Source organism: Trematomus bernacchii, unplaced genomic scaffold (assembly GCF_902827165.1).
Source record: "Trematomus bernacchii unplaced genomic scaffold, fTreBer1.1, whole genome shotgun sequence".
NCBI lineage: Eukaryota > Metazoa > Chordata > Actinopteri > Perciformes > Nototheniidae > Trematomus > Trematomus bernacchii.
Genome location: NW_022987593.1, coordinates 11,029,272 through 11,151,386, shown reverse-complemented (window position 1 = coordinate 11,151,386; position 122,115 = coordinate 11,029,272). Strand labels below are relative to the sequence as shown.

At 40.3% G+C, this 122,115-nt stretch overlaps 5 protein-coding genes across 5 annotated transcripts in view; 3 read left to right on the top strand and 2 right to left on the bottom strand.

Annotated features, from left to right (window-relative positions):
* The first annotated feature begins 22,485 nt into the window (after nt 1–22,485).
* On the top strand, nt 22,486–28,326 carry plk1 (polo-like kinase 1 (Drosophila)). The gene is made up of 11 exons (XM_034130406.1): nt 22,486–23,187; nt 23,614–23,782; nt 24,101–24,245; nt 24,336–24,429; nt 24,533–24,758; nt 24,877–24,919; nt 25,224–25,321; nt 25,444–25,521; nt 26,341–26,495; nt 26,689–26,871; nt 27,503–28,326. Exons 1-11 carry the CDS (start codon nt 22,825–22,827, stop codon nt 27,695–27,697), a joined length of 1,749 nt encoding a protein of 582 aa, XP_033986297.1. The 5' UTR covers nt 22,486–22,824; the 3' UTR covers nt 27,698–28,326.
* Nucleotides 28,327–29,642: 1,316 nt separating this feature from the next.
* palb2 (partner and localizer of BRCA2) lies at nt 29,643–44,278 on the bottom strand. Its single transcript, XM_034129899.1, has 13 exons — nt 44,256–44,278; nt 43,788–43,878; nt 43,174–43,233; nt 42,922–43,093; nt 39,754–41,178; nt 37,785–39,256; nt 36,945–37,097; nt 36,417–36,499; nt 35,557–35,706; nt 35,005–35,121; nt 34,389–34,476; nt 30,882–31,057; nt 29,643–30,517 (listed from the first exon to the last, which is right to left on the bottom strand). Exons 1-13 carry the CDS (start codon nt 44,276–44,278, stop codon nt 30,289–30,291), a joined length of 4,239 nt encoding a protein of 1,412 aa, XP_033985790.1. The 3' UTR covers nt 29,643–30,288.
* Nucleotides 44,279–45,728: 1,450 nt separating this feature from the next.
* Nucleotides 45,729–52,499, bottom strand: LOC117482331 (retinol dehydrogenase 8-like). The gene is made up of 6 exons (XM_034130431.1): nt 52,356–52,499; nt 48,670–48,831; nt 48,398–48,577; nt 48,071–48,164; nt 46,674–46,857; nt 45,729–46,577 (listed from the first exon to the last, which is right to left on the bottom strand). Exons 1-6 carry the CDS (start codon nt 52,459–52,461, stop codon nt 46,350–46,352), a joined length of 954 nt encoding a protein of 317 aa, XP_033986322.1. The 5' UTR covers nt 52,462–52,499; the 3' UTR covers nt 45,729–46,349.
* Nucleotides 52,500–55,519: 3,020 nt separating this feature from the next.
* LOC117482330 (collagen alpha-1(XI) chain-like) lies at nt 55,520–111,465 on the top strand. Its single transcript, XM_034130429.1, is given in 67 exon segments — nt 55,520–55,878; nt 73,735–73,899; nt 73,985–74,076; nt 75,247–75,368; nt 76,390–76,552; nt 79,277–79,399; nt 81,056–81,175; nt 81,274–81,402; nt 81,539–81,586; nt 82,278–82,319; nt 82,842–82,904; nt 83,036–83,110; nt 83,822–83,905; nt 84,028–84,084; nt 84,745–84,798; nt 84,911–84,964; nt 85,894–85,947; nt 86,027–86,080; nt 86,164–86,217; nt 86,302–86,346; nt 87,069–87,122; nt 88,032–88,076; nt 88,155–88,208; nt 88,873–88,917; nt 88,995–89,048; nt 89,179–89,223; nt 89,463–89,516; nt 89,919–89,963; nt 90,079–90,240; nt 90,349–90,402; nt 90,947–91,000; nt 91,091–91,135; nt 93,304–93,357; nt 93,473–93,517; nt 93,604–93,657; nt 94,849–94,902; nt 95,443–95,496; nt 95,588–95,695; nt 96,308–96,397; nt 96,482–96,535; nt 97,095–97,202; nt 98,226–98,333; nt 98,432–98,485; nt 98,792–98,810; nt 98,813–98,844; nt 99,266–99,373; nt 99,477–99,530; nt 99,626–99,679; nt 99,773–99,826; nt 99,910–99,963; nt 100,085–100,192; nt 101,004–101,057; nt 101,641–101,694; nt 101,813–101,866; nt 102,480–102,533; nt 102,618–102,725; nt 102,816–102,869; nt 103,589–103,642; nt 103,730–103,837; nt 104,698–104,751; nt 104,858–104,893; nt 104,991–105,044; nt 105,510–105,828; nt 107,267–107,379; nt 107,602–107,670; nt 108,311–108,544; nt 110,293–111,465. Coding segments are annotated over 67 exon segments (5,220 nt in total). The 5' UTR covers nt 55,520–55,799; the 3' UTR covers nt 110,440–111,465.
* Nucleotides 111,466–120,054: 8,589 nt separating this feature from the next.
* The window catches only part of LOC117481583 (noelin-2-like), a 33,634-nt gene continuing 31,573 nt past the window's right edge, over nt 120,055–122,115 (top strand). Inside the window, 1 exon segment of the mRNA XM_034129317.1 lies at nt 120,055–120,537. Within this exon segment, the coding sequence (XP_033985208.1) occupies nt 120,394–120,537 (144 nt within the window). The 5' untranslated portion in view covers nt 120,055–120,393.

Below are 122,115 nucleotides of genomic sequence, written 5' to 3'. Positions count from 1 at the left end.
CTCTGGACCCCTTCGTGGCAAAAATGTACACGCCCATAATAACTGCTATTAAATCATCATACATCAATATTTCTTTCTACTTTTTTTTTCCTGAATCACATATACAACTTCTAACGTACTCAAAACTACTAAACATTCAATCATTGGCAGGATTTTAACCCTTTAAATGCCTGTTTAATTATTTGAATTATTTCATTTTTTCTTACGAAAAAACACAAAACATAATTATTTTTCAATATAATAATTAGTAGAGGGATGGAACTTTGGTGGTTATTAGAGTCTTGGATGTGTCAAAGATTAGCAACAAAATTGATTTGACTGCATTATTATTTTTTACGTAGTATCAGATACTACCTCTGGACCCCTTCGTGGCAAAAATGTACACGCCCATAATAACTGCTATTAAATCATACATCAATATTTCTTTCTACTTTTTGTTTCATGAATCACATAAACAACTTCTAACGTACTCAGAACTACCAAACATTCAATCATTGTCAGGATTTTAACCCTTTAAACGCCTGTTTCATTATTTTAATTATTTAATTTCTCTCAAAAATGCCTCATTGACTTCCATTCAGACCACATTTGTTGATCTCACTGCCATTGCAGTATAAAACCATGCATTTTGTAATGTCAGCATTTCATTTAGAAGAAAAGTAGTGATATTTGATATTTCTACTCTATTCCAACAGATTAAACCATTTTCCCACTGTAGGCCGATGCATGAAATTCTTACATTTTTGCCAGTTATATTATGGAGCCGTGTGACTACCAGGGGGGCCCGAGAGTGGTGTATGTATGTATGTATGTATGTATGTATGTGCGTGTGCGTGTGCGTGTGTGTGTGTGTCATTTCCAGCAGCAGACCAGCAGGTCCTGCAGCAGACCAGCAGGTCCTGTATACATGTGGTGCTCTCTCAGGTGATAGAACAACAATTTTGTAGGCCTGTGCACAACCAGCACACACCTCTCCTCCCTCTCCGTGTGTGTGTGTGTGTGTGTGTGTGTGTGTGTGTGTGTGTGTGAGAATCTGTAAGCATGCACAGATCATTTCATGGGAACAAAAGGCCATCTTTTGAGGGATGTGTTTGATGTGTCTTTGAAGAGCTGCTTGATTACTCAAAAACAACTGTTAGTGTGTTTATGCACCTGGCTGCCAAAGATAAACATGCAGTTTGACCAAGGGCTTATTTCATTAGTGAGCAGAGAAGGAGAAAGACCTGGAGCAAAGAGAAGGAACTCAAATGAAGAAGCATGTCAGTGCAGAGGAGACTTCAGAAATAATCTTGCAGCCTTCTTCTGCCAGCGAGCTGCAGGACTCATCTGAAGAAGACACAAGGTTCGAGGGGGGGTCTGACACTGAATGCTCTCTGGAGTCCAGCATTTATTGGAGTTCCTCTGACCCTTCATCTGAAAGTGGAGAGGACACTGAGGGTCCGGCCCACAGTGAGGGGACAGAGAAGAACGGAGGTCGTTCTCCTTGGAGCTGGGGAAAACCAGGGTGTCCTCACAGATTGTGAGAAGAAAGCCCTCCGTGGTGGTAGATGGTGGGCCGGACCCTCAGTGTCCTCTCCACTTTCAGATGAAGGGTCACCATCACCACCACCATCACCAAGAAAGCTCGACAGCGGCTCTTCTTCCTCCGCAGGTTGAGGAGGTTCAAAATGGATTCCAGGATACTCTGCAACTTCTACAGGTGCACGATAGAGAGTATCCTCACTGGCAGCATGACGGCCTGGTACGGCAGCTGCACCGACCTCGATCGTAAGGCTTTACAGAGGGTGGTGAAAACTGCACAGCACATCACCAGGACGGAGCTGCCATCCATGGAGGACCTTTACTCCCAGCGGCTCAGGAAGAAATCACTACGGATTATCAAAGACCCCCATCACCCCAGCCACAAACTGTTCTTTCTGTTGCCGTCTGGCAGACGTTACCGCAGCATCCTGGCAAGGACAAGAAGATTCGGAGACAGTTTCTTCCCGCGGGCAGTGAGACTGTTAAAAAATTGAACTGTTGAAACAACTTCAAACATTCAACTGCTACTCAGTAGTATGTATCTAATACCTAATATATATATATCATTCCAATAACTTGTATATAGACTCATACTGCACTATTCCACATCATAACTTTATTTCATTTTTATAACTATTATTATTTTTGTATTGCTCATGCTCTTATTGTTATTATGTTATGTTATTATGTTGCATTGTTGGAGAAGCCTGTGACATAAGATTTTCAACTGCATAATTACTCTGTAGCTATGTCAGATTGACAATAAAGAACCTTGAACCTTGAACAGTTGTTTTTTGTTTTTGAGTAATCAAGCAGCTCTTCAAAGACACATCAAACACATCCCTCAAAAGATGGCCTTTTTTTACCCACACTGTAAAACCTGACAAGTTAATAGAACTCAAACATTTCTTTGAAACTGATTACATAGAAGTTTTTGAGTAATACTTATACCTTAACTGAAATGTTTTAAGTTAAAGTATAATCTTATCAATTGAGTTCTATTTAGTAGTAATTTTCAAGGGACACAAACATATTGTTTGTAAGTTAAAGAAACATTATATATTAAGTTTATTTTAACTAATAATTTGTGTTAACACTGTACGTATAAAGATCAAGTATTGTTGACTTAAAAATGTTCATATCTTTTCAACTAGCTATTTTGTTAGCACAGTACAAATGAAAATCAAATATATTTAACTTGAATATTTGTATTATCTCTAAATAAAAAACTTTTCGCTGTATAAAACGCGATATGAATTAAAAACGTCAATTGATTAGTACTCAAAACTGACTGAATGTAGAGTACTTAAAACATTTTTTGAAACCGATTACATAAATATTTTCAGATAACTGTAACTCAAAATCCCTAAGTTAACATTGAGTAAACATTCAAAAGCACTTTAACACTGACAATTTAAATGCAAATCACTGTTTTATTAAGTGACAATATAGAAAACTCAAAATATATATAGTATAGCAAAGAACTCTTTTAAATAAAAAAAATACCTTAAAAACAGTGCTAGGGCCTTGAGAAATATCTGTGTGTATTTTAACCATCACTTATGAGTGAACACAATTTTCAGGAACAGTTCTGCGTATTAATTTAACACATGGACCATAAAGACCCAATACATATAAAAGTATAAAACAACATCTACAAACAGTCCTTCAACTTGAAGCTGAACAGTAACAAATCTGTAACAAATCTGTCAATGCAATACAGAACACAGATGTAAAGCAGCAGGATGTAAACAGAGGAGAACAGTGTGTGTGTGTGATTTTTAAAGTGCAACTTTGTTGGTAGGATTACACTGCCAAAAGCTCATTTTTCAGGCTCAACACCCTGGGCTTCAAATTCCCCTCATCCAGGCCCATCAACACTTTCTGGGTGAAGTCGAAAGTGTTGGCCAAGTCTTTTGGGTAGCTCAGATGCAGGGCAAAAGTCAGTGCAAAAAGCAGGATGAATGCGTCAGCCAGTGTGGGGAGTTCGATAACTCTGATCCTCTCTGGGCAGAAGAGCGTGGTATCTGTTGACCTGGCACTGATCATGAGAAGTCCGACCGCAATGTCCTCTATGTCTGGATCATCAGACTGCTCCACCTGATGACAAGAACAGATAAACGTTACCCATTACCCCAAATTGCCTTGGCTATCTCAGAAATCTGTTTTCTAAAAAATACATCAGTGACATATCACATCAAATAACCTAATGTTTTGTGCATAATGTGGCTTTAACCCTTTAACTGCCAGACCAAGAAAAAAGCTATGGAAAAATTATTTGTTTGCATTTTTTTATCAAATGGGCCACAAATAATTTTATTTTTCACAGTTTTGTTTTTATGAGCCTCTACCAACTGGTCGAGCTGGCCTTTTATGGTAAAAGTGCATTTTCAAGAATCATCATATACAGTACAGTATTTGTACGCATCAAACTCAAATAAAACACAAACTGAAATACATTTGTTTCTTTTATGGAAAATGAGCAATATATACAACCAGATATATTCATAAAAGATAATAAATTATAATTGTAAAAAAAAGAAAATGGAAAAAAGTAATGTAAAGTGTTTTTAATAATAAAAAAAAATACTTGCTCATCTTAAGGCCCCTACACACCAGGCCGATATCGGCCGTCTTGCGTTGTTGGGCGAAAACGTCAATTTGGTGTGTCCCGAACCCTCGGCCGTGACACGCCTTATTTGGCCTTTCACGGTCGACACCCGGCCGATTCAACATGTTGAATCGGCCGGGTGTCGGACACAAGCTATCGGGCCAAGAAACCACTCTGATCAGCTGTTCAGCTAGCAAATGAGAAGCGAAACGGAAGTGAGGGACGTAAACAAACGATTTAAGGCACAAGACAGCAGCTAAACCCCAGCAGGTGATACTTAAAGACATCAAACATAGCCCTTAAATGTCCTCTCTTACCTCCCACACATAGCAGGGACATCTCTGATATCGGCGGGAGCGTCCCCGGCTGTCCTCTGCTCAGAGCTCCGTGATTTGTTTGGTCAAGTCCGGTTTTTCATCTCATCGTAAATTTAGCAAGAAGTGGCCATTATTACATTGCTGACTCAATAAACTACACACCCGCCAGAACACTGCGATCATCAGATGCAGGTCTATTAACTGTGATTTTATAGTATGTCTGCACTTTACGTGCTCATTTCATCATGCATGTATTTTTATATTCTAAAACATGTTTTCGATGGACGAGAGTGAAAATGGAACGCACATGCTATTTGTTTGTTTATATCAGTCTGTTCTTCTTCTCTGTCTTCCGGTTGTTGCCTATTTTGAATGACGAATACACACTACCGCCGCCTGCTGGTAAGGAGAGTTATTGCCACTCACGCATGCGCAGTTCGTACGTGCTCGGCTGAAGTCTTTGCGGTGATTTCCAGTGCGACACACGGCCAATACGCAGGAGAACTCGTCGATGGAACTGTCGGTGTCGGGTGTCGGCGAGTTCTCTGGTGACTGCCTGGTGTGTCAGGGCCTTTACTGTATATGCTGAATTGGCCTAACAAGAAACCACTGGCCTAACAGCAAATGTCTACATCCTGTGTTGGCCTAACTTGTTCATCTGTGTGCAACTTTGGGCTGAATGCCATGCATGAAAGGTGCTATATAAATTATCACTCTTTCACTCTGAGACTCATAAGGCAGTACTAGATTTAGTAATATTACCATGAATCTAGCCATTTATTTACCATATTTTATTGGAAAACATCTCTGAAACGCTGAAAAAGTCATATTGCTAGTTTACCATAAAAAGCCAATTCCACCGATTGGTTGAGCATATTTTCCAAAATATAATTACACCCTTGTTAAAACTTTTTTTGTGCATCAAGTTATCTAAATATGTCCAGTAAGTGCTCTGACACTAGAATATGTCAAAATTGATATGGTTACCTTACAAAAGTTGACCAAAAAGAGTGATTTCTTCAGCAGTGACTTTTAGCATTGCCAACTTTCTCAGTGGAAGCTAGCTGAAGGGCTTTCTGTTCAAACCACAGTGACATCTAGAGGTTGTTTTGGGCATAACACGTCAACCAAAGGGTAGAGCTGGCTGAATCAGATGGAGTTCAACTTCTTCTTTTTTTTTTTACAAGATATCAAGACACAAAATGTGCTTTACCAAATGGTGGCGCTGGCAGTTAAAGGGTTAAGGAAACACCTATTAGCATTGCACAACATAATGTTACAGCACCAGAAACTTCAGCCTCCAAAATAACCAATCAGTTGACATAAATGCTTTCTCCAAAAAAAACATTTATAACCTTCATAAGGGTAGGATTTATGTTATCACTGTATTAAACTGTGTTACTATTAGCTAGTTGTACCTAATAAACTGGCAACTGAATATATATTTACAGTATAATCTCTCCCTACTACACATACAAAAATATGGGGAACACTAGAGATTATTTTGTATTGAACACTGATGCTGCAGGAAAGAAAGCCCTCTCTTAATTGTATATTTTATTAAATCACGTGAGCCCATTTTTTACACTGAAACCTAAAGAGCTTAATTTCAAATAAATCCTAAAGTAGTGAAGTAAAGGGAGATTATATTCAACATATCCATTGTGTACCTTACAATAATTACAATTCTTATGGCAATATTCAAATCTTGGAACTAGAACCTGAATGGGATGTGAGCAACACAAGAGATAATGTTTGAGTAATATAACCTCAGTGACAGAATCAAGCTTTGATGACACCAGGACAGTTCATACTTTTTCAAACTAAATCTATCATTTATTATAATTTTTTCACTATAAAAATTCAAATAATTGTCTTCCTGCGATAGAGCTCCTGAAACAATGTAACAAGATCAACTATATTTTTTGATGATCTGTCACATACATTAAAAACAGTTATTATGCTGACTTACATGCCACAGCCTCAGAAACGTGGAGTCATCTTCATGCAGATATGCAGGCAGAGCACGGAGGACAGCAGCACGTAGGACATGGACGACACCTTGCTCCTTGAGTGTGAGAACATATCTTTGTTTTATTTTGGATGCTAAACAGTATAGCCACACAACAATTGATATCACAAGAAAGGGCTCTTCTATGACTGAAGAGATTACCATTTTGACAAAGATAATCCACTCTAGTATGAGAATAAAACACCAAGAGGCATAACCGACTCACCTGGAGGTCATAGGAGACGAATAGCTGATTCAGAACTTCAGCTACCTTCTCTTTGCTTGCCGCCTTCTTCCTGAACAGGCTCTGAAGATGGGGGGGCATGTCTATCCAACTCCGCATAGAAGTGGTTCTTCAGGTTGAGGTTTGTTATCCTGTGAAACTCTGCACAAATCTGCCAAAATATAAAATGACTATTTCATTCACAGTACAATGTATATGTGGACTGAAGGCAGCAGAGATAAACAGAAACATAACATGCTAAATCTGAGTAAACATGTCAAAGTTATCAGTGACAAAGGCACACAAAATAATTATATAGTGGTAATAAATACAATATTTTCACCTGTGACTCCATTTTCAAGGCAGGCCAGCGTTCCAGGATCTCTCCAACAGGTAGCTCATCATTGATGATCTCATTGCGCCGCAGGGCAAAGGTAGTCTGCATTAACTTTTCAATCAAGGGAAGGTTTTTATCACTCCTCGTAACTTCATCTACGATTTGGAGTCTCAATCACTGTAAAGCCCTAGCTAGCATGTTGATGTTTTGTTATTGTTCCTGTTTTCATTTTGGTTTCTCTCATTTCAGTTTCAGCTTTCCTGCCCCTGATTGAACTCCACCTGCTTCCCATCCCTAATTAGCCTCACCTGTGCCTCATTATCATCTCTCCCTCTGTCTACTTAGTCTGCATCCACATTCCCTTCAGTGCCAGTTCGTCTTAGTTATTTCCTAGCGTTCCAGCAGTGTTTTTCCTTGTGACTGATCTCCCGTGTATCGTACCTTGGCTATAAAGACCCTTTTTTGCATCCTAAGCCTCTGTCTCTGAGTCGTGCTATTGAGTCCTCTACTTGTGTTCATTCAGTCGTTACAGTACGAACTGGCCAGAACCATGGACTCAGCCGACTCTGAGACTTTGCGGACCGCTATTCGATCCCAGGGGGCTCGTCTTAACCAGCAAGATGAACAACTTACCGCTGTCTGCCAGGGAGTAAGAGAATTGTCTGAGCGTCATGAGGGTTTCCAGTCCTCCATCTGCAATCAGGTTTGCCAGCTGGCTAATCAGATCCAGCAGCTGGTGGCACATCTCGACCCACTACGCTCTGCTACTCCGCTTCCTGCGTCGGATCCGGCTACAGCTCCCGGTCCTGTTCCTGCCACCGTGCCGACACCGCTGCCTTCGTTTCCTCACCTCTCCAGACCAGAGCGTTTTTCCAGAGACTCGGATAACTGTCGTGCGTGCCTGGTCCAGTGTGGGTTGCACTTCGAGCTGCAAGCATCTTCCTTCCAGTCTGAACGGGCTAAGGTAGTCTACATCATTTCCCACCTCACCATCCATGCACCTCACCGGCAGAGCGGAGGCGTGGGCTAAGGCAGAGTGGGCTCGAGATTCGCCAGTCTGTAATTCCCTGAGAGGTTTTACAGAGTGTTTTACAGAGTCGCTCTCTCGCTCTCGCTCTCGCTCTCGCTCTCTCATAGACTTGGTGATGTCACGAGAAACATTGAGAGTGTACTGAAGACAAAGCTGCTTGATGTCGGCTTTCCCACAATCCCACCACTGCTTCAATGAGTTAAAATCCCCCTTCCTTTCTCTAAAACCTTTCCAAAAATAAATAAAAACCTCTCTAAAATGTGTATCTAAAAGCAGAGCAGTGTTAAAATGCCAATACGCAGATTTGCTTTTTATGTTGGCAATAAAAACATCACACAATACAAGGGAGTGGTCAGAAAAACCAACAGGCAATATAGCACACTTTTTAAAAACATTCAAATGGTGCTTAAAACAGTAAACCCGTCTAGCCTAGCAATTGATAAAAGGTTCTCCCTAGAGTGGACCCATGTGTACTGTCTGTGATGTGTGTGATGCTCTCTCCATATGTCTGATAGGCTATGTGTTGCTATTAACTGTGTCATGGCTCTTTTGGATGCAGCATGAGGTTCCCTATGGTTCCTATCTAACTCGTCGTTCTGTGTGCAGTTAAAATCTCCCCCTAAAAATAAAAACTCTTCTGGTTCACACTCACTTAAAACAGCGCTGAGCTCGTTTAAAAACTGAACTCTGGCAGGACCTGAATTAGGAGCGTATACATTGATAAAAACCAGATTAAAAAGCTCAAAGTTAGCTCTCACCACCAACAGTCTGCCCTTTATTCTTTCCTCCACTGTGTGGGACTTGGGGATAAAATCTTTAGCAAACAGGACTGCCACTCCTGCACTGGTGCTGCTAAGACCACTTAAAACCACCTCCCCATCCCACTCCCTCCTCCAGTCTGTCCCGTTTAAAGTGTCGCTGTGCGTTTCTTGTAGCATTGCTACATTGACCTTTTTTATTTTTAAAAGCTCATAAACACAAGCCCTCTTCCCCACATCCCTAGCTCCATTGACATTTAAAGTGCAGACTTTAAAATCACTCATTAAAAAGGATGTGAGGAGAGACACACCGCTTAAAAACAACACGTATGTAAAACCCAGCATACTAAGTGCCGTACATGTTATTTTCCTCTTCATTTAAAATCTCTTTATGTATCTTCATTTTCAGGACCTTCAAACGAAAACATTCCTTGTCAGTGAAGAGATGCATCTGAGCTTTTACAGACTGTACAAACAAGCTCTTGTCTGTAAAAAACTCTTCTATTTTTACTCCTCTCTTGTTTTTTGTTTTTCTAAGAAAGTCTTTAATTTGCTGCACTTTAAAAAATGGACTTTTTAATTGTGAGTCGGTGAGAGGCTGGCTGGCCTCAGCACAGTCCTCCTCCTCCTCCTCTTCTTCATCCTCCTCGTCCTCCTCCATCAAATCTTCCTCACTTTCCTCCTCCTCTGCCTCCTTCACCTCCTCTTCCTCCACCACCATTTCCTCCTCTCTCTCCCCCTCCTCTCTCTCCCCCTCCTCACAGTGCCACTTTCTTGGCCTGAGAGCTATTCTCTTTCTCTTTTTTTTTGTTTTCTTTTTTTTGTAGAAACTTGAGCTTCTATGTTTTCTTTGAATGCAGCAGATGCAGCGAGTTCTGCCGTCTCCACTCTTTTTTTTAGGGACGACCTTTTGTCCCACATCAACACAAAGGTCGCTTTTTTCATTATTTCCCCCATTAATCTTTTTTTCCCCAGAATTTTCCTTTGCTCCGGGGGCTTTGAGGGACTCTCAGCCCGCTTTGGGGGCTTTGAGGAACCCTCACCCTGCTTTGGGGGCTTTGAGGGACTCTCAGCCCGCTTTGGGGGCTTTGAGGAACCCTCACCCTGCTCCGGGGGCCGCTCAGTGGGGTTTCCCGCTGCTGTCATTACATCAGGAGTCTCTTCTGGAGTTTTCTCCTGTTCTTTATTTTTTCTTTAGCACCAGATTGAGTTCCTCGTCTCTCTTATTGAGGATCATGAGGACACTTCTCCTGTGAGACACAACATGTTTTAGCAGTGGAGATCTGCAGCCCGAGGACAGCTTCCTGATGGAGGACACTATCTTCCCGTGCTTAGACAGCTCTCTCACCAAGAAGTCATCCCGTATGAACGGCGGGATATTTGAGATTGTTACCCTTGTAGCAGGAGTGGTTAGTGGAGACACGGAAATGAACGTGTCGTTAACAACGATCCCGGTCTCCACCACCTTGTTCGCTTTCTCTTCGGTGTCCACAAATATCACCACCCCGCCGTTCATCCGAGCCGCAGATCTGATGCTGCTGTGCCCCACTAGGCCCCCACAGCCAGGCTGCACTCCTCCACCGAGCACGGTGTCATCGGAGACATTTTAAAACCATGTTTGCGGCTCAGCCGGGTCCATGCCGCAGCTGCGTCACAAACACACACACACAAACAAACACACACCACACACGCCCAAACCACTAGAAAACACCAACAATAAAACGTTTAAACCATGTACACAATACACACAACTTACAACATAAAACAATAAATATGTTAGTAGAAAAAACGTGTGAAAAAGTTAGTAACTCACTCACACCACGCTCCTCCGACCGTTCCTCACACACTCACTCAGAGAGAGAGAGAGAGTGAGAGATAGATAGAGAGATAGATACAGAGATAGATAGATAGATAGATAGATAGAGAGATAGATGGATAGAGTGATAGATAGATGGATGGATAGATATTGTATTTATATAGTATAATATACTCTCGGACCACTAGGGGTCGCTCACGGACCACACTTTGAGAAACACTGTGTTAGGGAAAGCAGGTCCTTCTTCATCGCTGGGACGAGCTCCACATCATTAATGTTTGATGAAGATCAGAGAGGATGCAGTTTAAACAGAGAAAAGCACGAAGAGGCCCGAGACAGCACATTTTTGTATTCATTAATATGTCTATTTATGTTTTAAATATAAAATAAAGATGTTCCAGATATGAGATAAATAATTAGTTCATGAAAAGTGAATAAACTAAAGATTTCTGTTTTTTTTTAAAAAGGTATCTATGTATTGTAGTTTTTACTATAAAAAGGTTTCTCTCATTCAAGTGGCCAACAGATTATTTCTGGCGGATTTCAAACAACTTTAAGGTGCATACTGCCACCTCCGGAGTCGGCTTGACTCGGTTTGCATTTATAAATGCACACGGCATCTATTGCACGTCTGTCCGTCCTGGGAGAGGGATCCCTCCTCTGTTGCTCTCCCTGAGGTTTCTCCCATTTCCCCTTTAAACTGTGGGTTTCTCTGGAAGTGTTTCCTTGTATGATGTGAAACGTAAGGACAGAGGGTGTCGTATTGTCATACTGATATTCTGTACAAACTGTGAAGTCCACTGAGACAAATGTAACATTTGTGATATTGGGCTATATAAATAAACATTGATTGATTGATTGATAAAGAATGGACAAATGTGTTTAATCGTTAATGTCAGATATGTACTAAGTAAATACATTTGTTCCTGCTCAAGATTAGATTCAACTTTATTGTTATTGCACAGATTACAGGTACTGAGACAACGAAAAGCAGTTTAGCTTCTAACCAGGAGTGCATAAAGCAGTAAAGTGAAAAGTAATGTACACAATCTACAGAATAAAATATAGAATGAATTGAATGATGAAAAAACAGTGAGGGGTATGAATACACTATATACACAGTAGCCTAGCCTAGTATGAACAGTGTGTTGTATGAATATGCTAAGATATATAAAGTATGACAACGGTAAGCAGTGCAAGTATAGTATAAAATATATAGATATTAATGTCATGATGATAAACATTGTGGAACAATGATGAAAAATGTGAATGGAAGTGGCGACGTAAAACTGACACAAAACAACAACACACTTTTGCCGAGCCAATGGAGAGTTTCATCTCCAGCACGGGGTAAAACCCACCAATGAGCGCTCAGCTCGAGATACCAGCGAGTCGTTTCCCATCAAGCATTTCGCTTCCGCAGCCCGGGGAGAGAAACTGCGCCGCCTCGCCGCGCCTCGCCGCGCCTCGCTCTCAAGTCTGCGGGCGTCTTTGTCCCGCGAGATTTCAACGTCTCATGTAGGCGAGCCTCCTGAGCAAGTCGGACAAAATGACTAACCATCATGCAACGCACGAGCAAGACGTTGATCGCAATTGCGCAGGTCTGCGCAGGTCTCGCTTGTCTCAAACAAGCCTAATGGGGAGAGAAAACGTATCTTTCGATCCCGTTTGAATTGTGCCATGAATTACACATATGATGTTTGTCAATCTTAAAAAATAATTTCCATGTCAAAAAAGTCACAGTTTGTCGTAAAACTGTTGAAATATAAGACTATGAAAAATACGTAACTAGAAAGACTACAAATCCCAGAGTCGCGTAAGTGATGTCACAATTGTTTTCCTCCACCATTCAGATACCTAAGATCAGCGCAATATAGATATAATCTATCAATATGGCGCTGGCTAAGATAAGATAACTTTAACAAGATGCCTGTGTGCTTAGTACCAGGTTGTTATTATACCAGCAATGGGTCTTGCTCGTTCTTTTGCTTCCCGTCTGATGAAAGGACCAGGAGTGGCTTGATCAAGTTAGCTACCTAGCTAGTAGCTAGCACGTTAGTTAGCATTACAGCCTTGTCATTTTTATTAGCCTTAACATGAAGTAACCCAAAATGTTAAACAGTAAGAGTAGTAGTCATATTTCGTGAACCCTTTGAATAGTACTGTCACCGGTGTGATCATTCTATAATACACCATTTAAGCCCGGGGAGAAATGCTAATGCTAACGTTAGCATCGGCGATCTTCTCTACTTCATGCTATCTGCACAAATGGTTGACATTAAACATTAAAACGACCAGGCAGTTCAGAGAGAATCAAAGGAAGGCAGGCAGGCAGCTTTGCATGACATTCTTCAGGACGTGTTTCATTGTGCTGATAGTGAGGATAGTCAATCGTTTTGTTGACAAGACAGTAGTGACGGCCATCTTGGTGACGTGTGTTGTTGACCAGAGATGTAGTTCATTGAGCGTTTCACACAAACAAATGTGTTTACTTCACAGTTTTACGACACATTTTTTTTTTTTTTGACTTGCAAAATTATCTTTTAAATTGACAAACATCATATGTGTAATTCGTGGCACAATTCAAACGGGATCAAAAGATAATCTTTCTCTCTCCATTGACTTCAATACATAATTTTTCCGAAATAAGGTCCCATGGAGGTCCACCGGAAGGGGAGGGACTTCGCCACTCTATAGACGTAGCCGGCCTAGGGCGGGCCTACCTGAATGCGCGCGCATCACACTGTATAAAAGGAGGTCTCGGGTCCTTCTCAGGTCGATTAAATGGAATCCTTGCGTCCCTCACTTGCGTCGTTTCCCTGCGTTTAGTCCCTCCCACCAGGGAAGCATGGAGAGACGCAAGGAAACCACGAGAAGCAGGGAAATTAGTTTTAAGAGCAATGGGACGTCCTTTCCTCCGGAGCGTCACGTGAAGCGACGTCCGTTTGTGATGACGCCGCACAGCTGATCGTCTGACAGCAGCCAGCTCTGTCCCCGTTATTTTCACAAACACCCCCGCCTCTGTTAGTACACATTTACTGACACAAACATTTGTATCATCTGTTGTAGACCCAAATACATTAAATAAAATAAGAACTCATTCTCAAAAAAGATAAACGCCATTCTTAAAATGTATAAAAGAACAATAGTTGGATTAATATTGATTAGAATGCACAATAGAAATAAAATAATTCAGAGAAGAAAAAGAGATATGTTATCTATCAAAACCCAGTTAGATTAACATTCATTAATCATTGGATTGCACACTTTGTTTGTGTGGATATGTAGCACATTAACATGTTAAATAGCACTTAATGACTGACTGAATGGAAATGACAATAAATGAAAATGTAAAACGAAAAAGCGATCATGAAAATGTTTCCAATAAATGAATAAAATAATTTTTGACCACTTTGTTGTTCAGATATATCACATATTTGTAACTGAATGATGCATTCATTGAAACAAAACACAGTATAAACTGAGGAGTGAGTCCCGTGAGTTTCATGTGTTTTCTTCACTCCGCTGGGAAACTGCTCTCATGTCAAGAAGCATCAGATCAGTGCATGCACTGCATCGTCCAATCAGTGAGCGATACACAGTAAGGGGGCGGGGAGAGTATCTGAGGATTTCACCGGAGGATGGTCTGGTGGTTCCTCGGTTATCGCTCCTCCATTATCGCTCCTCGCTCCTCGATCCTCGGTCCTCCGGCAGAAATAAGAGCCATGGGACGCTACTCAAGATGGCGCAGACAAATCAACTTCCGGTGATACCGAGGACCGAGGACCGAGGAAATGAAAATAGTCGACCTGAGAAGGACCCCTCGCCTCCTGACTATCATCCTCCTTTTTCTCTTCAGCAGCGGAAGTGATTCCACGAGCTTCGAGACGTTGAGAAAAGAAAGTGAAAGTGAGAGTATGGGTTGCGGTCGAATAGTCCATTTAGCTTAGGAACCTTCCTAACGGAGTGAAATGACCCGAAAGTCCCTCAGTGGCAGCCATGAAGTGCCGTTCGAATTCTCTAAATGAAAGGAAAGGAGGTTTCAAACTTCCTTTATAACCTCCTTTAGCTTAGGAACCACTGGACCTCCCTAACCTAAAGGAGAGGAGAAAATGCTGCCCCACAATGCCTTGCGGCCGCGGCATTTGCCGTCACACAACAGTCGGCCGTTCACGGAAACAACCGATTATGAACGAGAAATTATATCATGAAAGTTACGGTGCTTATTAAGCATTTTTAAAACGTATGTGGTAACTTGCCAAAGTGCTTTGTTTTGAACGTTCAACAGTATTATAATCAAAAAGAGAAATATGAACGTTAGTTTTTACTGAAATGATCAAATAAAGTCAACATTTCACAGTCTTTACTAAGCTGTGTGGGGTTTGTTCAACTTTTAAAAGATGTTTGAATGGTGATATACACAGTGATAGATGTTAAGGACTAACGTTTTTATAATAAATACATTTGTATTGATTTTAAGATCTTTTCATACAATCATACGTATTGGGATCATTTGTATTAATGTGGACCGGAGGGAGAGGGTGACGAGCATAAGTTTCACTTTCCTTTTTTATTTCAATTCCAACTTTGGTCATGAAGAATATGTTTCTCTGTTGTCCACGTTCATAAAGCATAAAACAACAGCATCAGAGCACGGTGCAGAGTCTCTAGATGAGTTTACAGTAGTTCCTCGTTCTTATTAAACATCCATGTTGTAGTCCGCTGTATAGAAAACTGTAGTTTCCATAGTTTCCCCACAGCAGCAGACGCACATTTATGACCTCCGCTGGCGCATCATAAACACGTTGGATAGTGAAAGTGCAGTCGGATTCTCTAAAGTACCGCAGTCTCTTCTCCTAAATCCTTTTGAATTCTCCTATCCACTATCCCTTAACCGCGTGACGTTTCACTCAGAGGTCAAGGAATAGACGATAGGGTTAGAACTTAGGAGCTGATTTTAGGACTATTCGACCGCAACCATGGAGTCAGTGCTTGACCTCAGGACCTGCCCGAAATGCCCGAATCTAATTGCAGGGGCTGATCCGCACCCCTTCTGCTTCACGTGTTTGGGGCCTGACCACGCGGTGGGTAATATGGGCCCGACGCCGGCATGCCTAGCCTGCCAGATGATCCCGCGGCTCACACGGGAGCATCGTGGGCAGCACTTCCTGGCGAGGGCTACCCCGCAGGAGGAGTCGGAGGATCTGGAGCTCGACGTCGTAGATGTGGGCAAACCACCGCAGTCCGGACTTGTATCGGAGCAGCGGAGGACTGATGTGGTATCTAGAGATCTGAGTCCAGCGGGCTGCTTGTGTTTCTGTTCCTCACAGGACATCATATGAACAGCAGATCCTTTGTGAACGCACTACGTTAGTCAGTGGACGTCCAACAACATGCACACTAACTTATATTGCAGCTATAGGCTATACTTTGGTTTAAATTGCGTGAATAAACTAGCTAGAGAGCTAAAGTTAATTACATTCATCCAATGTCAGAAGGATTACCTTTTAACAAACGTTGTAATGCTTTTCTTTCATTTCAATTTGAGTAAAACATTGAAGATATAACATTGTATTGTTTTCTTTTTACACTGACTCAGATATAATGAAAAGACTACGTCAGTCGAAGCTCAGCTTTGGTAAGGAAGAGACAGGACAGGCAGAGAGAAAGAGAGAGAGAGAAAGTGATGGAAGTCAGGGAGGAACTGCATGTACAGTCGGACAGAAGAATGTAGGCTTAATAACCCCATCCATCTATCTATCCATCTATCTATCTATAACTTAGTCTTCATTTACACTATAGACAATAGGCATACTTTTTAAACAACATACATCTATTGCAGTTATGATGTCATAATAGCATACAATTGTATAAAACACAATTTGCTTACATCTTTGTTCTCTTTTGAGAATCAAACAAAACAGATTTAAAAAAAAAAAAATGCAAACAAACAAGTGAAATGAACTAAATTGCTGAATTGCTTTTAATTCACTGGCAGGAGCGACAAGTGAGGAGGAGCAAAAAGTGAACAACGAGGGAGAGATTGAACAAAGAGAAAGATTAGAGGACAGAGAGACTAAAGATGGAAGAGAGGGGGCAGGTTATGGAAAGGAGAGAGAAATGGAAAATGAATGTTGACAATGTTTTGTGATCATTTTAGCCTCTTCTGCATGTCCAGATCATTAATAGTAACAATTAACTGATTCAAAATAAGTTATGCTGCAGCCCACTGACATGGTTTGAAATCGATATATTATCCAATTTGTGACCCCCCACAGGACTTAAAAAGCACCTAACTAGATCATGAAAATCCCGGAAATCTCGGGGGAGTATACCCCCGAAACCCCAATAGCATGTTTGGACCTCGGTATTTAGCAAATCCTGGATACGGCCCTGTGTCCAGGTGTGCCCCCCCTCGATGAGAGCCTGGCGGCCCATCTGCTTCCGCGGGCGGCTGGTTGGGCGGAGGGCAAACGTCCTCTGCCCCCGCTGCCCCGGGACCGAGACACCCTGGAATATCTGGATAAAATGTTCAAGCTCGGTATGCAGATGGCGGCTGCGGCCAATAATCTTGGCGTGTTGGGCGTCTCCCTGATCACCCCTCAGGCAGACGCCCCCGCCCTCCCGTCTCAGGACGAGAGCGATTATTCGGACCGCGCTGTTGGTCAGATGAATAATCAAGCAATAGCTCGGTAGCTTGTACTCGGCTGTTGCTGGGTGTAGAGAGAATATTGCTCCATTTTCTCCGGTCTGCGAGATTCGGCTTCCAGTAGCTCCAGAGTTTTTGGATCAAGTACTTGCTTGATAGCTTTGAAGTCATCTTCTGTTATGGAAGAGTGATGGACTGACGTGTTGAGTCCCTTCTTTCTCAACATTTTCACAACGCCGACACACACACATTGTTGCAAGTTGTGAACTCGGTGTCTTTGAGGATGGACCAGGACAGACTGAGTGGTGGGTCATTTATGTGCCGGTTGAGTCCAGCACGTATACTATTAAATCCACGTATATTACACATCACAGCAATGAGGCCAGATAAATTAAACCAGGATACATCCTTTACCGTCAAACTGGATCTAAACGCAGCTGCCTGTATGCGCTTGATAAATACTTTCTGATTTTATATTTATTATTGGCTATGCTACTTATTAGCTAGGCCTACATGGCCCTAACATGTAAAGTTGTAAGCATTTGTACCAGTGCTTTTCACAAGTAGACTCTTCCAGGACAGAGTAGCTGGAGTGATTCAACAAAAATAAAAAGACATATCTGAGAAGTGATCAGGATGAGTAGAAAGAGGAAAAGGAAAAGACAGTACACTGAAGAGACCAGGAGGGTCAGAGCAGGAGGAAGCCAGGAGGAGATGAAGACATTAGTGAAGAAGAAGAAATGTATGTGAGGAATAAAGCTGAAGTGTCAGAAGGAGGGACAGAGGCAGGGATCAGGAGGCAGATGAGACTCCAGCTGGACCACATGGTATGTTCTTATTCTCCTTGCATACATATTCCATCACAGCAGCACAATCTAGCAGCTCTTAGTATTGACAAATATTTATTGAAATGTGTTGCTGCACAGGTCACCTTTAGCTCTCTTAAGAGATGGGTGATGTCATTTGTGTACTTAATTATAACTCAGTACTTTTACTGTACTTACAGTAAACAGAGTTCTAGGGCAGTGGTTCTCAACTGGTGGGTCGCGACCCAAAAGTGGGTTGTCATGACAACGCCCAATGTCATGACAACGTGCTGCCTTACGTTATCAGTATTTACCGCTCATTCATTCAAATTGTAAACATGGCGACACGCAGGTATGATTCTGAATATATTAAGTATGGATTTTCATACATTGAAGATAAAAGAGAGGGACCAAAACCTCAGTGTGTTGTTTGCAGTGAAATACTGGCACGAGAGAGCATGAAGCCGTCAAAAATGAAGCGGCATTTGGAAACTAAACACTCCGCTTATAAAGATTAACCTGTTGAGTTCTTTCAAAGACGACTCACAGAGCTGAGGACATCGCAACAGTATGGGCTCAGAACAGTCTCATAATACACACATGCACACAGAAGGATTCACACTTGTATTTCATGATCCACAAAAGGATTCACACTTGTATTTCCGGATCCACACTTGTGTTTTTCAATGCACACACAAATGTGTTCCGTTTTATATACATGTAAATAAAATCCAAATACAGAAAAAAGTTTTACATATGTATTTTTGATCCTCACATATTTGTTTTCCGTTTAAAACCGCTGCACCTGCAAACACAAACCGCTTTCTGTGCATGGATCGCTCTGCATTCGTGTGTGGGTTTTTTGAGACTCCCCTGACGGTGACCCGATTCGTACTTGTAATTTTTTCTATCTATAGCCAATCAGATGTCTCCTCAATTCTAAGCCAATCACATGAGCGCGCCCCCACAAGGGTAGATTTCTTGCGTTCATGACGTAGCGCTTCATGTACGCATTTTGCGCTGTCCGGAGCTGACAGGTCCATGGAGCCTGCCTGCAGGCGCTAATCTCAGGACACCTCCACTCTCAGTACATTACCACTTTCCGATCAGGAAATGCACGCAAATACAAGCCTTTATATTATTAAGGTACAGTGCCACTTTCCGAACCATTAATGAATGCTTGTGTACACAAAAACGGCAGGCAAAACTGTTTTAAATGTGTGTTTCCTGTATGGCGATCAGCTGCTTTATTTATGTCTGTATGAAGTTGTTGTGAGTGTGGAGGGAGCAGCTACAGGTTAGCTTAGCCTAATCGATCAGTGCACTACGAAGCCAGTGCTAGACAGTGAACTGTCAACGGGGGGAGCCCCGCCGGTCATTATCGGCCGATATTCACTCTTAATAGTTTGATCGGTGCTCTCTATAAAGGCCGATCAGGAGAGCTGGATCTGATCGATATGGACATAAACGCGAGTGAAGTTTTAGCGAGCTGCATGAGAAACTGACGGGCTGTCAGGAGAGAGGGAGGGAGAGAGGAAAAGAGATGATCCTTACTCCCGTGTTATTATCCGGTCATAGTCCGGTAATTACCTAACGGAAACGCTGCTACACAATTCTTATTATTATTATTATTGAAACATGACCGGTAAGTTTCAAATTTGTCCGGTAAAATTAAATTCTGTCCGCGGAAACCCTGCTCCGGACTACGCAAAATGCGTATATGAAGTGACATGAACGCAAGAAATCTACCCTCGTGGGGGCGCGCTCATGTGATTGGCTTAGAATTGAGGAGACATCTGATTGGCTATAGATAGAAAAAATTACAAGTACGAATCGGGTGACCGTCAGGGGAGTCTCAAAAAACCCACACACGAATGCAGAGCAATCCATGCACAGAAAGCGGTTTGTGTTTGCAGGTTCAGGGGATTTAAACGGAAAACAAATATGTGAGGATCAAAAATACATATGTAAAACTTTTTTCTGTATTTGGATTTTATTTACATGTATATGAAACGGAACACATTTGTGTGTGCATTGAAAAACACAAGTGTGGATCCGGAAATACAAGTGTGAATCCTTTTGTTGATCATGAAATACAAGTGTGAATCCTTCTGTGTGCATGTGTGTATTATGAGACTGTTCTGAGCCCATACAACAGTGCCTGACCTCTTCATGTTCGAAACAAGAGCAGGCCATCTTACCTCGTAGCTCAGCGTATTGCAAAGAGCAAAAAGCCCCACACCATTGCAGAGGACCTTATTTTACCTGCCGCCATCGACATGGTCAGAGAGCTGCTGGATCAATCTGCGGCGGATAAACTGAAGACCATACCACTATCAAACGATACAATCAGTAGGCGGATTGAAGAAATGTCCAATGACATTCAACAACAGACCACAGCTCGCATCAAGGCAAGTGCTCACTATGCATTACAGATGGACGAGTCCACAGACATCGCGAGCCATGCTATTTTACTTGTTTATGTGAGGCATGTGTGGGAAGGGGACTTACAGGAGCAATTGAATGAAACTATCAGGGCGCATCTAAGCAAACTGCAGGATCGGTTCAACGATGACTTCCCTGAGAAACACGGGGATGATGACTGGGTACGGGTTCCTTTCGGAGTCGAGCGCCACATTGCCGAGCAACGAAGAAAGTCAGCTGGTGGAGCTGTCATGTGATCGGTCGCTGAAAAAGAAATTCACTGAGGTAACCCTCCCCAGTTCTGGTGCAGTGCTGTGATTACTGAGTATGCATCCCTCACCACACATGCAATCAAAAATCATCCTGCCATTCAGCACTACCTATCTCTGTGAAAGTGGCTTCTCAGCTCTGGTCCAGCTGAAGACAAAGCAGAGGAACAAATTGAACATTGAGCATGACCTCAGAGTTGCTTTGTCTACCATCACCCCAGACTTTGAGACCCTTGTCAGGAACAAAAAGCATCCCCAGCTATCCCACTAGTTCCCCCCAAACTAAGATGTGTTACAGTAAGTTCAGTAAATGCTGACACTGAATATTTGTCACAATACAATGTTGTTCAGAATGTATCCCAGATAAGCTCTTCCACAGTTCAATTTTGGTTCTTGAAACTTTAATAACATTATCCTTTTACACTTGTTTAAAAAGCATGCCTGTATATGTACTTTTTACTATTATTCGTTATAATCACTCTGTCTGTGCAGTTATTTATTTATTATTTATCATCATAACTATTTGTTTATGGGATATTTGCACTCTTTTACTCTGTTACTGTTTTAATTGTATTTATTTTTTATTCTAAATCTGGTTTGAACGTATATTTTTTGTTTGTTGGGGGGGACAATGATACAACATACACACAGTTCTGTATTCTTCTCATGCCTTCTCAAAAGCATGCCTGTTATTGAAAATAAGTCTGCCTTTTTATGTAATACAACACAAGTGTGCCTTTTTATTTATTACATACATTACAATTTTGACTCTAAAAACTTGATGACCATCACCAATTTGAACTTGTTTAAAAAGCATACTGTAGTTCTGTGAAGGGATATAATCTGCCTTGCTAACAATGTTGAAGATGTGGTTGTGTTCCCATGGACTACATTTATTGAAAATGTATTCACTGTTCTTCACTTTTATATTAATATTTTATATTACTGCACTACATTTTGTGAATTAAATTAGTGTGGTTCAAAATGGTGGGTCGCGACTCATTGACGAAGGACAAAGTGGGTCCCGAGGCCAAACCAGTTGAGAACCACTGCACTAAACAACTCACAGTCTGAAAATTACCATTAATAAAAACCCTGAACGTTTACTTTTCGTTTTAAACATCGTTTTAAGGTGTAAACGTGTCATTTAGAAATGCGCGTTCCCGTGACAAGGGGGGCATTTCATGATGGGGGTGCATAATTTGACACAACACCGGGTCTGAGTGGGGTAGAAAACACCTGAGTTATCAATTATGAATGTACTACCTCTTATCTGGTAACCATTAGCTGAATACAAATACCTCGAAATACTTTCACTTTTGATCGTTGATTACATTTAATAGCCACATTATCTTTGATATATCACAGTAAATATACCACATACACCGTGCTATTGCGATTGTAACCTAAGTAAATATGTTTAAAACATTTTCTCGTAAAGCAAGAACCACAAAACAACCTGTTCTCTCCTCAACAACTGTTTTAAATGCCAATCCAACTGCATTTCCCGTCAAGCACTGTGTTTAGGAAATGACGCACGACTAGCAAACGGAATTCAGCCAATCATAACGCAGCGTATGCTTTTCTCGTCGGTGATTGGCTATGTTTGTACTCATCTTCCCAGGATGCTTTGCTGCACCACATTGGAATTCAAATCGAGTGGACCAATCAGAGAGCGCCGTTACGACGAGGCAGCTTTTTAAATTTGTACCAGAGACTGTTGTCAAAAGGCAGGACGGAGTAACGCTGCAGGCACCGAGAGACGCGTCTGGCGATTAGTTACATGGTTAGTTTCAGGTTTTTAAATCTTTAGATTCTCATTCACTTCATTTTGTTTAATGCTGAATCAAAGGTTTGTCTAACGTTCGCGTTAAAGCGTGGTTAACATTAGTTTTGATTTGAATTCACCAGTGCATGGGCGCAAGCTAGCTTCCAGTGCTAAACTAACGTCGGTTAACCATACTTTGAACCTTTTCACAAAATATCGATACCTCTACTTGTTAGTTTTAAGCGTTTCCTTTGTAAAAGACGCAGAGAGCTCTTTAATTCAAAATGAGTGCAGCTATTGCAAAGCCGGCGAATCCGTCGGCAAATGTCGACCCAAAATCAGCTCCTCTCAAAGAAATCCCAGAGGTCCTGGTTGATCCACGCACCATGAAAAAATATACGAGGGGGAGATTCCTCGGTAAGGGTGGTTTCGCAAAATGCTACGAAATCACAGACATGGAGACGAAGCAAGTTTTCGCCGGGAAAATCGTGCCCAAGTCCCTGATCCTGAAGCAGCACCAGAGGGAGAAAATGACCTCTGAAATCGCCATTCACAAGAGTCTGAGCCACGCAAACGTCGTGGGTTTCCATGGGTTTTTCGAAGATAACGACTTTGTCTTTGTTGTTCTGGAAATCTGCAGGAGAAGGGTGAGTTAAATACTCAAAAAGTAATGCTCTTTAGTGTATACACTTCACAGGGCCAACGGTTTCCACGGCGGTCTCTGTAGTTGTCCGAGGGGTGGTGGCTTACATTGAAGGAACCGTCAATGGCATTCTGAACACGGTGGCCTAATGTATCTAATTATATAAAGTAAAATAAGTCATTACACGGAAAATAATTCATGTTTATCGACTTTATTTCCTTGTTTGTGCTGCCATGGTCACCTCCCAAATATTTGCTTTGGAATCATTGTCAAATCCATCCACTAATCATCAAACCATTTCTCATTTGTCCCTTTTAACTCCTGCTTTTTTGTCATTGACTTTCAAGTCTCACAGAAAGAAAATTCATTACACACTTTGTTTCATTGTGGGGTTTTTTCACATTGAATTGAATGATCTTCTCCATTTCAGTCCTTGTTGGAGCTGCATAAGCGTCGTAAGGCTGTGACAGAACCTGAGGTTCGCTACTACATGACCCAGCTGCTGAAGGGTGTCCACTACCTGCACAACAACAGAGTCATCCACAGAGACCTGAAGCTGGGCAACATCTTCCTTAATGATGACATGGAGCTCAAGATCGGTAATTTACTCCTTTAGATTGCATATGATTTCACTTCAATCCTCTTGTCTCACCTGAGAAGGGTAATGGATACCAGTAACATTTAACAAGACTCTCAAATAAACCCTTTAGTCCTGTGATAAAGCAAAGCCCTCATCACAGCCCCCACTGAAATGTGTCACCCTAGATGAATAGTGGTGAAAAGACTCAGGAGTAACAAACCAACAAAAACGTTTTCATTAGGGAACATGGCACACAGATGTCCCAAAAACGAATACTACAAAAATGTTTTAGTTAGTCATTGCCTTTTTCAAAAGCTTTTCTGTATTTCTACTCCAGGGGACTTTGGTTTGGCCACTAAGATCGAGTTTGAAGGCGAGAGGAAGAAGACCCTGTGTGGAACGCCCAACTACATTGCCCCTGAAGTGCTTTGTAAGAAAGGCCACAGCTATGAAGTGGACATCTGGTCGCTTGGGTGCATTTTGTAAGTCACAGTTTGACTGAATATAAAAAGAAAGTCACTTGAGCAAAAGATTCAGTCAGATTAACCTCCTCACTGTCTGTATCCTCTCAGGTACACTCTGTTGGTGGGTAAACCCCCATTTGAGACCTCCTGTCTGAAAGAGACCTACAACCGCATCAAGAAGAACAACTACACCATCCCCTGGGTAAGTTCTGCTAAAGTAACACTCAATATTCCTTCAACATATCGTTTTTACACATGTTTTGTTTGACTTATCTAATAACCTGCATTCCCATCTCTTTCCACAGCACATCAACCCGTTGGCTTCCAACCTCATAAAGCGCATGCTGCATGCCGAACCCTCCCAGAGGCCGACCATCGCTGAGCTGGAAGTGGACGAGTACTTCACCACCGGCTACATCCCCGTACGTCTGCCCACCACGTGCCTCACGGTTCCCCCCCGCTTCTCCATCGCCCCCACCACCGCTACAGAGCTCAGCCAGAGACGCCCACTGACTGCTATCAACAACCAAGGTAACAGGCCCAGCAGAAAATGACATCTAACTCTGTGCAGAAGTTATATTATTCCATTTATTCTGAAATGTTTCGGTTGGATATAGAGTTCATGATGTTGTTTTCTCTCCTTTTCTAGCAGGGACAGAGAACGTGGGTATGAAGGATGAGCATGTGCAAAGGTGAGAGATGTTTGAAATGTTAACTTTGTGGATTCCTCCTGTTTGTACTAGTGGTTTTTAGATGTGGCGGAGCAGGGGTACTTTTTGTTGTTGAGATTTCTCTGTTGCGTTGTTTAAGAATGTGCGTCATATGGATCCCTTTTATCTGCAAACCATATCTCCCTACGGGTACAAATAAATAACCTGAATGGAAGTGTCTACAGTGTAGAGAAAGCCAGCGTGTGACAATTTAGAATGAATTTGTGTCACATTATTTTACAAAAGTCATCTTTGTGTATGTGTAACCGTTGTGTTTTCTATGTAGGGAGCCTGAGCCGGCAGAGTGCCACATTAAAGAGATGCTGCAGCAGCTCAACACCATCATCGCTGCTAAGCCCTCTGAGAAGGCAGTCATCTGCCAAGGTGAGTGCAGACTCAAATCATTTTTCTAATAAGATTCAATTTTGCACATTTCAAAAGTTTGGATATTTTTTGTGCCACTGAACTTTACTTACAAAGGTTTTGTTCTGTTTTTGTGTTTCCAGAGGAGGCAGAGGATCCCGCATGTATTCCCATCTTCTGGATCAGCAAATGGGTCGACTACTCTGACAAATATGGATTAGGTAAGAATTAGACTCCGATTCTACATCCATCTAGCAGCCAAATGAAACATTTTCTAAATCCTCTGGTTGGTTGCTGTTGAGAAAATCAAATGTCAGAATATTTTTAGACCAAATACTGCTTAAAAACTTGCTTTTACAAAAAAATGACACGCAACAATTGTTGTCTGGTTAGTTCAGAACATTTGTGGGTTTACAGTGATGCACCCTTAAAAACTAGGAAAACGCAACTCTTTTGCCATTGACGATATTCAAAATCTATCATATCTTTAAAGCAACATACAAAACATTTGCTTTGTCCTTCACAGCTCATATGGGGCTGTTGTTTGATCTGGGTGCTTCAGGTGTCACAATTGGGACTCAGCCAGTTATTTTGAGCAAATAGACATTTTTCCCAGCAAGAAAAGCTGAAGTCTAACTGATAACACTAACTCTTTGATTCATTGACATATCATGGAAAGCAAGGTTATTAAACTCTGCAGTCATTTTTTGCAAAACAAAATAAAGTTGAAATCCCTGTATGATTCACAAGAAAACACAAGTTGGTGAAAGACGGTGTGCCAGTGGACAACACCAGGGCCCTGAAACTGCTTTAGAAACATGAGTCCATCATTTATTTTGTTAAATGTCTCCCAAGTAACAAGACATGGCTGCAGAGAAATGCCCAATTAGATTTGTTTTAAGTAGGTTTGAAAGAGTGTTGAGGAAGTGTAGATTTCCCCTAGATAGGGCTGACATGTTTTATTTTTAGGTTAACCTTTTTTCAATTGGCAAATTTAATAACAGGTTTCATTATAACGTGTTTTTTAATGTGTATTCCAGGCTACCAGCTCTGCGACAACAGTGTGGGGGTGCTGTTCAATGACTACACGCGGCTCATGATGTACACCGACGGAGACAGCCTGCAGTACATCGACAAGACGGCCACAGAGTCTTACCTCAGCGCGCGCTCATTCCCCGTGGCTCTCAACAAGAAGGTGAGGGGTCCACAATTTTTTTTTTCGACTATTTCCATTTTCTGCTGGTACTTTGAACTGTTTCTCCATTATATTTTAGGATGAAGTGTTTTTTGTATTTATTTGAAAGCTATTAATGGGCTATACTTTTCAGGTTGGACTTTTATGTTACATATCATTTTTCTTACAAACTTGTCATCCTTCCCCCTGCTAGATAACGTTGCTGAAATATTTCCGTAACTACATGAGCGAACACCTGCTGAAGGCCGGCGCCAACATGGCCCGGCGGGACGGAGACGAGCTGGCACGCCTGCCCTACCTCTCCCTGTGGTTCAGGACCAAGAGCGCCATCGTGCTGCACCTCACCAACGGCACCGTTCAGATCAACTTCTTCCTGGTGAGACGCACAACATCTCCTCCCACCGGTGTCTCTTAAACATTAGCTTATTTTGTTTAGCCCACAGATTCTAATATAGAGTTTCAACTATTCATGGTTCACTGGTGTTCGATGTTTAGTTCTCTTATATGGCATTATTTTTTTCACCACATAGCTTGACGTTTTTTTGCCGCTATTGTAGGGTAGACTATCTTCCCCAAAATATTAACTCAATGATAATTTTGATTAATAGTCATCAGTAATGTGAATTTAATTATTAATCAGGTAAAGGCAAACGATGGATCAGCTAGAAAATTCAGGAAATGTTTACCGGATTCCTGCATTTAAAACCAGAAAATCACACAAACATTATTAGTATATTTAAAATCTAAGATCATATTTCAAGTAAATGCAGCTGTTTGCCTCAGATATAGACGCTTCGTCGTCTTCGGTTTCATATTGGACATGAAAATTGTTATCTTTAGTTTTTTACAAAACAAGACCTTTTTTAAAGACATCTCATTGAGAATCTGAGAAATGTTTGTATCGACGGCCGATTTTAATTTAAAAGATAATGGGCAGATATCGATGTATAATCATAAGTTGCGGCTCGATTGTGAACTTATGTTCCTCTCCCCCCCCCCTCTTCCAGGACCACACCAAGCTGATCCTGTGTCCGCTCATGAACGCGGTCACCTACATCGACGAGAAGCGCGAGTTCCGCACGTACAAGCTGTCGCTGCTCGAAGAGTTCGGCTGCACCAAGGAGCTGGCCAGCCGCCTGCGCTACGCTAAGCTAATGGTGGAGAAGCTGCTGCACAGCAAGCCTTCCCCCGCCACACAATAGACACGCCTTTAATCACCGTCTGTCTATAATCAGCAACAGACACTTAAATTCTCATGTATTTTATTCACCTTTCAGGCTGTACATTGAAAATTAATCTTCTATATGTTGTACATTGTTGGATTTTGGGCATGAACTCAACCACTTTTATTTCCTGCTGTTTAAAGGAAACTCTTGATGAAGCTTAATCTTGACAACACATCCTGCTGACGGTAAATCAAAGATGGCTGCAGATAAGATAAGCCTTAAAGGGACAGATGGATGTTGAACGGGAGACATTGCTCCCAGATTTCTCTGCTTGTTTGATTGTTTGTTCAGTCGTGTTTTTTAAATCACATGGTGCGGGTTGAGGCTCAGATGGCTGTGTGGATGGAAAAAGCTTCTCAGGTCTGCTTCTCTAGTTTTGTCTTTTTATCTGTGTTGTATGTAGAGAAATGGACCATGTTAATATTTCTTCATCATGCATATTCTTCCTGTAGCTATATTTTACTATTTTTTTACAAGTCTATTTTAGATGTCTTGTCCTTTTTCAACACGAAAACTTGTACATATACTTCTGAATATGCATACCTGTTGTAAAGATGGATTGATTTTACCCAAGTTTAAATAAAGATTCTCTTGAACTTGACAAATTACTGGAGTCTGTTTCATGTGCTGCTTATAAGATATTAGAATTTGGCTGTGCAAAAACTACTGTATTTCATTCTTGACAACGCTTGACCAGAAAAGTCATTTTTCATTTTAAATGCAAATTTGAACTATCTGCAGTTCTGTTAAATCCGGAAAATCGACTTAAAGGTGGGGTAGGTAATTCACTTCAGAAACACTTTTTGTTATATTCCATGGAATGCTCTTAACATCCCGATGGCAATGAATATTAAATGCTTTGACAATAAATACATAAAATGTCATCAGTGGAAGCCTAATACTGTAAAAAGCACAACCAATCATCTGAGCCGGCCTGACTAAAATAACTGGATGGCCTATCTGCCTGTCAGCCTCCCATCTGTGCACAAACTTATCTCGTGCGTTCGTGTGTGTTGGAGGAGGGGTTCTGTAACGAAGTCTGAAGGAAGGGGCAGATTGTTTTCGGTTGTGTACTTTTAAATTCCAGCGCACTCGAGCTGGTTTCCATATTCTTACCTACCCTACCTTTAATGAGTGTTTTCTCAGAATGTACATTTCTTTTTTGGGTTTATTTTAACATTCTTATGCACACTTGAAGCAAAGTCGTGCTTATTAAAGAGTCCAATTACACAGAATGTTTTCACACTTTACTTTCACTGATATAAGAATACAGGAAATGTTGAAATATAATGATCTGCAGTGCTACACACCATCATTTGGAGTACAATTTAAACACGTTTTTTCACAGGAAACAGCCTTTGCACTATATGAATCATCATTCTTGCAAGTGGCCCCCGATACACCCCAGTATTTATTAAAAACCCAAGATGAACAACCTCAGTAGTTTGACTTTGGAGCCGGGGAAGATTTAAACTGTCTTAATGTCAATAGGTAGACATTTTAAAAAGCAGTCTGAAAACAGTCATATGCCAATGAACCATGTAGAGTAAATCAGTCTGGCGCCCCCTGGCTGACACAGATCTCCAAACAGCTTAGGTTCTTTTTAGGATTTGACAAACTGCTATTAAGGTTACAGACATTTCTCAAATATTTTATTTCCCAGTTAGTTCTTAACATCCACAATTAAATAAAGCAACAAAAACACACCATGCATGTCTCAGGGTGAGATCATAACTATATGACCCCAATTACAAATACAATATTTTACTAATATTTTAGTACAGTCTAGTTCGTACCGACTGTGAAGTTATCTTAGTATTGAGAATTGTAACAAATAGCGCTGTTATTCAAACATTATTGTGTTTTATGCGTTTGTTAGGGCAATAGAATAAACTATAGAAATAAAAGAAGGAGACAAAAATACAACATATTTAAGGTTTAATGTAAATGATAAGAACAAACTTTGGCAACAGTTTTCTTTCTTTTAAATATAAGACATGCAACAATATATTCAAGTAACAACAGTAAGGAACATTCATAACAGCAGCAGTAATAAAACACAAAGTTGGTTTTACATTGGTCTAAAAAGTGAAAATCAATCATTAAGTAAACAATCTCTCACAGAGAGGTTCAGTGTGTGATACTGGGGCTCTATAAACACTAACAGTGTAGAAAGGCTGAAGGAAAACCAATAGGAAGTGCTAAACCTTTAATAATTCAGTCTTGTTTTCTGAGTACCAGCAGTTCAATGAGTTGTTGAATATGTTCAGTTTACAAAATCTTAGCAGAGACTACTTTATTATGCTTTTTGGGGTTTTCCCTTCCCCGTAGTGTGTAGTTTAGGTTTCAGAGCATTGAACATTTAAGCATGTAAACAGTGTGTCACAGTAGAGGCACAACATACAAACATGAACCTGTAAATCAACAAAATAACAGGGATTACGAGAAGCCACAGAACCAAATGTGATTTTGAAGTATTTTAAAAGGTTAAAATCTTCATGTAAACATTCACACAGCGATGGGCGGACATTGTTTTGGGATAAAAGTGATCAGATCTTCAGAAAGTCTTATTGGTGGCAGAGAGAAGTCTGACTGTAGCAGTGCAGGGTGACGTCTCCGTTGTGATGTCCAGTCAGCAGCGTTCCCTCTCCCCCACATCGAGCCAGCTGCCAGCCCTCGCTCTCGGGGGCCGGCACCATCCTGGAGGCCCCCCGGGGCCAGAGCTGCCACACACACACACAGCCGCTCTGACTCAGGCCCACCACGCTGGAGCCGATAACGTCTGCTTCACACAGCCTGAGGAACACACACAGATACAGATTGTTACATCAAATAATCATAATAACCTTTATTTGTTTGGCACTTTTTGAGAACATTGTTGTAGAAATGCAAAGGCAGAACCAATCAAAAGGTCATACAGGAGGAAAACAGATCCAACTAAACACATAAAAAAGATGCAATTCAGAACACATCAAGACTTTACTGGATAGGGTGCATAGACTTAAAAGCTAGTCTATAAAAGTGTGTTTTTAAAAAGTAAAGACCAAACACATTTTGTATTTCTACAGGCAGTTTGTTCTACTAATGTGCCCTATTAGATTGTATAAACAAAAGTGTGTGTATATAAAGAGACACACAAACACATCAGTCTTCCTCTCACCTGCCGGACCAGGCGTTGGGCGGATACAGTCGAGTAGCGAGGGCAGATTTTCCACTCAGAGGATTAATGGCGACCAAGGAGAACAGAGCCATGTTCTTACTCTCCTCTTCCTTCTCTTTTACTTCTTCCTCCAGAGAGCTGAGCAACTGATGCTGCAGCAGGACAAACAACACTCCCTGTGCAGCCACACAAACACACAAAGCATGTTAAACCCCTCTGAAGAGTGAGAAAGGTAATTTAAAGGTCACCTATCATGCTATTTTTAGGCAATAGCATAGGTCTCAGATATATAAAAATATATAAAAAACATGTCTATGAAGTGTTTTGCTCAAAATACCAAACAGATCACCCATTCTAGCCATGCCTCATATCCCTCTATTTCACTTCCTGTTTCAAAAGTGCTGATTTGGGGTATAAAGCTTTAAAAAAAAAAAAAAAAGGAGGGGGCTGAGCTCATGCGGGACCCGGCAGCTATTGTCTAAACTAAATTCTGCTGTGATGAAACGCCATATCATGGATTATCAAGGATTAATTCAGAAACAGTATGGAGCTCAAAGGCTTTCTCTCTTGCCGGTTATACCACAAGGTGAGTTCCTTTTTATTTCCTGCTTCTTCACACACATGCCCTCCAGTACAGGTTAGCTCTGAGTGTTAGCGATGCTAATGTAAACACCGACCATATTACGTCCAAAACAGTCGGGCATTGTTTCTGATAGCAACTTTCTGATAGTGCTGTGGGTGTAAAGCCAGCCCACATTTCCGATATTACGTCATATCGGACGCAAATCTGGATCAGCTCCGTTGCAGCCCCATTTTTAGAGATTTGGGTACGGAGGAAAAGAGAGAGGGTTTTATTTTCTGACGCTGCGTGAGTTCCCTGACACACCGGGGACACATATATATTAGGGCTGTCAGTCGATTAAAATATTTAATCGCGATTAATCGCATGATTGTCCATAGTTAATCGCGATTAATCGCAAATTAATCGCACATTTTTTATCTGTTCTAAATGTACCTTAGAGGGATATTTTTCAAGTTTTTAATACTCTTATCAACATATGAGTGGACAAATATGCTTTATATGTTTGTTTATTATCATTTGAACAATGACAAATATTCTCATGAATATTAAACACAACAACCTGAACATTACAAATATTCGCCTCAATTCAACCTGGAACCTCTCTCATACAATAATTGTGTGTGTGTGTGTGTGTGTGTGTGTGTGTGTGTGTGTGTGTGTGTGTGTGTGTGTGTGTGTGTGTGTGTGGAGACACTGTGATGGATCGTTGGAGCTATGTCACTGCAGTCATTAAACCGCTCCTAAAAAAGAATAATCTAGATGCTTCAGTAATGAACAATTACAGGCCAATATCAAACCTGCCATTTCTAGGTAAAATCATTGAAAAAGTAGTATTTCAACAGTTGAGTAACTTCTTGCATTTAAATAACTGTTTGGATGTGTTCCAGTCAGGATTTCGTCCAAACCACAGCACTGAGACTGCTCTTGTAAAGGTCTTCAATGACATCCACTTAAACACAGACAGTGGCAGAACTTCAGTGTTAGTATTATTAGATCTCAGTGCTGCATTTGACACTGTTGACCACAACATATTACTAGACCGACTAGAAAACTGGGTGGGACTTTCGGCAACAGTTCTAAATTGGTTTGAGTCCTACTTAAAGGACAGAAAAAACTTTATTTCTATAGGTAAATACACATCTGAGTTGACAAATATGACATGTGGGGTACCTCAAGGCTCCATCTTGGGGCCTCTTCTCTTTAACATCTACATGCTACCACTGGCTCAGATAATGAAAAACAACAAAATAAGTTACCATAGCTATGCGGATGACACACAAATTTACGTAACAATTTCACCAGGAGATTATGCTCCAATTCAAACACTGAGTAAGTGCATTGAACAAATCAATGACTGGATGTGTCAGAACTTTCTCCAATTAAACAAAGATAAAACTGAGGTAATGGTTTTTGGAGCCAAGGCAGAACGTATAAAAGTTAGCGCTGAGCTTCAGTCTGCAATGTTCAAAACAACAGATAAAGCCAGAAATCTAGGTGTAGTCATGGACTCTGACCTGAGTTTCAACAGTCACATTAAAACAGTTACTAAATCAGCCTACTATCACCTAAAGAACATATCTAGGATTAAAAGACTAATGTCACAGCAGGATTTGGAAAAACTTGTCCATGCTTTTATCTTCAGTAGACTCGACTACTGCAATGGTGTCTTTACAGGCCTCACTAAAAAATCTATTAGAAAGCTGCAGCTAATTCAGAACGCCGCTGCTCGAGTCCTCACTAACACTAAGAAAGTGGATCACATCACTCCTGTTCTGAAGTCTTTACACTGGCTTCCTGTGTGTCAAAGAATAGATTTCAAAATATTGTTGCTGGTTTATAAAGCTTTGAATGGTTTAGGCCCAAAATACATGTCTGACCTACTGCTAAATTATGAACCATCCAGAACCCTCAGGTCTTCAGGGACTGGTCAGCTTTCTGTCCCCAGAGTCAGAACTAAACATGGTAAAGCAGCATTCAGTTATTATGCTCCGAATATCTGGAACAAACTCCCAGAAACCTGCAGGTCCGCTGCAACTCTTACTACTTTTAAATCCAGGCTGAAGACTTTTCTTTTTGCCGCTGCTTTTAATTGAACTATTCACATCTTAAACTGCACTGTAACTTTTAACTTTTATCCATGTATTTTTTCTTTTAATGTTTATTTATTATCTTTCCTTTTAATGACTGATTTTAAATGCCATTTTTAAAATGTCTTCCATTTTTGTAAAGCACTTTGAATTACCTTGTGTTGAAAGGTGCTATATAAATAAACTTGCCTTGCCTTGCCTTGCCTTGCCTTGCCTATGTGCAGCTCAAGGCATATATGCTCGAACGTGTGCTGCCTGGACGCTGCAATCATGTAGCGCGTACTATCCGTGCTGAGTGCGCTGACTTTTCGTACAATGTCCCACTGTCTGGCTACCTGCATAAAGTCAAGTGCTCGGCGCAGTTGTCGGCGAAATGTCATTGAAACAGCTCCTTATATCCGTTAGCGCAGCTAGCTAGCACCAGATGCTAACAACAACAACACGTAAGGTGTGCCTCGCTCGCGCGAGTCGCGCCACACATACACACTCCCTCCCGGTCCTCCCGATGGCCAGTCCGGGCCTGCCGGTGAGCGTGGAAGTGTGGTCTGCCACAAGCGGGCGGCAGGAGCTGGGCTGTCAGCATCATCATGTAGATGGTATTTTAAACTCGATGCGCTCTGAAACTACGGGGCGGCCGAGGACAAAAAATACACATGCGTTAATCGCGTTAAAATAATTAGTGGCGTTAATTTTTTTTTGTGTTAACGCGTTATTAACGCGTTAACTTGACAGCCCTAATATTTATGTATAAAAGACATCAAAAAGTGCATTTTGCATGATAGGTCCCCTTTAAAGAAAACAGGCAGCACCCCTTATATGAAAAGCAGATAGACGTACACAGTAGGAGTATCCTCTGAGACAGGCCATGTGTGATAAATCTTCTCCGAGGATGATTCTCTGCAGCAGCTGACCCGTCTTTAAGTTCCTGTAACACGGAAACACAAATAAATTAAACTGCAAACAGCAGCAACATTACACATTAGAGCCAAATATAGATATTATTCTAACCATTTATAGCATTTGACTTGTCAATAAATACATTTAAAAAATGTTTGAGTCAATATTCCTTTTTATATTTATTCATATACTTTATGTAAAAAATTGCATTTTTACCAAATACTTGGATACTAATAGTGTTTTTCTTTTCCTGTAGAAGTACATTAAGAGAAATGTAAGAAGAGTATTTGCAAAACACACCTCTACAGTGCTCCGCCCTTTTTAAAATACAAACAAAATGATGTAATACCATGATCAACATTTGTATTGCATACCTTACTCAAATATTTCAAAAAGGAGCTTTGCTTAAACAGTTTTGAGCAAGCGAGTGTCAATGCAGTGCAGTTAATGTTGAGTGTATTTATGAGAAATTCCTATTTTAATGTCAAATAAGATGCCAAATGTTCTTGCTCCATTGTTCAACAGGAAGAATAATTTTGGTGAGTTTATTGCTTACCAGACAAAGAGGCGGCCGCTCTCATCAGAGCCAATCAGAGCGTCAGGAAGTCCAGCCACAGCAGCGAGGGCCCCGACACAAACACCAGGAGACACCAGAGGCTGAGGGCCCGGTGTGCTGAGAGAGAGAGAGAGAGAGAGAGAGAGAGAGAGAGAGAGGAGAGAGAGAGAGAGAGAGAGAGAGAGAGAGAGAGAGAGAGAGAGAGAGAGAGAGAGAGAGAGAGAGAGAGAGAGAGAGAGAAAGAAGAATTATGTATCTGAGCAATGAGGAAATAACACAAAAGCAGACAGTGTCCAAACATTTAAGAGTGTCCTGAAGACTTTCCTTTAAACATAATGGTGTAGTTAAAGCTATCCGATGTTTGTCCTCCTGAGTCCTACATTTTGAGTCCCATCATGTATTTTTATTTTACATTCTATCTTGTCATTTTATTTATCTTTTAGCACTGTCATTCATGTTTGTTATCTGTAAAGCCCACTGAGACAAATGTGTTTTGTGATATTGGGCTATAAAAATAAACTTTGATTTAATTCGACAAACTCTCAGTGTTACCTGCCGCTGTCTGAGAGCGTGAACACCTGCAGGCTGGAGCCAGACGCTGAGTGTGAGGAAGTTACCACTCTGGACCTGGACACACACACAACCGCCTGAACAACGCCGTCACAGAGCAGCAGCTGGGAGAGGCTGCAGCACGACAGCATCCTGTGCACATGGAGACACACAGGTACCTTTAACAAGCGTCAACAGCTGGGTTCCTTAAAGGTCCCCTATTATACTGTTTTTCATCAATATATTATAGGTCTCAGATATATACAAAACATGTCTCTGAAGTGTTTGGCTCCAAACACCAAACAGGTCATTGCAGCATCCCATAATCCCCTCTGTTTCAGCCCTGTTTCAAAAGTGCTGATTCTCTGTCTGTTGCTTTAGATGAAAATAAGGAGCCCCTCCCCACGCCCCTCTGAGAGATATTTGGTTACAAAGAACACAATGGTGCTCTAGGAGGAGATGCAGGTGATAAGGTGGGGGGGGGGGTTACCTTGGTTGGTGATTGGCTAATAGTTACCCAAGCCAAAACATCTTTATGACATCATAAAGTGACCAAAATCTGATCAGCTCATTTTCAGACAAGTTTTTATATAAATGGATCAGGACAAAAAGTGAGAGAATCTTTGTTCCTGAAACTTTCAGAGTCTCTTTACACAGAGGGGACACATGTTGATGTAGAAGAGACATGAAGAAGTGGATTTTGTATAATAGGTGACCTTTAAGCAAAATACATGGACACAGTTGGAGATTAACATGGAAGAAATATCCTCACTTTAGCTATAGGGATAGTTAGTGTACAGAAAACGAGTTAAAACAATGTTAGAATACGTATTTAAATGACGGATTGAGCGTGTTGTATTCACCTCACTTCTCTGATTTCTAACTGACCCAGAGTCACACACATCAGCCCTGCAGCGTCCGGCACAGGAAACACATCGATCACTGGCTGTAAAAAAAACAACATAGAAATCCATTATGCCTACGGACAATTACGGAAGATAATGTTTGGAAAATGTTTGGCAGAATAAATTGTGTCGTTTAAGAAAGGGTCACATTAGACCTTGAAACAGTACATTTCATCAATTACTTTTGTCTTTTCTTAATGTCTTTAAACATTATTATGTCCCACTTATTTTAGGTTGACTGCTCAATTTATAAACACTCAAACAATTGTGAAGTGTTTGTTAGCCCCCAGAGCCAAAGGTGAAGTCACTACATTGTTACTTTTGTCTGACCATCAGTGTAAAACCCAATGATATTGAAATTACATTGATATAAAACAGAAAAGAAAAAAAATCCTCTTAGAAGACAAAACCACAGAATGTATGGCGTTTTTTAATTTTTTTTAATAACTTTGATATTCAGGCATGTATTTGCACCGACACACTGACCTCATTGAAGGCCCAGGTGTGTGTCAGGCTCCAGTCAGAAGCTGCAGTCTGACTCCAGAGACACACGGCCCACTTTCCTGCTGCGGCGACACACAAACCACCGGAGGCTCCACGCAGGAGGCAAGCATCCACCAGACAGCCTCCTGCCGGGGCCTGGAAACACACACAGCATGTTTTAGATGTTACACAGATACATATATTGCATCTGCAAATACTTTCTGTCTTTGATTCAAACGTGGATGCTGCAGCCATTGCAAAAACAAACTTTCATTAAAGGGGAACTATGACTATCTTCAGTGCTATCTCCTATGGTCCTAGAGAGCCTTAACTCTCCCCAAAATCAAAGAGTGGTAAAATGTCAACTAATGATGCCATAAAGTACAAAGACGGGACATGGGACTTATCATACCGATTATAAAGGACACTGAGAGCAGCTGGGGGAACGTTCTGAGTGTGTCGGTACATTTTTCTATTTCACAACGACGATAGAATAAAGCTTATTTGTGTATATACAAAAACATCACACAGCATCACATCTTCATTCTGGATTGTGGCTTTGAGAGAGAGTAGCTCATGTTCAGGAACATTAATGAGACTTTCCTAGGCCATGGATTTTATTTTGGTCGAATTCTTAATTTCTGTAATGTGCCCCTTTAACTGTACATAAATACAACGTCGTACCTGCACTATTTCTACTATATTCTATTTTATTTTATTTACTTGCACTTTTTTATCTGTTTTATTGTGTTGCACTGTTGGAGGAGCCTGTGACCTAAACATTTAATTGTCATAACTACACTGTAGCTATGCACACATGACAATAAAAGCCTTGAATCCTACCTTTAGTGTGTGTGTGCATCTCATCATGTGTTCCTCCGCCGTCTCCGCCCGCCCTCCTGAGCCCTGTGGCAGGATGCCGGAGACTGTCCTGCAGGGAGGAGCTTCAACCCTCTGGGCCTGGCTGTCTGTACACGGCGGCTCAGATGAAGCCTGGATCTGATGGATCTGGGATGGACACGGAGAGATAGCCGGAGGGGAGAGGGCCTGGATGGACGGGCTGTGAGGGGGAGGCAGGGTGAGAGGAGGGGCAGAGGGGGAGGAGGGCAGGAGACGGGGGGTGAGTCCTAGTGATGGCAGTGTGGGGCTGGAGAGGAGAGCAGAGGAGGGCGGGGGCAGGAGACGGGGGGTGAGTCCTAGTGATGGCAGTGTGGGGCTGGAGAGGAGAGCAGAGGAGGGCGGGGGCTGGGTTATGAAGGGTGCTGAGGTCAGAGCAGGGCTCAACAGGAGCTGAGCGCTGTGGGGCTGTACACACTTGTTTTGATTTTCCATCGATCTGTCTCTAGGCGATTCCCTTGAGTCTTGAGTGGGAGACTTCTCATGCAGATTCTGTACGGGAGACTCTCCTGGAGCTTCGCTGACGTTACAGAACTGTTCAGCAGCGCGGCTTATAGAAGGCTCCTCGGGGGTTTCCTGTAGAGAGCAATCGAAGGAAAGAGTCTTGATGATATCTTTGTCTTCAGTTTGGTTGTGTGTCGACATATGTTCCTCAAGAGGATGGATGACACCCGGACTAACTGTTTGTTCTTCAAATAAAATGAGAGAAGACTCTTTGATTTGAAGTTCATCTGAACACCCAATGTCATAATGTTTTACATGTTCTCCAGGTCTGTCTGCAAAGCTGATGTGAGGCTGTGGTTCGACAGTGTGGGGAGTATTCAGAATGATACTCTCTTGCTTTTTATATTGATCAACGCGGTCACCAGCACAATCTTGAACCCCTGACTCAGACACTGTTGAGGTGGCGCAACTCTGACACTCTATCTGAAGGTTTTCAGTCTGCTGCTCTCCAAGGGTTTCCTTAATAACTTGTTCAGGGTCTTCAGTGAAGGACTGGCTGTATATTATTGACACATTTTGCAGGTCAGAATGTGAAGCAGCAGCGGTATGGGGTGAGTTTGTGACGGTGGGTCTGAGGCTGAGCGGTAGTGTCGCAGCTTGTTTTGCTTCAGTGGTCTGGGGTGACTTTGTGATGGAGGGTGTGAGGCTGAGCGGCAGTGGAAGACGCCTCTCTGAGTCACTGCTAACAAAACGGCGGCTGCTTCTGCGCGTGTTGTAAGACGGCGAGGTAAAAGGTTCGACTTGGCGGAGCTTGTGCAGCTTAAGAAAAGCAAACTGGTCATCAGGGAGATGGAAATCCTGGATCGTGTCAAAGTTGTTGAACAGCGAGCCAGGAGACAGAGAGGGGAGAGGGAGCAGAGAAGGTTGGGCCGGGGGAGAGGAGGGCAGGAGGAGACACTGCCAGCTCGCTGCATCTGCAACACACAAAAGGGAAAGAACATTTAATGGATGGAAATCATCTCAAGATAAAGATGCAGTCAGCTTTGAATCCACTTCAGAAAGGCTCAAATCCCTTCAGAGGAAGTTTCTCTCCCACACACTCCCTGAAACGCCTCCTTTATTTTACTTCTGGAAGATATTGACATCACAATGTAACACTCGCGCTTCTATTGGAATAGCGCTCCAACACATTGTACGTGATAGGCTAAGAGGCGGGACATCTCTAAGTGGTTGACCAATCACAACAGAGCCGGCCACAAAAATGGGGCCAACTAATCATTTGGTTGATTTAATCGTCAGATCTGTAAAGCACACATATAAATCTGAAGTTACCAAAGATGTGCCCATTAGTTTCTTGAAATGAGGTCATTCAACATAAAAAATCTGCGATAGAAATCCATGACTAAGAGACAAACAGACCACAACTAAGAGAAGGCAGTCCTAACATACAGAGTCCGAATACAATCCTTACCTCTACTGATCTGAGTGGATCCGTTACTCCTTTCGCCGCTCTTACGAAAGATGGGAAAGACCTTCCCCAGAGGTCCAGATGCAGAGCTACACGGATCAACAATGACCCCAGAGGAAGGCGGTGTATCTGTGCTGTTTGTGGACGCAGGCTGTGGGACGTCCTGCACCGGAGAGACGGAGGGTTTTGATCCATCAGCTCCATGAAGAGACGGGGAGGAATCGACCGGGGAGCTTGTTGCCGGGGGATCGTCTGAGGTTTTTTGTGCAAGGCCTAGCTGATTGGAGTCTAAACTGAGAGAGCATCGTGGGGTTTGAGGTCTCCCTCTTCCTCTTCCCCTTCCTCTCTTCTTCCTCCTCCCTCTTGCTGGACGAGCAGAGGTGACAATAGGAGAAAAACAAGCATCCGTGTCGATCTGACAACCTGAGACTCGATCTGAAATCTCGCTGGAGCTCTGAGTGTTCGGCTCAGCAGGCTGTGAGTCCAGACAAGGAACTACAGATGCAGCGGTTGGCGCAGATAAACTTGTATCAGTGTGTTGATCTGAACGTTCAGGGTTGGGTGTGTCCCGGTTCGATCCCCTGCCGCGGCCCCGCCTGCTGCAACGTCGCCCGGCGCTCAGCTGGGAGAGAATGATAGCCTGCATGTTCGGCTGGCTCTGCGATTGGGTCATACGCCTTGTGGTTCGGACGTAGTACTCTGCGGGGAAAAGTAGTCCTTCCACGAGGGTACAGGAGTCAAGGAGACTCACAGCCTTTACATCATGCCCCGATCCAACCATCTCACTTTTTTCTTTTTTTAATTCAGCTGTATTTTCATGACTTTTTTCCGTTTCTGTTTTCTCTGCTGAATTTAGTTCATTGTCTTTATCACTGCTGTTTTCACAAAGCCTTTTATTCCTCTGCTCTGCGCCGTTTAGTTCCCTGTCTGCAGGGTCCCAATATGAAGGCACCAAAGAAGTTGACTCTGATTCTTTTTTCCCTTCAGATCTTAACTCGGTCTCTTTTCCCTTTTGTTCTGGTTGTCCTTGTATTTGGTTTCCCTCGATATCTCCTGTTTCATTTTGCGTTGTGTTCCAGTGTGTCAGCAGCAGAGATGGAGACTCAGACTCAGTGCCAGAACATAGCTCTTCACCTTCATTCACAGCCTCTGTTCCCTGTGTTTTGTCTCCCCCTTCACTCCCAACCACCATCCTCTCACTCGGCTCCTGTCCTTCCTCACTGTTGTCGTCTGTGCTCCTGCCAGCCTCGGCGCTCCTCCTCTCCCATCGCAGGCGGCTGCGTCGAGACCTGAGGCGCAGAGCGGTGCTCGACCTGTGACCTCCGGGTGTGTCATGGCTGGGAGTCAGGGTTTCAGTGCAAGGATCTTCAGAAGGGAGCAGGAACCTGATCACCTGGCTCCTCCTGGAGTTATCAGAATCCACCAGACCTGGGAAAACAATTGAAAATGTACTACTGTTATTACAGACAAAACATTGGCTGATTCTCAGAGTGATGACAGATGGACAGGAAAGGAAGCCATTTGTGTGGCAAAATGCATAGGACGTAAAAATAATTGACAGACATGAACATATCCAGGTGCATACTTAGCATATTTTTCTGCTGTTGTGATTATGTACATTTTCCCGTTGCCGAACAAATAAAGGATTTATGATACTGATAAAAATATGTACCAATAACAAATATATTGGTGCTTAGGTGACTAAATTAGCCACAGTTACAGATTATTTTGCCCTCTTACCTTCAACCCTTGTCTCCTAATATCTCCCTCCTGTCCTAGCACAATCTCCCTAGATATTTCTAAGCAGCCTACAGACACACTAACAAAAACAATAGCTGTAATGTTATAACTGCAGTCTTTCGAGTGCGCTAATTCGTAGAAGAAAATGGGATAACTGGGATAAAGTATAAATAAAAAAATAAAAAATACCGTCTCTGACATGCCATGACCAGAGCCTTTGCATCAATATTGGATGACTTTTTATATATCTGTTATATATGCTTTTTTGCATGGTTACAGCAACCCTTTTAGTAAACAAATGCATTCCCTGTATCACTTTTAAATAATTTCCATCATACACTCCTATCCAGTGGCGACTGGTCATTAGGGGCAGGTGGGACACAGCCCCACCTAGTGTCAGCAGAAAGTATTACACATAATGATGACAAAAAATGCAAAGAGATGCAAAAAAAGAAATTAAAAAATATATAAAATATATTTTAAGGTCATGTTTAATCATCTGATTCGTCTGTACATTGCTGTTTTAGTCTGTGTTCTTCTAATTAGTGTCTACAGTGCCGTTTTGAGCCATGTGGGACAAAACCTGATCATGCCCCACCCTCTCACTGTCAAAGTGAACGGTGACTGTAAAAACTACACTGCGCATGCTCAGAGTATTTTTCAATGTAATGTGTGTGGCAAAAAAAAAGCTCATTCAGAGCTGATTGGCTGTAAGTACGTGTGCCGCGAAAAGTGTGGTGTGTGTGAAGAGGAGACGAGAGAGCTGCAGTGACGCGTCCTAAAACCAGGAAGTAAGCTGCAAAAAAGCAATGAGGTTTCTCCAGAGGATTTTAGAAAATAGCTTGAAATAAGATCTGTGGGAAACGTACCTGTTAGATAAATGCACGTTTTGTTCAGCCGGATAATATCCACATGTCTACCCTACTTTTATAATTTTCGAATCATAAATCTATCGATTAGATTTATGATAGACTTTTGAAACTACAAGAAGATAAGGAGGACTTTTACAAAAAAGTTATAGAATTTTTTGTCCAGAAGGATAGGCAAATGGACTTCATCTTCAAGTCAAGGTAAGACCGCAATTTTTTGAAAATGGGATCTTACTAAGAGAGAACAATTCAATATTTAAATGATAAAATTACATTTTTTGGGTATCCTTTTGTTGAACTGTCTGTTTAAAATTAATCGAAGCATCAGACAAAAAAAGCTTTTGAAAATAATATTATATTTTGGTTTAGGTCAAAATATAATATTTGTAAACCTGAAGAGTCAGTGCCAGTGCCTCACCAGCCATGAACCTCACTGCACGTCACTGCAGAAGCTTATATATAGACATCTAAGTTTTTTGTGCCCCACCACTTTTGTACATATAAAAACGCCACTGCTCCTATCTAATTGTTACTGTAGTTATGCACTGTGAGACGGACTCACCTCCAGTGTGTCCCTCGCACTGAGCTTCACTTGTGGCGGCCCCATTGGTGGCATTCAGTATCAATGGAGAGGGGCTGAGACGGGGGTTGGATGTCACATCTGGGTCTCCCTGGTTCTGCTGACTGATTCTGCTCCTCACGTGTTTGCGCACTGCGTCAAAACGCTCAGCACGCTGTGAGCAGATACAATGTGAGTGTGAGAAAGATCATTTCTAGAAAGAGCTTATAGGAGAAAAATTAAAAACTCTCTTACCTGTAGTCTCTGAGCTGTCTTGAGGTACTCCCTTTGTAACAGTGCCAACTTCCTACGAAGCTGAGTGGGAAAATGTTCAATAGTTGTCAGTAGCAGCTTGTTATAGCTTTTGTCTGCCTAACCCAAAGGAATTACTTAGGCTAACCTTAACCTAAAAAATAAATAGGTTCACTTCAACGTTTTTATTGATATACATCCTTCAGGACAACACATCTTCAAAATTGACAATAATAGTTTTCCTGTTTTAATAGCTGAAGTATGATTGATAAGTATTACATATTTTCCCTCTCCCATTGTACTTGAAATGATATTACAGTAGAAATCTGGAGTGGAGGAAAAGAAAACTACATTTCCTTTCTCATATTTAATTTTGGTACTTTATTTTTCCATAAAAGTAACTGTAAGGAGACACATCCCTTATTGGAGTTTTATGTACTGTACTGTGTACAATAAATGAACTGAGGCATTTAAAAAAGAAACAAAACAACAACTACTGAACATCACTGATCACACATTGATCTATCTCTTTCCTTATATTGTTGTACATGTTCTACTTAATAAACACATTGAATTAAAGCTTAATTGTATAAGTTACAGACTAATATATACAGTACCTTTTCCTTATCATCACAGTGCAGTGTGGTCCTTAGCTGCTCATCAAAAGGCACACTATCTCCACACAGCTCTGCCTTCTGCTCACTCGGCCTTAATCACACACACACACACACACACACACACACACACACACACACACACACACACACACACACACACACACACACACACACACACACACACACACACACACACACACACACCACAAACACACATGACTTAAGATTAAATACATCTAGGGCAGATCTAATATGTTGTAATGTGTGTTAGTTAGTGTTAGCTTAACTAAGCTAACGGTAGCAGTTTGAACGTTAAACTTTACTTTCGTAATACTTTTAGCTTAAAGCAAAGTAAAATATTAATCCATAGACGTAACGGCTATGTTTTCTACACACAAACGCACCCAGATCGTTGGGATGACAACTTATCCATAAATGTGTATCGGTTAATATGTGTGACAGACTTACAGAGGCAACGCCGCGGCGTCCATGGAAAGTTTATTTTGATGTTCGATCATTCGGGGATCGATTACATTTAAATTTCCCGCGACTGTCTCAAACAGACTCGAGCAGTTGAGCTCCGACGACTCGAACGTGTCAGAGGAAGCAGCAGGTAAATGGAAATGTTTACTCATTAAATGAACTAAAGTAAGTAAGAGTCCAGTTATATTCACAACAATATTAATTATTATGTTACTTTCATGTAAAACGTACATTGTTTGGAAAGTCATACATGTGGAAATTGCTATTAGTAATATTTGACTATTAACCTTTTCAAGCTAATTTAGAAGAAACTCCCACCCAAACAAGCTAGCTTTTTCTACCCAGAGATAACTAGATTTCACTTTTACGAGATTGTATTTACCTTACACAAGTGCCAGCCATTTTTCAAAGCACAATATAAGATCACAAATGGCCACCTCAGAGGTATATATATATATATATATATATACAGTCTATGAGGTATATATACTTATATTGTGCCTACATTATAAGTTTGAACAAAAGCAGTAATGTCAGGTTAGCTTAAGCATAGCAAATGGGCTAAAATGCAAAAACAACTGAATGGTCTTTTGAACAAGACATTTTAATGAGAAGGTCATCAAGTTAAAACTTTCTTGAAGTCACCATTTTTAATCACACTAATAGTCTTATACAGATTATACAGATATCATCATTTATGATTTCTTTTGTACTCTTTAAGGAAGAGGAGACGCAGTATAAATATTAACTTTTTATTTAGAAAAAGGGGACAAGTCTTCTCTGTGGTATCTAAACATCACATTGATAAAGAATTGGTAAAGTTGTCAAGATGAATGAGTAGATGTTGTCATCATGTTTAGGTCCATTCATTTTCTTACATATTTTTATGCCAAAATAGTAGCTCAAAAATATTCACAGAATTTCGAAAAATATATATGTACACATATAGCACAAATCAACAAGGTGTGTAGACCAATTATTTTTGAACCAATTAAAACAGTCTGCAATGTGAGTTCCTTTGGGGCTGGTTGAGGTAAAATAATGAAACTAAACTATACAGTATGTTATGTTTGATCTACTAATTTGGCACTCCGGTTTGGCTTAAACAGGGGTGTCCAAACTTTTTTCACCGAGGGCCACATACAGAAAAATATACGAAGGGTTGGGCCGCTCACTAGAGGTATATTGCCTCATAAGTTCAGTTATAAATTTGCTAAATCAATCAAATGTAGGCGTATTTCAAGCTTGTTATGTAAATAAGTTATTGGGCTTTTTTCTTATCAACTAAGATATGTTAGAAAATGTTTCCAACTTTAATTGACTGAATTTATTTGAAAAGTGGTCTTATTAACACATGAATACTACCTTGTAATATATTTTTACATTTATATTTAAGAAGTACAATATAAGACAAGCACAAGTTTCATTTGTGGGCCATATTCCATTATACTTTTTTTATTTGCTGAGGGCCGATTCAAAATGGTCCGCGGGCCGCATTTGGCCCCCAGGCCGTAGTTTGGACACCCCTGGGCTAAAATCATTTTAGATGTTGAAGTATTTCAACCTAATTGAACTCAGGTGTGACATCTGTACGTACATAAGCTACAATCTTATACAAAAAAAGAGAGGATAAACAAGACTTCAACATCAAGAACCTTTCAACCAGAAGGTTGTGGGTTCGATCCCAGCCCATGCAGTCAACATGTCGATGTATCCATGGGCAAGATACTTAACCCTGAGTTGCTCCCGATGGCATGGCCAACGATGTGTGAATGTGTATGAATGTTAGTTCCTAGAGTAAGGTACACTGCTCTGTATGAATGGGTGTGAACGGGTGAATGACATGTAGTATGTAAAGCGCTTTGAGGGGTCGTAAAGACTGGATAAAGCGCTATATAAGTACATTCCATTTACCATTACTTCATAACAAAACAGACTACATTTATGCAGAGTGAAATATGGCAGGTCAAATAAGATAAACGTTTGTGCATTTATGTATGTATTTGTTTTTTACACTGATAACACGTGCCACGGTAAATTGTGGTCTTTACTGTGTTCTAGTGTTCCCATAATACATTTTTAGTTTGGTGAAATGGTCCTGCTCCTCAGACATCCACAGGTGAGGTACTTCATGGCGGTCATGCTGACGTGCATCAGTGGACCCAGGTTGAAGAGCATGTGGTAGAAGGCATGGACAGACAGGCCTCCTGTTTCATCGGCGTATTTCAACGCTACGATGGGCGTGTACAAAGGATTGGTCAGATTACGGAAACGCGGGCTGCTTGCTTCTATCACTTTCTTGACACACTGCAGAGATTAAGAGGATGGAAAAAAATAAAGATTTGCCGTCAGACTTACAGGATTAATCACAGATGCAGACAAAGACTGCTTACTGGGACTTACTCTGGCAATGTCGTCAGGCGTTTGTCCCAGTGTCTCGAAGATGTCCACAGATGAAGGAAGATAAACGTTCTTGAAGTAGTTCACCGTGTCAGCATCTGCTCCGGGAAACTCCTTCTGCTGCACATCCTGAATCATTTTTGCCTCAAATTCTGTGTGCACCGGGCCCGGCTCAATCATTGACATTCTGAGGAGAGAGACACACAACAAAGGGGATGATAACATAAAAAGACTGGGACTAGAGTAGAGTAAGAGCTCAAATGGGTAACACTAGTGCTTCATGAATGCCTTTAAAATGTGGGTATAATCTGCTTAAATTTAAACAAATTGACTATGTTTAGACTGTAAGACCCTTGCACTGTCAGTATAATCTATAGATACATAAATGATTCTCATACTCTCAGACTGCAACTATCTTAACAATATATCAGAAGATAATCAATGAATAACAATAATGAAACGCATCATTAGAGTTTTTTATTTAAAGGTCACCTATCATGCTATTTTTAGGCAATAGCATAGGTCTCAGATATATAAAAATATATTAAAAACATGTCTATGAAGTGTTTTGCTCAAAATACCAAACAGATCACCCATTCTAGCCATGCCTCATATCCCTCTATTTCACTTCCTGTTTCAAAAGTGCTGATTTTGGGTATAAAGCTTAAAAAATTAAAAAATTGATAAAAAAAAAAGGAAGGGGCTGAGCTCATGCGGGACCCGGCAGCTACTGTCTAAACTAAATACTGCGGTGATGAAACGCCATATCATGGATTATCAAGGATTATTTCTGAAACAGTATGGAGCTCAAAGGCTTTCTCTCTTGCCGGTTATACCACAAGGTGAGTTCCTTTTTATTTCCTGCTTCTTCACACACATGCTCTCCAGTACAGGTTAGCTCTGAGTGTTAGCAATGCTAATGTAAACACCGACCATATTACATCCAAAACAGTCGGGCATTGTTTCTGATAGCAACGTTTCTGATAGTGCTGTGGGTCCACATTTCCGATATTACGTCATATCGGACGCAAATCTGGATCAGCTCCGTTGTAGCCCCGTTTTTAGAGATTTGGGTACGGAGGAAAAGAGAGAGGGTTTTATTTTCTGACGCTGCGTGAGTTCCCTGACGCACCGGGGACACATGTTTATGTATAAAAGACATCAAAAAGTGCATTTTGCATGATAGGTCCCCTTTAATGTCAGATTGTTTATATCTATGTTGATTGTGTATAGAATTAATCTCTTAGAAAAACTTTGCAAAAACTCTTGCAAGACTCACTGAACGGCGACTCTTACTAACTTTAATGCCTAACTAAACAATCTTTCAGGAGTTTCTTTAATATAGATTATTATCAGGACAATCTTCAGTTTGTTTTCTAATAAAGGAAATAGCTACTCACGTGACTTTAAACTTCAAAAGCTGCACAGCCAAACATTCACAGAAGCCCTCCATCGCAAACTTGGAAGCTGCATACACGTCATTGAACACCACACCTGTAGAAAACAGAGAATATATAACGACAGACAACATGACCAGGTAAATAGATCTGTTCTTCTTGTTCACTGTTTTGTAAAGACATCCATCTGTACTTCATTAGCCTTTCTTCAACCATCCACCCACTCTTCCATTTGTCCGTCACCAACACATGCATACATCAGACTGTCATGTCTCCCTGTACCATGAAACTTTACACCCCTCCTCTTCATCATTCATCCTGTCTGCTTACCTTGCAGCCCCATCACACTGCTGACCACGATGATGTGTCCTCCTTTCCTTCTCTTCATGTCAGGCATCACCTCCTTGATCATGCGGATCACCCCAAAGAAGTTGGTCTCAAACACTTTCTTCATCTCATCGATGGGGATGCTCTCTATCGGACCCACGAGGCCGATACCGGCATTATTGACTGGTGAGGAAAAGGAGAATAAAACAGAGGATAAAGGTTAAGTGGGAACATCACTTTAGGACAGGGTAGGAATGCACGGTGCATTTACTCACTGAGGACATCCACGTGTCTGTCTTTGATGCCGTTAATACACTGTTTGACGGACTCATCGGTGCAGACGTCCAGGACGGCCAGAGAAAGAGTTTTCCCGTACGCGTCCCCGGCAGCTTCCACCAGCTTATCTTTACGTTTCAGATCACGCATCGTTGCTATGACTGAATAGGCGGGAAGGAAGGAAAGACAGAAACTTAAATGTAGAAAATATTGTTAAGGAATGTTTTGGGTTTTACAAAAGCCTTAATCATGTAATAACCAGCCATGTACATGGATTTTAATAAGGTGAATAGAGGACCATAGTCTGTTTCACTTAGATCTAAACTCACTTTTCACTATGTAGCCTATTTGTCAGTAATTTTTTGTGGTGTTTACAACAGTTTTATTTTAACATTACTATCTTAATCAGGTATGTACAGTACAGTATTGGTTACTTAGTATTATTTGTAGACTTATTTTTATAAACTAAGATAACATCTGTTTTTGTTTTGTATTTCACTTTTTTATTGCATTGTTTTTTTTGCACCCATGTGCTTTCCTCACAATACACATACCTTTGTGTGTTTTGTATTTTAAACACATGTTATGATCCTTTGTAGATCTTAATCATTCAACATTTAGTTGAAAAAGCAATACTTGTGCAATATTTAAATCCCATATGGAGCAATATTTGTGAAACAGGAAACGTGTGTTATATATACAGTCTATGGTTGAAAGACTACGATCCCGAGAAAACATGAAGGATAATAGATATGTTTACGATAAAAGACACACACTCACAAGTTATTGTTCTTTTGCTTTTCCACAGCTTGTGGTGTTTGCTGCTCTTATTAAGAGAGTAGCACCTCCACACTGATTTAAATATCTGAATCCTAATTGGATCTTCATCTTGCCATGTTGACCTGTGTGCAGGCATTATTATTTCCAACATTTCTGTTTGCCAATAGCTCTGCGTATAATTAAACTATTTTTATTTCTATGGGCAGCTTCCAGCGCACTACGCCTTTAGGCTGCTGTTGTAATGTGATTAGGCAACCTGCCCAGGTAAATGCGGTAACAAAAAAGACAATTTTACTATCCTGAGAGATCAAACTGAGTTTACTGGCTTAGGCTTCATGTAGGCTCACGCAAAACACACATAAATACAAACATTGTGTTTCGTTAGCCAGACTCCAGTGTTTCCATATGTGTGTGTTTTACAAGTTGTCAAGTACAACATGTTCTTTTGGGCTCTGGTGCAGCACTAATACATGTTCTGTCTGTGTGTGTGCATACATGTTTTTAGAAGAGAATATCTTCCCTGACTGATCCTGTCTTTGTGTGTATGTTTCCTGTCATAGGAGTGAACGGAAAGAAGGGAGTAAAGGTCATGAAGAACTCTGATAAATACTGTCAGAGACAAGAGATGGTAGGTGCAAATGGAGGGTAAAGTACCACACACACACACACACACACACACACACACACACACACACACACACACACACACACACACACACACACACACACACAAACGGAAACTGTTCAAAAACATCCCTTTCCTGGCGAAACCTGTGTTTTTTCACATTCTGAATAACTCAAATGTCACAACAATGGAAAAAGCTTAGTTAGGTAAGGTAGCAAAGATAGCCTTAAGAAGCCTTAATATAGACCTGCTGTGCTCATTATATATAGTTAATATGAGCATTAGTGTCTTATCGTGGTGCACACGTCACCTGCCTCCTCCATTAATAGCACAGTCAGAGCCATAATTAGCCTAAGCACGGCTATAGTAGGGCTTTAGTTATTGTCTGGTGTTACCAGAATCCTAAGAGTGTCTTAAGGTTAGGTTGTGTTGAGTTCAGAGACATTACTATGTGTGGGACAGGAGGTAAGCTGAGTGAACATTGAAAAAAAAAATGATGCATACCTTTATTTTTATAGGGGAAAATGCAGAAATTGTTGCATGGTGATATTTTAGTATTATAATAATTATGTTAAAAGCTAGGTTTTCAGACTTTTTGGTCACTATAAGATTGATTCTAAAGTACTGACTATTACTATTTTAATATATGAATTTGAGTTGGGTCAGTTGAGCGAAATAAACAAAAACTCTAAACTAAACATTTGTATTTGTTTTTCAAAACACAGCAAAACACCTTCTGTATGGGCTAGTTATGATACAAAATGTAGATTATGTTTAGTTTTTAGCAATGGCCTGAAAAATAAAAAACAGCCAGCAATTGGTAAAAAATGATCAAAAAAAGTTTCACGGAATAAAACAATGCATCTCAATTTAAAAAACAAATGCTCAAGGAATACAATTTATGAAGAATATAAGTCTTATTAAATTGAAGATTAGACTTTGACTCTAAGTTAATTAGATGTCCAGGTTCTACATTTGCCTTAATGGTTAGGGACATCTCTAAGCGGTTGACCAATCACAACAGAGCCGGCCAGCTAACCAATCAGAGCAGACTGGGCTCTGGTTTCAGACAGAGGGTGAAAAGAGGTGCTGCAGCACAGGCAGTATGAGAACAATAAAGAGCTTTTTGAACATTAAAGCATGTAGACATGTCAGAGTAGAGACACTAAATACTAATATGAACCTAAAAACGAGCGCAATAGGACCCCTTAGCTAAAAAAGACACAGCACATACTTACTTGCAAGTAAGTATTTGGCCTCTACCATCAGGTCCGTAAATCATCTGTGACTGTGAACTGTGACCTCTCCTTGTGAAGAGAGGAAATACTGGAAGCTGCAGTTTCCTCTTCAGTTTGAAAACATATCCTCAAATTTGCTAAATTTCTCGGTTTATTTCCTTTCATGAAACAGTTGTGTTATTGATTCTCAGTTATTATGTCTTAATGGGATCCTCATTTGCCCTCATGTGGTTCAAATTTAAAATAATCAAAACACTGCAAACAGCCTCTCAGTCGGCTTCAGAGGGAATCCCTGCTCTGCTGGGAATCCAGATGCACAGACACAGTGGCTTTAATCTACATAATCACGTGGAGCTATAATACTCGACTGTACACAGTTCTAGTTGAGGACCGGTAGTAACAGCAAATGTATAAAGGGTTTAACAAATCATGTAACAATTACAATTCAAAGTTCTAACTATTTACAGTATATAAGTTGTCAATATGCTTTGGCAGTATAAATGTAGCCTTATTACAAGCCACTGTCTACAAATAGTAAAATAAATTAACAAATCTCTCTCAAATTCAATTCGACATATAGTATTGCCACAGAATTGTATAATTAATGACTGTGGGAACAAAATCTATACATAAACATGTGGAGTATACATACAATTTGAACAAAAGCAGAGTTAAAGCGTAAGAAACCAGTGTGCTTTTTAAAAATCCTGAATAAAATAATATATTTCTCTCTCAAATTCAAATAAGCTTTATTGGCATGTCCATATGAAAACACAGTATTGCCAAAGCATATTGTACGGGCTAGTTAAAACAGTAAATAAACAACCCTCAAGGAGAGCAGCTGAACATAACTGATGCGTAACTTCAATCAAATCGAATAAACAATACGTCTCTCTCTCTCACACACACACACACACACACACACACACACACACACACACACACACACACACACACACACACACACACACACACACACACACACACACACACACACACACACACACACACACACACACACACACACACACAGGTCACCCACCGTGATAGCGCTTCTGTTCATCCTTGGCCAGCATCACGGCCATCCTGAGGCCGATGCCGGAGGAGCAGCCGGTGATCAGCACCACTTTCTGCCCGGGAGTCGCCATGTTTCTGCTGCCTCTCCACTCTGCTGTCCCTCTGTCTGCAGCGGCTCTGCAGGATGAGCTGCGATTTGAGGTGAGAGCCGCTGTAAGAGGATAAGAGAGTCAGAGAGAGAGTCACATGGACACAGCGTTACAACAGTGAGATTATCTGAGGCTGGCTGCCCCGGTCAATCCCCCCCCCGTGGGAGTATTGACAATCTACTTTGTTTTATTCCATGACGGTGCTGTACACATGGCTTATTCTAAAATAAACAAACCATCTGACACTCTTTTCTGAGTTCATAAGCACCACTTTATACTATAGTCACATATCTGTATATTCAGCGCCGCCCAGTGGTCAACATGGTTATTGTTTAAATCAATCCACCCTTACTCTATGAATGGAATGACATCTCCTATTCATCAAAGGCAACACACATCTGGCTCCAGTGTATGTGATGATGCCTGAAGACTCCTTTTATCAGAGTGTCAGAGAAGTAATAATTATGATCAGTAAACCATGCAAAAATGTCTCTCCCTCTCTCTCTCTCTTTTGCCCACGCACACACAAACCATACACACTTGAACATTAAAGCGTCGCTGACAATCATACCTTGAAGACAACCTACTTGAAGCAAGAGGAAGGGCATTTGGAAATATGCCTGGAATCCATTTCTTCTTCTTTTTCTTAGAAAAAGTCAGTATGCAGGTGTGTGGGTGTGTGTGTGTGTGTGTGCATGCAATCTACTTCTGTTACCAAAACAGCACTTTTACCAAAACATTAACCTATTGTTATAATTGGACACTTTATTTACAGCATATTTATTTTCAAGCATATGATATAAATGCTTACACCTGTAGAATAATAGAATTGGGATCAATAAAGTACTACACAGTCAAATCCAGAGTGTTAATTTAACACTCTGAGATAAGGACCGTATGTTCACTGGCTCTCAGTGTTAAAATTGACTCTTCAAGGTTCAAGGTTCTTTATTGTCAAACTAACATAGCTACAGAGTAATTATGTCGTTGAAAATCTTAGGTCACAGGCTTCTCCAACAATCTTTAAGTGTTCATTTAACACTTAAGGGTTAATTTAACACTTAAATCCCTCCCTTTAAGTGTTAATTTGTTAATTTAACACTTAAAGAGTCAATGTTAACACTGCCAGTGAACATATGGTCCTTATCTCAGAGCGTTAAATTAACACTCCGGATTTTACTGTGTATCTTATCTCTTATATATCCCAAATGTCTTCAAATTCCAGTACATTCACAAAAACACAATACAATTATGTTTATTGGTATGAGGCTGCAAAGCATTTAGGGTTCATTTAGCTCTCACCTGCACAACTATACAATATATACATTGCTTTTTACACAATGCTCCTGCAAAATGACACCAAATTGCGCCAAGAAGTAGTTATTCCTTCATTATACTAACAAAAAAATACACTTTAAAGCCAGCCCTCTTCTTAACGTGCAAGTGTAAGTTATATTTTCCGACTAAAAGTGTGCAAAAAAGGTTTAATGATAACACTACATATACAGATACATTTCTACTTTTAAACTTGTTTTCTGTTTGTTTTTTGTCAATCCTGACTCACCTGCACATCTTTTTAAGTCATATTGTCGCCTACATATTATCTAAGTATCACATATCTCCTTAGACAATACACACTAATGGAAATGGGAACAGAAGCAGGACAGGACAGACTTGAGGCCCATATAGGTATTCATGTGCACGTATGCATGTGTGTGCATGCACTGCGCTCTGATCAGCCTCCCTTCTTTCACCTTATATAACTGCTCCCTATAAACTCCTATAAACTTTCTGACACCTCCCCAATGAGCTGCTCGTTACTTTGGACTCTTTCACACCACAGATAAAGAATTACAAACCCTTGAAGTAGAAGGCAGGAAGTAACATTTTACATATCTTGTATTATTATGCCTGTTGGAAGAATATGTGTGTTTGAACAGAGTGTGGTGTGGGCAAAGACAGACAGGCACTGGAATTTGGAATCTGCTGCAGCATATTTTTATTAGTTGGGCAGCAACGGTGTCCTGTCCTAGCATGCTGTGTGTGTCTGTGTGTGTCTGTGTGTGTGTGTGTGTGTGTGTGTGTGTGTGTGTGTGTGTGTGTGTGTGTGTGTGGTGTGTGTGTGTGTGTGTGTGTGTGTGTGTGTGTGTGTGTGTGTGTGTGTGTGTGTGTGTGTGTGTGTGTGTCTGTGTAGAGAGAGATCATTGCTTATAAAGTGGCACAATCTTGTATTGTTCATATTGGATATGTCATACTTAGTCCTGTTGAGAGAAGCTTTGTAAGCAGGTTTTTATTTAAACATTGAAGCTTGTGTGGCTCAGGGGGGAATAAAGCTATATTTATTAATGGATCAGTGATTAGATCCCACATTTGCAGTTGACATGTCAGATTGATCTTGGGCAAGATACCTTCATTTCTCCAACAACAAGCATGTGCCGGACTCTTAAGTGTATGGAAGTTGCTTTGGATAAACGGCATTAGCTTAATAACATGTATTGTAATGCATCAAAAATGTCATGAAGCCTATTGAACGTGTGTGTGTCGGAAGCATCAATGAAGGTGCATGTGTGCCAATGTGTGCACGAGAGATAAATAGAGAGACATCATCACTCAGACTAGATGATGCAAATAATGCCACGCACAGTCATTATGTTTCTGCACAGCTCATTTGTGGAAAGTAACTAAGTACTTTTACTCCAGCTCTTTTACTTAAGTACATTTTCGAGAATATTTTACTTTACTTTACTACTTCTCAATTGTACTCCATTACAAGTTCGAGGCAGCTACTTGTTACTCACTCGTATTCTTCATGAGTACTTTTAGTTTTGTTACTTACCATTATTTTGATGCAAATACTTTTGCACTCAGGGCTTTTCCTTATAACAGAGCATTTCTACACTGTGGTATTACTATTACTTAAGTAAAGAGTAGCCTACTCCTCAGTCTCCTGGGAGGGAGGGGTCACCCCGGAGGAGAGAGGGGCGAGGGGGGAGGAGAGGAGAGAAAGTGAGGAAAGTTGTCAGCGGGTGAAGAGGGAAAACCCGTCCGAGATTAAGTGATTTCCCCCCGCTGCTCTCCCTTCTTTATCCGTCCTCCCTGAAGAAACACCGTGAATACAGGATAGTATTTGCTGCTAAACATAATTTCCCATTCATGAAATCAGCCCTTTTTCGTGCGCGCTCTTAATTAGCAGCCGGTGAGGTGCGCGAGGCAGCAGTCCAGACTCTCGCGTGCAGAGCCAACATCTTCTCTTGACTTCAGGTGACGAAAGGGAGCCACGAGGGAATTACTAGCGACGCATCGATAGCTTCAAATGCAAAATGATGGATCGATGGAGTCCAGTGCGAGAGACATGGCTGCTGTTGATTCTCGTCTCCGTGTTTCACACCTCAAGTGCAGGTAGGCTGAACATATTAAGGACGTTTTCAAAAAATAAACTTCCTTACATGTTGTTTTAAGTTTTTGGGGACCAGTTTATCCTTTATTGGAGACTGACTGTGTTAAAAGGGGATTTGAATACACGCGTAAAGGGACCGCAGGCCGGACTCGAACCAGCAGAGACTGAGCCGATGGGTCGCGAGCTCTCACAATCAGTATCAATTGTTATTTTACTCGCAGGCTTCTCTTGATGCAGTTAAACATAGAACACGTAAAGAAAAGTAGTGATGAAAGCAGTAATAACAGCAAAGAGAAAAATACAATATACAAGTCACTGGTTTCTTACCACTAAACTGTGTAGTAGACTTTTACACTTAACAAAATATATATTACCACCCTTATAACATTTTCAGGTTTTATTAGTAATTATTACTCTTTCCTCACGTCTTTCTCTCTCTTGTGTGACATCAGTTGTCATCACCTGCCCTCCAGGCCCTGATGAGCTGATCAAAGATTCAATGTCATCCTTAACATAATTTGTAATCCTTTATAGGAAACATACTAAATATCAGCCATTTGCACAATGTCTGATTTGTTGTTTGAATTTGATTTGTCAATGATGGGTGAACTCCTCCCTCTCCCCCGCAGAAAAAGTAATTTTCCACCTAACTTCTAGTAAATGAGCTTTTTTGACAGATGCTTTTGTCATGCCAGGTCATGCAGACATGAAGCTTATTGAACTGAATATTTCTGGGATCCTTGAGCCCTCTGCACATTTGCGAAACAGTCGAAAGGCATCGGTCTATATGTCTAGACTTGTTCTGCCATACCTGCCGCATCAGTCTGCTCTAATACAGCAGCATGCAGGAGATTTAACCTGTAGCTTAAGCTGGGTAATGGGGAGCAGACTGAGGCAAATTAAAGTGAGCTGTGCTGAACTCTAACAGGGAGTCTAGCAGACCCCCAAGCTTTACTGGAAACACGAGGAGGACTTTGTTCTTTAGGGGCTTTTAGAGCCTGGTGTCACTGATGGTTATCAGGATGAGTTCAAGTTTGCGTTAATGTATTTGAGAAGGCAGGTTTTAGGGAGGACTTAAGTATTTCATCCTTTAATGACAGACATTGAGACCATAAAAAGTATAGAAAACTGCAAAGTAGTCCCTTACAATGCCACTAACTTAAGCCATATGTACTTACTGTCTGTTTAACCTCATGTGACCAGTTAAATTAGACCTTATGCATCAGGTCAGTTCAAATTAGTCAATTTATTCTCAACAATTTAATCAACTTCTAAATATACATTATTGTTTATATTATAATTAAAGTAACAATTTCGAAACATTTAAAGGAGTAGTGTGTATGATTTAGTGACATCTAGTGGTGAGGTTGCATATTGCAACCACTTGTGTGTTAAACAACGCACCGCTCTCTGCTGGCATTGAAAGTAAACAATTACTTTAGTCGAACAAACAAATAAAAAAGCAATCACTACAGAAGAGGATGCTTAAAGTTAATGTAAGAACCAAAAACACACATTCAGTTGCTGCGTATTGCAATAGGTGGCACCAAAGACAACGAAACAGACATTTTTGGGATTGTTACAAAACAGTCAAATACTTTCACCTCAAGGTCCGTTTGGAAGCCTTTCTGGAGCTGTCAATCAAACTATGCAGGCAGATGGTGTTTATAAATTGTCATAAATTGTAGATGTTCTTTCATGTAAGTACAGTCAATCCAATTGTTGAGCAACATTTGCACAAAGACGGATCTAAACAGCTAGCATGACCTTTCCAAAGGTAACACAATCTTCTTTCTGGCACTGTTAAGTCCACCTATAGACATGTTGAATCTCATTTTTACCGTGAACCTTTGCACATTTCTGCACAAAACTATTATGTAATGCACCAATTGACCTTGCCAAATTCTTGGGTTGTGAAAACCTGCTTGGCAATAAACCAGATTGTGATTCTGAATATATTGATTCTGTTAATCTGTTCTCAAAGCAAACAGTGAAAATAACTTCATCACAAGGTTAATGAACCAGACTGTTTGCTGGCCGGAGGCAGTGAATTCCTGGAGTATTTCCATCGCTGTTGGGTTGTTAGCGAACTAGCGAAGGTTAACACTTGGCAAGAAAGCGTTTTAGTGTATTTCCCAAAGAAGACCATTGGAAAAACGACTTAATACCACTTTAAAAGTAGATAAACAAGTTTATCATTGTATATGTTAGTAAGGTCCAGAACAAGGCACTTTGACATTAGGTTGTTTAGTCAGTGACACCTAATTTGCTGATTTACCGTCCAAAACATTTACAGTTATCAACCGGCACTCAACAAAAAGAAAAAAGTCATTAAAAAACTTCCTTCATCTGAACTTCATTACATCTGTTGTTTTCCTCACTTAATGTCTACGTTTTTGCAAGTCAGCATCCATCTGTTTTATTTAGGATTACATCATCGATCCACTGTGAAAGCAAGCAGGTGATTTGGCAAAGACTCCACCATGTTGCCTCCACGAGCTGTCGGCGAAGAAACTGAGAGAGAAATCTGAAAAGTATTGATGTTATGTCCCGAAAGCCATTAAAGAATTTATTTCAATCTGGCTTCGTATCAAAGATTAAAAAAAGTGTCTGCAGGAAACGTAATTATAGTTTATTTGATCAAGTCTCAATGGTGTATTAAGAACAAAGATTTAAAATAGTGAGAACTAAGTAAAGACAATGTTCTTTTTGCAGTATTACTATCAAACCTCACTCTGTCTGTGAAGGTCATTACCGAAGTGACTAATGTCTCTTGACCTTCTGGGTCAACAGAGGTCAAACTAGGTTAGGGTGTGAACCCTGTAGCATCTCACACCTGGAGGACGGATAACTTATCCTTGTAAATACGAAGTTATTAGTAAAGAGAAACACAGATACACACACACAGAGAGAAAAACAAACCCACATACAAACACACAGTATAACATGTAATTCCTTTTTTCTTTTACATTCCTCCTCAACTAATGGACAAAGTCTTCAAAACACCGTCATTTAACTGTCTGCCGTTACAAGTCAATCCATTTTTTTAGCTTACTGTCAAATGCTAACACACACCTGGCTGTCAACAGGTAGAGTGTAAATCATGATCACAATTATCTGAGCAATGTGGTCAAGTTACGGTCAATTTGTGTCAAGTGTTGCCTCAGGTGTTTCAGGCTCTTGTGTGTTCAGGTATCTATGAGCCTGTCCTTCGCTATTTATTGCTTTCGAGGAATTCAGTAAAATCATCTGGTTGGCAGTGTTATGTGACTAATTCCAAATATGTTTAGTTTTAAGTCATCCTGCCGCATCCAGAACTATTTGCTTCCAAAACTCCAGTTGAAAGGTGAAACAGATGCCCAGTGCAGAGTAAAAATATCTTTGTATCATGCAACATTCGTGTCTTGCATAATGTGTCAATGCAGAAAATGAAGTGAAGTTAGCAGAATATTAACCACCTCTAGAGCAGTGGTTCTCAACTGGTTAGGCCTCGGGACCCACTTTTTACTTGGTCAATACATCGTGACCCAACATTTTGAAGCACTCAAATCTATTCAACAAAAAATCGTGCTGTAATATATACGCTTTTCAGAATACAATATTAATAAAAGTGAAGTACAGTGCATATATCCCTTCACAGAACTAAAGTATGCTTTTAAAAAAGGTTTAATGAGATGATGGGATCAAAGCTGAACTATATAAAAAGGCACACATGCTGAAAACCCAACCCCAGCAGGGGGGTCTGGGGGGATTCTCCCCCAGGAGATTTTTAGAAATACTAACATAAACTACGCATTCTGGTACACTCTGAGAAGAAAATAAATAAATCTATTACTACCCGACATATTAATAATATTTTATGCCATTGTTTGTTTTTCACTTAGTTCTGACAGCTTGCTTAGAGAAGAGTAAAGAGGAGATTGTGTGTGACTTACTTTAAATTGTGGGTAAGGGTAGATAGCTCCCATTGTTCTGTGACCTGTCAATCATCAAACCGGGGGTCATATTTCATTATGTGTTCATTTTTATCTGAAGTTGTACCCATGGATGTATAAAGAATAGTTCTACCTCAGTTATTCTCCGTGGGGACTTCCGGCAACAATCTTTATTCTGATTGGCCAGAAGACTCGAAAAAACATCAGCAGAGATGTTTTATTGAGAAGATGATCACTACGTGACAGAAGTTTTCAAAACCATTTATGGTCTCCGGTACTTCCAGTCCAACGCCTACTGCATGCACAGCGTTAGAAAATCGGTCCTTCAAAATAAAAGTTTGCATTTTTTCTCAAAAAAAAGAAAGAATTCCAATTTTTTTTTTCAACTTTTTTTTCTTCACTCACACATCCGCGACCCACTTGAAACGGGAGTGGGTCGCGACCCACCAGTTGAGAACTACTGCTCTAGAGTGACACCATAAATAATGTATACTTATTCCATTCCTGTTCGAGACTGAATGGCACCTTTCAAGAAGGATGTTTTAATGTATTCATAGTGTACTTTTTAGTATATATAGTATTAGGCATTTAACAGTGACAGCAGTCGCGTCACTTTAAACCTTTCTTCTCCAAGGAACTATGGGATGGCATTATCTCCTTTCCTTTAGTTAGGCATGGCATACTATGCAAGCCCCCAGAAAGTGTGCCGGACGTTGAAACAAATTTGAGTAAGATCCAAACCTTGATACTACAACTTCTGTCAAGTCCATTACATCATTGGGCCCACAAATACTTTTCCCCATTGACTTACATTGGGAAAGGGACGTCTGTGCTAAATAAACTACCCAGTACGAACACTTTTATAGCCATTATTTAAATCATTATGGTCTTAAAGTTGTGAAATGCTCTAAAACCAAACTTATGCTCTTGAGAGTCAGGTCATTTTGTCTTCATGCACCACTGAGCAACTTTCATAGAAATGAATGGGAGTCCCGCCTCCAACGCTGTATCCGGTTCGGGAGGAGTTAAGAAAGAAAGCATTGAGACACCTTTTCTTAAAGGAGAGGTGTCATGCTTTTCCGGTTATTACCCGTCCCCTTGTGTGTTATGAAGGTTTTTATGCATGTAAACGGTGTGCAGAGTCAAAACCCTCAAAGTACACCCTGTAGCGAGTAAAACTCTAACACAGAAAACACCTCCCCAAAACGCCTTGTTGGAGATACGTCATTGTCCATTTGATTCTTCCGGGACGGCATGATGTCAAGCCGTACCCGGAACGAAATGGACCAATCCGTGGAGCCGTTACGTTACGTCCGCGGAGCCGTTACGTTAAGCCCCCGCTGATTGGTCCAAATTGACCAATCCACGGACTTCCTCACACACACATCTGTGTGCAGGGAGCAGGCAGCTCAGCTGATTTCTCCTCCCTGGCTGCAGGCTGATAACAGACAGTTGGGATTTTGTGTGTGCTCAGGATGAGTTTGGCTGTGTTTCGCTATGTATCCTAAACAAGGAAACAACACCTCCACGGAGCTCAACGCGATTCACAACGTCCCGACCAATCAGAGCACACTGTGCTCACAGGGAGGGTGGGGGCTGGAGCTATTGGAGCTACAACGAGCCGTTAAAGGCAGAGAGTGAAATTCAGTGAATACAAGTAGTTTACAGAGATGCTGTATGAGAAACCAATGTGAGTTTGGAAAAATGCACAATATAAATCTATTCTAGTATACCTCAACAATGGAATTATGATCAGTGGAAATGGCCATGACACCTCTCCTTTAAGAATTTAAAACAATGTTTACAGTTCTTATAAGGGCTGCCTCTTAATACTTGACCGCACTTCTTAAGCAAGAAACACATTTCAACCAGAGCGTCAGTTTAAGATCTTAAGCCTCTATCTGATGGGCTCTCAGCCAGGTAGACACATGTTACTCTGCAGGAAATGCCTGCCGTTCCGTTCCAGCTTGTGTTGTATATATTTTATTGTTTGGCATCACCAACTAAGCTTTCAATCTGAACCCTATCATTATTTAAAGTAAAAAGGATTGGTTGCTGCATGGGTCCTTCCTTAAGGATGAAAATGTTTTAAATGGTGCCCTTCTGGCAATCCGCCCATCGCTGATATTACAGCAGGTTTGATTCAACAGATGATGGGAAACACCTGCTGTGACTTCACTGAATGGGATGTGGCCAGAGGCGAAACAGAAGTGGTTTTCTATCACAAGTAATTCACTGTGAAAATCATATTCTTTTATTTTATTTGTTGCAACGTTAGGTCCACTTTGGCCCAGACTGATGTGTTTAAACAATTGTAGGGTTGTACCATGGATTTTGTAAATACATTGAGGTTCTCTCCAAGACAACTTGAACTATATTTGGTAATACCTAAACCTTTAATCATGCTTCATTGGTAATCAGGTAAAAAATGTCTGATATTTGTAAAATATTTTGGGTTTTTGAATATCTGACATCACATATGACCTCCACGTGCGCTTCAGCTGTACTTAAGTTGTTTGGTGTTAAAGGTCCCATGACATGGCCATTTCTACTGATCATAATTCCATTGTTGAGGTCTACTAGAATAGATTTATATTGTGCAATTTTCCAAACTCACATTGGTTTCTCATACAGCATCTCTGTATAGTATGTGTATTCACTCTCTGTCCTAAACGGCTTGTTAGAGCTCCTGCCCCCCCCCTCCCTGTGAGCCCAGTGTGCTCTGATTGGTCGGGACGTTGCGAGGCTCGCTGATCAGTGAGCTGGCTTACTGGTGTGGTTTCGAGACAGCGCGAAACTCATCCTGAGCACACACAAACACTCACAGCCGAAGTAAAAACAATAAATGTGGCTTGGGGCAGCATAGACAGGTATTTTCTGTGTTAGAGTTTTACTCGCTACAGGGTGTACTTTGAGGGTTTTTGAGTCTGCAGACCGTTTACATGCAGAAAAACCTTCATAACACACAAGGGGACGGGTAATAACCAGAAAAGCATGACATGGGACCTTTAAGTGTTAATCAGCAAATGTTAGCACGCTAAACCAAGATTGTCAGCCACGTCACACTAAGACAGACAAAGACAAAGGAGTCCTGTAGAAGTGTAGTGGGAGGCGAAGTGGAGCTGAATTCAACTTGTGAACATAGGAACATGCTAAAACAGTTAAAGTATGATTTTCAGCTTTTGTTGAAACATTTTAGCACTTTTCTCCTAATAAGGTCATTCACTCTTTTCTGCCATACTTTCTCTTTCTTATACTTTCACTGTTGTCTCACCTCTTTCCACCTGCCAGCAAAGATTTTAACCCAAAGGGCATAATGTGTAGTCAATCATAGCATTTGCACAGCATATGCACATTTTACACACGCATTATGAAAATGAACAAATCCAATGAATGCACATCTCACAGGAATGTAACTGTGGTCCTTGACGTGGTGTTGTTCAAGTGTGTAGTCCTCGCTCCCTTTAAGACAAAGATTAGTGAAACAAAGTGGTTATGGTGCATTTGTTTGTGAAGTTGAGTTGGAGTTGGTCCTTTTGCTATTTTCCAAGCCGTCACATAGCTACGGCTAATACAAAGCCGTCTCAAGTTCCTTTTGAATCCTTTCCAAGATATGTTGAAATAACTACAAGGGCAATGAGGGCAGAAAATAAATGGTGATTCGGGTAAGAGATATTAAGATAAAACTAAGACATGAAAACCTCATCAAAAAATCTAAATGTGGATTTAACTCAATGTAAATGATGGATTTATGAATAGATTTTTACTCTATTATTACATAATAAGTGTGTAAAATGTGAGAGTCTGCCAGTTGTCTCATGTTTGACAGGTTTCACTGTAGCAGAAAGGGATTGTCTTCCCGTCAGATTATTAAACAACAGAATGAGTTTGGTGCTCAAAGAAATGTTTTGTACAGCGATTCATGAAAGTGGTCTTTGTAAATGACAGTTTTTGAAGAGTTGTTCAACTTAGGTTTGACGGACAGTTACAGCAGTGTTTGTCACTTCACAGATTTGAGCTCTAAACGTGTGTGAACATTGGTTCAATTGAATGCTTCGTCATTATTGTTTCTATGGCTACAATGATTTTGTATTACTGTGCCATTTTAAGTTGCAAGGATGGGAAATCCTCTTTAACATGAACATAATGTCGGAGCATCTTTATATTAGACCCTCTTTGAAGTCTTTACAACATTCAGCATCAATTCTCTGGACTGGAAAACGCTGATCTGCAACTTAGTGGGTCCACTAATGTTGTCCAGACTTAAACACCACAACAACTTCTTGTCCAATATCAAAGTACTTTACTTGGTTTATGACCAAATACCAGCCAAACTAAGGCTCCCATCAGCCTCAGCTCTGCTTTGAGTTCACAGCTAAAGAGAGAGTAAACTGAGATGCTGAACAAAGTAAACTATCCATTAGGGCTGTGCAATTAATCGTATTTTAATCGCAATTACGATTTTGGCCTGCCACAATTACGAAAACAACATAATCGAAAAAAACAATTATTTTGCTTTGCTAGGTTGTGACATATTTGATCTAATTCATTTTGGTCTCATTTATTTGAATTTATCATATTTATATATGTTTAGTAGCTTGTGGAAGTGTGCTCCAAAATATTTGTTGATCTTGTTTATTGGTATTTATTATTTTGATATTATTTATTTAAATGTATCATTTATTTTTGTATTGGTTTTTCAGTTGAATTATACGTTCAGGGTAATCAACAGTTAAAAAGATACTGTTCAAATTATTGTTTGTATTTGTTTTAAAGTTCAATAAATGGATTTTTTCAAAGTCAATGAATAATCGTATTTAATAATCGTGATATCAATTATTGACCCAAATAATCGTGATTATGATTTTTACCATAATCGCACAGCCCTGCTATCCATGTCTGATCTTATCTGAACATCAGAATGTATGTAAACATGTTAGCATGCTGACATTTAGCTCCACTCACCACTGTGCGCCCATACAGAGCTACGAGCATAGCTCAGTCTTGTTTCAAATCAAGTCAGTGTTTATTTAAATAGCTCCAAATCATTATAGAAGTTATCTTATGACTATATTTCATACAGAGCATGTGTAGACCATACCCACACTAATAATAGAACAATGACTATAAAAATGACTCATAAATAATTCAAAATTCTTGGCAGTAATTAGAGCCATTTACCATCGTCCCCCTACCATAATTGAAGTCAGGTTTGTCCTAGTTTACAGCAAATACAGTGGACTCTGATGATGAAGTCTTTGTTCAGCCTTTCTCAGTTCAATCATAAAGCCATCGCAGTTTGTTTAAAGCAAAAACAAGATCCAGAAGTGAGAATAGAGTGATTAGAGCCACGTTTAACACAGTTTGTATACAAATATGGGATTGAACTGACTTAAAGGTCACCTATTATGCAAAATCCACTTCTTCATGTCTTTTATACATCAACATGTGTCCCCTCTGTGTAAAGAGATTCTGAAAGTTTCAGGAAAAAAGATTCCCTCTCTTTTTGTCCTGATCCATTTATATAAAAACCTGTCTGAAAATGAGCTGATCAGATTTTGGCCACTTTATGATGTCATAATGTTGTTTTGGCTTGTGTTACCATCAGCCAATCACCAACCAAGGTAACCCCCCCCCCACCTTATCACCTGAATCTCCTCCTAGAGCACCATTGTGTTCTTTTTAACCAAATATCTCTCAGAGGGGCGTGGGGAGGGGCTCCTTATTTTCATCTAAAGTAACAAACAGAGAATCAGCACTTTTGAAACAGGGCTGAAACAGAGGGGATTATGGGATGCTGCAATGATCTGTTTGGTGTTTGGAGCCAAACACTTCAGAGACATGTTTTGTATATATCTGAGACCCATAATATATTGATGAAAAACAGTATAATAGGGGACCTTTAAAGAGTAGTTTGCTGTTAAAGTGAAGAGCAGCAACAGTTGTTATGAGGAAGTCATTTATTTAACTGAATGTCTTAGTGATGTGAGTTGGCTGGGTTTGTAGTTGATCATTTAGTTATTGTTTCCTTGTTTCTACAAGACACTCTGGCGTTTGGTTCAGACACAAATATAACATCACTGGTAATGCTCATTGGTCGTCATGGTGATTGTTAGATATTCTTTACCGAATTGCCAGACTTTATTTTGTAGTATTTTATCATTAGCCTTTGCAGGATACGATTCTCTGTCTTCTGCCTAATGCCAACTCACTGTCAGTTAAAGCCTTTTGCACAGATGTTGAAAACCATGTAATAAACTCGACTTGAACTCCATTAATCATTATATTTAATCAAGTAAATTCATGCTTGGCTTTTAACTTATAGTTATGTTCAACCTGTCACACATTGAACAGAAAAGCTTCATAGTTAAAATACAGATGAGACATAGACGAGTAGAGTTATTGAGAGCTTTATATAAAAGAAAATATTGCCAGAAGAATTTGAACGCCTTACATTTTTGTATCAGTTTGCACTCTCACACTGTAGGTCTGTTTGCTATCAATTTCCCTCATGTCTCTAAATATGGGCTCACTCTTTGTTCTGCAGAAATCAAAGTCACTCACTGTATGACGCAACATCCAAAAGCAATAGAGCACAAGGCCACGAAAAGCAACGTGTAACTGACTGTGAGGAGGCCTGTGTCTGACAAATATTGATGCAGTGTTTGATCTGTGTGTGAGAGGAAGTGCTGTTGGAATGAATGTGTGTGAAATCATTTGGATGGAGAGGAGAGAAGATTACAAATGAGAGGCTGCTGCTTGCGATGATGTGTGATTTAAACATGCCTCAGATTCCTACAAGGAGATAAGGAGCACATGTGTGTCTGTAAGCTAGCATATTATTCTGTCGCTCTGTCACTGCTTCTAAGGATAGGTTTAAGGTGTGTGTTTATTGTATATTGTAATGTGTGAGTGTGTGTCAGGCAGCAGAAGAGACTATCCAGTGAGTTTCTTTGATCAGAGCCATCTGAACTATGAGGAAAGAAAACATATGGTTCCTCCGTCAGATGCTTCACTCTGCACTCTTTCTACTTCTCTTTTTCACTCTGGTTTTCATCTCCCTGTTTTTTTTTATTAATCATTCTCCTGATTTAGTCTCAGAGGAGAGCGGTGTCAGATGTTTGAGAGAGACGTTTGAGTTAGCTGGAGAAAGGGTAAAAGAGGTGAAGGACTGTAATGACAGTCTCCTGAGGCAAATCCTCTGTGGGGGATCTGAACCACGGTGTGTGTGTGTGTGTGTGTGTGTGTGTGTGTGGGTGTGTGTGTGTGTGTGTGTGTGTGTGTGTGTGTGTGTGTGTGTGTGTGTGTGTGTGTGTGTGTGTGTGTGTGTGTGTGTGTGTGTGTGTGTGTGTGTGTGTGTGTGTGTGTGTGTGTGTGTGTGTGTGTGTGTGTGTGTGTGTGTGTGTGTGTGTGTGTGTGTGTGTGTGTGTGTGTGGAAGATCTTGTTTCTGCAAATGGCGTGTTATTGCATTCTTCTTTGTTACTAAGTTAATGACGTACTAAATACAAACACACACATAACTACACATACACCAGAAAACACTTACTCATTCTTCATTCTTCCACGTAAACACACATATACACACACATCTGGTTTCCAGAAAATGCATAGTCCAATATGGGGCCTGTTAAGTTGTGTGTGTGTGTGTGTGTTTGTGTGTGTGTGTGTGTGTGTGTGTGTGTGTGTGTGTGTGGCCTAGCATTACTATACTTGTGGGGACCTAAATCTGTTTACACAGTCACGTGTGGGGACTCGCCTCCCTTATGGGGACAAAATGGAGATGAGGGGAATCATTAATTTTAGGGCGAAGACTTGGTTAGGTTTAGGGTTAGGGTTAGGCATGTGTTGGTTATGGTTAAGGTTAGGATAAGTCTCCAGGAAATGCATGTAAGTCAATGTAATGTCCCCTGAAGTGATGTAAACATGGTATGTGTGTGTGTGTGTGTGTGTGTGTGTGTGTGTGTGTTGTTTGTGTCTGTCTGCTTCTCTGCTCCACCTGTATGTTTAAATCCACTTTACACTTCAGTGCCTCACTTCTTTAGTCAGCCAGTAACACATCTGTTTGGTTTAAAACTTGCATCGTCCATTCATACATAAAACATTTTTTTTTTGTCAATGTCATACTGGAATTCAGTGTTTCTGCTATCAGTTACATCCCTTACATTGGAATGAACCCAATACGTTCAACAAAGTGCAGTGTTGGGCAAGTTACTTCCAAAATGTAATACAGTACATATTACTTATTACTGTCTTTATTAAGTAATAAGTTACATTACAATATTACTGTCTCTGAAATGTAATGAGTTACACTACTTTTATATTACTTTTGAGTTACTTTACCAAAATAACCGCAAAAGAAAGGCTAGGTATTTTAAATGCTAAAATGTAGTTTAGTGCAGCTCATTATACATCCAGTGAAGGGCGATGTGGTATAGCATAACAACTGTGTAGGCCATTAAGGCTACCAACAACTTTTATTACACGGCTTAGTTGAATACTCGATTCTGATTGTAAATTCTTAACATGTGACATGTTGTTAATCCAGTAGTGCAGACCACTGTCAAGGACTATAATGAAGGTTGCTAAGGAGGATCAAGAAAGAGAAAGGAAAGAGGTTAAAAGACGGAGCGCTGGACGTCAGATAAATCACCAGAAGAAGGCAGAGAGGAAGTAAACAATAACAGGACACGGAATGGGCTCTGTAGTTTGTTTAGTATATGGCCGTGTAATAATATAATAATAATGTGCAGCGAGGCGGTCATTATGGGGAAAAGAACACCCGACAGGCTGATCAGGGATCTTGATGAGCCTGAAGGGTAAACACCAGGCTTAATAATCTACCCGCACAATTTTTCTCTGGTGTCGGAATGTCTCGCGATGTAAGTGAATTCTTAAAAAACAAAACACCATTTAATTTCGGGTTGTAACGTGTATTATATTACCCAAATGTCATTAGTAATGCGTTACATTACTTCGTTACAGCAAAAAGTAATACATTACTATAACTCCGTTACACCCAACACTGACAAAGTGTGCAGTACAGGTTTTAGATTTGATGCACTGGTTTCTAATGTGAAATCCAGCACCCTGTTTACACTTTGTTTTAAAATGCCTCTTGGGCAAAAAACATCACAAGTTTACAGTCCTTAACACAGCGCTAATGCTTCCCCGACAAACACAGAGCAGGAAATAGGTCATCAGGCTCTCATTGGTCTCCTTTTCTTCCTCAATTTCTCAACTCCAGACAGTTCTCAGATCCGGTAATGTGGCTTTGTCCTCAACGTCTGTGTTGTTTAAATTCCTTCTTGTAATTTGCGGAAGCCAAGGCACAGAGAAATTGCTGCCCCTCAATGGACCAGAAAAGTGAGATCAGATGGTCACTCGAGGCAGCTGTGATTACACCTGTGAATGGCAGGTGTGAACTGACATACTTAGAGCTGTCTAGATGTTATCGGATCACACGAGACAAATGTTAAGGCCAGGTGTAACCATGGCTTAAGGTGAAGGATCTGTATCAGGATTCGTCCTAGGAAAGTTTGAAAAATGTACCCCCTTTTTAGAGTACAGTCAAACAATGTTATTGCCTTTAATTGGAGAATGTTGATTTGAACGCCAGATGAAAGGTGTTGGAATTGTAACCCTTCACATACATCCCAATCATAAGGGATAAAGGGTATATAGGTTCCCTGCTAATGGTGTTTTTCATGCTATACTGTAGCCTAAAATCGGGAACTTCACATGAAAATACACTCTACACATGAGGAGGAATGTAAACATCCTCAAAGCCCTTAATGTGAGGATGAAAGTCGGCACTTAAAAGGATAATCCCAGTCAGTTACATCTCATTGTACTCACCAAAAAACATCCATCTATCTATTTTCATGTTCACACTACTGTTGCTCTGCCATGTGTTCGAGGCTTACGTTTGAAATGCTCTGCGTGTGTGTGCATGTTGATCTCGGTGCCCCTCTCACCAGAGTTTAAAGCCTCGGGATAACTGAAGCAACTGATACAGACCAGAACCCCCCTGTGTATGTGCAGCCCGCTATAATATGTATGTTCAGATGCCCACTCACAATGTGGATGCTTTATTTCGCTTGCACCTTTTTATATACAGAATATGCCTTGTACATACTTACATGTACATTACCAGCATTGAGGAACATTACCCGATGTGTTTAAGTGCTTTTAGAGTGAGGGCAAAGAGTTTCCATGTCTCGTCTTGTCCTCTGCTGCATTCAGATGTCGGATCAGTTCTTGGTATGTACGACTGAAACCCCTCTTCTTAAACACGACTGATGAATGTCAGGAGTCACCTTAAATCTAACCGCGGCTCAAACATGTCTGAACACTAGCAGCTATCCATTAACCTGTGTATGAGCTTTGAGTAAAGCACGTTAGCTGGTTATCGTTCTAAGAATTTACAAATATAACCGCTTTGTTGTACTGTAATATGCTGTGAATACAATCATGTAGTCAGTCAACAAATGTGCTTTAGATGTTTGACATTGAGAATAAAATAGGTGGTAGGATTTTGAAGGAATAGTTTGACAGCTTGTCATTTTGCTGAGAGTTTAACGAGAAAGATATGACTGACAGTTTATCAGAACAAAGCAGCAGAACCACAGAGAATCATTCCTGCCCTTAATGTCAAAACTGAGAAGCACAACGAAAAACTAATATTGCTAACAAACCAAAAGCCCAGAGGCAGCACGACAGTTGCACTGAAGCTCTGATATTTTCATTTCATATTGTTTCTTTCTGTCAACGTTTTATAGAAATGTTATGTTGTGCTGAACCTTCGTTTAATAGTTAGCTATTTCACCTTTTTGTCAACAGTCAAAATGTACCTCATAGATGTCTGTTCAGAAAAGAAATGGTTCAGCAAAAAAACAAATTATAACCACAACACCAGATCCAGTCTAGCCGTTTCCCTCTATTTGCAGTCATATTTGTGGTTGTGTGTTGTATTGGATTTCAATACATCTTAAGGTTCAAAATGTCTTGGCTCCATTCATGTGATGGAGATGACCTTTCAATAACATGTAGAACAATACATCACTGTCACAAAACGTAGCTTCAATCTGTACTTATAAATCAAATCAAATCTAAAACAGCTCCATTATTAATCTCAACAAAAACCTTTTACACTGTAGAACTATTGTATTGCATTACATTGTACATGTGTTTCTATTTTCATGGTCACTCAGCGTATGTTTTGTGTTGGAACTGCAGTGAGCAATCAGAGCACAAATCCCCCGAAAGCAAACGATCTCTTTTCTCAGTCACAAACATAAAAAAAAACCTTTTTAGCAAGTTTTAATAAGCAGCTGTATCAGTTAACACGATGATGCCCCTGCACACAATAGATAGAATTACCAGCTGGCAGCCATCAGACCAACAAATGTACAAGCAGACAAACAAAACCAAAAAAATGGGCGACAAATACATCTGGCGCTCAGACTCAGATGTTATGCCAATGTTGTGTGTGTGTGTGTATGTGTGTGTGTGTGTGTGTGTGTTGAAAGGTGCAAAGCAGATGTAGGGTTTACGTAAGCCCCAGAAATACGTGTGAAAAGAAGCCACACCAGTAGAGGCATGCCCTCCTCTCCCCTGCCATCTCTTCTTTCTTCTATTGTTCCCTCTTTACCCCCTTCTCTCCCTTTTCACTTTCAATATGTTGCTCATTTATCCCCTGTCTCGTCTTTTACATTCCATATTTTTCTGCTTAGTCCGTCCCACAGATCTCTGACCATTGTGTCGACAGTGTTTCAGAAGAATGTGTGCCAGCATATGATATGCATTTCTGCTCACGATTCAACTCTAGCCACATCCTTAGCAATGCCTCAAGCAATTCTAATTGGCTCTATTGCTTGTTACATTTGTGTGTGTGTGTGTGTGTGTGTTTGTTTGTGTGTGTGTGTGTGATCTCAGGCTGAATCATCGTTAAAACACATGTATTAATTTATTGCCCTCTGGTATTAGTCTTGTTGTGTGATGCAGACTGTTGCATGTGCCAAGAAAGGCGTTAATATGTGATTGCACCAAGCTTCTGCACATGCTCTGACTGATGAAGCTTCATAATAAGGCCTTAATCACACACATTTCTCAGAGGTAACATCACGCTCATACAGGAAGTTGTCAGTTAGTTAGTCTGCTTGGTGATGGTCGGAAGTGCATAGTGCTTTAATTAGAGCTTGTCAGCCTAAAATGGCTGTCTGATTGGTTGGAAAGAGGTTAATGAGAGATGAGTTTAAATCAGATTAGGTAAAAGGGTCTAAAACTAGTTTAAATAAAAAACATTAAAGGTGGGGTAGGTAAGTTTGAGAAACCGGCTCGAGATACACTTTTTGTTATATTCCATGGAATGCTCTTAACATCCCGATAGCAATGAATATCTTAAGTGCTTTGACAAAAAATCCATAAAGAAATGTCATCTGTGGAAGCCGTAATACTGTAAAAAGCACGACCAATCATTTTAGCCGGCCCGGCTAAAATAACTGGATGGCCTACCTGCCTGTCAGCCTTCCATCTGTGCACAAACTTATCTCGTGCCCTCATTGGTCATGTGCACGTTCGTGTGTGTTGGAGGAGGGGCTCTGTAAGGAAGTGGCAGATTTTCTCCGGTTGTGTATTTTCAAATTCTAGCGATCTCGAGCCGGTTTCTCAAACTTACCTACCCTACCTTTTAAGTGGTGAATCTTTAAAAACAAGTATAACAGAAACACTTTTACAGTCAACAATAGCACTGCTGTTTTAAATCAATGAGCAAAGTGTGTTAAACTGAAGGTAACCATAGCAACAGTACTTCTGCTTTAAGTTAGCAATAGTATAACATGCAACATAAATAACTTGAACAAAGGCTGAAGATTTAAAAAAAGGCCCCTCATTTACAAATAACAACTGTCTTTTTAAACTGTAGCAACTATATTCTTTTAAACGGGCCCTATTTGGCTTTTTGGGGTTTGGCCTTTCCTGTAGTGTGTTATATAGTTTTTTTTATTTATATAGTGCATGTAAATGGTCTGCAAAGGCTACAATTCCAAAGCTCTCCAAAGGGAGTTTCTTCATTTAAAAAAAAGCTTTGTTTTTGGCCAAAATGATGAAACTCCCTCCCAATTTCTCTCCAATGTATTTCATTCAACAATGAAAAGAGGACGCTGAAACAGATCTGTACTCATTGGCTTTTACAGCATCCTATTTCTTGTTTGAAGATGAGTTTGCCGGGGGTTTTTTCTTTCCAAACAAAGGGTCCTGATGCGGTGATTTCAGCTCCCACAGGTGCTCTGTAAAGCTGGTGTGGGATAGCAGGACATCATTAACTAAAGCCCCTTCAATATAGGAAGTGGGATTGTTTAGTTGTCATACACGTTAACAAGCACAGATATGTATGTCTTTGCTGGTGCAGCTTAAGTTCGACCATGTCTATTGTCTGTTTCTCAACAATCGAAGCAGAGGAGGTCACCGTTTGCTATTCTGGAGGGACCAAGGCAATACATGTTTCTTCTTTACTTCAGTTGCTTGAACCTGGAATGTCGTGGTTAACCCATAGATGCACCTCTCCTTTGGAATCGTCTACCATTTCAGATCCGCAAAGCTATTTCCGTTGACTCCTTTCAAAGCAAACTCAAAACCCATCTCTTCGCATCTGTCTTCCCATCACCTAGTTTCGGCTCGTCATTACCATCACTTCAGTCACATGCTTTTATCACATGGCAATACTAATGTTGAGGTATAATGTTGTGTAATGTTTTTATCATTTCTATGCTATTTTTATCTTTGCTTTTGTTTGCTTTGTACAAAATCAATAAATGTTGATTTGATCTGATTTGATATCCTGGCCATGTGAGCGCCCTCTTGGGAAACAGCAGATGAAAACCACCTATCCTCTCATCCTTACTGTTTCCTGTCTTTTTACGCAGCAAAGCCCATTGATGTCCTGAAGTTGCTGGAGCTGTCGGACGACATGGAGGGCGTGTCGCTGGAGTCGGGGCTCTGCACCAGCCGGCAGGGAGGAGGGGAGACGGACCTCTCCTATAAGATCGACAGGATTCAACTGAGCGCACCCACCAATCAACTCTTCCCTGGTAATATACCTCTGTGTGGGTCAATATGAATGTATTTAGCCAATGAGAGAACGTGACCTAATTCATGTGTGTGCATCTCTTTCAGATTCTCCATTCCCGATGAATTTCTCCGTGATGACAACAGTCAGAGCTGTGAAAGGCTCTCAGGTCTTTCTCCTCTCCCTGTTCGACTCGGAGGTACGCATCAAGAAACGCCACATCAGGACGTTGAAGCCAAACTTTCCCTAAAGCCGACAACATGTTTAATACCTTGGCATGTTTTGAATGTGTTCATCAAACGCTGTTGATGTATTTAATTCTTTGTTGCATGTTGCTGAGGAGTTAGAGAGTTTTGGCGCCAATTGGAGGGTTGGTGGTTTGATCCCTGACCCCTGCAGTCAGCATGTTTAAGTGTCCTTGGGCAATGTTGTGTGTGAATATGTGAGTCTCCCCGGCGCAGGTGACACCTTAGGTTCATCCCAAAACATGATTTGGCCTCCTCTCTTCCCTCACTTGCCTCTCTTCCTCGAGTCTTAGCACACGTGTTTCCTCCTCCCTGTCTCCTCTGGTAGCTTCCTCCCTCCTCTCTCCTAGAGCAATTGGGATGTCCTTTATCGTGGCTTGTGTTGATCGATTTCCGGCTCAAGTGATCGAGGAGAGAGGAGTCGAGGGGTCGAGGAGGGACATTGGGATGAACCTCTCGTGTGGCTGCCTCTGTATGAATGTTTGTGAATGAGTAAATGCTGACTTGCAAAAGTAAAAGTGCTTTCAGGGTTTGCAAAGACTCCAAAAGTGCTATATAAATGCAGTCCATTTACCATTTACTTTAATGAGATAATTCATCGTTTCCAGCGTACTAACACATGCTAGACTGACAATCCTTTCCAACCATGCGCTCTGCAAGATTGGATCAGCATTACAGGTTGTCCGTTTAAATGGAAATATGTTTTGCAAGTCTTGCAAAATGTTCTTGAAGATTTGCCAAAAATGTATAAATCCGCTGAGTCTTGATTGAGGGTGTACATTTACATATTTTTTGTATTTATTTATTTAAGAAGTGACAATGCACATGAATTAACATGAGCACTTCATCATGTAAATGTGCCAGATTTAGCCATCGAGGCACATTTTCATCTGCAGTCCCTGGCAAATTGATGGCATTTAAAGGAAAAATACAATGACGCTTAATCACAGAAAAAACTCACAATTTAAGCACAATATTACATTTTATTTGAATATATTATGTCAATGCAATATCTCTTTTACAATGAGATAGAAAGTATATTCCAAATATGAAGAACCTAAGGACAGTAGCTGGAAGTTGTTGATATCATTCCTTTAATTTTGCATAAAAACAACGTCTTTCAGGGCACACAGCAGCTGGGTTTGGAGATCGGCCGTTCTCCCGTCTTCCTGTATGAGAACCATGAGGGTCAGCCCCCCCCAGAGCTCTACCCCACCTTCAGAAAGATCAACCTGGCTGATGGCAAGTGGGTAACTACACACGCATGCATCCATTCACACACTTTTAGCCTTTTTGACTTAAACTTCAAACACAAGACAGGATTACAAAAGACCCCCGTCACCCCAGCAACAAACGGTTCTGTCTCTGCCCAGAGAGGGGACATTACATTGTTACAGCAGAAAAGAGCCAAAGACAGCTTAATGTTACCTAAGAAGTATGCATACAAAAGTATTAAAGATAACAACAATTATAATAATAAAAGTTACACAATTTACAAAATACACATCCTGTAACAGTTCTTTTTTTTTGTAATTCTGTATGTATTTGGGGTCACATTATATTAAAAGTACAGTTTTGCAAATCATATATTTTTAGAGACCCAAAAAAGGACAAATTAAATACCGAACAAAATTAGTCAAATAAAATAAAAACGAAAAAATACACAGGGGTTGTTTGAAATGACAATATCTACACATGTACACATGTATCTACTTAAACACACACACATATATATTTATATACATAAATACAAGCACATACACATACATACATATATACATACATATATATATAATATATGTAACAGTTCTGAGGATTTAGCAGCCGGGTATATATTGCACAGTTATTAACGGCATATATATATATTGCACGTATTGCACATATTGCACATAGTTGGTTGGTATTTAACAGCAAGGGGTGTTATAGTCTGTGTCCAGGACAGTTTCATCCCACAGGCCATATGACTGTTCAACACCTGTACTTTTGAAAGAACCTGTTTTTGTCAACTGTTTTGCAACTTGTAAATATTATCTAATATATCATATTCCAATTACTTGCATATAGACTCTCCTTGCACTATTCTATTTTATTTGTATTCACTATTTTAACTATTTTATCTGTCTTATTGTGTTGCACTGTTGGAGGAGCCTGTCACCTAAGATATGAATTGTAACATCTACACTGTAGCTATGTGCACATGACAATAAAAGCCTTGAATCTTAGTCTCTGCTAAAAAAGGTGGAAAATAAATCTAATTTCTTCTCCAGGTGGCACCGAGTGGCCTACAGTGTGGAGGGCGAGTCAGTGACTCTGTACCTGGACTGCGTCAGATTCGACACCCTGGAGCTGCTCAGAGGTCACAACTCCCACGTCAGCACCGAGGGGGTCACTGTGTTCGGCACACGCCTGCTGGACGAGGACGTATTCGAGGTGTGTGCATATGTATATGTGTTTTATGTAAGAAGACATAGAGGGCAAAGGATGGAGGTGATACTGTCTTCATTGTTTGGTGGAAACTTTAGGAAAAACTGACAAAAAGACATGGCAGAAGATACAAAGAACGATAACACACAATAAGCTCTCTTTGTATGGTAAGGAAGTGTCTCTGCTTGTAGCGGCTTGTTTAATTTGTCCATCAAATGAATAAGGCTTGTCTCTTTTACTGCCCTCCAGTGGCGGTGAGGATGTACTGCATCTTTACCTCTGCTACAAATCATGACTTTATAATGCTGCAGATTATTGAATAAATGTATGCAGAGGTCAAATATATGGCAGATCATTTGTCTGGTAGATGCCCTACACTATATGTGTTTCTCCTGGTTCATCAGGTACCTGCAGGCTTCTTGCTTTTGAGTTTGTTTCTTCATGGTTGAATGCACTTATTGTAAGTCTAAATGAGATGTAATGTAATGTCCTTCATCCTGCAGTCGTGCTACAGCTCAACAAATGCAGCACATTATTCACAATGCACTCTGGAAAAGGCTCTCCAAATCTGTAGCTGTGTTAAACCTTATCTGACTTTTATGAGCTTTGTTTTTATGGTGTCCTCAGCAGTGTGAGGTCATTTTGTCAGAACCCAAGTGTGAACCTCGGCCTGTGTTTTGAGTGCAATGTCAGGTGGTCCATCTGTTTAACTGAACAAACCTTCAGCTCATGTTTGGCCTGGACTCCCTTACATGTGTGTGGATTTGAAAGACCGTCTGCTGTCTCTCTGTTATGGCTCCACTTGAGGCTGAAGCTCTGGAGACGATTAACTGCAGAGCGATGATAAAAGCGGCCCGTTAAGTCGCTTTGATCTGACCAAATGAACACATACAGTCGGAGATAAAGACCCGGCAGACAGATGTTTTTGACATGTCAGCAATTTAATTAATGGTCAATGAAGAGCTGTTACATATTCTGCATTCCTGATATGCTTTCACTATTAGAGTAGGATGAAATGGTGGATCGTGTTAAAAAAACAATCACAATAAGTTAAACTTGGTGAATGTTGCCCTTAATAAACATTTTTTAATTAATGCACCCCTTTTTGTTTGCATAGGGACTTATAATTACTTATGATTCATGTTTACGTTATTTTAGTTGTGCACTTTAACAAATGACGTTTCCTGTGCAGTAGTGGAAGTAACTTAGTTAATATACTCGACTACTTTTTTTTTAACCTTTATTTAACCAGATGAAAACATTGAGACAAAATCTCATTTACAATGCTGACCTGGCCAAGAAGGCAGCAACGTTACACATTCTTACACATAACACAGACATGTAAAATACAGAGAACACAACTAAGTAAACAAAAAGACGAAAAGCAGTCACTACATTGTGCACATTTGGGACAGTAAGGTACACTACTTATTACTGCAAGAGTAGCTGGTGGTAAGGACCTCAGACAACTTCAATTTAAAACAGGCTATAGGGACAAGTGCCATCAGTTTGAGGCTTGATTGAAGGTCATTCCAAGACCAAGGACCATAATGAAAAAGACTCCTTTTTCCAGCCTCAGTCCGCACAGCAGGAACCTGGAACCGTATCCAGGCACTGGTTCTGAGGTTGTAAGAGTCACAAACTGGAGCAAATCTGGCACAAGTATACAGTGGAAGCTTACCTACTGTACTTAAAGTGGACCTATCATGCTATTTTTAGGCAATAGCATAGGTCTAAGATATATACAAATATATAAAAAACATGTCTATGAAGTGTTTTGCTCAAAATACCAAACAGATCACCCATTCTAGCCATGCCTCATATCCCTCTATTTCACTTCCTGTTTCAAAAGTGCTGATTTAGGGTATAAAGCTTTAAAAAAAAAAAAAAGGAGGGGGCTGAGCTCATGCGGGACCCGGCAGCTACTGTCTAAACTAAATACTGCCGTGATGAAACGCCATATCATGGATTATCATGGATTATTTCTGAAACAGTATGGAGCTCAAAGGCTTTCTCTCTTTCCGGTTATACCACAAGGTGAGTTCCTTTTTATTTCCTGCTTCTTCACACACATGCTCTCCAGTACAGGTTAGCTCTGAGTGTTAGCGATGCTAATGTAAACACCGACCATATTACGTCCAAAACAGTCGGGCATTGTTTCTGATAGCAATGTTTCTGATTGGCCCGTGGGTGTAAAGCCAGCCTACATTTCCGATATTACGTCATATCGGACGCAAATCTGGATCAGCTCCGTTGTAGCCCCGTTTTTAGAGATTTGGGTACGGAGGAAAAGAGAGAGGGTTTTGTTTTCTGACGCTGCGTGAGTTCCCCGACACACCGGGCATCAAAAAGTGCATTTTGCATGATAGGTCCCCTTTAAGTACAAATTATAGGTACTTTTGCTGCACCCGAGTATTTTCAGTTTATTGTACTTTATACTTCTACACGTTTTGGTGTTGTACTATTAGTTCCACTGCATTTATTTTACTGATGTATCTACTTTATTACTTTCAAAAAAAAGTTTAAAATATGATTATCTTTTATATATGCAACCATTCACCATTATATTTAAGTAACTTAAACCATGAGTGGATTAAGTATTCCCGTTCAAGTGTTTTCAATGTGAAGATTTGCTGCTTTTGTTATAAAATATAAAAAAGGGAGTTTTTTATTATTATAGAATTCACATATTTGTTCAGTTTTTGTTTGTTTTATGTTTTTGTGACGCAGGGAGACATCCAGCAGCTGCTGATAGTCGATGACCCCCGAGCAGCAGAGACTTACTGTCAGGATTACATCCCAGACTGTGACGCAGCGCTGCCCTACAACAGCATCCTCTCTGAGGCCGAGGAGGTAAGCCCTCTGACACACAAAGAGAAACACGACCCCTTTAAAGTCTTTCAACTCTACCCGGCCCATTCCTCACACGTAACAGACGCTGTGAGGCATCTCAGGTGTTGCATGTTGTAAATCCTGACTGTCCTTGAAAGCAATGGAGCCCTCAAGGTTTCATTTTTAAGAGGAGAAACCATTACAGGTATTTATGGACGGTTCAGAAGGCAGATAGGACAAAAAGACAAACGGTTTCATTATTTTTTTGTCATATATTCACACGAGAAAATACTAGAACATAAACTAAAAGATCACTTTAGGCTGTGAGGCATTTGTTGCATAGCTAGTCAGATATTCAGCCTAACTCTATATAGGCTATATGTGCAGATTGTAACAACATCAAACACACACCAAGACACATTTCAAGACACTAATTTTCTTTTTATTATAAGAGCACGATTAAGTATTTTGCTCTGAGAAAAAATCTATAAAAAAAGTATACAGAATATGAAATTGTTTATTGATTGACAGATAAAGTAATACAATCGAAGCAGTGTGTTTCCTTCTCTTTACACACAAATATCTTACTTCTTGTTTTAGTTTGACGCCTCCAGCTGTTCATGTCTTTGCTCTCGGTACGATACATCCATTTAAAATAAAGTTACGAATCCTAAAAAGCTTCTAGCCTCCAACGAGCTCTCACCCTCTGTTTATTTCTCTCTTTGTCCTTTCCTATTCATACATGGTGTTGTGGTCCAGTACCCTTTGCCAGGGTCTTTGTGCCAGTGCTCCACACTCCTGGGAACGTTTTTCAAATCCTCTTCCACTGTTTGACGTATCATCTGGCTTACAGCTCAACACACTGCAGGATTTCCTGGTTTTATTGTGTTCAGTTGTTTTATTGTTTCACCACCAGAAATGCAACTTGCCAACAGCAGTCATGGAGTTTAGAAACTCTTCTGATGAAGCTGTAGTGCTCAAACAGTCTATCCTGAAGAATCTAAAGTAAAAGGACTGAGCTGTCGTTGTACCATGTGTGTACCTTTGCCATGTTTTTCTTTTTTAAATAATATGTTTAATGTTTAACTCGAGGGCCAGATGGGACTACTTCATGAATCTGATATCTTAATAAGCAACCTCTGTGTCCTCAAACTCACATTTACACAAGTTACATTCATACATACATATACAGTTTAAACATTTTCTTTAAGTTCAATATCATTTTATATATATTTATATGGTTTTATTGAATGAAAGATAAAGATTTTTAAATAATAAACATATTTATTGTTATTTTAATTATTATTAATATCATTTTGTATTTATTTATCTTATCTTAAACCCAACATGACATTTATTCCATACCGAAAAAGAATAAATAAAATAAATTTATAAAAAATAAATACATGGTAGAATAATCTATTAAAATGTATAAATAATAAATAATCTGAAGTGACATTGCATAAGAGTAAATACATTTACTAAATACATGAATAATATTGCTCTGCTCTTCAGGGGAAAGTGTTCAAAGCTAATTAAAGTACTCTACCAAGCACTGACATTTCATTTTAATCAGTTATATTAACAAATATCAATATTATTTGCATGTATGTAAACAACACCTAACACATGCTTACATTATGCACCGTCTCTGTTTTGATTTTCCATGGCCTTCAGGTGGTGAGGAAACCTAAGAAACATGTGGCGGAGGAGTTTGAGGAGTTTGACTACAGCGACCTGTATGAGGATCGCTCTGTTTCCACGGTGACAGCGGGTCCTAATGACACTGAGTACGAGGTGAGGCTCTGAGCACAAACTTTTTCTAGTCTCTATAATTTCCTCTTGTCTTTTTCTGACCCTCATTTATCTGTCTCTGCGGACGCTTCGCCGGACAGATCGTGGAGTACGAAGACTACGACAACACAACGGAATATGAACAGGTGAACGAGTACGAGTACGAAGACGAATACGACGACCGCTACGGACACGCTGAGAGGGAGCGGGAGATTTCTCTTAACACACGGGTACCGACTACAACTATCACACACCTAGAGTTTGTGCAGTTACACATCATTTCATCCTGTGTCGAGACCTACCTCTTTGTGCCTCTTTATACAGAGACATTATTGTTAACAGTCTTTATTCGTCTCCTCTCATCAGAATTTACCGGAGAAAGGAGAGAAAGGAGAGCCAAGCTTTCTGGGAGCGGTGAGAAAAACACACAATGGCATAAAACACACAAACACAACCACACAGGGCGAGATATTGTGCCCAACATCCTGTGCAGGTCTGACCAGATGTTTCCTGATTTAAGATAAAAGACACAAATCTAAGGTTTTGCAAGAAATTAGTTTAAACCTCCAAATGTTCTACGTTTTTGAAAGAGGTTTGGGTACAGCCGGACCGAAAAATGATATGACGATATACATACCATTAATAATAACGAGTTTTTCCACTTTACTACCCTCTTAATATTGTATAACAATATTTTACAATGTTAAAGTTTAACGATCAGGATATGTTATTACTTGTTTTATGAGTTTTGCATTAATGGTTTTCTGGTTTTTTATTTGCGAATTAAATATTGACATTTTTATATTGCCTATTTATTTATGTCTTTTATTTCAGGGCATATACACGCTGCACCTTTGGTCTACCGCTGTACTGTCTTGTTGTCTATGTGTTCTAATCTTATTTTTGCTCTAGAAGAATTTCCCTTTTAGGATAATAAAGTATACGACCATTTCCTAATTGTTTTTATAGAGAATTTAAGGAAGGGATTCCTTTCATATGCATTTAAATTCCACTGTCTTATCAGTCCTGTTAGCCTCTGAGTATTTCCCTCATTCTGTCTGGATCTAACACCTTAACCAAACAACACTCTGTGAAATGTCTTCAGGGGACGCAGATCACAGGAGCCCCCGGGCCCCCAGGACCAGAGGTTAGTGAATCCTGCATCACATGAACCGTTTAAACACATTTTTCTAAGTATTCAGGTCAAAAACCTTACACAGGTTTTTGACCTGAATACTTAGAAAAATGTGTTTAAACATTGTGGGAGAGTCGGGCACAGATGCAACTGAAGTGACTTTGGAAGTGGAAGATTGCTATTAAATATATAATAATTAAGATAAGATTCGATGTACTTTAATGATCCCAAAGTGGGAAAACAGCAACAGATTACCAAGTCATTGCACCCAAGTGAAAAATAAAATTGAAATAAAGTTAAGCGGTTAATATATACCTAGTAGAAAATGTATATATCAATAAAGTTTACACAAAACAGTATAAAAGACTAATCTACTGCTAATAAAATACAATCATAGGATATCATGTACATTATACAAGTGCGCAAAGTTGAAGCAGTTTTTTTATTTAACACTTTAATGCCAGGAGGTAGATATATAAATATATTCAATTAAATCTAACTGCTGTCTTTTTATCTTTTTTTCTCTCTGTGCAGGGAGAGACCGGGTCCTTTGGAGTCACAGGATCAGTGGGACCTCGAGGAGACGCTGGGGAGCTGGTGAGGACTGTTTGCTGTGTGTGTGTGTGTGTGTGTGTGTGTGTGTGTGTGTGTGTGTGTGTGTGTGTGTGTGAGTCCCCGTCCTGTTGGCGGTTCCCCTTGACGTTCCCCTCTTCTCTGTCTCCTCTCAGGGCCCTTCGGGGCGGCCAGGCCTTAACGGAGCCGATGGGATCCCCGGTCCCCCAGGAAACATCATGCTCATACCGGTAACAGCAGAAGCTCCGCTGCTCAGCCCGAGGCCTCGCAGCTCCGCGCTGATGTAGCTATGAAAGATATTTGGTCCTGTTAACTCTTACCGTAGCCTCGGGACAAATCAGTCTGAACGTCATTACTGAGAAATGTGCTGCCTCGGGATGGTTACATCACCTGGCTCTCACTCAACTCCGCAGAACCCATATGAAACAAATATGCTATATAGGTGTCAATTCAATGTTTAAATAGTTTGCTTTAATGTGTAGCTCGATATGTTTGTTTGGTCCAATTGTGTCAAATCATACAGCTAGTAAGATCCTCCATTAGAATGATTTTGTTTCTTTGAAGGTCATATTTAATTCACATCATTTTCATACTTGATATTATTCAGGGGCTTTTTTTGTCTTATATAAAAGTGTTATGCATGCTGTAAGTTATTCAAATGTTTCCTTTAGTTTTAACTGTCTGCACCACATACAGGCAACATAGCAATGCTACATATCGGCCACTAGGTGGAGTATTGAGTTTGACTTGAAAGTGTGTGTGTGTGTGTGTGTGTGTGTGTGTGTGTGTGTGTGTGTGTGTGTGTGTGTGTGTGTGTGTGTGTGTGTGTGTGTGTGTGTGTGTGTGTGTGTGTGTGTGTGTGTGTGTGTGTGTGTGTGTGTGTGTGTGTGTGTGTGTGTGTGTGTGTGTGTGTGTGTGTGTGTGTGTGTGTGTGTGTGTAGTTTCAGACAGGTGGAGATCCTAAGATGGGTACAGGGGTATCTGCGCAGGAGGCCCAGGCTCAGGCCATTTTGCAGCAGACCAAGGTACAAAAATGTTTTAAATATTCCCGTTACGTCTCGAAAACACACACAGAGAGCTGATGTGGAACTACTGCAGTTTGTGTGTGTGTTTCCGACTGACATTTTACTTCTTCCTCTTCTTCTAGCTGGCTATGAAGGGACCTCCAGGGCCGCTCGGCCTCAGGGGAAGACCTGGACCACTGGTTAGTGATTTATGTGTGCTAGAGACTTTCTCCTGAATCAGATGATGTGAAGCTCTTGGTGAAGGATGGATAATTGGTTTGAGAATAGACAGCAGAATTTGTTTTACATGATTATGTTCAATAAAGGGATGTGTCGTTTAATCATACTACTACGACAAGTCAATTTACACGTTTTTAAAGATAACGTAATGTAATTAAACACTTATTTGGCGTGACTAGTCAAACACAAGTCCCTCTTTATTAATGGTGGTGATTGCAAAATACTTTTGAACTTACTTCCTAAAATAAGAGCCAAAATGTAAGTTAAGAAACCCCCTCCAAGCAGACGGAGTGCAGTGGAAACAAAGGAAAAAGCCAATAAAATGGATATATGTTGAGTTACAGGAAATTAAAGTGACTGAAGCTGAGAATTTCAATATTAGGAAGACTAGTTCATGCACACACACACACACACACACACACACACACACGCACGCACGCACGCACGCACACACACACCACACACACACACACACACACACACACACACACACACACACACACACACACACACACACACACACACACACACACACACACACACACACACACACACACACACACACACACACACACACCGTTCTGCAGACAATGGATCCCTTTTTGTCTTCACTTCTTCAGGGTGGACCAGGTGGCTCGGGGCTGAAGGGTGCCGGTGGAGATTCTGGGCCAATGGTGAGTTAGCCTGTTGTCATAGCAACACACTCAGCACCTCACTGCTCTTGTGAAACACTTGAATTCATTTGAGATCCGTCTCACCCGCTGTCTTCCCTTTCCTCCTCCCTAGGGTCCTCACGGACAGCCAGGTATCACCGGTCTGAACGGAAGGCCAGGGAAAAGGGTGAGGCTGGGAATGGAGTCTTTTCTTATTATTATAATCACGATAATCAACTAAACATTTAAAGAGCACCTTTCAAATACGAATTGATTTACAAATAAGTGAAGAAACTAAACAGACAGATATACAAATACTGTGCAAAAAAATACGTAAGTAACATGTATAAGATAAGTATAACACGAAGTAAAAGTGACAGCTAGTTCAAGGCAATGCTGAATATAACAAGTTCTCAATTGCTCTTCTCTCGTTATCCTTGTGTAGAGAATACATAGTATTGTTGGGTATGAATAAAAGTTAAGCTGCCAAATTTTAAACCAACAAAGAATTAGTCATTTAAGACGGCCCTAAACCACTTCACGCTTTGTAAACAAATCAATCCCAAAAGAAACTGGCAGCGGAGTTTTTCATTATTGAAGTTTATCAATGCATTGTTTTGGAAAACCGATGAAAAGAAAATTCAGTATTCTTGACATAAACACATTTTACAAGATGTTTTACGATCAGAGCAGCAATATCTCTTAAATTAATTTATATATAAATATATCAATCCATATTATTTTTTATTGTTGTAGAAATCACACAATTGCCTCAGGGTGCTTCACAAAAAGTAAATAATACAACACCAGTGAAGTCATTCTAGGGAAAGCAGATTGAGAGGAATTCAATAAATAAATAAAATATACAAATTATAATAAAGTATAACAAATATAAATACACCAAAGACAATTCAAATCCCAGATGTGGATCAATGAGGATTTTAAAGATCCACAAAAAGAAAAGTACAGCTACTGATCCAGACGCAGACATTAAACATGGCAATCTGCAACAATACTGTATACTGTCCTTCTACAGAGTAGTGATCTAACAGTCACAGTAGCTCTTTTTACAGTCTCTAAGCTAAGATTCTACCTTGTCTAACGTGTGTTCATTAGGGGCAAGCGGGTACAGACGGCGGTCGAGGTGCGATCGGAGAGACCGGATCAAAGGTAAAGAAGACTCGATGTCACACTGTTCACTTACCGCTCTGTCTTTTTAAATATGAACTAACATGTCTGTTTCTCTCAGGGGGATAGAGGGTTCGATGGCTTACCAGGTCTCCCTGGAAACCAAGGACATAAGGTAAGTTACCTGTCTGAATAAGTGATCAGCAGACATTGCATAACACACATAATATCAACTTCTATGTGTGTGTTTTTTCTCAGGGGGACAGGGGAAAGCCAGGTCTTGTAGGTTCTTCTGGAGAGTCTGGAGAAAAGGTGAGAGGTTGTGTGTTTGTGTGTATTCATCTAGACGCAGGTTTGTGTTAGTACAAGATGTATTCAGTGTTGTGTTTTTCTCAGGGCTCCGAGGGGCCGCATGGGCCAAGAGGACAACCAGGAGATCCTGTAAGTCCAAATGAAAAAAAACACAATGTACTGTATATGATAAAATTGCTCATTTAAAATCCACTACAATGAATTGTGCCATTAGTCCAGACACACACACTGTGTATGTATACATATGGAGACCCTACTCAATCCAAGGCATTTCTTCTTCTTTCTTACCACCACACAAAATAGGTATTTTTCCTCTTGCTTGAAGTGCTATTTCTTATTTATTCAGAAAAGGGACATTGCTTTTGAGCCCTTCAATCTTTCTTGGGCGCTTTTGAGGACCTCAAACAAAGTACCATCTCGTTCCATTTAAATTGAGTCAACATTCAATATATCTCAAACACTCTGACATTGATAAATAGCACTATATTTAAAATCAGATTTAAAACTCTTCTTTAAACTACATGCACAACCTCAACTTCTTCTATATCTAAACATTGAAGGAATAGTTTGATGTATAAGAAACAAAAATATCTTTCTTGAGTTGATGAGAATATTGTTTACACTCTAAAGTCCGTACCGTAAAAACAATAAAACACAATTACATTTCTGTTCAATTAAGCCCTGCCACACACCAATAGACACACTGTAGATGTCCATGCTCTGTGCTTGAGAGCTTATGTTCCTCCTCTTAAGATCTCATTTTTAAAAAGGTCCTCTCAAACATAGAAGTCTAAAGGCACACACACTCCATAACATGCCTTTATATTCAATTAAGTGTGATTTGTTTCCAGGGCTCCAGAGGTCTGAACGGCCCCAGAGGTCGTGCTGGTCCCCAAGGTCAACCTGTGAGTGAGACATTTCCTTTTTATTCACACATCCCACCTCTGCAAACACACACACACACACACACGCACACACACACACACACACACACACACACACACACACACACACACACACACACACACACACACACACACACACACACACACACACACACACACACACACACACACACACACACACACACACACACACACACACACACACACACACACACTCTACCCTTTACAGATAAAAAGACCCAAGAAACCCATCATTATCCTGCTGTGTTTACTCCTGCAGGGCTTTCCCCACCACCAGCATACAATCTGACTGGTTTGATGATAGCACAAGATAATGCATAATCATCATGTCACTGTGGTTTTCCATCTGTTAACATCATGTTATATAATCCTTATCTCATCCCATAAAAAGTCCCTCTCTTCCAAATACGACATCGTTCTAATTTGCATCTGTAGAAACACGAGTTAGCACTTGTATGCATCTGATAACACACAGGACGCATTTTTACACTTGAATAAAATACATATTTGTGCTCGATGCTGATTAATTTAACATAGAGTGCCTTAAGCAAGGAGGTGGTGTCGCTTAAACCATCGGGGAGGCTCATCATTTTTACTTTCATTTAGTTATTGTCCCAGGAGGCTCACGTAACAAGCCTCAGGAAACACAAGTCTGTTAAATGCAGCCTATTTTTGACATGAAAATACAATTTATTAAGAAAACAGGGTACATTCTTACATTAACCAATACAGAGGAATTCTTACTTGCAGTAAAAAGTTGACTGATCGTAATCTTCTTTAAAAAAAACATACAATTTCCTCCAGTCTCACATTATTTTGTCATAGAAAGCCTCATGTGCTTTTACTCAAAAGCCCAGAATCATGAACTCTTCCCTTCTCTCCTCACAGGGCATTCGAGGGATTGACGGGGCTCAGGGTTCAAAGGGAAACATAGTGAGTATATTATGTGTATAAGCAACACATTTCTGATAAGAAATGACTTCCCGTGACATCATTTCCTGTTTGTAACAGGGAGCCGCCGGAGAGGTCGGAGCTAACGGACAGCAAGGCAACCCTGGCATTCTGGTACGAACAGACAACACAAATAACTCAGTTCATACAGAGAGATATTAATGATGCATTCAGAGTGCCAAGTCAAATGTTCTCACCTTTCATGCTATGTTGAAATATTTTGTGTACACATTTATGAGTCATTTAATTATACAAAAGAAAAATGATAATAATGGCCTAGTTTTTTAAACGTTTGGAAACATACAACAAATGTCTAAATGTGTTTTCATTCATTTCATCTCTAGTATGAACTGAACTGATTGTATCTCTGTGTTGTTATTCTCTTATTGTCCTTATTGTATTACATTTATACTGATATGCACCTGTCTGAAGTAAAGCCAAGGCCAGTTTATTTGTACAGCACTTTGCAACAACAGGGCAAATCAACGTGCTTTACACTTTTTTTTTTAAAGCATTAGGACGACAACAGAAACACATTATACAATAACATGTTATTACATCTGAAAACAGTCATTTCCAAGATAAAAAAACTAGAATAAGACTAAGAATAAGGTTTTAAATTCAATAACAAGAAGTTACAGTGCAGTTTATTTAATTGTCTTCAGTTTTTGATATTTTATATAAGGAGCATAATAACTGAACGCTGCTACTCTGTGTTTAGTTTTGAATATCGGGTCAGTAAATGTATTAATTGACTAATGCTCCATCTCTCCTGCAGGGTTTTCCAGGTCCTCAGGGGTTAGTAGGGCTGCCAGGAGAGAAGGTAAGACACTTTCCCTCAGAGTTGTTTCCCTTTAGGGAGAAGGAGTCTTGATTGACGGGCTGATCTTTGCTTTACAGGGACCTCAAGGGAAGAAAGGGACGCAGGGCTTAGCTGGAAACGACGGGCCCTCTGTGAGTACTCGCATGTTTGTACTCATGTTAGATGCATAGGAGGACTCTTATTGATACAGTGCATTCCCCTGTCCTTAATCCTCACCTTAAAATCACAACGACAGATATTAACACGTCCTCTTGTCAACAGGGTCACCCCGGAAGAGAAGGGACTCCAGGGGAAAAAGGACTGCCGGTAAGTCTGTCAGAAATGTCATGTTGTGCTACTGTAGTTACAGATGACTAGAGGGATTAAAGGACAAGATATAAGGTGTTGATAAGTGAGTTTTAGAGGAGCTGGGAGGAGGACTTTCTTATTTATTTAACAAATGAATAGCTAGCTGTTTCCCGCTGTTTCCAGTCTTTTTGCTAACAGACTGCTGGTTGTACCCTTATATTCAATCATTTCATCTAACTCCATATGTTCTTTTGTAGGGTCCTTTAGGAGTGCAGGGACCCATTGGTTACCCCGGACAACGAGGAGTCAAGGTAGGAAATGCAAAAGTGAAATATTCTTGTTTTGTTTAATAAAATAAAAAACGGACTCTTTGACAATCATCTGGTTTTAAAATAACCTAATGGATTTCATAGTCTCTTAGTGTTTGAAGAAATCTGATGTAACCCTTTTTATTCAATCAAATCAATAGTGTTTTTGTCCATCTTAATATGAGGCTGTATTTTATTTTAGAAAAACTCATTTCCACAAAATCTCTTAGGATTAAACATAATATGATTTTCATTGCCAAAAAGTCAGATATAATGTTGAATAATTATTTTTGATATGCTCACCACCTCATGAAGATTTTACAAACAGCTGGCTAATTGATCATTAGTCATCATTTCATGTATGTGTGTTGACTTCCCGTTTGTTCTGTCTGTCCTGTTTGACAGGGAGCAGATGGAATCCGAGGATTAAAAGGAAGCAAAGGAGAAAAGGTGAGAAAGACAGAAAGGAGTTGCAGTCAAACCAACCACAGTATACTATACATGCTGATCTTTCTCTTCCAGCTCTGACTCTCTGTCTCTGTCTCCTGATTCCTTCTGTCCGCAGGGGGAAGATGGTTTCCCAGGATCCAAAGGGGAGTATGGAACAAAGGGGGACGGTGGAGACAACGGAGTCATAGGAGGCCGAGGAGAAGACGGACCCGAGGGGCCCAAAGGAACGACGGGGACTCTGGGAGAATTCGGACAATCTGGTACCTCTGGAGAGAAGGTACAGAGAACATTTACCGTCACATTGGTTTGTTTGAGAAGTTTCCAAACGTGTCATAGAAAAGTGTACAGGACGAGGTATTAGTCACATTGTGAATGTTTTTTTTAGGGTAAACTGGGAGTTCCTGGACTTCCAGGATATCCAGGGCGACTGGGGCCGAAGGTAAGATACAAAATAAATAAAAGAATGCTAAATGATTGTGTTAGGAAAATATCACTCGTCACCGGCTTGAGCTTCAATAATCAGGATCTATGTATTTATTATCCTCTCAAGAATGGAAGTAGTCATCACATTCAGAGCATTTGGTTCAACTAGTTCCTGAATCGTGTCCTTCACATGCTTATATACAAGAGAGGGAGTTACACAGTCACAAGATGGAGGAATACCGGTTCAAAGCAGTATTCTATGTTTAGTTCAGATTAGCTAAGACCCACGTCAGAAATGATCATGCTTGTTATATGTCTATCTCTCGAGAGGCTGAATCATCATGTTAATCACATAGCTATCATATGCCAAAAACAGTCCTGACGCACCTCTAGGTAATCACACATCCTGTTACGTACACAGCTACTTAGGGCCTTTGTTATCATGTGTACATTCAGTATTTTCCCAACAGATTGTTTCTGTTTTTATATAGAAGCAACAGAAATAATGTAGTAAATGTAATCCTCATACAAACTATACGTGTGTGTGCCTTCCTCTCCAGGGCTCTGATGGATTCCCTGGTTCAATTGGAACTGCTGGAGAGAAAGGGAAGAAAGTGAGTAGAGGCTTTAAAATCTGGGATGATACGTTGTCAGGAAATTACAATTTCTTTCATTAATGTCTTGTCATTTGTGGTTTAACACAGGGTCCCGCAGGACAACAGGGAGGCGCAGGCCAGAGGGGTCCCAACGTAAGTGCTGTGTCCAAAACATACATTAAATACACTTGGAAAATATGGCCAAATAAAAAAGCGATTGCAGTGATAATCTTCAAACATAGCAAAGTCTTAAACATTAGTCATTAGTCACAAGGCAAAAATAAATCTCCTGTAAACAAGTCAAGAATAGAAATGGGAGGGATGAACCCCTCTTCAATGGTCACACATGCAGAGCACACAGCGACATGTGTTCTCTGCTTTTAACCCATCCTAGTACCAGGAGTCTAGTACTAGGAGCAGTGGGCAGCTATTGTACAGCGCCCGGGGAGCAATGGGAGTGAGGGGGGGAAGGGGGGTGTCCGGTGCCTTGCTCAAGGGCACCACGGCAGGGCAGGAGGTGAACTGGGACCTCTCCAGGTAGCAGTCCACACTCCATATTTAGGTCTGGTCGGGGACTTGAACCGGCGACCCTACGGCTCCCAGTCCAAGCCCCTACTGACTGAGCCACTGCCGGATCTAGCTCTTTAGAACAGGTTAATAATGTTATTTTAAAACCAGGTGAGTCCGATGCATTGAATAGTGAGGTGACACCTTTTCCTAGCTGACCTCGTTCAATATCGCTTTTACTCCAGGGTTTTCTTGTAGAGGGTCACTTTCATTAATATTTCTGAAAAGCTGAAACCTTCTTCCTGCCCATATTGTGAGCTACATTGCACTTACACTGTCCTGGCTCTTCAAAATATAAACACCTTGTTAAAACATGTATTTAGCATTCAACTTCTGCCACTATGAGGCTTTGACTGTGTACTAAAGACTTACGTGGTGTTGCACCTTGAAGCAATGATGAATTTTAATGGTCATTTTACTTCATCGTGGTGAAAACTGCACAGTGTTCAAATGTACCATGCAGTACAGCCGTAGACAGACATTTCAAATTGGTATGATTGGATTGGAGGATATGGATTAACATCTCTACACTTCTTAATCACTCTATTAGCCCCCATTGCCTTGTGCAACAGCAAGTCGGATTTTTCAACTCAATTTCGACTCACTAAACACAATAAATCTCACAAAAACTGTCTCTTTTAGTCCCCTGTTCCAAAATTCTGGTTTGGTGAAAATAAACCCCTAATTCACTGAGTTTGATGTGAAAATATCCCGACTCTGCACACTCCCCCCCCCTGCTGTCTTTTTCTATTCATTTCTCACTCATCTATGGAGGCAGACAGTTAAATTAGCTAAACAAAATGACAAAAATCCCTTCTGAGAATCGTGATAGTCAATAAATCTTCTTTTAATTGATCTTCTGTTAGATGTATAACTATGCAAATGTTTGCGAATAATTTTGCCCTATGTGAGTGTTCTGTTAACACTCTGTCTATGCTGCCCCACATTAAGTTGGCCATAAAAGTTGTCTTGAAAATAATACATCTTTGCACTCAAAATCACCTCAGAACAAGCCTGCTGTGAAATGAGTGCTCGGCTCATGGTTGTTACACATTATATCCATTATATCGAGGGAACATTATAAAGAGGGACACACAAAGGAACAGTGATTCCTGGAAGAAGAGGCCATTAGCGGTTTCTCTGAAGTGATCGAAAATGTTACATGGTGCTCAAACACTCGGCACAAACAGGGGCTAAGAGAAGGGCATCGGATGTTCATAATATTTCTGATCTGTTATTGAATAGACAAAGAAAATCAGCAGCTATAAGAACAAGTCATACGTTTAGGTTTAAAGGGGTCCTATTATAATAATTTCCAGGTTCATATTTGTATTTTGTGCCTCTACTGTCTCCATGCTTTAATGTTCAAAAAGCTCTTTATTTTTCTCATACTGTCTGTGCTGCAGCACCTCTTTTCACCCTCTGTTTGAAACCAGAGCCCAGTCTGCTCTGATTGGTTAGCTGGCCGGCTCTGTTGTGATTGGTCAATCGCTTAGAGATTTGATACTTCCCAAAATATATTTCAATATTCCTCAAATGTATTGTAGATGTTACCCTTCAACATTGTTACCCTCATGTCACAATGTTGCAGATCTCGGAGTCATCTCTCATGTTACTGAATCAATTACTCAATTCACCTGGAAGTCAGTGAGTCACTACCTGGAGATCTGATTGATCCGTATCTTCTGTCTCCGGTCAGTCAACGTTCAGTCCTCTCTTGGGTTTGGTCTCTCACATGTTTTATTCTCCTTCAGGGTGCGCGAGGTGGCAGAGGGGTGAAGGGGCCAACAGGGAAATCAGGAGAAAAGGTCAGCTGACTCTCCTCTCAGCCAATTATAACACCCTGTCTGTTATCGTTTATGGGTGCAAACACTCACACTCTCAGCTGTGCTTTCCCACTTTTTATCCGTCACATTTTTATAGGGCATCTCCGGAAATGATGGACCCCCAGGATCTAGTGGAGAAAGGGTAAGAGGAACGCTGTTAATATATGTGATTAATTGAGTGATCAGTTGATTTGATTGCCTGTTGTAATGCCTGGTTATGTTTTATAGGGACCTCAAGGGCCGCAAGGAAGGAATGGAGAGACAGGACCGAAAGGCACAAGCGTGAGTGGTGACAGAACAAAATCATTTGAAATTTGGTCATTAATCGGAATCTGTATTGCATTTCTTCAAATGTGTGTGTGTCCTCTCCACCCAATCTTTTATTTTTAGGGCACTTAGTCACTATACACTTGCATAGCATACTGGCAAGTAAACTGGCATTTTGTACAGTTACAGTAAGGATCATTTCTCAGGTAAATAAAGTAGGTAGTCCTCTTTCCCATTGTTAAAAACATTTTTTTTTCCAGATCATTTTCATGGTTTCTTTATAAATCATTTCATTTCATTTTTTGTTAAAGGGACCGTTTATGCCAAGATCAAAAAACAAATGTTCCTGCTATTTATTAATTTAGTTTCAGCTGCAACTATTGGCTGAGAAGATGCTTCCCTTTTTCCAAATATACTACTGCTTTTTAGTATAACACTAAAGATGAAAGAAACATGAAGGACAATTTAGGTTGAACTGTCCCTTTAAGATAGGGCTCAAACTAAAAACTAAAGCCAGTACATTCTGCCATTTCAATGTTAGATACAGAAAGAAAAACAAGAACAAGAAAAATTCACTTCCAAGCCTTGACAGAGAAAACACAATCTTCCAAAAATACAAAAGGTCTCAAACCTTGGCAAACAGCGAGTGACCTCTAAGCTAGAATCAGATTTTTTACGAGTTTCTTTTTTTACATCATGGCAGGAATGGCAGCTGGTATTTTGTTGAGGTGCATGCTGCATGCAGCCAGTTTTTCATACAGCTTCAGGGGGTGCACTTTGTCATTTTCTGACAAAAGAGTTCTGACTGAGAAGCCGCTGAGTGTGCTGCCATGAATCAACTACAGTGGCCTGCAGGGGACAGTTTCAGCAGTCAGATTGTAATATTTGGCAGCTCAATGAAGAAACTGCAAGCAGGGTGGGAGCCCGCTTTTATCCTGAGCTCCAAATAATTTATCACCTTGTTCTTGTTGTGTGTGTGTGTGTGTGTGTGTGTGTGTGTGTGTGTGTGTGTGTGTGTGTGTGTGTGTGTGTGTGTGTGTGTGTGTGTGTGTGTGTGTGTGTGTGTGTGTGTGTGTGTGTGTGTGTGTGTGTGTGTGTGTGTGTGTGTGTGTGTGTGTGTGTGTGTGTGTGTGTGTGTGTGTGTGTGTGTGTGTGTGTGTGTGTGTGTGTGTGTGTGTGTGTGTGTGTGTGTGTGTGTGTGTGTAGGGTCCTTCAGGGAAAGACGGACTCCCAGGTCATCCAGGTCAAAGAGGAGAGCCGGTGAGTGATGTCAATATTTCACTGAGTTTAAAAAGTTTAACGGTTGATACACTTTGTCTTGGAGGAATAGTTTTCACCACACGCCCACATAAACACACACCAATGTAACAGTTTATCAGCTCAGATTTTTAAAATGAAACTATGACAAGAAAATATATTTGGGATACTAGTAAAAGAAATACAATCAATTAAATTGTTTCACATAAATATGTTTTCCACCTCTCCCAAATGTCCTTAAATATAGTTCCTGAAGTCACATGAAGAAGGTGATTGTTTTTAATAAATTATATCATTTGATTTCTCTGTAGTTGAGTTGTCCGAGCAATTATTATTTTACTTTTCTAGCAGCTATACTCAAAAACAGGTTTTTTGTTTTATCTTTGTGGTTGTGAATGTAAAAGCCCAAAGTTTGTCAAAATTCAAAGTATTTTTTGTCCCAAATATAGTCACCTATTCTCTATAATGTTACAGAATGTCACTGTTACAAGAAATGATAATGTCAGAATATAATTTCTTCCCATCTTTTTTCTGTGACTGCAGGGTTTCCATGGGAAGACGGGGCCTCCGGGACCCTCAGGTGTAGTGGGGCCACAGGTGAGATCAACACTGTGACTCAGTTGTGTTATGAAATGTTCCTCCTGCCTTGTGTTGGTGTTACGAACCCAAACACGTGTTTCTGTTTCAGGGCAAATCAGGTGAAACTGGTCTAATCGGGGACCGAGGTCACCCGGGGGCCCCAGGTGTTCCCGGAGAGCACGGTCTACCTGGGGCCGCTGGGAAGGAAGGTGGAAAGGTGGGTCTATACACACACACACACACACACACACACACACACACACACACACACACACACACACACACACACACACAGACACAGACACAGACACAGACACACACACACACAAACATTGTGCATTATTAACTCAGCCCTAGTTACATATGTCACATGTAACATATTGTATATATTTGTTTAAAATATAAAGATTTTCCATGTCATTTTTTTCTTTTCTCTACATGCTAACAGCGAAAATGGTTAAAGAAAACTGAGCTTTTGTAAAACTCTTTCAAGGGTGATGATTTTCAGTAAATACGTTTTTCCAGTGTTGATATTTAGACAGGTATAACACACGTGTGCTCACATGTATCTCCTTTGTGAGGCGTCCCAAAATGGGCCTGTTTTTTCATGCAGACTGCGCATTTTCCCACAGCAGTGCTGGTAGTGGCGTTGCTAACAGGACTTTTTACATGTTAACACACACATGTACAGTTACTCTTTCACTATATTGCAGTAGAGGTGTCAGAAACTACTAAAGAAGTCACTGCCTCAATACTTCAACACCACCAGTTTTCAAGTAGGCCTCATAGAGTCATTGTTTTTGTTTACGATTGTTTTTTTGTGTGTCAGGGCGATCCGGGTTTGCCTGGGACTTCTGGGAAGAACGGTCCTGCAGGAATGAAAGGGTTCAGGGGGAGCAGAGGACCCGGCGGACTCATAGTAAGCCACACAGAAACAAATACACCATACAAATCACTTTATGTTGTATATTTTATATGATACAATGATGTGTGATCCTTCCAGGGACCTCCTGGTTTGAAAGGAGGGTCCGGACCTACTGGATTATCAGGAGGAATAGTGAGTAACAGTACTTTTATTTTTGTTAATTCAGTTTAAGAGGCCTTCAGACAAAAATCTGCTTTTTGTTTGTAAAGAAATATGCATATTTCTTCAGTGTTTTCCACTTAACAAATTCCTGTAAGTAATCAAAATGTTATTTTATAATTGAAAACAGTGTCAAACACAATAATGACTCCAGCTGTTTTTATTCATCCATCATTATAAGCCTTTAATGACTGTAGAAATAGCCTTAACTAAAGCTAACACTATTTTTCTTTCCTGTTATGTGTAATAGAAAGATATCTTATTCAATGAACTTTCATCTCTGTATTACATAACTGAATGGGGCTATGTTTAAATCCAAAAATAGCCCAGTAACGGACATCTGAGCATAAATATTCATGATAGTGGGAAGACCTATGGACTCTATTTTCCTCTTGGATTTCATGAATATTATCCAGTGCCATATCTTCTGTAGATATTACGTAGGCTGCAGGGCAATGTTTCATTATGTTTGAACTAATAATAAGCCTAAAAATACACTAAATAAAGGCATTACATCTTGTTCTGTCTGCAGGGGGCCTCAGGTGAGCGGGGCCCTCCAGGTGCCGCCGGGGCCATCGGACAGCCGGGCCGGGGCGGAGCCATCGGAGGACCTGGAGCGATGGGAGAGAAGGGCGAGCCTGTAAATACAGCTAAAACATTATTTTGATGTCACTGTATTTATTTAGTAGTTCTTTCACTATGTGTTGCCTTTAGACTTCATCATTGTTCAGTGACGATGCGACTGATTGATGTCCTTTTATAAATGACTGCTGACATTTTTTTTTATATAGTTATTGCAACGTTGGACTTTTGCAGAATTTTGTTTTGGTTGAAAGAAAATAAGAGTATAAAAAAAAGTGCATTTGGCAAAAAAACTCATGTTTAATTCAATCTAGCAAATGTGTGGTTTATATTTACTCAAAGAAGCCGAGAGGCCGAACTAGATCAAATGTAATCATTGTTTATTTAATGGAAGTTATATTGTTATACTGATACTCAAAAACATTATAGCACATTATTGTCTTCATGCTGCTTAAGATTTTTTATTTAAGCACATGAAGTTAAATCCATAATCAATACTGATGAGAAAAATACAACAAAGGGAAATTCTATTTTGATAAGTTGATCTTAGAGGTGATCTATTATGCAAAATCCACTTTTTCTCATGTCTCTTCTACATCAACATGTGTCCCCTCTGTGGAAAGAGATTCTGAAAGTTTCTCTTTTTGTCCTGATCCATTTATATAAAAACTGAAAATGAGCTGATCAGATTTTGTCCACTTTATGATGTCATAACGATTTTTTGTCTTGTGTAACCATTAGCCAATCAGCAACCAACGTAACACCCCCCACCTTATCACCTGAATCTCCTCCTAGAGCACCATTGTGTTCTTTTTAACCAAATATCTCTCAGAGGGGCATGGGGAGGGGCTCCTTATTTTCATCTAAAGTAACAGACCCAGAATCAGCACTTTTGAAACAGGGCTGAAACAGAGGGGATTATGGGATGCTGCCATGATCTGTTTGGTGTTTGGAGCCAAACACTTCAGAGACAGGTTCTGTATATATCTGAGACCTATAATATAATGATGAAAAACAGTATAATAGGGTGTTTTTTCTGCTTGTATAAAGAATAACACGTGTTGTCGTGTCTGTATTTCAGGGAGAGAAGGGTCCGGTAGGTCCTGCCGGTCACGATGGAGAGCAGGGGCCTCTGGGGATGATGGGGGCTGTGGGCCCCGGGGGACCTCCAGGAGACGACGGGGATAAGGTGAGATGTGTGTGTCTGGGAGTCAAAGAGGCAAACGGATAGTGTGTGTTCATACTGTGGGGATAACCTGTGTGTCCTCTGTGTGTTTGTGTCTTCAGGGAGAGCTGGGAGAGTCCGGGCAGAAAGGGGGCAAAGGCGACAAAGGAGAATCTGTGAGTCTGGAGAATATCAACATGGACTGAACTCCATAAGTAGAGCAGATCTGATCATCTTAATGTGTCTGTCTGTCTCTCTCTCTCTCTCTCTCTCCTCCCGTGCCCCTCTCTCTCTCTCCTCCTCTCCCTCTCTCTCTCTCTCTCCTCCTCTCATCTCTCCGCTCCTCTCCCTCGTCTCGTCTCTCTCTCATCTCTCTCTCGTCACTCAGCTCTCTTCTCCTCTCCTCTCTCATCCTCTCTCGCTACCTCGTCACTCTGATGCAACCAGGGTCTCTCTCTCTCTCTCTCTCCTCTCATCCACAGGGCCCTTCAGGTCCAATCGGCATCAAGGTGTAGTTGGTCAGTCAGGACTTCCGGTGAGTAAACATCCCTCCATCTTCTTTTGGTGTCTTGAAAACTGAAAAATTGTTTATTATTCAAAAAGTGAATCTCTTATGTAGAAAATTCATAGTTACAAGTTGTTTTCCACACCCAAGTTCTGTAAAATCTTATCTCATAATAATGCATTCATTATAAAATGAGTAATTACATTTTTTATTTTATTTTTTGGCTTTGAGAAGATCGATATCTCTCGCATCGTCTTTTAAATATGAAGCAGATATAGATGTAAAAAAGTCTGCACAACAATTTTCATTTCTGATTTCTCCTCCAAGTTTTGTTCTCACTGCCTGCAAGTAAATGTGTACCTGTTAAACAACATTTTGAGAGTTACACCTCTGTTAATGGGACCTTGAATCATTTAGTCGCTCACTCCTTGCTCTCCTTGTTGTTTCTCAGGGTATAGACGGACTGCTGGGCCCCCGGGGTCAGCAGGGCATGTACGGCCCAAAAGGAGACGAGGGGCTCCGTGGCTTTAAGGGCTCCAGAGGACCATTAGGATTACAGGTGAGATTTGTCCATCAGTGAGGCTGCAGATCAATGCAGTGATATCTTCTGAGTAGACAAAGTGACCTTTTTGCTTCATCCTCCAACCTGTGTGTTTTCTCAGGGAATGCCCGGCCTCCCAGGAGAGAAGGGTGAGAGCGGACATGGGGGGTTAATGGTGAGCTCATATCCCCTTTTTAATATCCGTCCCAGATTTATATCACATTTCTCCTTGCAAGTTAATAATCTGTTATGTCTCCCTCCTGGTTTCAGGGTCCACCTGGTCAACAAGGCCCCTCTGGTCCTCAAGGACCTGTTGGAGGACAGGTACGTCTCACAATAATGTTCATGCATCCTCGTTCAGTCGTAAACTTGATTTTTATTCTGACGTAACACTGTGATTTCTTCTGTCTTGTTCAGGGTCCGGCTGGTAGGGTGGGGATGATAGGAACGCCGGGTATTGTTGGAGAGAAGGTAATGAAATTGTATGATGATGATCCTTCAAAAATAAATAATCTCTTCCATGATTTCTCACACATCATTTGCTCCTCTCTCAGGGGGAGGACGGAGAGGCGGGTGACCCCGGAGGAACAGGTCTTCCAGGAAGCATGGTGAGTTGGTTTGATTCATTTCTTCAGACTTGCCCCTATAATCTTTTCTTTTAAAGCTTCTCTTGCTCTTGTCTTCTGCTCCAGCTCTCTTATCGTTGGCTCTGCTTCTTTGTTTCTTTAGGGAGGAAAAGGAGACCAGGGGGAGAAGGGAGACACTGGTCTTTCAGGAGCAGCGGGTCCTCCAGGAGCCAGGGGCCCAACAGGGGAGGATGGAGCCAAGGGCAACTCTGTGAGAAACAATCTTACATAAAACCCTCGTCCATGACTGCACTGTTATGTACTGTAGATTATAATGCAACACAAAGCTCTGTGATGAACCTACATTATAATGCACACGTTAAAAGAGTTGTTCCATAATATACTTTACTGTTCATTGCCCTAGAAAGGCTAAACAAAGTTACATATTTGGTTAAAATGGAGGTAAACCTTAATCTGGACATCAGATTTTACAATGTAACAAATGCCCTATGTGTGTATAGGCAGAACCAATGCAAACTGCAGTGTCTAAACTCTGACTCTAAAAGCTTTACTCTCCAACAGAGAAACATTCTGTATAAAGCTAATAAAAGTGAGCTACGGGTGAAAGCTAGCTGTAGAAATAGCCTTAACTAAAGCTAAAACATTTTGGTCCTGTTATGTGTAATAGAAATATATCTTATTCAATTAACTTTCATCTCTGCATTACATAACTGAATGGTGAACTGAAAATCCCAAAATGGTTGAGAAAATAGCCCAGTAACGGACATCTGAGCATAAATATTCATGATAGTGGGAAGACCTATGGACTCTATTTCCCTCTTGGATTTCATGAATATTATCCAGTGCCATATCTTCTGTAGATATTACGTAAGCTCCAGGGCAATGTTTCATTATGTTTGAACTCATAATAAGCCTAAAAAGACACAAAATGAAGGCATTACAACATGTTCTGTCAGGTTTAACTCAACGTTGCTGCTTCTGTAGTGACTGTTCTCTGTCTTTGATTCAAAGCAAATGAAAGCATTAAAATATGATGTTATATTTGCTCCTTCTGTCCTCAGGGTCCTCCAGGTCTCACCGGGGACCTCGGACAGCAGGGAGAGGCTGGACCCAATGTGAGTGCTGGACTTTCTATACCTTTTGCTCTTTTCTCACTTCATCATCTTCAATTTAATTTTTTTTTGATTTTGTTTATGGAAATCTTGTTGATATTTAAATGCAGTTTTAAAAAAAAAAGGGATTACGACTTTTTCTGAAACAATGATTTAAGAGTTAAGTATGGAATTAGGTCAAAATTACATTTAAATCAAGGATTAATAATGAACAATTATATAATATAAAATATTTTTCTGAATCCTGATTTGTTTTTCTTGTCTAAAGATGATGTGTAGAGTTTTTAAGAAGATATGTTTATTTCGACAAAATGAAAGACTGCGTTCCCTCATGACAGGATGTTTTTATTTGAAAAAATCTTTTTAAACATTTGCTTTTTGGATTTCTGGATCAAAAACAACCACCAATCCCTTGCTTCTGCTTTCTTTAATATCTCTCCTGATATTATCAACCTTAGCATGTCCCTTTAAATTAAGGTTTTCTACATTTAAGGCTTTGATGTTGCATAACTTACATTTTACTTTCTGATGCAATATAATGTAGTTTTCACCTGCTAACTATTTTTCTATTTGTTTTCCTCATCAGGGAGTGGATGGTGTGGCGGGGACTAAAGGAGACATAGGAGACACCGGGAAATCTGTGAGCTCCTCCCTTTCTCATCACACACCATATCATCCATGGCGTTCTTTATTTGATAAACCTGAAAGATGATGTTATCATCCAACTGGCCATATAAATAGTTTCTTATATCCATCAGGGACCCCCAGGAGCGGCAGGAGAACAAGGACCGTCTGGATCTCCTGGGCGAAGGGTTTGTGTTTTAATGTTCACTTTTCGCAATAAAAGGTCTTAAAGAATTAGACCTATGCTATATTTGTTTTTGAGTAATGTACTTACATTATCCCAAATGTTTTCAACAATTTAACACCTAGAGAAAACTCTCATTTGTATTGTTAAGGAATGTTTTTTGTTGTTGCCAGAAATAGGATTGTATCCCCATTTATGATACACCTTTTAGATCTTGGACTTTTTAGTGGAAACATTAGCAATCGTTGGCGAGCGAGCTATGTCAGAAAAACCCAGTTTCTTTACATTTTTTACTTATTTATTCATGGTGTGGAGAAAACAACTTAACATTTCACAATGTCACCAAACTCAGTCTTTTATTACTGTTTTGATCGAGAGACCAATAGTGGCAGAAAATTATCTTATGTCTGTTTAAGTTAAAGATTGAACTCTAGTCCTTTGTGAGAATAGTAAGAATGGTACTTTTTCTACATCTCACCGTTTGTGTTTCTGTGTGTGTTTGTGTGTGTGTGTGTGTTTCTGTGTGTGTGTGTGTCTGCGTGTAAGTGTCTAAGTGTGTGTGCATCGAAGCGTCTGACAGATTCAGGTTGAAATGTTTTTAAATTGTTCTCCTTCAGGGCCACTTGGGAAAAGCAGGAAAGGAAGGAAAGGCTGGCCTGAAAGGAACAAAGGTGAGAGTTTGAAACATCTCTTTGAATATTAACAGCTGAATGCTCGCAGCTCCTGAAAGTCACCTTGCTGCCCATCTGTTTCAGGGGGAAGCTGGTTTCGAAGGCCCCGTAGGAAAGACAGGGCCCGTAGGTGCCCAAGGATACGCCGGAAAGCCCGGCCCTCAGGGTTTGAGAGGGATCCACGGCCCTGGAGTGAGTCAGACGGTGAAGAATGGAGTCGTTTAAGTGGAGCGTGGAAAAGATGGATGCTCAATTACTTCTGTTCTTGTGTTTTTCTCTCAGGGTGAACAGGGTTTAAACGGAGCACATGGCCAAACAGGACCCCCAGGCCCCATGGTGAGATGAATCATCAAATCTAGAATAAAAAAAAATACTATTTCATAATAAAAATAAGAGAAAATAAAGCAATCTATTGACAGTATATGACAGTGTGATAAAAACACTAATATCACATCTATTCTGCTAAACTAGAAGAGGTATAAGTAAGTAAGTAAAAAAGTAAGTAACATTTATTTATAAAGTGCTTTTCCCAGACATAGTCACAAAGTGCTTGACAAAGCATTAAAACATCATACGAGTCATAAAAGATTAAATGACCACACAAGCCACGTGTTGAGAAGTGCTAAAAACACAATACATTGTGAAAAACAGTAAAATAGAATAAAAGCACACAAGTTACCCAAACGCCTGCCCAAACAGGAATGTCTTTAAATGACATTCATATATATGTATACCCCTTTACCAAAGCAATTAATTTAGTTAAGAGTGATACATTTATGAGTTTTTAAATGCGCTTTCTACTATCAAATGAATACTATCACATGACCTGTGAATGAGAGCATGATGAGATAATCAGATCAAGTAAAGTATAAGATTTTAACATTTTGTTTGCATTTGGAGCCCAGGAAATAAAAAAGTTGTTTAAGTCAAATGTTCTTAATGATGTGAATGTAATGATTTCCAAGTGTGATTATGCGTTTGCTGCATCTTGAAATGGATAACACGGAGCGTTACATCAACTTGCGTTTGACCTCATGATAACTTTCTCTGCTCAGGGTCCAACAGGATTACCAGGATTTAAGGGAGACCACGGCAAGAAAGGAGACAAGGTGCCATGATTAACCCTAACACACACAAATATTCACTTTGAACTTAACCTGATTTTGACTTTGAGCTCATTTGTGATGTCTGTGCAGGGTCACGGGGGTTTAATAGGTCTGATAGGTCCGCCAGGAGACATCGGAGAGAAGGGGGACCGAGGACTGCCAGGAAACCAGGGACAGACGGGGCCCAAAGGAGATGAGGTGATGAAAATATACACAAACAAACATACAGATACACACAAGACCAGCCAGGAAAAGGAGGCAACTTGTGTGCAGGGTTTTGGGCCACGCCACTATATTAGTGTTACTGTAGGCACAATTCAGTTTGATTCATACCGTGGTTTTACTTGTGTTTCCTGTCAACAAAGAAACTCATAAAGTTGATTTTTAGTTACATTAAATGTACAGAATCCCTTTAAAACAAAACTGATATATGGACCATGATACTTTCTGTAAAAATCAAGGCATTCAAACATTAAATGTGTTCATGGACTTAATGAAATATGAAGGCAATTGATCTGTTTTGCTTACATTTATTTAAAGCTTATAGTTAGCATATCATGTAGATGTTGCTAGACATAGTGTTGTCTTCTGTTGGTTGAACAATGTCCATGCATAGTTTCTGTTGTATATCTGACTATAGTATACATAATCGGCTAGCCTGACTAGCATAATGTAGCTAACATAAAACAATTGAGATATTGTCAAAGCTGAGGTTGAAACCTTTTTTATTTACTTTTTTTAGGAAACTGGTCCATGGATTTATTTTGGTTAGCTTAATAACATTTATTTTGTAGTATTAAGCAACCATTTATTTTTATTTGTAATGATCCTGCTATAGTCATATCCCATTAAAGGCTTCAGATTGACTTTTTCTAGCTTTACTGGAAGTTCACTTTGATACATGCAAGCCTAGTAGAATCGTTTCATTGGGACCCCAGCATTTTAAAAGGATATCAATTATAATTGTTATCACAAAAAACCTGAACGTTGTAGTATTTCCTCCTGCACACCTTGCTGACTTTTTCTCACATTTTCTTTTCTCTCGTGTGTGATATCAGGGTGGAGTTGGTACATCAGGTCCCATCGGCCCCCCCGGCACCTCGGGTCTGTCCGTGAGTAAACCCTAAACTCTTGCTTCCTCCACATCAGGATAACCGGTGCGTGATTCATCTTACCTCTTTGTGATTTTAACGTTAACTCTTTTGTTTCCTCTGACAGGGTGCTATTGGTACAAAGGGCTCTAAAGGAAACCAGGTAACTGTGACGCTTATTCTTTCATTGAATTGATGTCAGTAATATCACTTTGGAGCTTTATATCCACCCTGAAATGATCCCTTTGCTCCGTGTTTAGGGTCCGATTGGTCCCAGAGGAGACCTCGGGCCAGCCGGACTTCCAGGACTACCAGTGAGTTCTACTTAAAGACATTTAACTTACAATGAACAGAAATCAAATGATCACCACCTGATCTAAACCTGTTTCTTTCCCTCCACATTCTTTCCTTGCAACTCCCACTTTAATTTCCTCTCCTCCCTACTCCTTTCTTCTATTCTTCTCTCCTCTTCCCCTTTTTATCTCTCCCTGTTCTCTCCTATCTTCTTTCCTCCTTCCTTTCTCTTTTCTACTCCTTTCATCTCCTCTTGTCTCCCTTTCTCTCCTCCCCCTCTCCTCTCCTATCCCCTTTCCTCTCTTCTCTCCCTTTTCATCTCCTATTTATTCCTTCCCTCTCCTATCTTCTCTTTTCCTCACGTCTTATCTCCTCCCCTCATTCCTCCTTTCCTTTCCTATCTAATCTTCTCCTCTAATCTCCCCCCTTTCTTTCCTTTCTTCTCTCATCTTTCTCTCCCATATCTATTCCTCTCCTCTCCTCAGGGAAAGCCAGCAGTCGGCATCTCCCCTCTGCCAGAGCGAGGACGGAGGAGGAGAACCAACTCCTTGGTGGACGGTGCTGCACTTGAAGAGGAGGAGGAGGAAACAAGGGATGGAGGAGAGGATGAATGGATGCAGGCGGACCAGGCAGAGCCGGACGCCTGGATGAAGGAGACGGAGGGCAAAGGCATGGAGGAGGTGTTTGCGTCTCTGTCCTCGATGAAGGTGGAGGTGGATGGTCTAAGAAACCCCCATGGGACGTACCTCAGCCCGGCCCGAACCTGCAAGGAGCTCTGGCTCCTCCACCCGGAGCTCCCCAACGGTACCTCATGTCAAAAGTCAAAGTCAACTTTATTGTCAATATTTCAGTTTGTGTGTACAGACAGAGAGATCGAAATACTGTTTCCCAGAATCCCGAATACAAAAACAAATATATTTAAAAATATGTATAAAAATATGTATATACCTGTTAGGAAAAATATCACTCGTCACCGCCTTGAGCTTCAATATCAGGATCCATGTATTTATTATCCTTGCAAGAATGGAAGTAGTCGTCACATACAGAGCATATGGGACAAATAGTTCCTGAACAGTGTCCTTCACATGCTGATATACAAGAGAGGGAGTTACACAGTCACAAGATATAGAATACATATAAAAGTTCAAAGCAGTATTCAATGTTTAGTTCAGATTAGCTAAGGCCTGCGTAAGCAATAAACATGACAGTCATATGTCTATCTCCATAGAGGCTGAATCATCATGTTAATCACATACTGTAGCTATCATATGCCTAAAACAGTCCTGATGCTCTTCTAGGTAATCATACTTCCTGTTACGTACACAGCTATAGGTCCTTTGTTATCATGTGCTGCTCTGATATTAGAAGAGTACATTCAGTATTTTCCCAGCAATACCTATATATACACATTCAACAGACACATTTATACATATGCACACATTAAGACATGAATAAAAGCACAACAATCAATATATACAAATTAAAAGTCACTTCAAAATCTTTGAGAAATGTACATTAGTGCAAGACTTTGTTATTATAGCTGCCTGCATGTCTCAATGCATTGTATCTGGATTTCCGACCGACTAGCAAATATGGTGTGTAGAAAAACACAACTTTAAGATCAAGAAGAAGCCGGAAAGGTGGATTCAGGTGCAGCCGAACAGGTTCAATACTTATACTCAGTACAGGACAACACTACAATCCTGTTCTCTGGTCTTCTTTCATAACATCACTCAATCAATCAATGTTTATTTATATAGCCCAATATCACAGATGTTACATTTGTCTCAGTGGACTTCACAGTTTGTACAGAATATCAGTATGACAATATGACATCCTTAGACCCTCACATCGTACAAGGAAAAACTTCAAACATCATATAACCTTCTATTCTTATCCTATTTCTTAATACGGTATCTTTTGTAATCAGGGTCACAGTGACATGCTCCTAATATCCTCTTTCTGTTTATTTAGATTCAACAGTTAGTGTTGTTGGGCAGTGTGTGTAACATTGCCCTTTGACATCTGATACTAATACACTCAATCAATCTATCTATCTATACTATATTATACTATTAAAACTGACCTTTCTTATTCTTCTACACTGTGTGTGTTGTGCTTCTCCAACTGATACCATCTGTTTGATTTCTCTCTGTTTGGTGAGTTTGTTGTTGACAGTATTATTAGCCTTGAGTCTTTCTGACCTGTCTGCCCTACTGTCGATTTTTCTCCGTCGCTCCAGGTGACTACTGGATAGATCCAAACCAGGGTTGCCATAGAGACTCATTCAAGGTGTTTTGTAACTTCACCGCAGAGGGAGATACGTGTCTTTACCCTGCCAAGAAGTTCCAGTCGGTTAGTTTACACACACACACACGCACACGCACACGCACACGCACACGCACACACACACACACACACACACACACACACACACACACACACACACACACACACACACACACACACACACACACACACACACACACACACACACACACACACACACACTTGGCATCTGTGTATCTTTTGGTTATGTGTAGTTGAAGCTGAGTGTATTGTTTTGTTTGTCATCAGGTAAAACTAGCAGCCTGGAAAGGGGAAAAGTCTAACACCTGGTACAGTAAATTCAGGAAAGGAAAGCAGGTAAGGTGTTATGATTTTGCACGCTATCATTGTATGTCAGTGTGTTTTTGTACATGACTTCAAGGAAAAATGACTTCAAATAGGAAACAGTTTAATCCATGCTGTAAATGTGGGACATATTTGGTCAAATGCTGTTTAGTAGCTAATAAAGCGGCAGTAGAATGCACTCAAATTATAATAAGTGGGTATTTGAAGGAGCATTCACAACATTTGGCAGATGTTATTTATAGTGTCAACATTGCCTCTCAGTATCTATTATTGTGTCAAAAACATTACATACATTGAAGTAAGACATTTTGGCAGCAATCACTCATCAGTAACGAGTCAACCAGAAAAGGCTCTCTATCAATCTAAAACAGAATTGAAAAGTCTAAAGTAAAATTAAAATAAGTACAAATCAGTGCTGTTATAACCTAGGTGTGATTCTCAAAGTCAAAGTCAACTTTATTGTCAATCTTTGAGTTTGTGTGTACAGACAGAGAGATCGGTTTCCCACAATCCCGAATACAATAACAAGGATATATAAAAATATGTAAAATCCTATATACTGTATACACAGACACATTTATACATATGCACACATTAAGACTTAAATAAAAGCACAACAATCAATATATACATTCTGGTGTTCTCCGTGCAGATTTCCTACTCGGGGGCGGACGAGGTCCCGGTCCACGTGGTCCAGCTGACCTTCCTGCAGCTGCTGAGCGCCACAGCCAAGCAGACGTTCACCTACCACTGCCTGAACTCGGCCGCCTGGCTGCACGCCGACTCCTTCAGCCACCAACACGCACTGCGCTTCAGGGGCGCCGACGGGGAGGAGCTGACGCACGAGAACGCACATTACATCAGCGCGCTGTACGACGGGTGTCAGGTGAGTTACACAGAAATACATAATAGTGTTGTTATAGTCATCAAAAACTAAAATAAGTAATTGAAGATATTGTTACTAAAATGAAAGTCAATAAAGTATATCCTATGAACTGTGAATACATTTTCTTCAACTTTTGTGCCATTTAACAAATTCCCATTATGTAATGGACATTAAACATTAAACATTAGGCATTCAGTCAGACAACTCTTAATATGTTTATTATAAGCAGCATATAGTTTGAGTTTGGCGTCTAGGCTCGGGCCTCATCACTCCACAGATTTACAAAGAACATTGAGTGATGATTAGATAACTATCCCCCGAGCCTACAGGTGGAAGCTGGGGTGGTGGTGGGGCAGGCGAGCAGCAGCAACATGAAACACAGCAGCAGGAACATGAACATAGCAATAGCAAGTGAACACAGCAGTGGCAGCAGCAGCATAGCGAGGCAGAGGCAGGAAGACCTGGCAGCTTCAATAGAGCGGCATGTTTAGGAGAATGTGATTGGTTGGTTGTAAGAGAGACGAGGTGCGTCACGTGTTAATGTCTGATTGGTGCTCGAGTTGACTGCCTGAACTAGCTGGCAGGCTTCGCCCCATTTATGGCCCTTTCATTCCAATTTCTCAAATCATATATTTTGTATGTATATGTAGCTCTATATTTATGAGACCTTAAAGCTGGCCTTTATATTAAAACGAACTCAAATGAAATGTATAAAAACTAAAACTCCTGAATAACTGAAACTAAAATAAAACTAGCAAACACATTCTAAATATTATAGCCTTCTTAAGTCAAGGTAAGGTACGTTTATTCATATAGCACAATTCAAATACAAAGGCAATTCAAAGTGCAAGAATAAATTAAAATAAACATTGGAAATTCAGTCGACGTAAAGGATTCAAGAGCTGAAGAACTTTCAGAATAAAACAAACCTCTGAATGACCTCGGGAGAAGCATTGGGAACAGAAACGTTATTGAGCTTTTTGAGTTTCCCCTTCCCTGTAGTGTATTATATAGGTTTTTGTTCTGCAAAGGCTAAAATCACAAAGTTCCTGTAACACTAGTGCTTCTATTGGCTAAGCGCTCAAACACATTGTACGTGATAGGCTAAGGTACGGGAAATGTCTTAGCGGTTTACCAATCACAACAGAGCCGGCCAGCAAACCAATCAGAGCAGACTGGGCTCTGGTTTTAGACAGAGGGTGAAAAGAGGTGCTGCAGCACAGGCAGTATGAGAAAAATAAAGAGCTTTTTGAACATTAAAGCAAGGAGACATGTCACAGTAGAGACACTAAATACAAAAATGAACCTGAAAATCAGCACAAAAGGGCCCCTTTGAGCCTTAATGTATTGATTCGGAGACAGTTTCTTCCCGCGGGCAGTGAGACTGTTAAACAATTGAACAATTGAACTGCTGAAACAATTTCATAACATTCATCTGCTACTTAGTAATATATATCTACTATCTAATATATATCATTCCAATAACTTGTATATAGACTCGTACTGCACTATTCCACTTTTTTTTCTCTCTCACTTATTTTAGAACTATTTTTCTTTTTGTATTACTTTACTAACTGTATTATTATGTTGCATTGTTGGAGAAGCCTGTGACCTAAGATTTTCAACGACATAATTACTCTGTAGCTATATTAGTTTGACAATAAAGAACCTTGAACCTTGAACCTTGAACCTTGATTGGTGTGAACACATCAACTGATTTCTTATTTAAATGTGTTTTTCTGCTGTAGACGCGCTCGGGGCAGGAGAGGACGGTGTTTGAATTTGACGCTCCACTGTCCACTACGCTCCCAATCATCGACGTGGCCGTGCCGGATTTTGGGAAGGGGAACCAGAAATTCGGTTTCCAAGTCGGGCCGGTCTGCTACAACGGTTAACAAGCCGGAGGAGATTACAACAGGAGTAATTTAATAGTGAAAAGAGCCATGGACACTTTTTACATACAGGGAGAAAACTACATTCAAGACTTACCTGGTGCCACATATTTATAAGTAGATTTACCTACAACAGTGTTCCTTCGTGTAAACATTCTGTCATACGGACATTTATTCACTCTCCTTAATTCATCTTATTCATCTCATGCATTCTCACAACTGACTTGCATATCTTGTTTTCGAGAGCAGTGAAGCGTACATGTATTGAATGTCAATCACATCCTCAGTTACACACATTTCATTTTGTCTGTCCTTCCTCGTTCAAGAAGTGGTGCTCTCACTGTTTTATCCTTGTCTGTTTATACATTTATTGATCTATGCACTCATTCCAATCCATAAAAGATCTTTCACCAAACCTTATTATTACTGAATTATCCTGAAAAATATAAAAACACCACATTTCAGCAACATTCACCCACCATGTTTTTCTGTTATATCATCAAACCTCAATTTGCTGTGTTGTTTTTGTATGTTATTGTAATTTTTTTGTTATGATTTTCTGTTATCAGATGTATACTGGAGTGTTATTCATCACGGTGCTATTATGTGGCTCCTTGTGGAGTACATTTATTTGTAAAGGGGAAGTGGGGCAGTGCATTTTTTTTATATTGTGAAGTGTGTTTTATATTTTTTCAACACCTAAAAACAAACTGTGGCACATTATTGCCTCAAGGTCTTTCTATGCATAGTTGTGTGGGGGAAATGACGGAGTAACATATTTTAATAAAAGTACAAAATGTACATTTAAATTAACATATTGAGATTTAGTTTTGTTGAATATGTTAGTTAAGTAGAGGAAAGCAAAGAAACACATCCACTGCTCTACAGCTTGAAATTCCCTTCAGTGTCTCTTTTATGTCTGCACTTTGATCTGTTTTTCATAATATTCACCCTGCACTTCTCTTTCCAACGATACAGGGGGCCTGATGACTGCATCAGTATAATTTCAATTAAAAAGCCTCAAGTTTTTACCACTTTTAAGTGAAATATCTCAACAACACTCATGATCCCCAGAGGATGATCCTCTTTTCCTTCGAAATTGATTATTTTTAGCTAAATGTTTCGTCAATTATTGCATGACTTGTCATTAACCTTGATACTAAAATTCAAGGTGCAGTGAGGGTCCATGCTAATGTCTTCCCCTGACCACAAACAGGCTGATATGCACGGTTTAAATACGACTGCATTAAGTCACATACTGCCTCCCACATACTTATTCAGTATGTACTGCATACTGCCTACTAAATATACAATTAAAAAGGTAAATATTTGTATAAATGTACTATGCAGCTGGAATATCACTACATACTAAATTTGACTACATACTAAATATGAATGGTATGTTAGTATATGACTCGGACGGATATAATATTTGGTAATCTTCCACCTAAGGATGAATTGTAAAAACTGATCTCTTAACTTTTCGTTTAGCTCAGCTCTGCTCGAGTACAGCCACAAAGAGCCACTATGTGTCTTGTTAGATCAGCATTTGATCTATTATTTCTACCATAACAAATGTTAAGATGGTTTTAGGGCACCACATATACATGTGAAGAAGTACACAGTGCTATAACAATGCACCAAATACTCGCTGAAGCACTTAATGGATTGGCTTCGACTTGTTTTTATGACCTTAAAGTGCCTCATAATTCATCAGTAAAAGCTTAAATTAAATTGTTAAAGCAACCGGTGGAGGGATGACAACAACATGTACGGTCTAACAGTGTTACACCTAAAAGCCCAGCAACTGCTTTTTTGAACCAACTCCAAAGGCTATAGTATAATTGTCTTTAGGTCAGCAGGAGCACACAGAGCTTTTAAGGTTGCCTTTTCTAATTTGAGTCAAAGTCCATTTCTAAATGTTGGGCCTTGAGGGAGGTACATTTGGTTGGCATGAAGCCAGGTTTTTCATGTCCTACTTATACTTGTGTACTTTTACTCAACAGTAGTGTAAGTAATAATGTTATTGTCTGGCCTATAAGCAGTGATGGAATGTAACTAAGTACATTTACTTAAGTAAAAAGTTGAGGTACTTGTACTTTACTTAAGTATTTTCATTTTATTCTAGTTTATACCTCTTTAAGTCCACTACATTTTGTGAGCAAATGTTGTACTTTTCACTCTATTACATTCAGTTGATATATTTAGTTAATTTGCAGATTTAGGTCATTAATACAAAATATAAATCAACTAAAACATTATTTTATATTATAATAGGTTAAGCTACTCAAATAACGATAAAGGGATTCAAATAAACCCAAGTATTGCTACTTGTACTTAATTAATTAATCTGAGTACTTCTTCAACCTCTGCCTATAACATATGAGTAGACTAACACCAATGGTATTTATTGTGTGCTACAGGATAAATATATTTTCCATAGAATTTAGTATCGTATATTTTCTCCTAGTTTTCCACATCTGCAGTAGGCTACATTGAAAACAATGATGCTGAAACTTTGATGAGAGGAAGAAGCAGATGAACACCAGGAATGTTTTACCACTAATATTTTAGTAATTAAATATAGATGGTGTGACATGAAAGTCAGTAACATCAGAGTTAACCTACACCCACAGTGGGAGCAAGCAGCATGAGAATGTGCATATTTTATAACTCTGAGCTTCAATCCAACCTTTTCAGAGAAGGTCAAACACAGTTAAATATTTTTATTCCTTTTCAGTTTGTGTACTGAAGATACCCAGTCCCTACAGAAATAATGTGGAAGTCAAGACGAAAAGGTAAAAAAGGAAGAAGACTTTTTATCTCATGGTTTGTTTTCAAACTGCTAACGGTTAAGCTAACGGTTTGTGGCTAATGATAGCAACCGCATCAATGAAAGTAAGGCCAATACTTTGAGTTAAATATTTGATCATTGATGGGAAATGTGATGCAGAAGATTTTGGTTCTCAGATTAAAGGCACCAACAGTTAGATAAACGTTCATGCTAACAACGATTAGCATCGATCTAAACTAGCTATTGTTAGCTAATGTTAGCTAGCCTTACTTCAAAAAGAAACTGAATCCATAAACAATTGCCTTAACGCACAAAACTGCAATGATTGAAGCGTCTGGTATTATTATCAGTGTATTATGAAATACTTTTCTTCCGTTTTTTCGATTTCAGGATATGGCAAGTGTTTTACAAATATTGTAATATAATTAATCTTTTACTCATTTAGCAGACAGTTCCGGATCATTTAGCTAGTTGGAAAAATATATGTATTTTTTTAGGCAAATTCTAAAATGTTGCATCTGACAGTATTTGAAATTGAGCAAGTTACCTGTCAATTATTCTCTTAATCATTCATTCAGTTTATGAGTAAATTGTCAGAAATAGGGTTGTTACAATTCCCTCATGCCTAAAGTTCATGTCTTAAAATAGCTAGAGTCCCAAAAGATAATGTAGGCCTAATTGCTATCACATACCATTAAAAAAGCAGTTAATCCTAATGATTGATGGACAGACCAAAATGACAAACGATTATTCTATTTAATCTTTTAATCAATTAATTTTCTGTCATTCGAATAATCATGTCACTTATCAACCGTTAAAACATTTTTCAATGACACCCAGGCATATCTTTATGGTAAAACACTGGACTCTAAAACAAAACTGCTATTATTTATACACTAGTGTAACTAAATAAGGCCAACAACACCAACAGTGCTGTCTCACATTGTGCACCCACACAACCATTGAAAAACTGTAAATCCACCCCCTGTGTCAACATACCAGATAATCATCCTTTTCTCCAACTCCTCCTTCCTCACACCCCCTTGTTCACCTTCTCTGACAGTTGTTCTCTGAGTGGCTCTCCCCAGCATGCAGCCAACACCAGTGTTCTTCTTCCACAGCCAGCTGGGATTCAGTCAAGTAGTCCATAATCCTGAGGCTAACCAAGGAAAGTGTACAGTGGTACCTGACGTAGGCGTGGAGTCTGTCCTGAGAGAGATAAGTTGTGGTTCTGATGCCTGCGGTGAGACAAACTTTGGTCAAGACTTGAGAGACCTGAAGGAGTGAAGAGGATGGAGATGGGTCCACCTGCAGCCTTTTTGGTGCTGCAGCTGCTGTTTACTGTCAACTCATGTGAGGTAAGAAGATGCCACGACCTCATACCCCTCTTCTCTGTGTTAGAACATCACAAACCAAGCATGTATTTTTCAATATTACATCAGATGTTCGGGGTTGGTGAAGATGTATAATCTTGTCCCATGGAGAGATAACTTTCAATGTTTTTGTTGTCCGATAATTCTTTCTAACTCATTTTTCTTAACTTTAAAGCATTGAAATAGTGAATTTCATGTTAGTTTTACACACTTTGAAAAAGAAAAAAAATGTGCTTTCACCCTAAAGTATTTTCTACACTGTTTCATGCAGCATAAAAAGGACTGGATAAATATGTTATTTCCTGCCAGAGAAGTTGTTTTCCTTACAGTTACTCCTATAATCACATTATTAAGAATGTATTCTTCAGAGTTTTGTATTCAGAGAAAAACATCTTTGTTTCAGAAGTAGAAGAAGCAACTCTATTAATCCTACATCCGTAAATTCAGTTTTCTTATTTGTTTTCTTATGCCTTCTCTTTGCTCATTGTTGCGGACAATTAGTTTTGGCTTTCAGTCACATTTTACAACTTTGCTTTTGTATTTTGCACCATAAAACATATTGATGTGATGTATTTCCTAGAAATGCAAAAGTAGAGCTGCCTTGGTGACCATAAATACCCTGAAGGTGTTTCAAACTGCTCAGTTGTCGTTTCTACTCTATTGTGGCCCTCCATCTGCTGACGACCATGTTACTCCTAAGTGCTGCTGATTGAAATATTCATGTTAGTTCTGTGTATTCGCTGAAGGGCTTCTTATGTATAATCCATGTGTATCCTGAGGCTTCTTTACTGAGACAAGAAAGCTAGAGCATGTAGCTGCTGATGAGAACAAAGGCATAATAAAACATTTAGCATAGGTTAGTTAAATTGTCGACATATAATAGCTCCAGGCGGTAACCACAGATCAGCGATGTTCTTCTGTAGTTGAGTTGCATTTAGGAGATGCTCGTCTTGTAGTACCGTGAGAAACACTCCCACACACAGCTATTAACACTAATGTACTGTAGCGGGTCTTGGAGACCTCAGGCAATCTTTCACAGCTCAGAAAACATACTAAACACTGTTTCATCTGCTTGATACTACAGGGGAAATTATGCATCACCAAGCAAACCTCTGGGTCTGAAAAAATGAAGCCAATGTGGAATTGTCCCATCATATGCTTTTCTGGTTATTACCCGTCCCCTTGTGTGTTATGTAGCTTTTTCTGCATGTAAACGGTCTGCAAAGTCACAAACCCTCAAAGTACACCCTGGGTGTTTCTCAATGTCAAGGAAGGATGCTCCAGAGCCACTATTTCAAGGATGCTACGTCATCGAGTCCCGCCGAAGGACTGTTCCAATGTCCAGGCTCCTTGGAATTCTACCGAGCGTCCTTCGTAGCGAGAAATTTCGAGGCTGCACATGTGTATCCTCCGCGGTCTTAAAATCCCCACAATGCTTTGCGCACGGACCAATTTCCCAAAATCTGTGGCGCAAAATTTAAGTCGGGGCCTCTCATATGACGCACACTTGCACACTTGCTCGCCTGTTCCACTCTTCGTTTTCCGAATGCCAGGAAGGATTCTTGCCTAGCTTCTGAAGGAAGTGACTCGGAAGACATGTCCTACCAAGGAAGCGTCCTCGACATTGAGAAACACCCCCTGTAGCGAGTAAAACTCTAACACAGAAAAGACGTGTCAATGCTGCCCCCGAACGCCTCGTTGGAGATTTTTCTTTTTCCATTTTTTCCTTCCGGGGCCTATTGACGTAACTAAGTCCAAATGGACAAAAGCTCCGTACACACACACACTCACAGCCTGTGAGTGTGTGTGTGCTCCGGCTGAGCTCCGCGGTGTCTCGCTGTCTCGCAGACCCCACGCAGCAACCAGGAAACGACACCAGTAATCCAGCTCACACTGTCCGCTCCTCGAGCCTCAAAGGGCGGAGCAGCGAGCCCCGCAACGTCCCGCCCACACGGCACCCAGACCCCACGCAGCATTCTCATCAGTTTGTCATTACTGGTGTCATTTTCTGGTTGCTAACAAACGCCATTGTAACACATAATCACTGATGTTCAGCTGTAAAGGTGGTTGACTAATCAGAATAGAGTGGGCGAGCTGACCAATCAGAGCACAGTGGGCTCATAGGGAGGGGGGGCAGGAGCTCCAACAAGGCGTGTAGGACAGAGAGTGAATACACATACTATACAGAGATGCTGTATGAGAAACCAATGTGATTTTGGAACATTGAACAATATAAATATATTCTAGTTGACCTCAACAATGGAATTATGATCAGTAGAAATAGCCATGACATGGGACCTTTAAACTTGCATTCTCAGTATTAACCAGCAGGGGGTCACTGGTCACAAAAAAAGAGTCAGATTGTATAGAAGTCTATAGAAAATTACCTGATTTATCACTGGATTTATTACCTCAGTTAGCATTGGTTTCCAAAGAGTGTATGGTCTTAGGGCTAGTTGTATATCTCTTCAGTTTCAATACAGCTTGCTATTCACTTTTTAAATGATGGTTATATTTAGAATAAAATATACAAAAAGCATGGTGTGCCTGATGGCGTGGTTACCTTATGATTGACAGGTCCCTACAGCGGCGTTGTTTGGTCTTGGTGCTCTCTGTGTTTTCGTCTAAGAAAAGTATTTGAATGAACCAAAAAATAAATGACCATGATTATGCAGATCGCTTCAAATTCCTTCCACAGTGTATGAATGATGTCTATCTACAAATGTCAGAGAACTGTCTTTAATTTAACAAAGACAAAACTCATCTTTGGTGCAAAAGCTTTTTGACAGAAAACTGCAAATCATCTTAGAAATATGTCATTCTGGAGCGCAGAAACTGAAGCTAGAAATATATGAGTGTAATCATAGACAGCAAACTAACTTTCAAGAGCCATACTAATCATCACAGCCTTGTACCATTTCAAAAATATATTCAAACTTATGGGCTTTCTATCAAAACCTGACTCTGAGATATGAATTCATGCATTAATAACAAGCTAGACTAGACTGCTGTTATGGATTATTCACCGGCACCCATTTAAAATCAGCAGTGCAGCGACTACAGCTGATTTATTTCCAAAATAACACGAATGAGCACTTTACAACTGTAAGATCTGTGCATTGGTTCGCCATTAAAACTTGAATTTATTTCTGCTACTTGTAAACAAAGCTCACACGGCTTAGCACCTCAGTACAAAAAAAAAAATGCTTATTAGAAACAAACCAACAAGACCATCTACTGTAACTAGCTAACTCTGAAACAGGAGAGGCTGCTATCTGTATTTATTCCCCAAGTAGATGGAACACCATGCTTGTATTTGTCGGTGAGAGTGTATGTGTGTGTGTGTTTTTTTTTTTAGAACTTGTGTGTGTGACTGTCTTGAATATTTTGTCCCTTGTATATAATAGATTTTCTAGCACGTTGTTTTGCATGATATTATGAACTGAATCTGCTTCAAAAATCATGTTGAATTGATTTAGGTCTCGTTTACATTGCTTTTTCAGTTAATGAAACATTGTAGTCACTTAAAAAAAGCTTGAGGCTTCAGAGTCATAGTCCACAAACCAATGGCTACCAATGGCATTGAATATAATATTACGATCATATGACATAATGGAGACAAGTGAAATGAGACACTGCAATAAGCTATAGAACAGGGACCCAGACATTAAACATAACGTATTACATTACATTTTATCATTACATCCAGAATTGAGAGAGTATTATACAGAAACATTACAAGCCAAAACAATTCAACAACACTAACCAAAATCCCTAAAATCTAAGCTACTCTCATCTAGGGCTGTGCAATTAATCGTATTTTAATCGCAATTACGATTTTGGCCTGCCACAATTACGAAAACAACATAATCGGAAAAAACAATTATTTTGCTAGGTTGTGACAGTGCACTACAACATATTTGATCTAATTCATTTTGGTCTCATTTATTTGTATTTATCATATTTATATATGTTGAGTAGCTTGGGGAAGTGCGCTCCGAAATATTTGTTGATCTTGTTTATTGGTATTTATTATTTTGATATTATTTATTTAAATGTATCATTTATTTTATTTATTTTTGTATTGGTTTTTCAGTTGAATTATACCTTCAGGGTAATCAACAGTTAAAAAGATACTGTTCAAATTATTATTTGTATTTGTTTTAAAGTTCAATAAATTGATTTTTTCAAAGTCAATGAATAATCGTATTTAATAATCGTGATATCAATTATTGACCCAAATAATCGTGATTATGATTTTTGCCATAATCGCACAGCCCTACTCTCATCCTAACTATTTAATGGTCTAAAATATGTATTCAATCAGTCTAAATATTGGTTTTAAATAGGTAAGATATAATAAACACAGACACATTATAGTGGAAAACTATGGCACATAATACATGCATTGTGTTATTTCCTGACAGTACATAACTGTTAACTATATTTGAAAAAGGCAGCATAATGTGCACTCCATACAGTATATGCAGTGTGGAATTGAGACATACTTCCGCTCTCTCGCAGATTCACTAGCTCCCTTTTTTTATCTGCAGACTCTCTGCAGCTTGACACAAACACAACAATGTAGTGTAGTGGCACAGTGACTGGATGTTATTGGGGATTTTGTTGCCTCCATGGAAACGCTGCAGACACAGATCAAATAAAAACATCCTTTGAACATCTTGTTCCTCCACTCAAGTCTAGCTCAAAATAAGAAACAGCTTGCATACTGAGCTGGGGACAGGGGACTGCTTGCCACAAGGGGACAGTGTTGCATCAGTATGCAGTCCACATAGTGCACATATACAGACACACACACACACACACACACACAGACACACACACACACACACACACACACACACACACACACACACACCACACACACACACACACACACACACACACACACACACAGACACACACACACACACACACACACACACACACACACACACACACACACACACACACACACACACACACACAGGTCAATCTATAGCATTGTGCTTTCATGTAGCCGTTTGCGTTCAATCAATACAAAGGAAAGTGGGCCGAAACGTGCAAAGAGGAAACAAAAGGACTGCAGGAAAGACAAAAAAGGGGGAAATTAGAGGACAATAAAACAAGGAGGAAAGGATTCATGTCTAGGAAAGGAGATACCAAGAGAAAGGAGGATACATGTACAGCTGTTTCTTGTCAGCTAATTTTATATCTTATATTATCTGCTTGTTCATTAAGGAGATATTGTTCAGGATAAATGTGTTGAAGAAGCTCAGAGAATAGATGAGCATGAGTGAGAGGGAGAGATGGAGGAGTGAGTCTGTGAGAGGGAAGGTGGAGGGAGGGAGGGAGGGAGAGGAGAGGAGAGCGTTAGTGGATAAATGAGAGAGCAGCGCTGGCTCAGCCACAGCTTCTTACTGCCAGGCGGAGGAAGGAGTCCAGGAAACACACACAGAGATCAGTAGGACCTAAGCAGCTGTTTCCAGGAGCTTCTCCTGCAGCCTCAGAAGAGCGTTGGATTTTCCCTCTTGATTCATCTTCACATGGAGGCATCTGGAGAGGCTTGTGCCCCAGGATCTATCCTCTAACCTGTGGCAGTGTAGGAGACTTCAGCAGCGGGACGATCCTGGCTGTGTTTTTTTTTTCTTGGGGCTTATTACTCGTGTTACCTGTAGCATCATGTTGTGCTCCTGCTGTTTTTAGCATGAATCCTGTCAACAGTTTGGACTGTGTGTGAGAGCCGGCCAGAGTTTCTGTTTGTTTGTGTGTGAATGTGTGTGTGTGAGGATGAGTGTTCCCATGTTGAAGATTGGCGCTGTGCTCAGCACCATGGCGATGGTAACTAACTGGATGTCCCAGACCCTGCCGTCGCTGGTGGGACTCAATGGAACCATCATTTCCCCCGAGGGCACACATGAGCGGATCGTCAGCGTATGTATTCTGTAAAAACACACTTTGTACACACACACACACACACACACACACACACACACACACACACACACACACACACACACACACACACACACACACACACACACACACACACACACACACACACACACACACACACACACACACTGTATGAAGAAACAGAACAATTGTTTTTTTTGGTCACCAGAAGTCCAGCTTTCTCTAACATTCTGTTCAATACGTAGGAGTCAGACGAGATAAATTAAATGTGTTTATTAAAAAGCTGCTGAAGTTTATCTTGTGTTCATTCAGTGTACAATCACATTCTTCAATCAGCTGTTGTGAACACATCAACACCCACTCAGTACATAGTATTGCATCAGCTCTCTAATAGGACATTCTCTCAATTTGATTAGAGCAATTGCTCCTTTTAATTGCAGCAAACCACCCAGACAATTTTCTAAATGACAGGGATAATGATTCAGGTTAAGGGATCAACACATGCAGCAATATTTAGCCCTCATGCAGCAGATATTTGATCTGTTCACTGGTGCAGAACATAGAACAAAGGAGCAAAAGAAACACAAAAAGAGGAAGAGATTTAGAGCTGCATGTGGGGAAAGAAAAAAGAGCAGTGTGTTGCCTTTATGAAAAATAAAGAGCACTCAATACATAATATTTTCTGTTTATATGACTCTTAAAAGTACATGTGTACAGTATGCACCCAGTGCTACACACACACACACACACACGCACACGCACACACACACACACACACACACACACACACACACACACACACACACACACACACACACACACACACACACACACACACAGAGGGGTAATAGGATTGCTCTCTCTCTCTCTGACTTACTGGGGTGATATTTCTCCTGGGGAAGGCTGACTCACCCATGGGACAGCAAGCGATTTGTTGCCCTAGCAACAACCTGGCAACCCATGTATATGCTGGACCGCTGCACATACAGGTCTTTCAACTCGGTATATAAACTGTGTGTGTGTGTGTTTATGTGCAATCCTGGGCTTTGCATGATTTAGCTTTCTGGCTGGAGAGGCGCCTCACAGCTGCTGTGTGGCGGTACTTTGCAAGTTCAGCAAAGTGCACACAGTCTCATGCAACTATACGCCCACACACACACACGCACGCACGCACACGCACGCACGCACACACACACACACACACACACACACACACACACACACACACACACACACACACACACACACACACACACACACACACACACACACACACACACACTCACACAGACAAGAAGTGGCTGAGAACAGATGGAGATGTTCAGTGCTGCTACTTCATGCCATGTCAGCAGATGACAAACAGAAGTCTCTGAGATGTTCAGCCTTTGTGTGACTGTAAATCACTTTGACGATGTTTTCCGTTGTTCCTAACCTAACAGTCCTGTCAAAAGAAATCAAACACTTCTTCCTTGACATCCATCAAAATGTGATTATTATTATGGACTATTATTATTATATAAAAGTGAAATTGGTACAGTTTGTTTTCATCCAGTCAAACTGTTGGTTCAGGTTGGTTTGGTCAAGTGTATCCATTCA

Coding starts and splice junctions, on each gene's coding strand:
- plk1 (XM_034130406.1), top strand. CDS start 22,825: ATGAGTGCAGCTATTGCAAAGCCGGCGAATCCGTCGGCAAATGTCGAC. Junction 23,783..24,100: donor TGACATGGAGCTCAAGATCG/GTAATTTACTCC, acceptor TTTCTACTCCAG/GGGACTTTGGTTTGGCCACT. Junction 26,872..27,502: donor TTCAGATCAACTTCTTCCTG/GTGAGACGCACA, acceptor CCCCTCTTCCAG/GACCACACCAAGCTGATCCT.
- palb2 (XM_034129899.1), bottom strand. CDS start 44,278: ATGGACGCCGCGGCGTTGCCTCT. Junction 37,098..37,784: donor GATGCACACACACACTAAAG/GTAGGATTCAAG, acceptor GTGTGTTTCCAG/GCCCCGGCAGGAGGCTGTCT. Junction 35,707..36,416: donor TTAGAAATCAGAGAAGTGAG/GTGAATACAACA, acceptor CCATGTGCACAG/GATGCTGTCGTGCTGCAGCC.
- LOC117482331 (XM_034130431.1), bottom strand. CDS start 52,461: ATGGCGACTCCCGGGCAGAAAGTGGTGCTGATCACCGGCTGCTCCTCC. Junction 48,578..48,669: donor CAGACACGTGGATGTCCTCA/GTGAGTAAATGC, acceptor TTTCCTCACCAG/TCAATAATGCCGGTATCGGC. Junction 48,165..48,397: donor CAGTGTGATGGGGCTGCAAG/GTAAGCAGACAG, acceptor TGTTTTCTACAG/GTGTGGTGTTCAATGACGTG.